General features: G+C 38.8%; 2 protein-coding genes across 3 annotated transcripts; one reads left to right on the top strand and one right to left on the bottom strand.

The window, feature by feature from the left end:
- Nucleotides 1-61,359: 61,359 nt before the first annotated feature.
- On the bottom strand, nucleotides 61,360-79,006 carry TRMT44 (tRNA methyltransferase 44 homolog). The gene is given in 12 exon segments (XM_071556878.1): nucleotides 61,360-61,811; nucleotides 63,994-64,110; nucleotides 64,332-64,722; nucleotides 65,331-65,514; nucleotides 66,152-66,258; nucleotides 69,020-69,091; nucleotides 70,393-70,500; nucleotides 73,665-73,733; nucleotides 74,994-75,213; nucleotides 76,035-76,152; nucleotides 78,349-78,518; nucleotides 78,520-79,006. Coding segments are annotated over 12 exon segments (2,019 nt in total). The 5' UTR covers nucleotides 78,750-79,006; the 3' UTR covers nucleotides 61,360-61,578.
- ACOX3 (acyl-CoA oxidase 3, pristanoyl) lies at nucleotides 78,553-112,328 on the top strand. Of its 2 annotated transcripts, XM_071556880.1 has the most exons (18): nucleotides 78,553-78,840; nucleotides 80,935-81,108; nucleotides 82,655-82,888; nucleotides 83,677-83,748; nucleotides 84,761-84,850; nucleotides 86,412-86,555; nucleotides 87,392-87,480; nucleotides 97,588-97,684; nucleotides 98,073-98,255; nucleotides 99,552-99,674; nucleotides 101,297-101,417; nucleotides 101,917-102,036; nucleotides 103,104-103,217; nucleotides 104,870-104,985; nucleotides 107,506-107,680; nucleotides 108,146-108,213; nucleotides 108,885-108,971; nucleotides 111,906-112,328. In XM_071556880.1, the coding sequence occupies exons 2-18, from the start codon at nucleotides 80,941-80,943 to the stop codon at nucleotides 112,023-112,025; spliced, it is 2,121 nt and encodes a 706-aa protein (XP_071412981.1). In that variant the 5' UTR covers nucleotides 78,553-78,840; nucleotides 80,935-80,940; the 3' UTR covers nucleotides 112,026-112,328. The 2 variants fall into 2 exon arrangements, with proteins under 2 accessions (XP_071412981.1, XP_071412980.1); XM_071556879.1 differs by lacking the exon at nucleotides 78,553-78,840 and having other exon boundaries at nucleotides 80,993-81,108; nucleotides 82,660-82,888.
- The last annotated feature ends 31,851 nt before the right edge of the window (nucleotides 112,329-144,179 follow it).

Raw genomic sequence — 144,179 nt, 5'->3', positions numbered from 1 at the left:
CAGAAATAAATTTTCATCTTGAAAAGACTTTCCATTGACTTCTGACGAGTCTGAGTAGCCTGTCAAATTAATATACACATCCTATGTGAACTTCATCAATCTGCACAGAATACAACATCCATCAATAATAAAAGTACCTTAACAAGGAGAGGGTGGACACTGAGAGAGGTTGTGTCTCATCAATTGCTGTGCAGCAGGTCAACATCAATAAATGATTATGGCAGGGAACAGATCATTTGTACAGTGAGGCTGTTCCTAAATCCATTAATTTAGGGGCTAACAGTGAAATGCAATTTTTATATTACATATCCTTATCTCTACTTGGTTTAATTTTACTTTTCTCTCCATCTATTCTCCTCTGCGTTCCTCAGCAGTTGTCATTTCTGTCTGGAAAATCATATCTGCCGGTGATTCAGCTTTTGTCATTTTTATCTCTTTCTTTCCTGCCTTTTCCTTCACAATACCTTTTCTCTTTCTTTTGTAATACCTTTCAGCCTTCCTTTTTCTTGGCTTTTTTCCCTCTCCTTTGTAGCTTCCTCCCTACTTTATGTAATTTTTCCCTCGCAGATTCAATTTTTGATGAAATAACCATTTTACTTTAATAAAATATGATGATTTACTTATTTTTTTAAAAGCTAACTGATGTATAATTTTGGTCTAGTTTGTAGGTTTTGTAAATCAATAAAATTTTTTGATCATTTCTGATCATGATCATTCTCTGAGTTTACATTTTTTTTGCTGAATATATCTAGATTTGTCCACAAAAAATGAACTAGATTTTAGTACAAATTTTACATTCTTTGGCCAGTGTCACTCTTGGCTGAACATTTGCAAAAGGAAGAAGATTTTTCTCATTGTATAGTGAGTAACTGTACAGATGACATTGTATCCTGGTATCCTGGAATGGAAATGGAACATGATAAACCTTGCATCTAAAGCAGTTTGTAAAAAAGAGTTTTTGTGAACTCACAAAGACTTCGAAGGGGAGAGGAAAGTGGCAGCATGTTACAGCTACCTGAATGCTAATTCATCAGGTTTAATTAAAAGCAAATTTTTTAGTCCTGAGATGTGTCATCAAAAGGGAAAGAAAAAAGGAACCCCACAGGTATTTTCACTTTTTCTGTTTAGTAATTGCCCTGAAACTTCCTCAGGGCAAAACTGAGCTTCCTGAAACCAGATAATAAAGACACCCACCCAGAGAGTGAATGTGGCAGGGTAAGAGCAGGGTTGCTGCCTTGCTTGATTAAAAATGCTTGAGATAACAAAAAACAAGGGGTGGTGGGAAGGAAAGTAAGGTTTCTAGGGACAGACTGCTACTAACAATTCAAACTTTTTACTCTTTTCGTAATGAGGTTGTCTTCCTGCTATCCAAATTGGGAAGGTAAGTGCTGGCTCTCCTAGAAAACCAGCAACCAAGTTGTCAAACAAGTGAAACATTTAAAAAACAAGCATTTTCCCCTGTGTTTATTTCACTTTATATCTGGTAAAATGGGGAATCAATTTGGGGGTGGGGGGTGTTTGAGTTCACAGAATGTACGTATATATTTACAGTGTATCTATACCTGAAAAATATGCTTCAAGGAGCTTCAATTCTAAGCAAACTGGTTTTACTGCATGTGCCTGTATGTAGGAGGCAAGGGTGTTGTTGTTGTGGTTTATTAGAAGACATGGAGTGTGTTCTTCAACTCAAACAGTATAAAAATCTTCCCAAGCTACATTACGTCATTACTTACATATAAAGAGCAATTTTGCATTTTCAGTTCACGTTACTAAAGTCAGACTAATTTTAAATAAAACTTTTTGTATATTGCATTTCTATGCAAAATGAATTGCAGTGTGCTTGGTCTCCCTGCTTTCTACACTTACTATTGCAACACAGGATGGATGATAGGATCTCTTTAGAGCAGATCATGGCCTCCCTTACAGTACAGCTGTTGTAGCCACTCTTGTCTGAGTGGGCAGCCAGTGCCTGGGAGCTTCCTGGGGTGTTTGTATCACAAAATGATACTGAGGACACATGATTCTTATCTTTGATGTAATCTGACTAGATTACAAAGCATACATGAATGCATATTTCAGTTCCCTGAACAAAAGAGGAAAACACAAAGTTGCCTCCCTCACAGTTTATGGTCATTCTGAGGATGAGATGCAGGAAGGAATCAGAGGAGGCAAAGAGGAGGGGAAGTCCTTCCATCTTGCTTTGACCAAGCATCATCAGTAAGATGGCCACTCAGTCTGCTGCAAAACTCTCAGCCCACCAGTGTAGTTTGGACTCTTGATCTGACAGTAGCAAATGGCCAGACTGTCAAGCAACTCTTTCCTCTATATGAGCTCTGATTTGTGACCCTTAGCTTTTTGGAAGTAACAGGTACAGCATGATCACTTAAAACCCAAGGCAAGTGTCATGCATCATTTCATATGTGTGATGGAATGTGGCCAGCTAAGTGTGTCCAGATGGACATCGCTCTTCTGATAAAGAAATCCTAAAAAAGTGGCAATTTGAGGCAAGTCTACACTAGAATCAGATCTCACATGCAAGTTAAAAAAATTGTTCTCCACACTTGCAACTACAGTGGATGAAAAAGCCCTTGGAAATATTATGTAATCTTTTAAGTTTCTACTTTCTGGATCTTTAATATAAGGCAGATAAAACTCTGAAAACAAGGAGGGTTGTGATCTTGCAGCCAGTACTCTAGTGGTAATATGTAAACTGCTTCCAACACACCCAAGTTCTCCTTTCAGCTGACTTTTTAGGAAATATTTTTGAACAAATATTCTATCTGATGTTACATTTTCAAACTATACTACAGAGGCATTATACACTTGTTGCTTTGGTTTCCCTTCAGATACTTATACAGCTGATTGGTACAGATTCTATGAAGATGTAATTTGGCATGGGGAATACCTGCTGGTCACTACCTCTGTTCCTAGAAGAGGGGGCAGACTTCCAAGTTGCTGCTAACAAAAACAATATATGACAGGCTGTTTAGTGTGTGTGGGTTCATCTGTCATCTTCTCAGATTCTTATAAATTGCTGCAGGTCAAAATCAGGGTAAAATCTTGAATCTACAGCTATTGCACTTATCATCAGTGTCACAAAAATGCCATGAAGACCTTACATGTATGGTGATTTCTCCAAGGAAGTGAAGGTAACAAACTTGACTGAATCTCAGACAAGTCTGTGATACCTATAGAAACTCACTGAAGTAATTTGCAGCAGCACAAACCCTGAGACTCAAGTAAATCAGGTCTTAGCAGCCAGTCCCCACTTCATACTGCAGGTGAGCTGCATCGGCTTCAAGGAGGTTATTGCATCTGCACTAGACAGTTCTGTTGGTGCAATGGCTGTGTTTCAGGCTTTCCCCAAACACTGTGGAAACACACCAGCTGATCCCAGAAGAAGTCAAGTATGTGTGAAGTTTTCAAAAAAGATTGTCAGAACTCTAAGAGGAAAAAAAATGTAAGGCTGAGGAATGTAGTAGCTGGGAGATATCTCTGTAAGTGGTTTTTATTAATGATAGTTTCCTGCTTGGTTATTTGCACACATTTACTGAGCACAGCAGAGCTATTTTCCTTGTTCTGGTTTAGTCTTAGAAAACCATGGAATGCTGGTGTGAAGCAATTTACCTACAGGCAAGGTGGCTTATTAATGTTAATGGTTTGTCTTTAATAGGCAGGTTCAGGATAAGCATTTTTCTTTTGTAGCAACTTTCAGTTTTCCTTTTACACCTTTCCTCTGCTACCACAGCAGTAATTGTTCATATCCTGTGTACCTGTCATACAAACACGCAGCTTCACAGAGGGATAGGGAAGGCTTTGCTCAAAAAAAGTCAGTGTGTTTGAGAGACTCAGCAAAATACCTGGAGCCTGTTTTTAAGGCTGATTTATGCCAACAGGAAGGTCCTCATACAGTGTGGAGCAGCGCTCTGCTGATCACAACACACCTACTTCGTTGGGTGAGGGCTAAAAATCCCAAGTGCATGTCATTCTCTCCCTGTGCTGTTGAAATTACCAACTCTGCGCCTAAGGAAGGTTTTACCTCTATCTCCTACTGTCCTCTCTGTACAGCCCAACAACCCTACAATGCATTGTTTATCTCTTTGCTTTTGTTGAAGGCTATTTTTGCTGATATACAAGCTGGATTTTTGGCTGGGTGTCCCTAATTGTGTGAGCTCTGATGCCACAGGCTTGGTGGCAGCAAGAGCACTGAAGTTGCTGCAGCCTTGTTGCCTGCACCAGAGCCCCTGGGCTCACCTGGCTTGTCCAGCTCAGCCCACACTGCTATCTCACTGCTGGCACCTAGGCTGGGTTTGTCTCTTCATATCGAGTTTGCTTTCCTTCCTGCAGCACGGCATGCTGAGGAGGTAGGAGTTACTCTAAGCTATGTTTCCCTGCCAGAAGTGGCTTATCATGGCCTATTGATCTGACTTGCTTCTTACATAGGGCAGTGGGAAACATCCCCGTGCTGCTGCTGCTGCTGCTCAGTTTATCATTTTAAATGCATGGTCCATTTGACTAGCACTCTGTCTGTGTTTGTAGGTTAGGCATAGCTCCCTCTGGGTCAGCTTTACATCTTCAGCTGTAAATGTAGGTCAGCTGGCTGCCATGCAGTATGTTCCTTATGCTTTAGAGTGTGGGTCCTCACACGCAACTTCACAGTGCATTCATTGCTTTTGCCTGTCTTTTAAAAAAGCTCATTTTACTAGAGTAGCAAGTGGTTCAGCTGCTTGTGACATTTACAGTCCTACCAGCACTGCAGAAAAAAATTCTTCAGTCTGAGTATTGCACACTCATAATGGGGGTGTTTTCAATTGTTTCACTTGAGGGTTTTTCCTGACAGTGTTTTGTTAAGGAGACAGTGATCTCAGCCCTATCAGTGAAATTCATTATCAGGTGTGACAATTCACATCCATAAAAATAAGCAAGTCCCTCAGCTTTTCTGCTGTGCTCAGAGACTGTCTCTTCTGTTGTTAAGCCTAAGATTTGTTCATTCCTACATCCTCGAGAGCCCATCATCATAGGTTTGATGTCTATATGTGAAAGGGATTCACACAAACTTGCATATGCCAGTGAGGTTCAGCTGAAGGACCTGCTATTTCCTTTATCATATAAATTTGCGACATTGCTCAAATAAGGCAGAGAGTGGTTAACATATACATGCCTGAAGACTATAATCTTAGACATGATGCTTAATATGCAGTGAATTTTTTTGGCACCAGTTCCTAAGCAATTGAAGCTTATGCAATCCTGATGTAAAAGTCCCAAAAGACTCTGAAAAATACAGCATGAAGCAGCTAATGGGATCACAAATCAGAAAAATTATTTTAAGAAAAATTTTTCACAGAGAAGTAAGTTATGAGTGCACTTTGTACAAGGCTGCAGGGACCCTCCAGCTGCCTGTAGAATCATGACACAGTACAGAGCAGACAGATGCTGCTGAGGTCATTTTGGCCAAGGCTATGTGTCTTTCTGCAGTCCTTAGGTAAAGGTCCATGAAGGAAATCATGACACTATCTCAGTGGCAGGGAACAGGACTGCACTGGGAACTCCTTTTATTCTGGTCAATAACAGAGGTGGAAATAAACAGAACAACCAAAGCAGCCTCTGTGTTTGCTTGTGCAGGGCTCTCTCAGAATCACACCAAGGCTGTCCATCCCTCACCTTCCTGATAGCCAGTCTCCTGGGCCAACCGTGTCAACAACCCAGCTGAGGTTTGGAACACCACCAGTGCTCTGCCCACTGTGACATAGATTCTTCATTGCCAGGGTTGTTGACAGGAACTTGTGTGGCATCCACGGAAAGAATGTGTGGAGCTCCCTTTTTCCAGTGTTCTCAAAGGACCATTCTTCTACCAGTGAGACCCATGACAGTATAGGCTGGATCTGTCTTATCTGCCCTACAGTGCATTGACAGCTATCCATTTGAGTGGTCGAGGAGAGAGGGGACAGGTATGTGCCATGGTTTGGCAACATCCCTCTCAGTATGTGGACCTAACAGGAGAATTAATAAAAAAAGTTAGCCCTCCATATCATCCATGAGCAGTCTCTGCCTCCCTGCATGGGAGGTGAGCCCCAGGCTCACCCTAAGGCTTCCACGCCTCATCTCCCTCGGAGCCAGGAGGCACCCACCCAAGATAACCGTGTCATCAACCCCACTGTGGCTTGGACCATCACCAGAAAAATCTGAAATATCACTCTGCAAAATCTCCCTCAGGATGTAGAAAATAAAAATCATTAGACTGGCTGAAGTACTAGTCTGGTCCAACATGTTAATATTTGCTCATCATAAGGAGTAAGTTGTACATTTTTTAATTACTCTTTATATTTCTCTGCTTTCTTCCTATACACTTTATTCTATTAGGAGCTATTTAAGCTGGAGAAGACAGCAATCTGATGACTAATGCTGAGAGATACCTTTGTCAAACCCATAGTTTATCTAGAAGGTGGAGAACATATTTTAAAAAGAGACAAGTATTAAGTTATAGGGAGAGACAGATCCTTAGGTGATTTTCTTCAAAGTTTAACTGTTACTCTGATTAAAGATGCATACATTATTTCTAGTCTGAATGTATTTAACTTCAGCTAGATGTGGCTGTCAGATACTGTTATAAATTCTCTTCTAAAACAGAAAGTCTTATTGTATCAGGACTATTTCTTTCTCTTTGGATAATTCAAGCCTGTCATCATATTAACCTTCCCTTTGCTAAACTGTTGCCTGAGCTCTTGTAGCATCTCACTGAAGGTAGATAACTCCTCAAACACTGGTACAGAGCTACCCTGGAATATTAACAACAGTTTTACAAATGAGAAAGTATTTATAAAGGGTATTTGAGATTGGTTTTTTCTCCCTTTTAGAGACTTTTTTTAATTCTCTCACTATCCACATGTCCAATCCCTGTATCTGTGTTGCCCAGGCAACCTCTGCTGGCTGTGCCCCAGGTGCAGTGCTGGGTTTTCAGTTCTATACCATTGAAGGAGGATGATATGAAAGATGGAGGAACAGCTTAGGCAGGTTAGGAAAGCCCAACAGGTGACTGATAGAAGTAATGGGAGTTTTATTTAAAGGTTAAAAGTGCTATTAAATGCATTTATAGAGATAATTTAAAAAATCCTATGACTTGCATGAATTAGTAGGGGGAGATTTTACATTAATGCATTTCTAATATCAGCTGAAGTGTAATAGCTAAAAGTAATACAAAGAAATGAGTGACATTTGATAAGCATGTTACTGAATCTGAAACTGATACAGCTCATCCTTTCCTTGTATTTGAAAGCATGAGCAGAAATTGCCACCCAGGTAAAATAAGTGCATTTAAGCATTCTGAAAATGCCTTATATAGAGACTTGAGTTCTAAATGTAAAAATCATTAACAATATCTACCAAATCACATCAGGTAAATAATAAAGGTTCATTTGCTATACTGAACTAACGGTTTTCACTAGTGATTAGTAGATGTGTTGCTTTACAGCTACAGACACGTCTGCTTGCTTTAAAAAAGGTAGCTGGCCAGGATGGACTACTTACTCCAAAGAGAGGGAAAGTTTAAACATTTCAAAAGTTCTAGAAGGATGTTTTCACACTAAAACTTTCTTCTTATGTGGATTTCAGTGTTTCTTAAGAAAGTAGCTTTCTTTGGGCCCATCAGAATTGAAGTACACGTAAACAGCTCATTTCCAAGTAGTTAGACTTGACTCTGGATCCAAGTGAGGATTAGATCAGTTTGTACTGCTGTGCCAGTCTGGAGGTTGGTGGCAATGCCTGTGAGCTTCTAGGTGTTCTAGGTCTTGTCATATAGGTAGATCATAGTCCTTGAAGTATAAGCTTCAAAAACTTTTACACTTTTGAAAGCTTTAGACATTTCACACCTCCCACTGACAAATGTGGGCATGGTACTTCAAAGATCAATTGGCTCATCGTTTGCTAGTAGAACAGGTGACTTACTCTAACATGGCAGGAAAAACATTTCAAAGTTAAAATAATTTTTAAATCACAAAAAATATAATAGAAGAGAAAAAAAATCACATTCCTGAAAGAAAGCTATACTAAAAATCATTATATAATGTTAAAAGTTACTACCATCACTCAAGGTAGAGAAAAAAGGAATCTGCACATGAGACCTTACTACAACTTGAGTTAAAATATTCCTCCTACAAAATAGTTTCATTTTCTCAATACTAAATAACTAAGGCTACTTCCAGTTGTTTTGAAGGCTCTCACAGACTCAGGAGGTTTGAGGGACAGAGCATTAGCAAGATTCCAGCCAATGTTCAGGAAAACCAACAGCTGGGGTTTTATTTAGAGCTGAATCTCTAAAGTGTCTGACCATGGAAATGATGCTCTGGAAATGTTATTGTACTGCTATAGCTACCACTGCCAAATCATACAGCAGTAAGGATTTCTGCCATAATGAATGATACAGAGTACACCTAAAGTTATAAGAAGGAATTATCAGAGGAAATGTTCAAGAAGAATAAAAAGAGATGGAGAATGACACAGAGGAAGTGAAAAAGGCAGATGTTCTTAAAACAAGACCAGCATTGTCAGCCTTAAGGATATGTGCACTGGGAGAAATTCAGATCAAAAATAGTCTCCCTTCTCACCCAAATAATGAGTAGATGCAAGGCCCACAAAAAAGTTAAAGCAGCTGTGGCAACAAAACCAGCAAAAGAGAATTTTCAATGAATATTTTTATTTCAGCCATCCCAGGCTTAAAGCACAGACAGCTTCAGCCTTTTGTCAAAGAGAGAGAGAATAAGGTGATGTCATGAGCAAGGCTGGTTTAGGGACCATTCCTGGGAGACCCCATCCTTCTTCCAGCTCCCCCAGGTCCTCTCCTGGTTATACCACCCCAGCCTCAGTGCTCAGCAAACCTTCAAGAGTGACATTGTCTCCCAAGGATGGATCTGAGAGTCACTGAAGGTACTCTTAAAATTAACCTCTGCCAGGAAAGGCTATTCAGACTCGTGAGACTCCCACTGTATAGGAATTTTTTTTTTTGCTGCACCCAGGACAACAGAGACACCCACTTCTGCCCAAAGGTATTGAGTTCTGGCTCTGTTCCTACTTGTCAACCCCTTTGCCTTGCACACTGCACTCATGGTGATGCAGCCAATCCAGGCCAGACTTTCATGCATTTGCATTTGATTCCACATCTGGAAGAAATATGATGGTGCATCTTTTGAGAAACTTTTCCTAAAGACTATTATCCCATAGGTATGCTGCTTAGGAAACAAGGAGGACTTGTTCAAGATGATAAGGGAAGTAGCAGAAGAGCTCACCAAGTCGCTCTTAATTTATCGTCAGTCCTGGCTAATCAGGGAACTTCCAGATGATTGGAGGTTGGCCAATGTGATGCTCTCCATAATAAAGGCTGCAAGAAGGACTTGGCAAACTACAGGTCTCCCAACCTGACCCTTGTTCCCAGCAAGGTTATGGAAAAGATCATCTTGAGCGTCATCAGGATGGACAGGGGATCAGACCTAACCAGCAGGGATTTAGGAGGGGCAGGTCCTCTATGACCAACATGATCTCCTTTTATGACTAGGTGACCTGCCAGTGGGTGAGGGAAATGCTGTGGATGTGTCTACCTGTGTGTTCAGTTGAGCTGGTAAAATGCCAAGTACCCAAACACAGAGTCAGAGCTTCCCTCTCCACCAAGGAAAAAGGGAAAGAAATAAAAAACCCTAAAACTTAAAACAGGTTTTTATACTTACACAGAACAGAAAAAAATAAAACTACAGTATAACACATATATACAAAGGTTAAAAGAAACAATAATTCCACACCAAGTTGCCCACCCAATAACACAGATTCCACCACCTCAGCCTACAAAAACACCCCAAAAGACACTTCCCTAGAGACACCCAACAAGAAAGAAGAAAAACTAACAATAAAATATTCACTTCCCTAGATAACACAGCAGTGGGATGGCAAAGGAGCCTAATCTTAGCAAAACAGCTGCAGCATGTCCTCTTAGTACCGCAACCATGAAGAGATGGAGGCACCTCCCTCACTTGCTTTTATACTTGTTTTGACGAAAGATGATATGAACACTTGTCCCTTCTAATCTATGTCACGCTATCTGGAGGTCTACTAAAAATAAGGCCTAATCTAGGCCTAGGTAAAACTAAGGCCAAAACTACCACAACCTGCACTTTGCAAAGCCTTTGACCCCATCTTCTATGGCATTCCCCTGGAAAAGCTGCAGCCCACAGCTTGGACAGGTGCACTCTTTGCTGGGTTAACAACTGGCTGATGGGTGGGCCCAGAGAGTGGTGGTGAATGGGGCTGCACCCTGTCAGTGGCCGGCCACCAGTGGCGTCCCCCAGGGATCAGTGTGGGCCCGGTCCTGCTCAGTGTCTTTACTGATGATCTGGATGAGGGGATTGAGCAAATTTGCAGGTAACACCAACTTGGGGGTAATGTAGATCTCCCAAAGGGTAGGAGAGCTCTGCAGAGGGTCCTGAACAGGCTGGATAGATGGGTCAAAACCACTGCTATGAGGTTCAACAAGGCCAAGTGCCGGATCCTACCCTTTAGCCACAACAACCCCATGCAGCGCTACAGGCTGGGCAAAGAGTGGCTGGAGAGCAGCCAGGTGGAAAGAGACCTGAGGGTTCTCATTGACAGGAGGGTGAACATGTGCCAGTGTGTGCCCAGGTGGCTAAGAAAGCCAATGAGATCCTGGCCTGTATTGGGAATAGTGTGGCCAGCAGGACGACGGAAGTGAATCTTCCCCTGTGCTCAGCACTGATGAGGCTGCTGCTGCGGGATAGTGCGTGCTTAAGGAATGGCCTAGGTCATGGAATTCATGTGTTTGCTGTATGTTGCATGCCCAGATAGAAGTCAGAAATGTGCACCTGAAAGCTCTGAAATTGCTCAGGTGGGAGGAGAGAGAACAGGTGGTGTGGTGGGGAGGCGATAGGGTAAGAACAGAATACAAAGAAAACTTCTATTTATGTTTGTATTTTGAGGCTGATGGAAAGTTTTTTTGGTGATCTAAAATGCTAGAAAACAGCTGTAGTTCATGCATAGTGTGGGTGATGGGGTCAAGTTTCAAGACAGAACTATTGCACAACTGTCTGGAGCACATGGTAAATATTTATGGACATGCCAGTATAAAATAGTGGCATTTCCAGGTAAAAAATTGAAATGAGTATATTCTTATCAAACAGCTCCAGTAATAACCTTTTCTAGCCACCATTGTGCTCATGATTTTTTTTCTTTCATGAATTTTCATATGACTGTCAATGTTTTTTCCTATGGTTTGTAAAGGAAAATTGACAGCTATACAATTATAAAATGGGGAAAGCAGCTCTAAATTTCCAACTTCCATAAAGGATAATCTAGAAATATTTCAAGGCATGTTCCCATGTGGATGTTATTTAAAGACCCATTTTTTAATCCTCTTGCCTCGAGATAGAGCATCTCCCATATAGAATTAAAACATACTAGATACTTCTACAATAACTCTTGAGCAGCATTAATAAAAATAGTGAAACACTATTAATCTAGATTCTTTCCCTTCCCCCTTATAATAGTATATTTTGTTTTCTATTTTCATTAAATATTCTTTTTTCCCTTCCAGCAGACAAAATAGTAGCACATTCCACAAAGTGTGTAGGTGTGTTGCCAAGGACAACAGCTTCAGACATAAATTACTTTTGAACCACAGACCCTTTTATTGCTCTTTATCGAAGGCCATCTGTATGTTGTTATGTTAATTGAAGGCTTTCAACTAACCCTTCCGAACACAGAGATTCAGTGTGTTTGCAAAGGCCCACATTACAGCTGTTTTCACCAGATAGTGACATTAAGTTCCAGACTGCAAACAGGTGTGTCCCAGCACAAGTTAAGGTTCAAAACAAATCTTATAAAGTAGAGGAAAACCATTCTTGAAAGAATAGTTCCTTAAATGCAAATAAAACAGAATTAAAGTAAGCTGGCAAAAAATTCATAACTAATGATTTCACCTTATTGATTAAATGCATACAAGAGCAAAAAAGCACAGTACATAACCTAAGATTGCCCACTTTCCAAATTACGATTTCACACTGGTTGCCTAGACTCAATCCTTCATCGCTATCCGTTTGAGCTTTGCTTTTACCTCATGAAGGTGGTGGAGCTTAAATGAGTTTCATATTTGCTTAAATATGGACTAATATTTTACAAAAAAAATTCCCTGACAGTATGAAAATTCCAGTCAATTAGAAAGAAAAGTTTTCAAGACAGAAAGTTCTTTTTGGTTTGCTATCAGCTTTGTCCCTTGACATTGACTGAAGGTAACAGTGAGTCAGGTTCTCAGGGAAAGAGTGTAATTGATGATTTTATGAAATTGCACTGACTTATGCCAGCCAAAGACCTGGCTGTTGCAATTTGGTTTGTTTTTTAATAGTCCACAGGTGTTCTCTGTGTCGGATTGGATCCAATTATAAACTTTCAGGTACACAAACCATTTTGCTTTTCCTCCCCTATGTTGCCAAAGACACTGTTGATGCTCAATCAATTATAAACATTATAACATTAGTGGTTTACTTGCAGAATGCTGCAGAGTTTCAAACATCAACTTCTGAAAGAGATTTAATTAAATCATTTCAATCCATCCATCCATTCAGTCTTCAGACGTGAGATGCTTTCTTTTGAGCAAAAAAGAAAAGTCTGAAAGGATGATAGCAACACTATACATATAGAAATATTCAATACTCATACAAGACCAGCCCTTCAAAAGAAACCCTTAAATTACAACAGCAGAGAAGGGATGGCAAAATGCACAATTTTTGCATCTGTCAGTTTTATGAGAACTCCATGAAGTCAATTTGAAGCTTTGATGTCTCTGTTCTCTTAAACACCTGTGGCAATTGAAAGCAGAGATAGGAGTTGGTCTCTCATCAGCTGATGGGCCATGCCAAAGAGCTAGTGCAGCTCTCACGGGCTGTGTGGATCACAGCACCAGCCTGAGCACATATGACATGTATTGCTGATGGCAGACCATTGCACAAAGAATCCAATTCCCTGAAAGTGAGAACTAGCCCATAGAAGCTGTCCCTTTCTGGAAGTCATCCCATCTATTCTTTATCTTGTGTTTTCCAGGATCCTGAGAAAGCTATAAGTTTGTCCTTCCAGCTTCTCTTTGAGGTGAGACTTGTGTACAAGCTCTACTAAAGCACATCCCTGGGTTTCTGTTGTGACACTTGGAGACAGCTTATTCTCAACAAGTATTTTACAACATTCTTCTTTTGTTTATATCAAAACTGAGCAATAGAACCAGATAAAATACATCCTAAAGATATTTAAATATTTCTAGAGAATTGTTCCATCTCTGAGAGCAATAAATAACTGGACAAAGACTCTTTGCTTACCTTGCAGGACTTTTCTAGACCAGAGACAGGAGAGTGTATATATACTTCTCCTGATCTCTCACCTTCCTGCAGCATTTGGGCCTTCAGCCTCAGAGCTCGTACATCCCGTAAGTATAATGAGCAGTGTTCCAAGAGCCTCATGCTTTCCACCATTCTTCACCAAGTTACCAATTATTACACAGCCAAGTGCTCTGCAATGTGAGTTACTGACTCCCAAAACCTTCATTTTTCAGCTTGAGTGGTAACTAAGTACCTGGTGAGTTGAATTAGGTCTGCTTTAACAAGAATTTGAACCCATCTATCTAAAGATCTCATTTAGAGCTTTGGTTGCTGGTTCTGTGTTGGTGTCTCTGTCTCTCCACTTTCTTAGAACAAAAGTCAGGGAATCTCAGTGATCAAATATCCAATCCCTGCCCTCCCACCAGGATGCAGAATACAACAGGTAATAGAAGTTAAAAAAAAAGATAAGACAAATATATATACCTCATACTTAATAGATAAAGGAAAATTACTGTAACAGGATGGAAAATAAGGAAAAGAGAAAATCACAACATAGCAATAAGATTTCTAGTGTCAGCAACAAGAAAAGGTGCTGGGCTGGTAGGCTGTGAGGAGTGTGTTCACGCAAATGTCTGTAAAAGTCAGTTTATATACCAAAGAGTGAATAAGAGCATAAGGGAGAAAAAAAGGCAGTGTCTGAAAGGGTTAGAAAAATAAAACACATGTATTGATTTAGAGTTGAAAATTGCAGAACATACCTCTCTTGAATAACACACCTATTGGGGAAAGACTTGTAGAAGTATCATTCGGGAAGTTTTTATAAGGAATAAAAAATTCAATAAAAGATATGTAAAGTTATTTTGTGTTTCTGGAGTATCTTTAATAAGCTCTTAGAAAAAATGCAATTACAGGAAAAGTGCCTTGTGTAACTTTTCATGTGGATATTGTCTGGACAGATTATACCTTTCATATGCACATAGAGAAATCCTACATTTCAAATTATTTTTCAAATGAGCTGTTTGAAAAGGAATTTTGAAATATTAAGAAAGAAAAATGTTAGCATTTAACTTGGCAAAGATGAAATCTCAGAGATTTGAGGGATTTCCCTAATTCACATTATTGAAAAGGATCACCTGATGACACATACTTAACTCTATTTGATAAAGCAGAACTCCTTAAATAAATGGGTCTACAAAGCTGGCTAGACTTAAACTGTTTAAACAAAGGAGATGAAACATGGATGATACAACAATAAGTAACAGAAGAAAGGAGACACAGAGATTACTTTTGAGAAAAATGTCATGGCGACATGGGGATTAGTCAGTCTGTCTCCCAAAGGAAGCAAAAGAATATTCAGTAAAAATTAGACTGTAAAATACAATAAATGGTCTGAAAGTTAAACAGAGCATTTCAGCATTGGCAAGGAGCAAAGCAAAGAAGCAATCTCTTCTCCAGCTCTTATGCTGTCATGCTTCACTTGCCAAGTACACTGATCACATTCAGCAGCTAACACACATCTTGCATGTATGTCCTCTTCAGTTGTACTAGAAACATGACTTTTCTTTAACCTATGAAAAGCCATATTTTCTTTTGTCCTTCCAAGTCTTGTGTTTCCATAGTGCTAATCTCAATAAAGTTTAAGCTCTCCTAAAGTGAATTAGATATTTATCACATAAAAATTTTAATATTTCAAAATAAATATTTGGTTATTTTCATAAATATATTATTCTCTTCTTCAGCCATCCCCAGATTTTGAATAAAAGTAAGAATCTTAGAAATAATTGATTTCTGGGATTGTTATCTAAACAAAAACAAACATAAAGACCTTTAAAATAAACATTTTTTTTCAGCAAAACAACCATAGATACTTTGCCTGTCAACTAAAACATCTAACAGAGACTAAACAACAATGATTGCATCTCATTTACATGGGGCTTATTGTCCTTTTAATCTATTTACGAAAATGTAAAACAAATTTCGTTTGGAAAGGTATGGACTTACTCTAAGTACTCAATTGAATTTTTTACTTCACTCTACCTCTCCTAGTCAGAGCAATGTGAATTTTAACTAGGCCCTTTTTCTTGTTTTATGATTCCACTTTTACAACATAGTGCAAATAACCCAAACTTTCCTCCAGGAAAGGAAGCACGGACTCCCATGTAAGACTTTCCCCAGTTTCTCATCCTGGCCCAATGTCAGACTTTACCTTGTGAGTCAGAGGTTCTCCATGCATTGAATTGTTTGGCAGTTCCTTGAAAAGAGACAGTAAACCCCAGTCAGAACTGTAGAAGCAGCCCCAATGGCAACAGGAACAAAATTCCTTTCTTGAGCCCTCTGCCAGGAAAGTTGTGATTGATATTCCCTGGAGCTGCTATGTCACATTTTGGGAAGTTCTACCTAGTGCTCAATCTAAACCTTTTACATGACAAAAACTCTATCTAAAAGAAAATCTAGCTTCTGGTCCTCACTTTGGACCATTCAGGGACCTCCCTGGCAGAATCCCATGGTCTATAGACCTGGAGGGAAGGTGGGTCCAAGTGATTTGGTTTGTGCTGCCATCCAAAGGGACCTCAATGGGCTGAAGAAACGTGCCAAAAAGAATCTCAAGAAATTTAGTAAAGAGAAATCAAAAATCCTCTACGTGGGGAGGAATAAGCCCGTGTACCAATGCAGACTTGAGGTGAGCCAGCTGGAAAAGCTCTGCAGAAAAGGACCTTAGAAGGAAGGCTGGGTGGGCACTAAGTGGACCATGAGCCAGCAATGCTTCCAGCCTCTGCCATTCTGTAATTTTTTATCTTGACATGTTTTCACGTCCTCATGAAACTTTTCATGTCACGTTTCCCTCAGATTTAGCAAAAATTTATCAAGTGCCACTCCTGTCAGCTGGTTGAGGTAAGAGCCTAAGCACCAGGGGGGACTTTTACCCATCTTCTTTCACCTATTTGTAACTTGAATGCAAATCTGTGATGCCTCCACACTGGTTATTCTGTAACACAGATCATAAGCACCACGAGCATACGAATTAGAACATTTGCAAGTACAATAAGCTTGGCAGAGAAGTTATAATGATATGGACTGATCAAAAGATGCCTTTCATTTTGCAGCTGAGAATACTGCAATTCAAGAGAAATTAAAGTCTTCAAAGTTGTGGCTGTGTAGCTTAACAGATGGGCTTTGTCAAAGATTCATTATTAATCTAACAGAAACTATAAATACCAGAATGTGAACTGAGCAACCAAAACACACACCTGCCAGTCTAAATCCATCAGGAATGTGGTCAGATAGCTGCAACAAGGGCAATAGAAAAACCCCAAACAATCAATCAATCAAACAAACAAACAAACAAACAACTCCTTGTTGGCTAATGAAAGTGATATTAAGCACATTGTCTTGATAGATGAGATGGAAAGGTTGTTCTCAACATGTAAATAATTAGAACAAATGAGATGTAATTCAATTTGATTACATTTTTAGAAAAAGAAAGACATGAATGAAAACACATTTTAATCCAGAGGTTGTCATTCTGGAGAACAAGGGATCATTTAAACCCATAATTATTCTATAAGAGGAAATTTCAGACACTTTTCAGTACTCCTCTTTATCCTCCCTTCCCTGCTCAACTCGTGTTCAGCTCCTGGTGCTCAGATTACTTCCGGGCTGAAACCCACTAAAAATGTTTGGTTTTTAGGGTTGAAAAATGCAAAGCAGCAAAGGGAAATATACAGAAAGACTGTGCAACAACATGGCATCTCTGGATATACAAAGGGTAGACAGATGCCAGCTGAAAAGAAACCTGAACATAATAGGTTTCTTCAAAATCACCTCCTACATTGGGTTTAGAAGAGCCCATGTTGACAGCCATGCTGCTGTGGTTGCACAGCTGTCAATACCCTCACCACCTAAATTAGCACTAGCTGCAGCTTTTGAATGTGTTGAAATCTGACCATCAATTGTCATTAACCCCAGAAATAAACCCCTATACTTAGGGGACAAAAGTAAAAGCAGGGGAACAGCCATGCAGGATATTTATATTGGACCTTTCCATGAATGGGTATGGAGGTTTTTGAGTAAGAGCAAGCTTGGAGCTGATAGATGGGCCTGCTCCATAAACGGGAGATGGTGACATTAACTCCCTGCTGGGCTCTTTGCCACTACCCTGCACAAGTGAAGTCTGTTCTTCATTCTGAAGAAGGGTGCCTCTTTGGCAGGTACCACTGCTGAACAAGAGAGATGGCTTTCAAAATTACTCCACTTCATGTCCCTTGCAGTCTGTAGTTACTTCCACAGAAATGGTGGCCCTTTTTGCTTGGTTGCCCACATGTGGTTCCATGCAGCAATAATCTCCATCACGGGCAGCAAATACAGAGGAAAATCACTTTTGCTTCTACTCAGCTCTCACCGCACGTGTCTGCTTTCTACTGCTGCACTATATCCTTTCATTTTGTGGAGCTCTGTGCAGTGATCTTCTGCATTTCATCTATTGATAACATGTTGGAGTTTGTATTTAAGTATTTTAGCTGAGGCCTGGTTGGCTTGTTTTCTCCTCACCACCTTTTATCTTCAATTCTTTCTTTCCTCCTTAAGGCATTGCTGTATCACTGAGTGTTAAGCCTCACTCTCTTTTGAAATCAGAAGGGAGTTTGCTTAGAAAAAAATGGTGGCTTTCCTTGCTCAGGATGGGTCATTCCTTACTCCTAAAAAAATAAATAGATTTTTGTCTCCATCTCAGAATTGCATGTTGTGCCAAGAGGTCCAGCATCAGTGCCTTGTCTATACAGCACAACAGCTCTGAGACTCTCTTGGTGGGACCATGTTCTTTTGTGTTTCCAGTGCACAGAACAAGACTGTCTCAGCCCAGCACTACCCACATTTTAGACCACAGGAGACACAGACAGTGGGTTATGAAGATGCAGGCACAGCTTCTCAATGGTTCTTAAGGTTAACTCTACAACTGGGATCAGGAGGAGCCTGGGCTTACACAGATTTTCAGTCTAGGCACAGAGGAGTTTAACTATGACAACAGAGGGATCTTGCACACAAACACAGCTCATGCTCTAACTCAGCTAAAGATACCAGCCTGGTGTTGTGGTGAAAAAGTTCCTCCTTGCTGAAAGGCTAAATCCTCCTGGACAACTAATCTGAGCTGCCTTGCATCCAGATGGTTCAGCAAGCTGACTCCTCAATGGCTGTGAAAGATCACACAGGCATCCTCTGTCACCTGGGACAAGCAGCCCCTTGGCTTCCACTGTCCATCTATATAATAAAAATAATTGCCCTCATGTTTTGTGAGTCTTGCATAGATTGCCACATTGAAGGTTTTTTATACACTCAATTACTATGGTAATAAAAATTTGGTTAATCAAAGACTATATTTATTAATATGGGTAAAAATGCATTTAAATGTTGTCAAGCCTGAATGAGCTTCAGACATTGAAAATTCAGAGCTTTATATTTAATATTTTAGTTTGCCAAACATGAGTTGTCCCTAAATCCTGAGGTGTGGAGCTGCAGCCATGGTAGGAGTGCTGTGCTTTTGTCCTCCCATCTCTGGCATGACAGTTCACACTCATATTCATGCATGGTACAACTCTGGCTTTTGCTTGAATCCTAGAGGAAAACAGAGGCTGCTGTTGGACAGGAAAGAAAAGGATGGTAAATTTTTGGGTAAAATATATTTCCAGCAAGACATCTCACATGCCAGTCCCCATCCCCATGATGTGCTTTCTCTGGCTGACATCATCATTCTGCTGCCTTACAGGAAGGAAGTTTGCAATAAATAAATATTATTCAGACTTTTTAGGTGGAGTTTTAATTACTTTTTCTTTGAAGCAGCTTTGTTACAGTTCCTTGTGCTCATGCAGGGTTAACATTATCACAAGTGTGGAGGGAAAAAAAAGTTTTGTGCAAACAGTGCAGGCAGGGACAGCAAATAAAACTGGTTGTTTGAACTCAAAGCTGCTTGTTCACTTTGGAGGAAAAAAAAATAAAGGCACATGAAGAAAAGCACAGAAATTCCTGAAGAATGCTGTATATGTTTATCCTCCCAAGTCTTCTCCAGCACGCGGTCATATTTGGAAGGTAAACACACATTGCTTTCACTGGAAAGACAACATGCCATATGAATAAATTAGCAATCAACTAAAGAATTGATTTTACAGAAAAAGAAAGATAGAAAGATCGATTTGTTTTACGTAAAATAGACCTATGAACCTGATGAGATGCAGTCTTCTACACAAATTGCTTGAGTTCTGGTATGTCAAAAGACACCACAGTGACCCATTTCAGGAAGTGTAATCCTGGCAGTGTACTATTGTAAAATGCATTCCATATATTTTGCCTGTTGGATTTTCCACAAAATTTATACAGCTCTTGGCAAACAGTGCAGATATAATTTTTAAGAGGAGTTGAAATAAATGTTGCTTTCTTCCTACTCTATTTTAGCTTTTCTGCTTAGTAAAACAGCTGTGATTTTTTAAAGGTGCTGACAATAGCATTTTCAGAACAAGAAGGGGAAAAAATCTCCTTTCTTCAGGAGGATGTACAAATCAATATGGTTCCCTGTTAATTTTTGATTGAGAAGTGAAGTTCTGTTGACAAGAAAAAGAGCCCTCAGTGGCTTGTGGACATGTGAAAGCACCTCCCAAGCATAACCAATAGTCTTCAGAAGTCACACTCAGTGAGCAATACTTGTCTGAATCCAGTGCACGCTGTTTGCTGAACAGGTAGGGGAACCACTTTATTTTCAGTATCTCTGGAGAAGCTATAAAATCTCATCCTTCCTCAGGCTCCATGTGCTTCAGAACATTCATTAATAGTATATCCTATAAATCAATAAGTTTTTATGTGATTTGAAAAGCTCTGGGTAGACATTTCAAGAGAGCTGTCTGTGTTTTTTTTTTGCTCTCATCCTTGCTTCCAGATGGTAACACACGTTTAATGACATTACATATATTTCCACCCAAACCATAAACAAATAAACAAAATGTGCAGTAATTTTTTTTACAAAATCAAGGGCCACAAGTTAAAAAATGTGAAAAAGCAGGGTCACAGTACAGTTTCATCACCAGCCTCATGGCAGTGAACTCTCCTCAAAGGAGTTCCAGCCTCTTCCCACCCAGCCTAGTTGATAGTTCCCCCTCTCCCTCTCCCCCCCTCCCGCCATTCTTTGACAGATATCCAAGTCCACCTCTGTGCTAGTTTTGCCCATAGTTTTGCTTCACCTGCACAAAGCCAGCCCAGGTCAGCTTCAAGAATCAGATGCTCATGATGCTTCTTTCCTCTTGCCAATACCACCTATTGACACTTTTCCATCGGGCAGATCTTTGCCAGTCTGATATTACTTTTAATAAGACTTATCTTTATTCTGTTCTCCTGCAGCCATACACAGAGCAGCCTCAGGCCAGGTCTGGACAGAGTACAGATATTTTTGTACACATATTTGCAGAACCAGTATCTTTCATAATACCTCACTTTTGGAAATCTGGGCTAATCTGCAGCATACACAAACTTTTGGTTCCTGGAACACTTATGCAGAAACACCCTCCCATTTCATATGGTTTAGCTTTTGTTTATGATGCTGAACACAAATTTCCATAATGGCATTGATATATCACTGTCTACAAGTCATTACCATGACTGAGTTATTTATGTCCCTAAATGTTTACGTATTCCATTTCAACCACAAACTATTTATCAAACAAAGGCAATCACTGTGGAACAAAGTCAGCCTTTTGCTGGTGAAGAATGATCCAAATATAAGCACTCTCTTCCTTCTGAGTACACATTAATCTTCTATGAAATAAAAAGTCTGTCCCTTCTTCCAAGCTAGGAACAGCAAAATGATTTCAGGCTGAATTTTTGAAGTACTCTGCAGAAAATTGCTCTTTTGAGAAATCCTGGTCAGTATATTTAGTTATGCATATTTTATTGCATAATAGATCAGTATTAAAGGTATATAACAGCAGAATGAGAAATATAGTATTAAAAGATCAGTAGTCATTTATTTGGTAACAACTTTCCTTCAAAGAATTATTTACAATTAGTTATCACTTTATATGCAAAACTCATCCTATATTATTGGTCAAGTTGGTTTCTATTTTTTTAAGAATGGATGAAATGTTCATAAAGAGCTTTGCAAAGGACTTGAAAATAGGACTGAATTCACAGGAGTGGGGCCCAGCTTTTCTTCTGGCTGAACAGTCTGCAGTCATCCTGCACATCCTAAGCCAAACTGGACACTCCAGGATGATTTTACTACTAAGAATTTTCACATGGTTTGCTTGGACCATCATTTTCCAGGCTGTCCATCAGCCGACCTGTTGTATACAAATCTACTCTCTGCAGAGGGACTCCCAGAAAACAGAGACCTAATCCATCCCCCTGTGCTAAGGCAGGATCATCCATCCCTAAATCATTCCCCACAAGCTTTAATTTCACCAGTTCTTAAAAAAAACCTCAGTTAATAAAAGTGCCATCTGTCATAACATCAACAACAACACATCACTCTCATTATTAAAAGCAGCATTAAACACTGCATGTGTACTAGGTGCTGAAGCAATTTTGATAGAAGCTAAGCATTTAATACTGCAAATAATTTACTACTTAATACTTCCCTTAGCAATTGCTGGTATTTCAGCATATTTTCCTAGCAACTAAGTTAGATTGGTCCTGTTCATAAAATCAAAGCTTATTCCTTCATGAAAAGAATGTGGAGCACCTGTTTCTGTAGCAGAAATCATAATAATTAAGGATATAAACAGTCCTGCACTATAAAGTTCTGGTCAGATTAATCTCCAAGTTGTCGTTTATCCACATAAAATACTTTTTTACTGATTTGCATATGAACTACATAGATATTTCTGTATTTTATTGTCATCATCTGTTTACTGGCAACTAGGAAACATGAAAACACTAAATTCAATGAATAAATTATTTGCTGTCAACAGTTCACCAAGCACTCATTTTTTGTTAAAACTAGAATGCCATTGGTTAGCTTCAAAGGAATTCTTTTTGTCTATTTTTTTCTTTTGAATGGATCAAATTTCTGGGATAAATCAGCTAAAGGAAATGAAAAAACGTCCATAGAAATAATCATCATGTGGTTTCTTGGGTGAAACAAGATGTGTCAGCCTAAAAGTAACCATGTCTGGCAATGTTCCATTGCCAGGTCCTGCCTTGGGCCAGTGCTCCACCTCACAGCAGGCTACTTGCTGCAGACCCCTGTTAAATTGCCCAACGGACCCAGTGAAGCACAGGTTCTCCATACTGACATTTCATGCAACAGAAAATCAAAAATAGGGTGGCTTTTGCTGTGACAACTCATATCAGTCCTTGGGGAGTTTCAGAAGTACAAAACAGCAGATAAAATGAAAGCAAGTCAATGGTTTTTGAAATCCTGGGATCTGCTTGCCTCGTAAACAAAGGATGGTATGTGTTTGTGGTAAGAAGTCACAGGCTATGATACGGAGCTGGAAGAAACGCCATCTCCAATGACACATGAGCAGCAGTGAATTGTTAGAGGCAGTGAGTCTTCCAACTCTGTATAAGCCTGTCAAAAGTTTTAAGAAATAGAGATTGTAACTCCCATTGTCATAGGAAGAGAGTACCATAAGCTAGAATTTTTGTCCAAGATGTCCTTGGAAAGGGGAGAACCAAGACACCAACAGTGGATGGATGGGACATGACAAGAAATGACACCTTTTTCAATGTCTAGCAGCAACACTAATGACTCTACCAGTCCAGAAAGCCACTTCACCACCAAAGCATCTTTGGGCTCAGCTATTGAAGCTAAGCTGTGCTAGTTAGTTTTTGAGACACAGCCACATAGTCATAGTCATAGTCAAGTGTGCTTCTCATTGCAATCAAAATCTATTAGTGGATCCTTTATTTGCTGTTCATCTCCTGTAGTGCACAGGGAGCTGAACTAATCCAAACCATTTCAGGGCTATTTTAGCTGGGTTGTCTTTGCTCAGAAGTACGTGAGAAAAAATTACATGACTTCTCCATGTGGCTTAGCCTTGAGAGAGTTACCTCCAGAATGTAGCAGTCAGGGACAGTTTTCCTTAAAACCGTTCATGCTACTTCTGTAAAATAACTTGTATTAGCAGATGGATTGGAAACATCTGAAATGTTTGAAATTTGAAAATGTAGATGATGTGAATGCTTCTTGTTAAGTCTTTTTTTCTAAATTTGGCTGGAAAAGGAAGATTTGGGAAGCTATCCAAGCAACAGACCAGGACAGAAAATCTGGAACCAAACCATGGAATACAGACATGTGTTTTACCATCCTTATTAGCAACATGCCAAATCCAAAGGTCTTCTTCAGACTCCTTGGCTCTGAGGGATTAATTAACAGTTGCTGCTAATGAAGAGCTGTATATTAGCATAGTACAGGTCCCATTTCTCTTTTAGTAATGTGTGCTTATTGCAGTGATTCCTACTCTGTTTTATATCTACTTTTCAGGAATAAAAAACCCCATACTTTCTTGCTTAGACTCACAAAGCAATTTTGTTTGTTCTGGTAAAACAGCAACGATGAAGCAGGCTTATCCGTAAACAATTTCTTTTTCTTTTATCAGTTCCACATTCTCCACAGAGTACTTGTCAAAATATCAGAAAAGCACTACTTAAAGAAAAAAAAGAACAAAAAATACAAAAAAAAAAGAGGAGCCTGACTCAGGACTGCTGAGATAACACTGTAGAACTGTGTTTGGGGAAAATAAAAGCAAGGTAATGTATCACAAGTTCAGCTGGTATTATTTTGTGGTTTGAAAGTATCTCACACTTTACATACCTTACAATTAAAAATAACTACCACAAAGCCAACCAGAGAGTTATACTAGTAAAAAAAAAGCATGCTAGCAGTGTGTCCTGGAGGCTGTGAACAGGGACTCTGATTATTTCATCCCTTAATTCATCAACTACTAAATCCCAAACTGTCAGTGCTGTTCTCTAAAGCATGCATGTGACTATACGTGTGTAAATTAAATCCTTTGAACAATTTGTCAGAGCAGGAACACCAGTTTAACCCCGACTCGGCTCGGCTGTGACACATTCAGTGTGTACAAACAGCCCTGCACTGTGCAAGCGGCAGGGGCTGCTCCTGCCCATGACAGCACCAGACAGGCACTGACTCGCGTGGCAGAACTAGGGCAGGTGTGTCCTAAATGCAGATAATTAGCCAGGCTGGTAAAGCTAACACGTGCTGCTTGCACTGCCAGACAGAGCTGGCTTTCCTGACTTCTCAGGTACTCATCAAACATGCACTTTATCAGGATTTGAAAAGTATGGTTTAGTTGTACATTATCCTGGCAGTCACAGCCTATTACCTCTGTTGTAAACACAACATGAGAACCTCGCTACAGCAAAGGTTGGTTAAGAAGCTGAGAAAGTTTCCTGGCTTTATTAATTAGAAGTGGTAAATTACAGATGACTCAAATGATGGCTCTACCCATGTTTAATGGAAATGTATTTAAATGTGTATTTGACATTGTCAATGAAACTATCAAAGTTGTTTGTGAGTACCATGGCATATGTTACAAACATTAATGAGGCAGCATCTTCTTTTTAGTGCAATTTTTGACATGTAGCTTTTCCAGGTAATGTCAAGAATGTTTGTAGTTAAAACAGGAAATCAACCCAGAAGGGGGGATGGGGGGGTGGAGAGGTGAGGGGGTGGTGGTAATCTAATAAATACAACTGAAATTTATTTTTCACTTCCTGTTCCATGTTAAGGTAATATATGTCACCACTTATTGGGATAGCTTTCTCTAAAAATGAGGGAAAATATTACTTAAATAATGATCTAAAAGTTTTAATTCAAAGTAGTTCGTGTTGACACTTAAATGTAATTATGATGAAAGCATAAATAAAAGTTCCCCTCTTGAAGGCTAAAATTAATAATTTGAAGCAATTATCTCAGTTAACACATGTATGGAACTAATTTTCTCATATAAAATTAAAAAATAATTTTAAAGCCTTAAATTAAAAAGTAGAATACGTTTAGACTATGTTATATAGTTACATTATACATAGATACAATACTATACTATATAGTGCATTTATATTTTAAAATACTGAGGTATTGACATTTAAAAACTTGAGAACTGAAGAAAGTATATTCCCATCCTCATAAATTCATGCTGAATTTAGGTTTCAGCATGGTTCAATGGGTTCAAAAGCAATAAATCAGCCCTAGAATAATAGGTGAACACCTTAAAAAAAGAAACTATACGAACACACCTCTTGCTCTTCAGATTCCTTTCTGACTGAATTTTGTTATGCATTGCTCTCAGTCCACCTGAATGGATGACAGAGACTGCAGTTTAACCCTTGCTGTGCTATGGCCCCTTCCCAGTGAAAGAGTTGAACAACCACTGACAAAGAGCAATGATGCTCTGCTGAGGAGCCTCCAGCTCCGGTGGCTGACAAGCGGCGCCGAGAGGGGCAGGAGCACCCAGGAGCTAAATGAAGTAAAATGCAGAGAGAAAAGGATTCTAGCTGGAAGCCTGCCCAGCTCTTGTTTAGAGCTGCGAGGGGGAAAAAAAATAAAATGTTTTCAATCATTACCAGAGACATTTTGGTACAAAAATCTTTGTCCTGCAAAATTCCCACTATGCTGAAATTTTAGCATTTCAGACTAAATCTGTGTTTTCTCACCCTCTTTTCTTCTCAGCTATCTGTCTATGAGAGATATGTATGAATTTTTATTTCAGCTGAAGGATCTGGTTACACCCTGCCCTCATTGGAGCTCATCTGAGTGAAAAGGTTACATCCCCCAGTTCAGTAGTAGCTTCTTGTCACCACCTCCCTGGGAAAAACTGGCACCCTTTTAAATCTCTTTCTTCAAACTGCTCAGCTGACAGCTCCCTAACCTGATTCAGTCAAACCCATCAGGCTCAGTTAAACCAAAAGCAAAAGTGCCCACCCAGGCCAGGCAGTTGTCAGTCCCAGCCCCTGTCATTGCTCTCACCTCACCTTCCTACTGGAGGTCGACACCTCCTCAAAGCTCCCATTTCAGCTGCTGGGATTTGTTCTTTTTTTAACACCAATAATTGCAGAGGGGTTTTAATGCACTACAGTGAAAGAAGAAAGAAACTGGCCCAAAATAGAAATGAAAGGAGAAGGCTGACTGAACAAAGTTTGGAACAAGCATCCTTGTGGGCAAAGATGGGTGACAGCTGGAGCCCTTCACCCAAACCTGCCACTGCTTCAGCAGAGTTGTAGTTCCTCTTCTAACCCAGATTGCTCTCAGGGAGCCTTTCTGTGGGCTGGTGTTTAGGGTAATTTCACATCCTGAATTGTCTGAACACAGCATCCTCAAGGAGAAATTTGAAAGCTTTTAAAGTTGTCTTCACAGAAGCAACATTACCCTCCTCTTGTGGAATAGCCCTTCTCTAACACAATGGAAATTGGATTTTAATAATCACAGAACTCAGCTGTCAGAGCAAGCAGCTGCCTTTAAAATGAATTTGCATATGTATATTGTTAACAGAGCAGTCACCTTTATACTTTAATTATTTAAGGGCTCTTGGATGAACCTTGCAATAAGATGTTTTGCTGGGGAAAAAAGAAAACCATAAGAACTAATAATGCTGACTGACAGACCTAAACTAAGCTTTTAGCTCAATAAATACTCTATTGCCATTGCTATTAAGAGGCCACAGACATCACATGAACTTTGCAAGGTCAGAGGATTGTGGCTTTTCAAGGCTTCGCCCAAGCTTGGCTTGGCCTGCCTAGAACTTTAACATGTTTAACTGTAAGAGCATTTCTTTCCAGTGATCATGTGGCTAAATGTTAACTTATTTGAATAATCCCTGTATAATCACTGCATATAACAGTAATTTTTATACGGCTAGGAGCAAGAACTAGCTATCTGGTGCAGAGTGAAATATTCCTGACCCCCAACACAATGATAAAAAATCTTAGAATGGGCAGGGACACCTTCCACTAGAACATGTTGTTCAGAGCCCCATCCAACCTGGCCCTGAGCACATACAGGGATAGGGCATCCACAACTTCTCTGGGCGACTTGTTCCAGTGCCTCACCACTCCCATAGTAATGAAATTCTTCCTAATAAATAATTTAAACCTCCCCTCCTTCAGTTTAAAGCCATTCCCTCCTGTCGTATCGCTTTGTGCCCTTGTCAAAAGTCCCTCTCCAGCTCTCTCGTAGCCCCCTTTAGGTATTGGAGACCTGTAATAAGGTCACCCAGGATGACACTGTGTAGAGGAATGCAGCACAGTGTGATCCAAGTGGGATCCAGATTGGGTGCAGAGCAGTACAGGTGGGACAACGGAGTGAGCACAGGCCAGCCCTGGACATTGCAGGATATGAGATGCCTGTGGTAGTCTGTTGAAGGCAGGAAGGATTGGGAACTGTGCAAAAATGTGTTTCAGCTATAACTAAGCAAACAAAGAGCAAGTATTCAGCACTACACAGTACTAAAAATAAGGGATACTGACTACAACATGAAATTACAGCCAGTGAATGCACCAAAAATCGATTAAGCACGGTAGGAAATTCATAAACCTGTTTTTATAGATATACCATGCAGGCTCTGGAGGGAGGCAGAACAAACTGGTAACATCATGCTCTGGTTGGCAAAGCTGAGGAAGAAATCCCCACCACCAACAGCTCACTGCCCCCAGAAATGACCTGATTCATGATAACTGAGCACAGCACCACCATCTCCTGGCACTGAAGCCACCAGCCTCGTGCCCAGAGGGAGCACAGGTGCAAGTGCAACAGCAGAGAAGGGGTGGAGACTAGCAACTATAACAATTTCACCTGTATTATTAATTAGACTTTTCCTGTAGTAATATTAATTTCTTTATTTTCTTGCTCAACTTATAACAATTTATGACGAGGAGGTTGGAACTAGAGGATCTTTAAGGCTCCTCCCAACCTAATCCACCATATGGTTCTATGATAATTAGATCTAGGCTAGGATATAACTCTTTGATTAGTCTAGCAATAGACACTAGCAGGGCAGTCCTGAGCTGTAATGGAGAACACTCTGGATTCTGAATCCCAAGGTCGTGAGTTTGAGTCTCAGTGGGGACCGTGCCCTGGCAGTTCAAGCCTCCCAGTCATCTGATCCCATCAGATCTCGGATGCTCAGCAGGGTGACAGTCCCGAGGACTTCACTGTCACCGTCCAAGCTCGCTCGGCCATGGTAGATGGACCTCAGGACTTAAACGGTGGGGCCAGTTCTGTGCACGCTGTGCCTCACCTAAAACATCCACTGGACAGGCTGGAAGGGCACACCCACGTGGGGAGAGCCCTTCCCAAATCTTCCTTCACGAAGTTCAGCCACACATACAGACACAAGCAATACATCCTTTCCATATAAGGGTGTTTTCTTCACTTCACCCATAAAAAAGGATTTTAAGCCTACTGCTGAAGATGCAGTGAGTATTTGTAAGACAACCAGGTCAAAACTTTAACATCTATTTCTGTCTATAAAGGTAACTGGCATGTTAAAATGGCAAAGAAAGGAACTATAGTTATTGTGCAATCCCAGAAGAAAGCGATTAGAGGAAGGAAATGAATTATCTCCCTGAAATTCAAGGACAAATAAGATATCCCTAAATCTTTGAAAGTGAAAGCTATTTAGGAAGAGTTATGACTTTGTACTTTTCCCTGTTTTTGCAGACCTTGTCATTAGTTATATTTTATTTAGTAAATTGTATTTTTTAATTTGCATTTTGTGTATTTGCAAACTGATCTGGCGTTGCATTCCCATTAAAAAACCCCAGCAAAACCAAGGCAGTATCCAACAGCTATCCTTCTGCTGTTACCCAACCAATCTTGTTCAGCCTGGGTTACTTTCTCTGTATCTTAGAGATTAACTTTTACTCCTCAATATTGTCAGGCTGTATTTATTTAGCTGCTTGGCCCAGAAAAGAGGAATCAGCCTTAAATCTTTATTGTAGGTTTCCTTGCAATTTAAACCAAAATACCAAAGGGGCATGCTTTTCCAATTAAAGCATTAATTTAACCAGGCAAACATGTGATTCTCTGCTCTACACTGTAAAATAGTTATAAAAGAAAACAAATGCTTAGCTGTGTGATCCATGTTCTGTGGTTGACAGCCAAAAGGGAATAGTTCTCATACTTGCCGTTCCAGTACTGAGCTATTTTGTTATTCCTAACTCTTGTAGTGTTTTTTTCTTCTGCTGAAACCACGACATGGCAGACCTAAAACCCACATGATGCTGCCAGCACCAAGTAAGCAGAATACATTCCCCTAAAAAAAAAACCTGAAAAATATAGTTAAAGCAAGAAATATTTCCAAAGTTTAATCTGCACAGAATAAATATATGGAGGCATTTCACTAGAGGATCTGATTCTCTGAATAGTTATCCTGGAACAACCTCTAGTGCAGACACCATGGCTTCATCTACACCGTGTAGGAAAAGCAGGCGTGCAGTCAGATTCACAAGCTGTCACAAGCACACAAACCTCAGTCTGCTCTCAGTTTCTAAAATATGTCTTGATATACTGAGGCAGTTTCCAGCTATATCAAAACTACATCCTTCTTCAGTCTTAATTCCAGTGTTAAATGTTTAGCATTAAACTAATTCACCCACTCTCATTCATACCTCTCCCAGCTTTATTAAGGCCCCCACTCCACTTCATAAAGTTTTCCAGATTTTGATTATTTCTTTTCAGTTTCTTTGTTATACCTCAGGTGACAAAGGTGTTTTCCTGCCTAAATATTAATCTAGACAGAACCTAAAAAACAACCTGGTTCAGGCTTACAAAGTGAAAGCAGCTACATGGGACTGCACTGAAGACTCCCCAGCTTCAAGTCATTCCTAGAGCAACAATCTTAGTACAGCAGAGATGGTATGAGACATCCTTTTTTTTTTTTACTTTATCCAAATGAGAAGGGATCTTACATACACATAACATACACATAACAAAACATATGCAAACATACACCAAACAGAGCCTGCAGAAACTATGATCTTGTAATGTAAAGGATAACCAGGGAGTCCAAAATCAAAGCAACTCTTTTATAAAGACTGCAGACTGGTTCTTCCATAATTTAATGACTCTGCACAAAACAGAGTTAAAGTGTGGGGTGAAGTGAGATGGTCATCAAGGGTTCCAGCAAAGGAGGAGCAACTGAGAGCATTGTTTCTTTTTGTTTAACTAGGTCACTCAAAACAGTTCTTGAGAATAAGTTGAAGGATGTCTCCTTTCTTCTGAGCCAGTCCATTAGGAGTTTGGGCAGTACTGTGTAGTTTTGCTGAAGACAGTTTCTGAGGCCTGAAGACGTGAGCTTGAAAGAGGCAGGCAGGTTTTCAAAGGTTGTGTGGGTAGGTACCACCAAGAAGTCCTCTCAGTGCTGGGTTTCTAGAAAATGTGGCTGCATGAAATTAAAGCAAACAATGCTGCAAAAGGTTATACTGGTTCTTTTGACATGGCTATTGTTTTGCATCACCTTTCCAGCAGTGCCTGTGCTTCTCCCTAGTGCGCTGGATATACTTTGATTTACCAGTAGATCAAAACCAAGCTGGTTAAAGTATATGGTTTCTTTTCCATTATGGGGGGAAGAAAAATCACTTTTTCTTCTGAAAGTAGAAAATTTTAGAAAAATATAAAAGGAAAACATTTACAACAAACTTTGCATGTGGCTCTGTTATGAAGACTGGGTCTCCCTGCAGCATCAAAACCTGCACTTGCTTTTAGAGATCCCACAGATCGAGCCCTTTTTATTAACAGTTTAGTTTTACTTCCAGGAAGTTAAAGGCTTTCCAGAGATTTCCTTCCCTTGAATCAGTAAAGACCATTTCAGGATCACCAAAAAGAGCAGCTAGAAAACTGCTATGAGAGCTGAAATTGTGATAAATCATACAGCTAAGCCAATGGAAAAATGTTTGCTTCCTCTTGCAAGTTGTGACAAATGGGAAAACATGATATTCTCAGAAAAGTAGGCTTTGTCCATCTCCACTTGGGCATTTGTGTCCCTTCTCTGCTGCTGAAAAGATGTGTCTCTGCTGCATAAACTGGGATTTTTAAGCTTCTGAAACCAAATGGTCCTGCAGCCCCTGCTGCTTGTTGCAATAATATAAGAGTTCCTGAGAAAAGTACAAGCTAAATCTTGAAAAGGAGTAGGAAAATGTCAGCTTGATGTGCGACTGAAACAGTCAAGGCTAACAATGCTTATTGCCAAGCCACAAAAAATGACTGGAATTGTGTTTTCTAATTGCTATCTCCACAGCTGTTTAATGAAAAATTAAGGAAAAAGCTAGTTCTCCAATGATAAATAAAACATTTCATTGGTATGTCTAACACATTAAGGTTCTGTTTAATGTAAATAAATGTATCAAAATTTGGCTGTTGCAAATAGAAGCAACAACATATGAAGGGAAAGCTCATACTCCCTGTCACTTCACCAAGTCACTTTGCGGCTGCACTACAATTACTGCTAATTAACAGAGGCATGACTGAGAAGAAAATTATGCCTCGTCTCTAATGTGGATCTAAACATATTGCTGGTGCTTAACATATAAGATAAGTGTAGTTAAGAGAAATGAATTTTCTTCCTCTATACAACCACTCTTACTAAATACATCCTTCTAAATGTCAGGCTCCCTGATGAAGTAAACAGAGTGTGAGTCATCAGCTTCTTTAAATGCAATGCTACCATACTGAAAAAACTGGAAATGACTTTTAATTTTCTCTTTAATGACACTGAAGAGTATATATCTGTGAGATGACTGAGTCTGACACCTGAGGCAGAAGCACAGAAGCAGTTTCTTATTGTCTGAAAATCATGCCCAGTTCAGTACTTCTTATTCTAGTATCTTGCCTTTTTTTTTCTTTTCAGAATTCAATAAATCATATCATGAGATTTAATCATAGCCTTCTGTATGAGTTATGAAATAATCATTGTCTGCTACATTATTTCTTCTTTATAACTTTGTTGCATAGTGAAACTCCAGACAATGTCCTTTGCTTCAAATAGCTAATTCTTTATTAACAGAGAAACAACAGCAGCAGCCCATAATAAACCTTGTCATTACGCTCTAACACCCCAGAAAGTCCTTGGCGTTTCTTGCATTGTGAGACTGAGATACAGAAGACAGAGATCTCTCATGAGACTGTCAAGAAAAGAAAAAAGAGGGGGGATGGAAGGCAGAAAAGAAAACATTTATTACTGGAGTTAAACCCTGAAATTTAGCATCATGCAGTAGAAAAATTATTTCCTTCCTTTGATCGATTTCTAGAGTTAATCCAAAGCACAGGTGACTTCATATCTGGGGTATCTAGTTTTAGCAGAAGACGTTACCACTGATCTTGTTTTGTGGTGACATCAGAAACCAGCTGTGGCTACCCCTTGTATGCCATCATGGAGTTAAAATACTTTGGTAATAAAAGACAACTTACACAGATGCTCTTTCAAAAATCTGTTTACTAAAGAGGGATGAAAGGTTTTCCTGCTCTAACTGAACAGCCTTGAAAGAATCAAATGCCCGCTCATTTCACAGCTACCATGACACATATGGGGACTCTAATAAAAAGTGACCATGACATACAGCAACATGAAGTTCCAGAATTAAAATAATGACTTTTGGAGTGCTTACATTTCAAAAGAGAATTTTTGTCAGTCTTGCTAAAGAAATGCGTATTTGCAAACTGAATTTTCATGGTTATAGCACCCTTACATCAAATTTGCTAGAGCAGCATCTAATCTGAGTATACTTCAATTTTGGAAACAGATGGGGCTTCTGCTATGCTAAAAATGGAGCTGGTAGTTCAAGTGTTATCAGTAGAGCTGAGTGCGAGCTCCACTGCTCTGTTTTGGGACTGCTTCTCTTCAAATTCAGCTCCCAAGCAATTCCAGGCTCCCTCAGTGACAGCACAGACAGAAGCCTGAATGCAGAAATTCAAGGCGAGCTGTGTTCTTCTGGGACAGTCTGTCCATTTCAAGTAGTATCTGACTGACAATTGCTTGTTAGGGGAAATAACCAAAAGGAGGTATTTGAAATAACATTTTCTTACAAAGAAAACAAACAAATTAACAGACAATGAGAGTGATAAGATTGAAAGCTCATCTATTTGTGAGCAGTAAAGAATGTCAGTCTAAATTAGTGAAGGCTCTCATGGGGTGACATGCTGTGAAGGTAGAGCTGAACTTTAACAATTCATTTATCTGTGTTTGCGCATCTTTCTGCCACCCAGAAAATACGAGATAATTTACCCCTCTTACCCACTGTTGATCTCTCAGTGTGTGCACACAGTCAGTTGCTTCTGGTTAGTACTGCTTTATAAATTCTGTTAAACTCTCAGCATTAACTCATGCACCCATCCATGGGCTGGATACAGCACACAGCTACAGCAGCAAAGCCATCACACATTAAACTCCTGTGGCAGGAACTCCGTATTTTAATTGGGATTAAAATGTTATTTCAATCTGGCATAATTAACATTCATGATAAACTGACCAAAGGCCACTTTAATTCTGAACTGAAGTGTTCTCAGAAGGACTAAATGCTTTTTAATTAAATCAGTGTTAAGTGCCAGTGGAGGCTGGGGGTCTGCTGCAGACAAGCCCTCAGAAATCACCACATGCAAGTACTCAGAACAAGAAAGCTGCATGTGCTAGCTTGGTTCCCTCATGTTATCTGCTAAATTATGGCATCCTATTAAAATATATCACCTTGTTTGACAGTTAACAAAATTATGTAAGAACCAGATTTGTGAGACACCCTCATACTGATTTCTGCTTAAGTATTTAATTAAGTGTAAACTAGAAGTGAAGCTCTGGACTTCAGGATAAATAAAGGTTAAAGAAAGAAAATTAAATATCAAATGAAAATTAAATGCAATAAAGGTTTTTTTTTATTGTGGTATTTTCTCAGGTTAAGCTTTTATGGATTTTGTAAATGGTGTCATCTGTTAACTACTTAAGCCAGATAGCAACCTCTAGAAAACATTCTAATTTTACTAGAAGAACTATGAAAAATTAAGTGATACTGAAATGAAATGGAATTGTTCTCCCACATAGGAATAAATACATCCCCTACTTCTGTGCACACAGCCAGATAAATGGACATAGGTGGAGGTTACCAGCACAGTTGGCATTTTTAGAAGCATATAGCTACTCTACAAGCAATAGTATAATTAAAAACAGTTTTCCTGGTGTTTTCTCAAACTATATAAATACTACCAAAGAGTCCATCCTCCAGAAAGACAGACTCAGACCTTCAAATCAAAGATGTCTGGAAAGCCATCTGCTCAGCACAGGCTTGCACTATGTATAATCAGGCACCAAGATGTAGAAGCCTTTATGAAATCTGTTTCCCCACAGGGTGACTTGAGAAGCCCATGCCAGGGCACATCCACCTTGGTGAAACCACCAGCTGCACATGAGAAGATTGCTATGGCATGGCACAGCAGATATCCAAAGTAATTCAGTGTGTGCTGTCACTACTATCAGTGCCTGGGGATTTTCTAGCAAAACAGTTTTGGCTTGGAAGAGATCTGCTAGTCAAAAGCCAAGCTACACACTGAAACATAAATGTCAGTTAAACAGGAATGGCATTTTACCAAGATGGATTACCATTGCTCCAGAATGGCTCATCAACAGTCCTGTGACATGGAGACCCATTTCAACTCTGAACAGACAAATATTTTCCCTGCTTTTCTGAGTTTCTGTCTTGATTCGCATCACAGTCTTTGCCAACAGGTGGTAGAAATCAGTTTTCTCCTGGGTCTGCCCTGCCATTCCAGGGAGTTGCCTGTTCGTGTCTGCCAACTGAGCCACTTCTGTGATGGGGTCACTCAAAACTAACTGCTATTCAAATCATTTTCTTCTCTTTCATTAAAATTTAAAAGGCAGCAGCTCCACAAATAACTTGGGCAAGAGATTTGAGGCACCAGCAGCACACAGCTGGAGGTTACTGGCAACAGGCAACACCTCAAACCCAGACTGAAGCAGAGCTGCCACCTCCTGTGGTCAAGGATGCAAGCCCAGCCACCCAGCTCCTCCGCATGAGCTTTTTCCTAAGCCTTCTTACAGGAACTGTTTTAATTAATAGGCAAAATCATCCACCCTCAATCCTTCTCCACACTAAATGAAAAACTTCTGTATGACAATATACTTTTTTTCTGGCTAAATGACTATTTAATTACATAACATTAAGAGACTCAGCTCAAGAGGTGGAAAAAAGGACCAGCAAACCTAGAATTTAGTAATTATTTTCACAATTTCAAGTTTTTCTAGGTCTTAAAGATGCATTTTTTGTCCTTCTCAGCTTATGGCATGATCTGCAGTCTCAGTCAATTACCCTGAGTTTCTGCAATCCAAGCGGGTACTAATTAGTTAGGCAAATGCACCATTTTATTGTTACTATCTGTTAATTCATTTGATTGCTCCATCACTATTCCTTTTTAATGCTCATCTCCCTCTTTCCTTCCCCAAACAACAGAGCTGATCTATCAAAGCCTTTCAGTTCCTATCTGTAGCATACAAATCCTTTAAAAAGCTAATCTCAGGTTTTGTTTCATTTGACACTAACACATTAAGCCTCCAAGAACTCTCTGTATTGTGCTGTCAGCTTACATTTCTCAGTGCTATAGGACTGAAAAGATGAAAATTAAGTGGCAAGTCAAGGCTCCCTCCATCAGTGTCAGTAGATAACTGATTCAATCTCACCTCTTCCGCACATTTTTGAAGGTAGATTAACAGATTTTCTCCCTATATGTGCACAACTTTCATTTTCTCTGTAGCTGTAACACATCCCTGCTCTGAGGTCCCACCAGCACTGCATGTAACTCACACGAACTCCCCAAGCTCTTCAGTTCAGGCTGCAAGTACCAGTTCACATCAATACCAGCCACATCCTTCCCATGCTGAGGGAAACAGCAATTCTTAATGTTTTTGTCAGGCCAAAGTGTTGTTCGCTCCCAGCCAGACACAGGAGTTAGGCACATTTGCTTTTGTCACTCATGACAACAGCCTACAGCTGATAAAAGATCGCATTTACAACTGTTTTTCTCCTGTTCAGACTGCTTCCACAGCATGGACACAGTGTTCCCAGTTTCTGCCTGTGCACACGGCTCTCTCTCTATTATGTGAGGCAGGAGGTAGTTCACGCTGCTCTCCTACATTTCAGAGTCTGATCATTCCTGGCCTGACATCAGAGGCCAGTGAAACAGCTAACACATGCCAAGCCCTTCCGCTGCAGAAGACAGAATTCTACAGAAACTTTGTGCTTGTGTGAACTGTGTAAGAGCTGCAGAGCACAATATGCTCAAACTCTTTTGTGTTTCATGTTTTCATGCCAGGGTGGAAGAAAGGAAGAGAGGACTACTATTTCATTTCAATATCCATACTAGTTTATTCTTGTCTTAGTAAAACCCCTAGAGGACGAGGGGCTCCCTGTTCTGTGTGAGCAGCCCACATACAACCTTCTTGCTTCCTGTGGCAGAGTGGCCCCACTGTAGAAATTCTGTACCTTCCCAAACAGCTTTACTTCTGGTGCAGCAAACAATGGGTGGCAGCTAATAACTTGAGTTTCCTCCTGGACAGCTATACTAATTTAATACTGGTTCATCTTTAGTCTGCTAAAAAGACATTGGATGAGCAATACATAAAATACCTCGTTACTCTGCTTAGCACAAATGAAAAGGTGCAATCCGTTTCATCTGGGTGCTCAAAACTTCCCCTTGAACAGCTGCTTACAGAAACCTGCACTAGTATGCAAAAAAATCACAAGGAGAGAAAACAGATAAATGTATTTCATAATATACATACATCTGTATACATAATGCATACAGCAAATGTATTCAAATGGCATAGATCGTCCTATAATCAGAATATAAATCAAGAATTGTTATGATGGATTGTCCTGTGATTGTTTGAAAGTCAGCCAGTAGCTACAGGGAAGCTAAGAATAAATAAATTACAATGCATTTCTATACCTACATATATACATATTTACCCACATATATATATAAAATGCCAGGAAAACTACACATTAGAAAAAACCTGTGTAACAAAGTAACCTCATTTCAGATATTAACTGGAAAAAAATCACACTGAGATAATAATCAGTAAGTGCATAATGCCTGTGTTATATTCCTTTGAGACATTTATATTTATAGGATTTTCAGACTTATAAACACTGATTTATTGATCAGTATTTATAATAAGTAGGGAGCAAAACTTTCTGCAAATATTTATGCTATCCAAAAGAATAAAACAAAGTACTTCTCATGAGCTTGATAGTTCCTCAATGTGTTTTGAGTTGCTTACAGGATATTCAAAAAGCCATGTCTCCTGCTGCATGGAAAAATACAGGTACTTTCTGAAAATGGATCCCAGTATTATCTCCTAATTCAAAATGAATTCTGGTCTAGTCACAGATCACATTAGTGGGTGGCTTGCTTTAACTTGCAAAAACTAGCAATCCATTCTCTATAGTGTCCCATGATGAAATGTTTACTCTATGCAGGAATAAATCACGTACCAGAGGGTTTCAAACTGTATTTTAATAAAAACTGTGGATTCTTAAACTACCGCAACTTTTACAGCATTCATATCCAGAAGCAAAACAGCATTATGACTAATTTTTTTGTTAGATTCAGGTTTTTTGTTTACACAACCTGAATGGATTAGTGAGCTTGCAAAGAATTTTGCAAGCATTTTCACTGCATGAGAACAGAACTCCTTCATCCTAAGGGATTTTTAGCTTCTTCCCGTTCCTTTAGTGTACCTCCAGGTAAATGGAGAAAATCAGGCACTTCTGGCATACATTTCCTTTCATCTCATAGTAGACAACCGGATTGCAGAACCCCCACTTTAAAGTGTTTACTGCTCTCCATTCATTACAAAAGGAATTTAGGGGAGTTAGCTTGTATATTAATAATCACAAACAACAATTAACCAGGCTGAATCCCAGCACTGCTCTCCAGCTTAATGAACTTGGTTATCCATTTTCATTAGGTTCTTGTGAAGCAATAGGAAACTACTCCTAGCAACCTTCCCTAAGCTGCTTTTCAGAATCTTGGTAGTGTACAGAACTGAGAAGGAGCCAGCGCCATCAGGGCAGCCAGTTTGCCACTGAGCTCCATCATGAGCTCCACAGGATGTGCTTAGGGAGCCACTGTTATACAACGTGGCACCTACAATATTTTCATTGCATTAGTATCTGGGGATGAATCCAACAGAAAAGATGCACAAAAGGCCTTTTACAAGCATACAGGCAAGGGCTGCTTTGTCACAGTTTGTGAAAAAAAAGTTTGAATAAGAGTCTGAGTGAGGAGGAAAAGGCAAAGAGGCACTGAAAGCAACTGATTTCCAGCAGTGACTAGATCTAAGGCTAGCCCCAGTTTATACCTGGCCAAAAAATTATTAGCATAAGGCATGTTTATTTCTAGTACACATTCAGTCATTAAAATCTCTTGATGTGATAAATATTTTGTTTGTGTTAAAGCCAGATCTCAAACTGCACAAAAGCCATTTATTGCTGTTCTTTAACCTTCTATAATAAATGCTGCAGGCTTAATAGTGCCAGTGATTTCAAATATTATGATTACCTGTGACACTTTCACAGTGCTCCCCTGCTAGGAAACACTGCCTAGAAGTAGTTAGAGAACAGCCACCAGGTCCTGTCCAGTCAAGCTGGCATAAATCCAGGGGAGGGGGAACAACTTGAACGTTTGTGCTAGGTTTGTAACAATATTTTGAAAGGAGGTTTATCCTGACATGAACTTCCTTTAAAATGTAGAGCTTCTGATCCCATGTGAATTGGCTTTGACATTTAATCAAATCCAATTTTTAGGAGAGTTTATACAAGACTTGAGTTGACAAATAAAAATATTTTTCTCTCCATACATCCTTATTCAGGCTTACCAAAAATATATTTCATTTGGCTATGGAGCTGTATTTAACTTCAGTGAAATATATCAGGCAAAGACCTAGGACAGGAAGAGCACCTTCCCTTATTTTAGATATATGGCTTCAGCTTTGACTGCAGGACTGCAGTTTTGTTTTTGAGGGCAGAGATTTACGTGGCTGCATCTGCATGCATTCAAGCATATTCACTTTGTTGACTCTCTGAAGTACATGAGAAGTTTCAGAATGGATAGGCACAAGCTGTAGCCAAGTCTCAAAGTGCTGTCCCATAGATAATTTTAATTTTTCTGGCCTTGGAATTGCCAATTTACACAATCTGCAATACAAATTCCCCTCTCAAGTTTTCATTCCATCACACTTCAGAACTTAGGATACATGGATGCTCTACACCTGGATAATTCAGTCCCAGAAGATTTACTGTCATAGTCCTATCACCTCATCACCACTACAGTCGGGAGTACGTGTTGCAATAAGGCTTTGCACATCTGTCTGCTATGGGTGATATTCAAATTCTACCTTATCTGGGACATGATTCAGTGAATTTTGTCCTGGCAGAAGAAAGAAGGAAGATCTAAGCCAAAGCCTTTCCCTTCACTTCACCTGCCTATCTAATGAGGAAGGTGGCAGGTGCTGAGAAATTGAAGCAAGAAAACAAAATAGAGTATCTTTCCTTGAAGGAAGAGAAATGGAAAGAAAGACCACGTTGTTTTTGCTTCCAATCCACACAAAGGGTTTGTAATCTCAGTAAACTCTGAATCCACTATAGTTAGTAGATAAATCTACTAGATGGTAGAAATCCATGGCTTTGGGACAGATTAGCACATGTGCAAGACACAAGATAGAACAGTGAAACACTTTTTTAATGCTCTCCTTCCTCAAGCATATATTAGAAACACAATCTGAGCTAGACAATTCTTTAGTCTGATACTGGTTTTCACTTAAATTCTAATCAAAAGATCTACTAATTAATTAACACTATTATGTTCTCAGACTTACATCTTGAGAAGATATTTAGATGATGGAAATCACCAATAAGCAAGGCTGAGCACTTTTCCCCCAAATGAATCCCATCCTAACTGCAGCTCTGACTGAGATATTTCAACTATTTAAGCATTTAGACACTAGACTTTATGGTCCAATCCCCCAGGTATAGGTCCCTTCAAGTCCCATTTTAATTAATACATGGGTCTTGAATACACTGGTAAAAAAGTACTGCTCCTTCTTGATTCCACTAAAGCAAATGGATTTTCTGTAGGCTCAGAACCAAGTCCCATGACTTTTATAGCTGAACAGAAGAATCTAGAAGAGACTGAGGTCATGCTGACTACAACCCTGAGAACAACACTATTTGTTATTGATTTCTTTTTGTCCTCTTAAAAAAAAAAAAAATTAAAAAAAAAGAAAAAAGTTCTAGTCCACTAGCCAAATGTTTGATCTGGCCAGAACAACACTGCAGTAGTTGAATAAATGACCCATAAATTTTCAGTAATTTACACTCATTTTACGTTTAAAAGCCCTCATATAAAATTTCATTACCCCATAACTTTTCTGCAGTATGTTGGTTAACACTAGGAGAGATCTAGCCAAGTAAAATACAGTTATGTGATTTTTATTATTCCCCTTCAAATAACCAGGCACAAGTTTCAGCCCTGATATAGGAGGGCATATCTTAATCACAGTCATTACGGTCTGTCTTTAGCTCTTGATGTTGAAAGCTAGAAAGATGAAACCTGTTAGATGAAAGAGAATGTCAGTGCTTGATGTATAACCTCCCTTCTCTTTCCCATCCCTTGACCATAAAATTTATATCTATAGAAAATCAGAACATTTTTCTAGCGCTATTATCAGGCTTTTATTCCCCAAGCTTTCACGTAAGAAATGATGAGGCTAATTTATATTTACTCTAAATCAATATGTTAATTACTCTGCAGTCTTTATGTGTCTAACAGAATTAATGAGAAAAAGAAAATACATCTCTCAACCTCTTTATTTTCTCTACACTAAATGTCTATAGAAGTTGTTGAAATAAAAGGCAGAATCTTTTTAGAAATATTGGTTAATGTGCAGAGGCCCGAAGTGACGCCAGAAAATCAATTCCATGACTATTTATATATAACACAAATATGTACTTCTCTGGATGAGAATTCAGACAAATGTGTACAGTGACCCAGAAAAACAAACTCCTGCTCACAAATAATGGCTTCAGTAATGGTCCCACTTCCCGCATCCATTTCTATTGAAGAAAAGACAAACATTTATTTGGACAATCAGTTACACAATCACCCAGTTATAAGCTGTCAAATTCACACCTTTTAGGATTGTACTGCAGAAGGAGGAGCATAAAAAGGAGTTTTATTATTGATTTTCTATGTATCGGAAATGACTACAGACAATCAGTCATCATGTTTCAGCTGCAGATCCAACTAGAGCAGGCTCACCACTCGGTTTCCACATACTATCTGTCTGTTATTTTCTCACCTTCTCCGAGTCAGTAGATAAATGTTTAATACAAAGTAGAATAGCTCCAAACCATGACCTTCAGACAACTAACTCTTCATCTCCTGCCTCCAAATTGGGAGTGGATGTGGTCCAAATGTTTCTTTCAAATTAGTCAGTCCAGGAAGAAGCTGGACCCCACCTTACCATACTTCTGGGAATTTCTCTAAGGGGAGGGTTAATAGCTATTCTAAGAGGCCTTTCCTTTTGTCTTTATGGAAGAAGAAACAAGACTTAAACAGAAGAATTTAAGCAGGACTCTACCCAAGTTAAAATCTCAATTAATCTATTGGTTTCTGTCCAGACATCTTAAGTGCTTTTAAACCACACTCCATCTGGTCTAAGTTAAATCAGTTGGGTTTGAGGCTCCACCTATAATAATAAAAAATCAAAAGATAGACCAAGGTTGTCATGATTGCTCATATTGCTCAACCTTTGACTTCTAGAGTACAGCTTTTTCCTATGCTAACTACTAATCTGTCAGAAAATGTCCAGGTTGTGAAATACATGAGGTTAGTCTGGGAAGGAGAAAAAGTTGGATGCAAACAGTGCCATGTAATTTGCCAGCAAAGCCACAACCCAGGCCCTTGCACATTTGCTTACTAGAACAAACATACCCAGCCTGTCTTCCCTTGGGCATTTTACACTGTACCAGTGCCTCTTTACCAGGCAAGTGGTCAAACAGAAGTTCAGTCCTGCAAAAGATGAGTAAATGTGACAAACCAGTCTTTACTTTCTCTGTCTCTTTCCTTTTTCAATGTTCAACAGGATAAACTTCCATTCTTTTTCCCTTTGTATAAATAAGCACACTACACACCACCTGGCAATAGCTCAGTTATGCAGGAAAACAGGTGAAAAATTAAGCTCAGGATTCTAGTTTTGGAAAGACAAGAGATGTGACCTACACCTACCATTTGCCCTAGATACAAATAAAAATCCTCAAGTATCTATTTACACACAAGAACAAACCAGTCAAATAAGATGATGCTTTTATGTTGGCCTTTTGAGGGGCTGCGTATAAAAACATGTTTGACAGAAAAAAACAAGTACTGTTGATCATGAGAGAAAATGAAATGAGCCCTTTACATCCCAGGACATTTGCCAACAGTGTTACCTTGGTTTAGAAAAGAGAATATTCACATATGGGGAAAACAGGTTCACTGGGAACAAGCCAACAAGATGAAATTAAAACAGCAAGAGTAGGAAGCTTTCAACAAATCACAAAGTGAGAAAAGGCAGCACCTTCTCATCTGTGAGGCTGCCATCTGCTGAAAATTTTTATCCCATTCCTTTGCCTTTCTTTAAAGCTACAAAAGATTTTGAAACGCTGACTGATACAGCAAACAGATAATAATCACCATCCCTGCACAATGCAAGCAGTGCTTGCAGCAGCACTGCCCAGATTCCCCTTGCTGAGATAGGTAAGGAGGTGAGGGAGCAGCTTCTGGGAAGGAAAGACACTCTGTGGGGCTGCTCTGGGCTGTCTCTAGGATAGTTCAATTTGTGTTCCTGAGCAGTGCCTGGGGGCACCACGCTGCCCAAGTTTCACAAGTTTTTCTGCATATCCGTATGAGACATAATGATAGTCTAGTCCTAAACCATGTGCTGAAGTTCAGTTCAACACTCTTGGAAGGGGAGGAGCAGGGAAGAGCACAATATGTGAGTTACAGTAGTAGATCCTGTTCTCTACAGTGATAAGATAGTCCCAGCAAGAAGAAGAAAGTGGGAATGAATATTAATCAGCAGTAAGGCCACTTTTTTTGGTGGTGTTGTAAGTTTTAAAGAGTTTTTTGTGTGCTTTCTTACCAGTAGATCTAAAATAGAGAAAATCAAATTCAGTTTTTGTGGAGGAAAAAGAACAGACGATTTCTTTTCTAATTTCTCAGAGGTAAAACAATATTGAAAAATAACTGTACATTTTTAATGCAATGTAGAAAAATGCCAAGAAGACAGACTGAAAAAATACCTGTAGAAAGAAGACTCAGACACCCCATTTCCTGAACAAAGCAGATTTCAATTCCAGTTTCTGCTCCAAACTGGGCATACCAGGTCAGGTCACATCCATGAACCCAAAAAGTGCTCTAACCAGAAAGCCACTGCCTCCTCCATGGTTAAATGCCTTTTCCAAACATTGCAGCAGAAATCTTGGCTACCTCAAAGTCTGTGGCAATCCTTCTACTGAAACTGAGTGACAATAGCGAGAGCGCTGTTTAACACATATAAACTAATATTACATTAGGCTTATGAATAGGAGATGCTAGGTGTTTAACAATTTGAAAAGTGTGTTTAGCTTAGGTACTATGTATCACAAAGCCTCCTTAGCATAAATATTTTTCATTTGTTCTGCTAATTCCAGACTTTTTTTTTCTTGAGTTACTGAAAAACAGCCTGCCTATTTTTGATATTGTGATGTCCAAAAGTGAAAATTGAAGTTTTCTGATCTCAAAAAGTGACAAAAAAAAGCATGCATATCTTTTCAGTCTAAGGTTAAATATCCTCATGTTGTACTACTGGAGAGATATAAAAAAAATCTGTCTCTTCCCATAATTCATGGATTGTGTGTGTTTTGACATTTCTAGGTATTTGTAACATCCCATCATCTCCCTCTACACACTTAACATTGGGGCAGTTTTAGATACAATATCATATGATGGCAATTAAATAAGATCAAACATTCAGAAAGTAATAGTACACATGGATACCGTGATAACCCTCATAACATATTCAGTGCTATCTAAGAAGCAGTGTAGAGAAAATAGAGCAAGGTTCTAAGAAAAAAATACCTTGTTCCAACTGATGCTGCTGCTTTTGCCCTCTACTTGATGTCCTTTCTTTTTTAAGTACTGGATTATCAATGCTTCAGGCTAAAAAGAAAAATAATTATTTGACAGCTATTTCAATTATAATCAAACAAGATGGAAGTTAGTTTAATCGCTTTAATGCTTCAAGTTTTAGAAGATTTGCCCTGGAAGCATCTAAATGCACATCCTTCCCTGTTTTCCCCCTGCTACCTGTGAAGAAGGAATTATCTGCCAGTTTAGCCCAGCATAAATTAAGGGATCCCCTTACCATCACAACAGTTTCAAAGATTGCTTCCTCACTACGCTGTTCCACAAAGGGAACAAGCAGGTGCATATATAACCTTCAGTTAAGTGCATTATAGAGCACCACCTGTGTACCTTGGGGAGGATGTTCAGCACTCAAACAGCATGATTCCTGAGCTCAGACAGGACTGTCTACAGTCTTGGAGGGGCAAGGTTGTCCCAGAACTGAGTTTACCCACCCTTAGGATTTTTTTCCTCCTTTCCACATTGGGCAGAAAGTTAAGAATCTACATATTTTCTTCAACTAATCACCTGAAATATCTTTTGAGACATTCAGAATATTTCACATTTGTTATATTGAAACCATTGTCATAAAGATGACCAAGGTGAAACGAATCATTATTTTGCAAAAGAATAAAATAAACCTAGGAACTGATTTCAGAAATCAAGCGAGCTTAACAGGGTGGTTCAATAAATCATGAAAAGGTGTATATATTTCAAAAGCTGAAAAAGATTTTTCTTGAACAGTCACAGTTGTGATGAACTGGCACTTTATGATGGGAAAAAAAGTTCAAAGAATATTTACAGGTATTCCTGGTAGTAGGACCTTTTTCTACATTTCTCTGCACAAGCATATGATCTAAGTAACCATTTTTGATTCTTGTGCTCTGTTTAAAACCAAACTTCAGTTGCCAAAACTTCTTCTATCACTTCAAAAGCAAAAGACACATTAATTCCTAAACTGGGCATTTATCAAAAAATCTCTTTATCTAAAGTAGTGTGCCAAGGGTCTCCATTTCACTTTGATTATGTACCCCGAACTTCATACTGTCTCTAAATACAACAGCAATTCCACAGAAATGTTGTAGTTCAATTCTCACTTTTCTCCTGAACTGTGACAGAATAATGCAATTAATGCAGCTGCAAGAAAAGTGCTGCTGCTCAAGGAGAAGAATTCACAAGTTCCCTCATGTTGTCCTAGCAACTTTGTAGAGTTGACGTAGATTTTTTTTTTCAAAGGAGAAGTAGGTACATGTCAGTTTGAAACAGTGGTGTTATGTCATCAATTCCCTTGAGCACTGAAAAGAATGAAATACTGGTTTTGTGATTTGCCTTTTTAATAAAAGCCATGCACGCTAAAATTGAATAAATAGATTATCAAGATTACCTTAGGCCCAATTCACAGTTTGCTGCAGTAAACAAAAATAGGCTTGAAAAATTTTTAGCTGAAAGATTTTTAAAGGTATCTAGACAGCTTAATTTCTTCATAAGCCCCTCAATTTACTAAGGAATTTAGTGTAACTATAATTCAAAAACCCGGTCCTCCATTACTGAGAAAATAAACATCATAACTACTGGCATACAGAAATATGTCTGCTTGCTTCTGAAACAGAGCAAAACAGAAGATAAAGTAAAATGTACAGTCATATTACATAGCACTGAACTTGATCATTCCTCCTTTTCCCTGCTGTGGGTTCTTCTTGGGATCGGGCTGCTATGGGCTGTCTCTCTTGCATAACACTATTTCCTGATGCCAGCACAACAGTTACACACACATGCCCATATCCTGGCATTTAAAGTACACACCCTACGACCATCAGAGCTTTCTTCTTGTCCTGGTGGACACAGGTGACCTGATTGTAGTTGGTTCTCTTCCTGATGGGAAGCCTCCATCAAGAGTTTTAGCCAGATTAATTTTGTGTTACCATAAAATGAAGCCTATGGTTTCATACTCTACCCATAGTGTCATTTTGCCTTTCCAGGTCTGCCAGAGCTCTGGGTTCATCTTGCCAACACATGCTTCTGCCACGCTCTTCCTTTGCCTTTCATAATGTTTGTTTAAGGATTTCCCTTTGGTGCTCTTTTTTGTTGATTAGGCACTAAGTCTTTTGGCTTAGGTAACTCCCTCTCCTGTGTAACAGCTGCAGCTCCAGTCTGGCTGCGCTTCTGGGGTCTGCCCATTTCTCCTCAATTCCAGGCTGCCTCTCACCTACCTCAGACAATGCCTCAGAAAGGCTCCTATTTTCACTTCTCCCTGCTGCTGCTGTATTTCTCAGTTATAAGCTGTTGAATTTCACTGCCCCTTTCTGGTTAAAGTAGATTCAGCTTTATTTTCTGCCAATACAAAGACTGAGGTTGACGCTTTTACCGGATGCTCAGTCTATCCTTGAACCAAGGACACATGTTGTGAATTTCAATTATAAGCAAGTTGATTTAACTTCCAAGGGGCATGAAAATGTGGACAAAACCAATAATTGTATCATCCTTCTGCTCTGTGTTTTGTCATCTTGCTTTAACCAGCAATTTGGTGTAAAATATATTTAATTTTCATTTTTACACAAGACAGAGAGGATTTCGTTTAGTAGAAGAGATGCTTTGGTTAAGCTCATATTAAGCAATACATGAACTATTAATTAATAGTACTTTGTTTGGCTTTTTCTTCCACTGAAAACAGTGTTAAACTAAAAACGGTCTCGTGTGACAAACATAATTTCTCCAGATTAGACTTTCTCAATGACAAAACCGTTTTACAACATGCTTAAAAATTTTCTTACACTCCAATGATGGGCCACAGCTACCTGATCAGGTAACTGTCTCTGCTGTATGTTTGTAACAATTTCAAAAGACTGGTAATTAGTGTCCATACCTTCAAGAAAGGCAGATAAGACAATCAGCATGATTACAAGCCAATTAATCTAACCTGGGCAAAGTCTCAGTTAAATCCTGTATCAGTTTATCAATTAAAATATAAGTGCTGGAATCTAATTACAACCCCTGATGATGATTTTACAGAAAGTAGATCTTATTGACCAAATTGTACCTAATTATTTGATCAGATCAAAATTTTATTTAAAAAAGGTATCTGTGAGGATATATTTAGAATTTTATAAGGCATTTGTCTTATGCATAAGCACATGATCATCCAAACTAAAAATTAACACCCTACATTATTAATACAGAACATATTAAGTGAAATAAAATGTGGCCCGCAAACCTCTAGAAATAGTCACAAAAGAGAAAACACCATGGAAATGAAGTAATTTTAATAAGGTCCCTCAGGGTTGGCGCTGGATTTTGGAATATATAAAATTTTCATAAATGATTTTGAAATAAGGTTAAGGCAATCTTAGAACAATTACAGCTGACAAAAACAGGCAGGATGATGAAGCACAAAGATGGAAAAGTTATATAGAATAATCTGAAGTAATTCAGCATATGAAACAATTAAACCCACAAAGTATTTTAATAAAATCATATTCACATCATGCACCTAGAAATAAATGTGTAAATCATGCCTGCAGAGTAGAGGGTATATTGGCAAAGCGGTGACTTAAAATGAATCTAGAGTTAAAATGGACAAACAGATGATAAACAGAATTATCTATCATTAGTCTCAGTGAAAGGTTGATATGTTCCTTCAAAATATGAACCTAGGAAAAGTAAGATTTGTCTTCAGCACATTTTTGACAGCACTGAAACAGAAATGCGGATTCCAATTCCAGTGTCCACATTTGGAAAGTCATGGCACAAAACTGAAGAGACAAGCATTAAAGAATTAAAGCTATATCACTTATCTTTTCAAGAAGAGACCTATAAGGATGCTGAGTCAGTGCAGGAAAACCAAGAAGCAGTGGTAGACAGGTCAAGTTGAACAAATTCTAATTGGAAACACAACTAATTTTCAGCTGCAAAAGTGATTAAGCACTAAGACCTTCAAATCAAGACAGAGTACATCTTTGGAAGAAAGTCACTGACCTTTTACAGCGCTTAGTTCTGTCAATTTATTATAGCTTAATGAACAAGCCAACAAAACTAATAGGAAACCACCTAGAAGCTCATTGCAGTGTGAAGACTTTTCCCATTGAGCTAAGGATCAAAAAACCAAAATTGTGAAACTTACAAAGTTTTTAGACCTTTAAAGTAACACTTGAAATTGAAACAGAAAGTTCCCTTTCTTCAGCTCAGCCCATTCTTTCCCCTAGTTTGAGGCATTTATTTGCAAAGAGCTTCAAGAAAAAATACCAGTCAGACCACCACATAAAAGACACACAGCCTCTACACTGTGTATAACAAAAATAGACAGATTAGGCCAGATCCTCTACCAACGTGAATCATTGGAGTCATGTTGGTTTGGCTAAGTCTCACAAGAAAGAGGAAATTCCCAAAAGCAGTATTTTGACAGACATGATTTTCACACAACCTATAAGAAGCATGAACATATTGCTCAAATATTTGAAATGATGCAAAAGATTTTGTGATGCTGTTCAAGTGACTTGGAAAGGTTTTCCAGGTAAAAAAGTGTGAAACAAGCTACAAAAATCTTGAAAGTGTGCATAGGCTCTATTAATTCAACCAAATAATCCAATTCAGTCTACTGCTTTTTGCTTTCATAAGGCTCAGATTACACCAGAAACACCCCATATCGCAAGTCTAACTTGCAGCTTAAAAAGTGCAGGAGTAAAATCTCTTCTCAGCATCCAATTTTGGGCCATTCAATTCTTACAGTAATTTGTTTATTCCAAGGAAGGATCTAAGGAGGATCATTGTAAAGAACCACTAAGGGTGAAAAACCAGTCTCTCCCTTCATAAGATAATATTTCCTAGACCTATCAAATGTTAGGAGAAATCAACTAAAGCTCGCGTATCTTATCACTAGAACACAGCTCCAAGAGCATTAGGCTATTAGACATGAGTCACTAACAATTCCAAAGAGCAGTGTGCAGGCTTGGGGGAAGAAAAGAATTTCAAAAATTTAATTATGATATTAAATGAGCTCAGCAGACTAGTGGAAAACCTTGCTGAGAAAGACATCCATTAGGAATGCAGGGCAGCAGTACCCAATCTTGCTTCCCAGACTGTCCTGAGTTTTGGTAAATGACAGAGAGCAGCCTCTTAGTCACCACAACAGCACTCTCAGGTGAACTCCACCTTCACAGATTACAAGAAAATCAGTCTTTCTGAGTAGTCTCTATCCTGTTGCTCCCACCTGCTGGTTGCCAGCTCCTTCCCAAACTCTGGCAGTACATGGAAAAGCCTGGGAGCAAGCTTGCCTGTCAGGAAACAAAAGTCTTGAGAATTTCAGTTTTCTCCCCACTATCTATCACTGGGCTCTTGTTTACCAACACTACTTTTCCTAAAATTTCCTCTGGTATCTGGCATATTTTTGGAATACGTTCTTGCCATCCTTATTGTTCCCTGCCAGTTTTAGCTGGAGCTGAACTTTGCCATTTATAATTTTGTCCATAAGTACCCAAACAATGCTTTTACATTTTTCCTTTGTTGCTTTTCTTTATTGCTGTCCGCCTTTTCCATATCAAACCTTGGAGATATCTCTCTTCAACTCACTGATCCAGCTTCCAAGGAAAATTAAACACAGGTACATAAAGGATGTTGAAACAGCAAACCATGCTCAGCACACAGACATGAATAGACAGACAAAATAAGAAGCTTGCCTTTGCAGGTTTTTTTTTTTAATAGCCCTTTCAAGTCACCTTTATAGGGGTTAGCTGCAGGAGCACAGAATTCAAATCAAGAAAAAGCATGATTGCCAGACAGACTGAGAGCTAAGTCCATCTGCTTCCATATCCTCCATCTGACAAGGGGTAACAGGAGATGTTTCAAAGACAGACAAGCCCACTAAGGGCAACTACAGGACAACATGGTCTTTGAGAAAGAGGCTTCCTCCATCTAGATATATGAAGGCTGTCTCATGTCCTGATGTATGTACCTTTTTTCCTTTTTTTTTCTCCTAAAGTCTTTTTTATTTTAATCTTCTCTGATAAATCACGAGTTTTTCTCATTATCTATTACCCTTTTTTGATCCTATTAAGCCTCTGGCAGCAATATCAAGAGACAGTAGGGTTCAGATGTTAATTGTGCCTTGTATTTAAAAAGTACTTCCTTTTTCCCATTTTATCTGTGTTCATTTTTAAATAATGCTAAAATAGAAACTGAAAAAATCTACAGCACATTTTAAAATAAAAATGAAAGAAGAGGGAGAGAGTTAAATTATGACACTCAAATAATTCTTTCCAGTAAACCCTGGGGAAAACTTGATGTCACTGAGAAGTTAATGTAAATTGCCACTGTTAAGGTTAGATTAGAAAGAAAATTTGAAAAATAAGTCATATAATCAGCCCCTCAGATGGTTTGAATCAGCTTAGTTCTTTGGGAATTATTGAGCCCGAAGTGATATATATCACCTGAAGATCACGTCCTTTGATCTTTAAATATCTAATAATTTTTATGGATCTCCTGCAGCATTCTTTTTTAAATCATGGTGTACAGAACCAAACCTTCTACTTCACCTGTGGTCTCACCTCCTGCTTCCTATGCATCATTTTTATGATCATAAATCCCAGAATTAAATTTATACCTCTTTTGCAGATCCTTATTCAGTTTGTGATCATCACCCAGTCAGTATCTCCCCATGTTGCATTACTAATGCTCCCTCCCGCCTACAAATACACATCTCCTTCATGCATTTAGCACCTCAATTTACTAAATTTCATCTCACTGATTTCAAATCACTTATGCAATTAATCAAGACAATTTTTAATTATAATTGTGTCTCTCCCTTTCATTCTTCCTCCTTCCTCTGGTCTCCTGCCAGCCAGGGATTGTCCTTTTTAGCTCCAAACTCAGTTCTGCATCAAAATAATTTCACTCAAGGAATGTAACAAGTAGCACAACACTGGCATACAGCTGTCTATAGAGGTACCTTAGGATTCACTATACCAAAGCCCAAATCCAAGGATTCTAAGATTTAATTTCCTCTTTCAGAACATACATACCACCGCATTGTGCATTATAAGCCTACTACATAATATATTTTATTATTGAACACAGATGAAATCAATGATCTTAAACGTCTTTTCCAACCTAAATAATTCCATGTTTTTATGTATTACTCCTGCTTCTGACCTGAGTATTCACACAGAGAGTGATTCCAGCCATCTCATGGAAAAGCACATTTAATTAGACATTCACCCATTTTTACTTGTCCCTATTGATCATTATTCATTCTTTTTATTAATACAGTTGTCAAAATTGAAATTAAAACCTCTTACTTTCTCCATTTTAAGCCCTTATTTACCACCATCCACACCAAAATGCTCACAGTATCTTCCATGTGGCATAGTCTGAAAATGTGATAAGCATGACCTTTATTCCATCATCCACATTTTACAAAAAATTACAGATTAGGACTGAAAAACTAGCACCTTGTGCATAAGGAATTTCAATGTATCCTTCAGGCTAAATCTATCTCTAGAAGTTGCATTTTAACCTGCTAGGAACAAGCTTCATGCTATTTTCATCTACATGGTCTTAATTCATTAGTCTAAGCATAAGTATCTTGTCATTTGAGATATCCAAGAACAGGTGATACAGTCACACAAGGCATGAAAAAGGACCTAATGTAGGCCCTATAGTCCCTAGGCCAGAAGTTGGAGATCTGGTAATATACCAGGAGATGAGACAATGATATCTCTAATGGCATTTCAATTTAACTGAATTGTTCTCTATGTATTTCTCTGTCTTGTTATAAATATGCCATGTAATGTGTCTGTGCTTGCTTACATACAAGCACTTAATGTGAAGGATGCTTCCACATGGAGAAAGATTATTTTGCAGCTATACTGCTCTTTTCTAAAAAATAGCCCAACAAACCAGTTTAGTGCCTCCCATCTACATTTTCATTTGATAGTTAATGAGTCAAAGGAGAATTGTTCAAAGCTCCTTGACTTATGCTAAAAAAATCTTAAAAATAACTGAGCACATACAGATCTCATCTGTGCCTAAACACCTTCCACTTGTTCTGAGAAAATGCAGAAAAGGTTGGCATATTCAGTAACAAAAGTCTATTTTCAGTGTCAGCCAAGCAGCAACCAGAACCACTTCTGAGGACATGTTCTGTGCAATGTAGGCAGCAATTAATTCTTTCAGAAAGATCCGAGGAATACAAGTGTAATCCTGCTTTTCATTCTCTCTAAAAACCTTTGGTTGTGCTCATCCACTGGGATTTATCTTACCTCCCTTTTTCTTCAACACCCATTCGGAGAAGGAAACACAGCCTATAGGTTTCTCTGTCAAGAATGTACAGCTGATTCCCAGTTTGTCTCTCCACAGATGTAGACAGTGCTATCTGTAAAATGTCACAGTGTTGGCAGAAATTAGTTCCTCTGCAAAGAGCAGTAAACTTCTCCTGACTCTACAAAAAGTCTAACAATGATCTAGAGAGGAAAGTACTTCAAAGAAGTAGTGGGGGCATAACCTGTTACTTTCACCAGAAACATCAGTCTCCTATTCGTCAGAATGGTGGGAAGCTTCCAGACTCTTCCAGCACTGACTAAACTTAAACAATCATCATCTGTGAAGGAAACACATATAAAAAGCCATTTCCCACACATTTAAGAGCAGTATTTGTAGCCAAAGCCTGATTGCCTGCTGACAAATTACAAAACACATCTGGATTTTCCAAAATTAAGCCCATAACCTACTGAGTACAGAGGTGGAGTGCTGTGATAGGTCAGTAATGGCAGTAAATGTGTTCAAAAGAACCTGAACCTGCAGCAAGGGTTGATCTTGTATGTCAAATAAGTTGACAGAAAATAACTCATGGCCTTTGCAGAGCCTTATTAAAGGATTTTTTTTTTTTCAGAACCAGAAGAGAAAATTATCTTTTTGTAAATAAATGAGGTATAAGAGTGGTAGGGATTCCTGTCCAGCTGCAGAGGTACCTCTGCCCTGTGGTCAGAGTCATGACTGAGGGGCAGATTTCAACTAAAATGCAGTGAAGTATGGCTCCATGGGCTTGCCTACAGGTTGACAGTGATGTGACAAATCAGCACTGGAACTTTCTTTCATGACCATTAAGTGCCATTTATACTGGTTTAAAGTATTCTTCCTATTACTAAAGTTAGAATCTCTCTACCCAGAAGTCTCTTTTTTTGCTAAACTGCTGTCCATGTAAGTTCCCTCTCCAGCTGCCCAGGAGAGGGGTTGCAATTGCTTGGTTGGCTGTTCTTATGGTAGCCACTATCATCACTACCTATATTTCACTTTCACCACCACTCTAATTCTTCAAAGTCTCTCTGTGGACCTTTCCAAAGCCTTAGCAGCATTACAATATGACACAATATCATTAAAGAAATAAACAAACCATGGTAGTACAAACTGAAGGGCATCCCTATATAAATCCAAATAACTATTTTCTGAGGAATGCATCAATGTTTAAACAGAAGGAATATTTCAGTGACTGAGACACCATGCAAACCAGCTTTGGAAGCTCTGTGTCAGATGCAAATTGATGTTAAATATCTGGTGGCAAAGAGCAAGAAAGATGACAAGATGTTTTAACCAGTAAGTTGAACTATGAGTAATTACATACCTGAGACATATTTAAGAAGGTAACTGTCTGTGTTCAGCCAGCATCTTGATGATCATCCTTTCTCATTGAACATCCCTAAGGAAACTGGCACATCTATTATTTTTACTCAGACATTGGGAGTTAGTCACTCATTTAGTTTTATACTACTCTTTTGATGGCATAAAGTTCATAAATACCTCTAAAACAACTTTGCTTACCACAATGGTAATTTTAGCTCCAAAAGTTGACAGAGCAAGAAAAAGAGTTCAGAAAGGCACTTAATTGCACCATGAAGGCACTTCTCCTCATAAGGACCCCTGGGGATACTAATAGGAACCACCACAGCATTTTCATGATTTGTTGTTTTGGCCAATACAGGTACAAAGATTCCAAGAAGCCTTTAAAGATTGTGACAGACCTGTATTTATCAGGAGGCATCAGGACAATTCAGGACCTATGAACTTACTGGAAGAATTCACAAAAAGCACCATTCTTTCCCACCTACTGCAAGACCTAGAACACAGGCACTTTTAAAAAATAAAGTCATGTTTCAGAGGAAAAAAATATGCAGCATTAAATACGCAGTTTCTTATTAATAACTTGCATTGCTTGCTAAGAAATTACTTGAAATAATCTAGTTTCTTTCATCTAATCAGGGCAATTATCAAAATAACATCACTTACTTGTAGCGTGCTTCAGTTACTTTACTTAGAAAGATACTTCAGTTACCCATGTTTATACAAAGTAAGATCCTAGAGAGAAGTAAATGCAGGTTATCTTCGAAAGGGAAAAAATAAAGGAATGCCCTGGAAGAAAGATGTGAGAACCAATTGTTTACAACACTAGATGAAACAGAACACAGCCAACCAGCCCAGCTTTCCCCAGCTGGAGAAGCAGCCCCGAGACTCGCTGAACTCGGGCATTCGCAGCTGCTGCAGTTCTCTCTGCTGCCTTATCCCTTTCCCCACCTGCTGGCCGTGCTGAAAAGCAGCACAGCATCAACATGTTTTGTAATGGGAAAATATCCAACTCAAGTGATTCTGCCCTCACACCGAAGTACTTTCACAGGCCATTAGCAAATTTGTTCTGCAGTAGTTTTACTGCTAGAAGTGAGATCTGATAAGACATTCCAGTAAAACAACAATAAAAAAAGTGCAAAATACCTGATCATTAAAGCTTTTCAGAATAGAAAAGGCTTCTCACACTTGAAAGCATTCCCTATCTGCTTGGATTTGAAATACAACAAAGAATATGACTGTCAGGTAAACTCATGTTTATGTTCACAGCACTATCAAATCATTGCGAACAGGTGATACATTCACTATAGGGTTTAAAGTCTCTGAAATAATCTGCCAAAACAAACAGTAAATAAAATAGAAGACAAAAAAAATTATTACATCTATACTGGTCCACAGCATAACAGAGATAAGAATAGCAATGTACTGGATGGATTTCCTCACGATGCACCAAAGGCCAGTGAAGATACACCGTGGTGCTGCAGAGTAAAAGCAATGCCCCTAGGAAGGCTACACATTCAAAGGAAATTAAAAGAGCATGATGTACTGGAAAAAGATAGGCAACTTGAAAAATCTCCACTCTCTTCATATTTTGTACCAGAGAAAAGGGCAAGCAGTTTCCCCGTCCTCTCCCAGTTCCATGTTTTTTCACTGGATTAAAAATTACTAATGTGAAACAAAGAGCAAAGCAAACCAGAAAGGTTCTAATTTCACAGCAGTTGTATCTCTGCATACATCCCACTCATAGTATCAATTAGCAGTGTGGGCAGTTTCCTTGTTGCTACCCCAGAGAACCAAATACCAAAGTATTCAAAATTCAGGGCAGGCTTTCCAGAAGGCTGTTTGCATTTTGTGTGCAGTGTCTGGCTTGCTGTCAGACAACAAGACTGACTGGCAGCTTAAACGAGGGTGTTCTCACAGCGTGGCAGGTGCACTCAGCTTCAGCAGTCAGTGCCTGCCCCCTGAGCACCCATCCACCCCACCACATACCTGGGAAAAGCTGGATACACAGCTGTGAGCGAAGAACAGGGTGGTTCACTGAGAAATTAATGCAGATGGATCCACTGATCTCTGAACAAAAATTTGCCATGATGCTCCTGCCGTAAAGTAATCCAAAGCTACACTCACCTATTTAGACTGTTACAATAAAATTGCAGAGGGAAGGAGCTGGTTTGCAATTGTTAAATGGCTTTCATCGAGACATATTTGTAGTAGCACCCGGCTAGAAGTGGCTTAAAGAAGTGTTTTTGAGGTGGTAAATGAGCACCAACACATACACTCAGAAGGTCCAAATAACAGTGATCACTAAAATCTGCTCACAGCACATAAAACCCAGTCATGAAACCACTGCCACATATATACAGTGCTGCTGTACTGGGATTCCACAAGAGGAATGTTGCCAACACCTGGGAGAAAAATCATAAGATGCTACTCACAGGCCCAGCTTGATAAAACAGCAGAAAATGTTGACTATGAAAAGTATTCCTTGTGGTACCATGTTGGTATTACATTCTATGTGAATTCCCAATTAATTGCAATTTTTGTATGAAAATAACACTTTCAATAATACAAACAGAAGTTACTAACAATAACAAAACATAATGTCTCACTTCAGTTGCTGCCAAATGTTTAGACACTTCAGTGTACACCTGTCTCAGTATTTGTTTTTTCTGTGACTTGGTAGGACTAATACAGATTTTATATTTCATCGCTGTTGATTTGTGAAATATTTGCCATTATGATGTCCTAAGCAAAGCTATTCATTGCTCACTCTTGCCTACTTTCTATAAATAAAGCTAGATTCCAGCTCATAAAAACATGGCAAGCTCTCCAAAGATAAAGAGTTAAGAGGGATGAACCTTATCAGGCTTGCAAGGAAGTTCAACAAGCACAAACTATTCTTTAATTATCATTTAAAACTTTAAATCTGAGCAAACAAGCCCAAAACCCAAAAGAAAAAGCCTAATTTTATTACAAAGCATACCTAGAAACTTGTATTTACCATCAGCAAGCTGTAAGACTTCCTCTAGAAATTGTTCTAAATCTGGGCTAGTAATTGAAATAGTGACATCAGTGCGGTAAACAGACAATCCAAATGATACACATTGAGAAAATTTTCTGGTAAGGAATGCATTAAAAAATCAACTGTTCTAAGGCTATATATAGATATTCCATAAGTAACAATATAGTCTTGTGATTTGTTTTCAGCTTTAGGGATCTTATGAGCAAATAAATTCAGTTCTTTGCTGAGGTTTAAGGGAGAAGGTAAACACAGATTTCTTTATTATTTAATTAAGTGTATTTCTATAGCCTTAGTTAAACTGTAGCTCATCTACAAATGGATATACAAAATCTTTAGTCCCAGAATTTCTAATTGCAATCTGACTTCTCTTTACACTCTCACTCTTGTGAGACATCTACACAGTAAGTATTTACCCTCTATAAAATAGGCTTCAAATACAACTGAATTAACGCATGCGTAGTGATGGTAAAAAACTAAGAAGCAAAACAATAGCATCACCTGAACAACTGAGACCTTACACCAGAATTTCTTGTGGATCAAGAGCTTTTTCATCGAGAGCTAAACTTATTCTTACTCCATATAGTATTTCATTCATTGCCAAAACTGAATATTTTATTAATGCTGTTTTAGGGCATTCAGTTTCTGTGGATCACAAAGAAAGCAACAAGATATGGAATTTAGATAAAATAGAGCTATTTTACACCTTCAGCAGCTACCTTCACATTTAAATGCAGAATTATATATAAGGTTGGCATTTGGATGCAAAAATGTTCTCTTAGCACATCTCCAGACAACAGGGAGGTTTCTGTAATTACAGGAGATTTTCTGGCTGGCTTGCCACCTGCAGTGATGCCAGCCATGAAGGCGAACAGTCAGCACGCATCTGTGACAGAGCTGCATGCTGGTGAGTTCAGAAACAAAGGCTATATAGAGGACACTGTGCTACAGTAACAATAGCTATGATAGCTATAGCATTGCACAAATAATAAAAAAGGTGGTTTTAAAACTAATTCACTAGTCTTACCAAGTGTATATTTGCAACTTCAAGGAATCAAGTGCATATTTCATTCCCCTTTATTGGAAAGGAGGAGGGTAAACAAGCCTAAAGCCAACCTTCCAGCTTCCTAATCCTGACTTCCTCCAAGCCCATCTGAGAGGTCCCACAGGTGAACTTAGGAAATCACTCAGTTCAAATTAGACACATCCTACCCCAAGGTGAATTGTCAGGGAAGACACCAATGACTGTAAGAGAATTGAAAGTCTGTTTTTCCACTTTGCGCCATCTGGAAACAATTTCCATCTGGAGATAGCATGAACTGAATTTTAGAGGCCTTCTCCACAATAAATGAGCATCTTGAGGAATTATTCTTACCCTCCATGTAGCCAAACAAAGACTAACTCAGGCAACATCATCACTTGATTGCATGAAAGTTTAAACAATTTCATGGCTTTCCCCAACTTTTGTCCTCTCAATAAGCAAAACGTTTTTCTGATTCTTACAACAGTAACTACACTATCAGCTGTGTTCCTTTACTGTGCTGCCCTTCTTTGCAGGAGCTGCAGTTTACCTGGCTTATACTATTCTTTCCTTTAGTCCAATATTCACTGAACTACATTGAACTTGCCCCTTAAGAATGTAATTCACCTCAGGGCACAAGTAATTTTATTTCTTTTGAAATGTTCAAATTCTGTACTGCCTGTAACACAGCACTGATTAGGGTTCAACTCAGGATGTGATACACAACCCTGCAGACCAGAGCCATGGGGGAAGGCTCAGAGCTCACCACAGCTCTTGTTAAGAGGGAGGCCAGATAGCTGCACTGCATGGCATACTGGATAATATGGTACATGATCCATGAACAAGATGCTGCTGCAATTATCGGGGTCAATGTGATCCATCAAGAGCTGCTTCTTCCAGGATCAGAAGACAAATGCAAAGGGAGAAGGGGGAACATACATTTCAGCAGTTCTTTGCTCCCACCCTGTCAATAAGTTTAGACAATGACAAGGGATTGCAACCTGTTGGTCTGAAGTTAGGGTGTGAGGAAAGTGGTTCTGGAACTATTTTGAAAAATGGTTCCAGTGCCATGTTTCATTTTTCTTCTGCTTTGTCTTCAATTATTTCCTTCCTTCTTCAAGTTCCCTGAGCTCTCATAGAGTTCTCACGTAGCTTACTCACTCTTACCCCTACACCACTCTGTTCTGAAATCACTTTCTGTGTCATTACTCTCACCTCTACATTTCTTCTTTAATAACATCTTCAATTGTTTTTATTTTTATCTTGCCCTTTCTTCAGTAGGCTTTGAAATCAAAGTCGTGTCTCAGTAGATCAGAGCAGAGTTTCCACACTATCAGTGTACAAACTGGGCCAAAGCCAACACGATTTCTTGTTTCAGAGCTTGTACAGCAGATATGGAACTTCACAAGTACTTAGCACTTGACAGATATGAACTATACTACCAGTTCAATGACTTTCACTGAGTAGTAATTAGGATCAATGATAAGTTCATAGAATCACAGAATTATGTTGGAAAAGACCTTTAAGATAATTAAGTCCGTTAACCCAGAAATGTCCAGGTTCATCACCAAACCATGTCCCTAGGTGCCACACCTACACATCTTGTCAATACCTCCAGGGATAGTTGAATGACTCCATCTTTTCCCTGTGCAGCCTGTTCCAGTGTTTGACATTGAAGAAATTTTTCATAATATCCAGTCTAAACCTGCCCTGGTGCAACTTGAGGCCGTTTATCCCATCACTTTTTACTTGGGAGAGGAGACGGATCCCCACCTACCTACATTCTCCTTTCGGGTAGTTGTAGAGTGTAAGAACGTCCCTCTGAGTCTCCTTTTCTTCAGTCTGAAAAAACCCAGTTCCCTCATCTGCTTCTCACAGGACTTGTTCTCTAGACCCTTCATAAGGTTCATTATCCTTCTCTGGATATGCATTTATCTTTAAAAATTTAAAATTTTAAAGAAAATTATAGTCTAGCAAAGAAAATTATAATCTGCTCAAGGTGCTAAAGCATTCCTATTATCTGGTAAACAGAAACCTCATCATTAGAATATTATTTAACACATTTTCTACTGTTACTCTTTGCTTTAAAAAAGAGCAAAAGGCCAGGTTGGAGGAGGCTTTGAGCAGTCTCATCTAGTGGAAGGTGTTCCTGCCCATAGCAGAGGAGCTGGAACTGGATGGTCTTTAAGGTTCCTTCCAACACAAACCATTCCAAGAATCTATGACAGTGTGGCCTACAAAGCCCTAAAATCCTACACCTATATCTGAAGTCTTCCAGAATAATTTCCTAGAAAGTTGTTCTTCAAACCAACAAGCTCTTTGAGTCAATATAAAAAGCATGAAAGGACTAGGGTCTGACCAAGCAAGGAAGTAAATACATTAAACTGTATTACTGCATACTAACATGGAAAGGAACCTGGCAAGTTCAGAAAGAGTGAAATGTCTCTGATAACTCCCAAGAGCCATTATGAGTCCTAAGAAGCCCTAAATCCTCCTGTTGAGGAATACATTCAGCACAGGTAGCATGATGTGCAGCTGTGGTTCAAGCTGCAAGTTGAGCTCAGGGTGGCAGGAGCTTGAGGCAAAAGGCCATGAACTGCCAATCCGTGGCATAACAAAGGGCACAGGGAGCTGTGGTCCCAGCAAAGGGACTGCATACTCTGAGACATGGCAGGAGATGAGGACCCCCAGACTTCCTTAGCTTAGATTGTCATGGTATAAAAGTCCTGGGTTTCCCTTGTTCAGAATCCCTCCTTGGAGGCATCAACTCAAGCAGTTATTTTGTTATTGCACCAAGATTAAACTGTTTTAAGGATTGTGACATCTGAGATTGCTCTGGCAAACCTGAAGGCAAGACAGTGGTCTGACTGTGTGAGTGTGGGGTGTGCAGGGAGTGAAGGAGGCAGCCATGGGCTCACTGGAGCCACCACTCCAGGTTTTGGGCCTTGGGCCCAGCTCAGGTGATGTGGGTGTGACTGCCAGAATGGCTCCTGGACAGTTGGAGCCTTGAAAATATAGAACAAACTAGCCAATTTTCAGGGTCTGAAAATGCTGTATCATGTACTCTTGATTTGACTGAGGATCATGAAGAGTTTCCTAGGAAATTAAGTTTTTAAATTTTCTACTTATATAAACGCATGCTTGACAAGCCATGACAAATCCAAATGTAGAGACATACTTTACTATACCTTTTCCATAAAAAAATAAAGAATTAGAAATACAGGAGAACTTGTAAATCAACTGCAAAATAAGATGCACAGGAATGCAGAAAATCTCTCCATATTGTACAGATCTTCATGCATTAGAAGTCCTAAAGTCAATCCTAGATTCAGTGATGTACTACACAAGCTGGAATACAAGTGGCAACATTTTATTACTGTATGTGTTTCTTCTTTTTAATTATCTGAGACTGCCTTAGCTCCTCAGTTCCATGAGCATATGGGCAAGATTCAGAAGGCAAAGAACAACCATCAGGATGATGAATGAAGAACCAACACAGACGTGTTTTAAACGCTTCAGCTGAAAGGCGGCGTTTCACTTCAGGTTTAGTTTTACTTGATGGTTTCTCCTTTCTCCAGTCACGAATGTGAACTCTCCCATTTAGAACTATGATGTAAAAACAAACAAAAATGCAGCGGTTAATAGACAACCACAGGAATTATACTGGAGAAAACTGCACAGTGACATTCTGTGAATGAAATAAGTATTCTACGAAATTTGCCTACACATAGGCAAAACCAGAGGAGCCACTTGTACAGAAAGTGCTCAACAAACCAAGACAATACAGACACAGTATAAAGAAGAATTGATTGATTTCCCTGAGAGATGTTTTACTGTGATGTTGAATAGTTTGAGGCACCTTTGTATTGTCTTTGTAGAAGTTTATTTGCTCATTTTAAATACAGCAGAATCATTTGCACTAAAATTCTCTGAATTTAGATTATAAACCCTGACAAAAGAAGTTTCAACCTCAAGAACTGTAATTCTTCCTGTGTTTAAAACTTTAAAACTCTACATTTAAAAGTCTTCTACTAATTTCACTACGCTGTTCACTGACCCAAAAACACTGCACCAAAGAAGAGATAAGTCTAATCCCTGACACGAATCAATAGCAAGTTATCATTGGATAATAAAGATTCAGCACTTTGGTTTTTTTTTAATTAATTTGCTGTGTTAGGACCACAAACTGTGCACACACATGCACAAACACAATTTTGAACCTCTGCTAACTCCTTATATGTGTAAACAAAACAGAATAAAAGAAAGTTAGGAAGGAAGTAAGGAAAAAACAGATGAAAGACAACAATCAAAATGAGGAGTGGAGAATCTGCCACTTCTAAGTTGCCATGTTCTGTTTTCATATTCTGCTTCAATCACACCTTCTCCCTCACACACTTGTAGCTTGGAATAGTTAACCAGTATCATTCTGCATTCTGACAATTGCTATTCAAAAGGTAAAAAGTGAAAGCTGAATATCACACATTCAGGCCTGGATGAATTCATCTCTCCAGGTCTCCTTGTGATACACAGACAGATGTGAACTCATACAAAGCCAGGAGAGAAGTAGACAAGCTTTAAAACCTCTCTCAACAGAGTAAGAAAAATGAGCAGATATAGTGCTATTTATTTATGATCAAGCATAATTTTTCCCTAGAAAATCAATCCTATATTGGACAAGATGCCTTATCAAAAGAAACTGTCATAGATCAGTTACTCTAAGTTCCCTCTGTATGTGTGCACCTGTGTGTGGGCGTGTGTATGGGCCTGTGTGTGTGTGCATCTGTCTTCCATGTTTTAAAAGAAAAACAGTTCAGTAAAGATGACAAAAGAGCTGTTGCCCTGTTCTTTGTCCTCTTGGGCATGTGCAATATCCTTCCAGACCACCTGCTGATAAAAGTCTCTTGCTAGGGTGACATGCTACTGAGGGAAAGCATCACATGGTCTCCACTAAAGCCCTAGGGAGTATCCATGTGATGTATATTACTGAGAAAGATCTGGCCTTAATCCTAGTCTTTCTTCAGAGATAATGTGCAAAGAGCATTCATGCAAATTTAACTGCTTATTCCATGTAGAACCGTTGGGACATAAAGCACTTTGAAATCTGAAGCAGCTTTAATACTGATAAAACTTTGAAAGCAAAGCTACACCTTTATTTCTGCAAAACCTCACACTGTCAAAAAAAAAAAAGAAACAGCAAAACAACTGCACCAACACACCACCACCACACTACACCAGGAAAAAAAAGAAAAACCAAAAACCAACCTGCTAACAACAAATCCAGCCAACCGGAGACTTGCAGCTGGGTTCTTTCTGCCACCCTACCACAGGCTATACAAACACATCAAGCCTCACAGTTACAGGTTCACATGGAGACTGATTTTATTTCATATCAGCATTTACACTGTGGGCCTGGGTAAGGCCAGGCTGTCTCAGTTAAATGCTTCAGTGAACATGCTCTTCATTGGACAGCCCCAAAATCATCAATATTTCATAGGAAAAATAAAATGCTCCAAGTCAAGGAATAGCATCAAATTAGCCACCTTAACAAAAAGGCTGTCTTTTCAGATACTACAGTCGTTCTAGAACATTTTGCTGACAGTTGTCTTACCAATCTCACTCAAAAAGTTTTACTAACAGTATCTCAGAGCAATGGGCACATAAAGAATATTCAGTTTTCCAAAGAGGTACAGTAAGCAGCCACCACCAGAGTAATTTTTCAGTTAAGTTTAGCTGCAAAAAGAGGATATAATTAAATGATTTCACAAAACAAAAACCAAAACACCTGTACCTTCAAATACTTGATGATTGTTCTTGAGTAGTGTCTGCAGGCCTCCATATTCACTCTTTAGCCTTTTCAATGTCTCTTTATTTAAGTGTTCTGCCACTTCTTTCAAGGAAAGGCTTTCTGCAATAAAAAATGGTGTAGACATAAAAAATTACATTTATAAAACCTTAAGACAATTTAACTTACATATAAGGTAATGATTATGAGCAGAATGCAAGAATTATCTACCAGTATTGCAGCAACTTTGTTCTGGCAACATCGTGCACGATATATATATTATAATTTATGGGAAAAAACATGTTCTACCAGCAAAAGATAGTGTATAGAAAAGACAACCTCACCTCCCTGATTCCAAGTATTTGTATTCCCATCCTGCATATTAGAACACGATTTTTGGGGGGATGAATTTAACAGCAAGTTTGCCACATTGAGAACCACATCATCTACAAACTCCCGAGGGAGGGAAGCACAATTTCTGATTTGTTCTACTTTTTCTCTGGGTTGAAATCCAGGCATCCAAGTTGTACCAGCTGTCTCAGTCTCATTTTCAGGAAGTTCTGAGCCTGCTTCTTCACGTACATCATCACAGTGATCCTCATGATTAAATCCAACTTTTCTGTCACACGTGATCACAGCACAGGTCCGACGGTTATTAATAAACTGTGTTATCTGCTTGTCAATCAGAGCAGATTCTGTAGGGGTGTAGGTCCTACTTTTTCCAATAAGGCTTACCTATTTTAGTAGAAAAAAAAGTAAATCACTATTTACACAGAGTCCCATACTCACACACAGCCCTCCAACTGCCTCATGTTTTATGCAGGCTTCTCAGTGCCTGCAGGAGATACCAATAAAAACTCAATGCTCATTAACATCCAAGGGGTTTTTGAATTCCAGCTTTAGAATACTGGTGCCATGGAAGAAATACAGTAAACAAATCAAAATTCATCATGCTATACAATCACAGACCAAAAGTAATGTTCCTCCTACTCTGAGAACATTTCACTTTCAATTTCACTGGACATGAAAAACAGCAAAATTAAGTACAAATATGCAAGACAGGCAGCTAGAAAAATTAAGGCAAAAATATAAGGTTTTCTAAATTTTTCATCCTATATAGTGACATAAGAAAAAATCATGAAATCTTTCATTATTTCTTCTTTTTAGCATTGTACATGACATTACGAACAGAATACTCAAGAAAACAGTATTTTTCATCTCTCTTCAGAGCTTATTATATCAAGTAATGCAGCTGACTATAGTCTGATTTACAATAACAATGAACAACCATATGCTCCAACCATCCAGCATATTAAAAAAAAATATCTAGAGTCCAAAATTACCCTTTTTGTTGATGGAATTCTAAGGCAATCTTCTTCTACATGAAAGCCACATACAAATCCCACTTGGGCAACAAAATCTAGGTATTCTCTGTACTGAGTTTTCTTGCTTTGTCTTCGGCTGTATTTTCCATGGAAATCAAAGAAGCAACATGGCAGCACAAAGTAGCGACATGAATAGGAAGACCTTCAAAGAGGATAAAAAAATGCTGGTAAGTTATTTCAGAAAACACAGAACTTTAACAAATAACGTATCAGATAAAAGCAATAATGGAAATTTTTTTTTACATTCATGCAATATGCAGTTTTTCCCTTCAGCTTCATGTAATACTTATAACTTTCTCTTTCAGTAGATCTATTAGTTTAATCAAAAATACTATTTCACCAAGTATTTGCTGTAGCAAATTATTGTGCTAACTTGGTTTGCAGAACTAAATCTCTAGATAGTGAACTACTGTTGCTGGATGTAAATAGTACAACAGTTCAAGGGAAGATAAAACCATAAGCTTTTATTTACAAAACAAAAAAAACCACAACAAACCCAAAAGATTCGCATATATGACGTTTTTGAACTTCAAAAGCAAAATTAATTCTATGACAAAGTAAATATTACATCTGTGCTTCTCCACAGGAAGAGAAACGATTTGTTAAAATAATCAATTGACACTAAAATAATGAAGTCTTGCATGGACAACAGGTGTAGCAGCAACAGTGACAGTTTTTACTAAGCCTACAGAGGTAGTTATGGGGGATTTGTATGTTTTCTTTTGCTTGTTTGGGGTTTTTTAATTCCTTCCCTCTCATGCCACTCCCTCCACACACACCTAGCTGCAATTACAGGTATCCATGGTGTTAATTCATCTGAATGGTTTCCTATGAGCCAGTCAGTATCTGGAAAGAGATGACTGTCACCTGGCATAATTGTAGATTCCTAAAAAATAAAACAATACCTTAAGTGAATTCTATTACAGTTTTCTTCAAGGCACTTTAGTTTTTAGTACAGCACTATGCAACAGAATAAAACACGAGGTGAGTGAAAACAAGACACCAACAATGTTTTCCTCAATATCAGTTTTTGTCAGAGAAGTAATTTAGCAACCAATACCCACAAAACATTGGTCAGACAAGAAGGGAAATAACAACCCTGATTAAGATATCTGGCACCCTAAATATCTATAAACAAATGGTCTCACACAGCCATTAATCAGAACACATCTTCACTATTATCTTCTCCTCTTTCACAGATGCTTCCCAAATCAAATCCTAACATACAGGACACCACTTTGCACATGTTTTCACACACAATAAACCTAATTCAGCCTACCAATTCCCCCTCTTGACTACATTGCCATTTCATCCCCTTCCAAGTTGTGTCAAGGCCACCTTATGATACATGCTAAACCAGGAGCAAAACCAGGAAACACCAGGTTACAGAAAGGCTTCTTTGACAACCTTTGGAATAGTATTTTGCCTCATGGAAATTTGATATATGTGAATTGAGAAGACAACAGCAAAGTCTTCCCACCACAATACTGACCCACAGAATAGACTCAAGAATATCCTACCCTGACATTCTTAAATGCCAAACACACAACAAAAACCCCCACAAACAAACCGCCTCCAAATAAAACAATTGGGAGGATATTTTATACAGGTTAAATTTCAAAAGTGCCTTTAATGTTTGTGCATATCATAAACATGTTTTCTCACCTTGAACTAAGTTCAACAAAGAAACTACTTAAAGTTATTAATACCATGAATGCTCTTCCCTGAAAACGTGTATCAATCTTAAAAGAATTATTGGGCAGATTTGCATTTCCACAGACTTCAGAAAAAGTGCTGAAAATGATGCCCATACTCTTTTTACACTGAAAATGTATGTTTTATAAGCTCAAAATTCCTATGTATATGCAAAGCAGTACCTGTATAGGAACTAAAAACAAAACAAAAAAAATTCAAACTGCTTAGTAGAGAATTTCAGAAATTTCAGACTATCACAGTTACATTTCAATTCCCCCTTAAGGATAAATATGATGATTATTTTTCCCTTTAAATACTCCATCTCTGGCCATTTTTAGTTATGTATATACATTTCTATATAATGAATGTAACAAATTTCTCTTTGGCAAGTTAATAGATGTTAAACCAAGTCTTTGGCAAATGTTTTCTTAAGATTGATTGAGCTAGTTACTCCTAGTTTACATTTGAGTTCTGATCACTCAATTTAGGCATAGCAGGAATTATCAGTACCATACTGCGCATTTTGACAGTCTCCCAATGATCAAATTTGTATTCCCCATGTCTGACAGCAGCTTGGCAATACAGAGTGACACCTGTTACGTTCATTTATAATGCTCGTTTTGTACTAAATGTCACAGATGGCAATATCCATCCTGCAACTCATGCTTTAAGTAAAGATCAAAACAAGATTAGCTTCAAGGGTAACAACAGCCTGTGAGCAGCTGCTTTCTTCTTCTGTGGCTCCTATGGCTACAGGGGCCTTGCAAAATCATTTCACCTTTCCTCTTCATTGTATAAATCCTTCCAGCATAAATCAGCACTTTCTCCATATGCATATTTTTGATATTTTTATTGTTTCTGCCTGGGCAGAAAAAGGAACATGTAACACAAAAGAAAAGAGAAGATGCTGTTTGGCATGATCAGTTGTGACAATATAGTACAACAGGAAGGAAGGAACACCACAGCTTGCTGTTTTGGATTGTTTCCTTAAGTTTCTCAGTAAGATCTGTTTGCAGACTGCAGCAAAAGAATATGGCAGTTTTGGCAATCTGTACCCAAAATGGCAGGGTAGCAAAGAGGAGGCCACACAACACTGTCAAAGCTTCACCTCCCATCTGTGACAACTGCTGCTCTTTTGCTGATTTAGTGTAAGTTGTCAGCATCCAAAGTTATGACAAATTAAACAAAACTATGAAAAATAACTACAGGTGGGAAATTATTTTACTATATTGGAAGCTGACAATTTTTGAGAGAACATAGTGACAAATTTTAGAGTCTAGAGAACAAGAAATCAGGAACACCTCACCTCCAAAGTGAAACTGTTCATTGGCACCATACTTTAATGAGCATCAGATGAAGAATGCCTGGAATCAATATGAATGTTCCTGTACCCAAATTGTTCCTGTTCTCATAAAAATGCTAATATAGGACTTGAAATATAATCCCACTTTCACACTCGTTTTCCTGTTCATTTTTGAAGGCTATTATTTAGATTGGCTCCTTTGAGATTCAACAACAATTTTGTCGCCAAAACAGCACATAGCACTGGAAGGTCAGAATCACTTTCAAGAAAAAGTCACTCATAATTTTGGATATTATTATCTTTTATGAGCTACAGTGGTGCAAACAAAGCTGCTCAATATTGACCTTCCAGTAAAATCAAAGCTTGTTTCACAGTGTGCATGCAGAAAGAAATCATGTTAGTCTTCTTGGATGAAAAATAAGCAAGTTGCAAATATGCAAGTGTACAACACAGCATTGCTTTCGTAATTCCCTTTACAACCTACTTTACAGACCCGCTGTATGTGGATGGCATCATACCAATCCATTGGGTCACTTTAGACAACTGTCTGCAACCCAATGTGCTTAATTACATTTGAAATACAACCTGAAGCAATGAACAAAAGAGTAAACTTACAGAACCGTAAGACAGACATACATTTGCACAATACCTCTAAATGAGTTTCTGGTCCATACATGTCCCATATTTTTCTTCTCCTCACATCAATTCCTCTGCCTGAATGCTGAAATATTTGAACAACAAAAAGCGTCATTTTAAGTACTACTTTTAGCAGAAACTCAAACAGGCTCGCTAAAGATATCTTTTAACATTTATTATTTAATTCATGAAGAAATTTAAGACACAATGCAACACATCTTCATTATTTCAGGCAGAAGCTTTTAATCCCTTGGAACACTTTTAATCCCTTGGAAACCTTAAGAATATATCTGGTTAAAAATTTTACCTGAGCACGTCTACTGAGACTGCTCTTGAAAAGCTGTATCTCTACAAAGGTAAAAGCAGAGGTATTGTTTTTGTTTGTTTTTAAAATATCATAACCTTTCATAAGGTGAGTAGCTCCCACAGGGCTCAGAGACAAGTGCTACTCTAAGCAGTCCTTAGTGGAGAACCACATTTCAAGAAATGAAGAATGTGTAAGTATTTGAACTTCAAGAATCTTGTGCAAAACTAAACAACATCAAATTCTAAAAAAAGTCTCAAAAACTCACATGCATTTTTTTTTTGACAGTCAATGTTTGTCAGCACTCCAGCAGTGATAACCTAAAGATGAATGAAAAAAATGCCTACAGGCAAAATAGCATCCTGTATTTGACAAAATTTTTCTGGCCACACAAGAACAGAAAGCTTGTATTAAGAGAACCTGGAACACTTCTTTTCCCTCCAAATGACATCTATCGATCTAATAGAAGATACTACTTTCCTCTACAAATTTTACCTCATCTTCCAAAAGTGGAAAATGCAATTTCCTGAAACAGACAGACACAACTTAACTGGGTTTGATTTAGTCTCACTTTGTTGTTGTTTCAAGAAACTGAATTATGCTGTTGCCCCATTTTCGCTCCCAAAAGCACAGTATGTTCTTAGGCATATTCAATTAACAAATCTCGGGATTGTTTTTAAAGACATAAAAAACATTTTCAGAACACCACAAGTAGAATTCAATTTGGATAAAAATAAGTTCATGAACACCATCTTGTGAGAGAGAATCTCTGTGTCAAGATTCCACATTCCTTTTTGCTTTTTCTACAGCAGAACTAAATTACACCATTATTTTTAATTTCCCCCCTTAGTTTCTTACCTCAGAAAAAATAGCCTTGAATTGAAATGAAATGATAAATAAATGAAGACAGATAAATAAAATGAAGGTTTCTAAAGCTCTGCTAGGATTTTCTCTTGGTAACTAGTGACAAAATCCTGTTTTAGTGTATTTTGGCTGTCTGCATGCCAAATAAAAGGAAAACATAACAAGAACATTTAGTATCTCGAGCCTTTAATCATTATTTTAAAAAGCATTCTACTTACCCCTTCATTGTTTAGAATATGAACGAGTAGACCATTTCCACATCCAAGATCTACAAATGACTGTTTCTTGGTCAATCCTTTTTCCTTTCTCTCCTCTTCCCAAAGAATCTAAGACAAGAAAACATTTTAGACTTCTGCTCTCAAGTTTCCCTGTAAGAAAGCAGCAAAGGTTATTGGAAATGAAAGGAGAATGCTGGTAATGCAGAGGTGACAGAAAATATTCACTGATAAAATAACTTTAGGGGAAAAAAGAATCAAAACCAAAACACACTAAAACTGTTTATGGAGAGAGGAAAGGATTATGTTGCAAAATATCAATCAGTTTCTAACCGCTGGGTGCAGCATTCACTCCATTCTGAGTCACTGGCAGTTGAAATTTAATCAGGGCTATACAACTCTGGGCTAGAATGAGCATAAATGTAAAATAAGTTGCTAAAACAATGAGTGCAAGTGAAGAACAGTGGAAAACAAAGCAAGTATTAAGTAAACTTCAACAGTGTCTCTGCAAGTAACACCAGAAAGGCATTTATAGCCACTCTATTAAAGAAAGAATTGATGGCAGAGCTGAAAATAAACCCAAAAGTGTTCTTTGTAATCAGTTGTTGATATACTGGCCCATGTAACATCCTTTTCTACTGAAAAAAGCGTTACCCAAGAAGTCAGCTGCCCCAAACTCTATATCAGTAAAAGAACACCAAAGCTCTCAGCCAAATTCTAGTCCCTGCTCCATATATAGGTAGCTACCTTTACATAGGTATGTAATTCATAATTAATAATTGGATGTTTCTCTGCAGAACATGGGTTAATCTCTACCCCTGTCAAACTTTTTCCTTCAATGAGGAGTTACAGAGCACACATTCATCAATTCTGTACTCTCGTTATTCACTATGACTAACAAAAATCTTCAAAAACATTTAACCATGAAAATTAATATTTGTAACATTGTCACTTGTGAATATATCAGTTTTGCTAGAGCGAAAAAGCTGAAGACAATCCATGAGATTATCCGGCTATGTTTATGTTTTTAAATTTACCAATCATTGACTTTGGCACTTCAGGCAGTATCCCAGAAACCCCTAATCATCTCCTACACAAATCATACCTATCCTCCAATTCTTGCAGTTTTTCACAATACAAACCAAGCAGCTACTGCTTTGGTCATGCCCTACACAGCAGGTGACCTTAATAGGATTGCAGAGTAAAATCAGGTCACATGTAGATGCCATAAATCCATAACAACTTAATACTGGACCTCCTCTCTCTTAACCAGCTGTTTAATATACTTCTAGAATCACAGAATTGGAAAAGACCTCCGAGATCGAGTCCAACCCTTGGTCCAACTCTAGTCCATTTACCAGATCATGGCACTCAGCGCCACGGCCAATCTCAGTTTAAAAACCTCCAGGGATGGTGAATCCACCACCTCTCTGGGCAGCCCATTCCAATGCCTGATTACTCTCTCTGGAAAGAATTTTTTTCTGATATCCAACTTAAATTTCCCCTCGCAGAGCTTAAGCCTGTGCCCCCTTGTCCTATTGCTGAGTGTCTGGGAGAAAAGACCAACCCCCACCTAGCTAGAAATTCCCTTCAGGTAGTTCTAGACAGTGATGAGGTCACCTCTGAGCCTCCTCTTCTCCAGGCTAAACAACCCCAGCTCCCTCAGCCTCTCCCTATAGGACCTATGCTCCAGTCCCTTCACCAGCCTTGTAGCTCTTCTCTGGACCCGCTCCAGCACCTCAATATCCTTTCTGAACTGAGGGGCCCAGAACTGAACACAGTACTCAAGGTGTGGCCTCACCAATGCAGAGTACAGGGGAAGGGTCACTTCCCTGGTCCTGCTGGCCACGCTATTTTTGATACAGGACAGGATCCCATTGGCCTTCTTGGCCACCTGGGCACACTGTTGACTCATGTTGAGCTTCCTGTCAATTAGTACTCCAAGGTCCCTTTCTGCCTGGCTGCTCTCCAGCCACTCTGTGTCCAGCCTGTAGCGCTGCAGGGGGTTGTTGTGGCCAAAGTGCAGGACCCGGCACTTGGCCTTGTTGAACTTCATCCCATTGGAATCAGCCCATCTCTCAAGTCTATCCAGATCCCTCTGCAGAGCCCTCCTGCCTTCCAGCAGGTCAACACTCCCTCCCAACTTGGTGTCATCAGCAAATTTGCTGATGATGGACTCAATCCCCTCATCTAAATCATCAATAAAGATGTTAAACAGGACTGGACCCAACACAGACCCCTGGGGAACACGACTAGTGACGGGCCGCCAGCTGGATGCAGCTCCATTCACCAGTTATTCTAACTTATTCTGTAACATCATACAGATACTTGAACCTTTTGCAAGGAGTTTAGGTTATTAATACCTTCACAGTTTAAGTTTTCACTTACAGAAGCTGTATATTGGATGACTTTAATAACTTTTTGAAAGCTACTGCTACATCAGCTAAGACATATTATTACTGTAAATCAACATTCATGTGCATAAAAATGCCATTGCTACAGAATTTTCTTGTGGCTACAACTAAATTCCTAATTGCCAACATCTAATATGAACACAGTGGTAAAAATGGTAAAGATGAGTCTATTACATAGCTCTTTCCACAAGCCAGTATCTAAGGTTCTAAGGGATTAAACAGTCAATTATCAAAATAAATTAGTCTTTAGCAAGTTCAGTAAATGAGGTAACTTACTTGAAAATACTGATTCAGATAAGACACCAGAGGTATAATTCAAAATAGACAAACTCTTACCACACTCTGGATGGCAGTCAAAAATATTTATGTGCCTACATAGTGGCACATATTAATACTTTTTAAAAAACCTGAAATTTCTAGTGACTGGAGGCATAAGAATTTTCATAGAATCTAAGTATGTAGGTGTCTTAGAAAACTGCACTAAGCATTGCTAGCATCTACAGCTGGCCTTATTATATTTAAAGATGGGATTTGAGCTGAAATTTTATCAGGGAAAGGCACAGCAGTGATGAACATTTAGCATTAAATTAACAAGTGATAGAAAAACATACAGAACAATCACTCCTGATCTCCACTTGCTCCTTCTAACCACTTCTACATCAGTGCTTTCCCCTTTATCACTTAGAATTAAATACATCTTGTCTGTGTAGATCATCAGTTTCCTGTGACAGAAGACTGCAAATCTCCATCATATCTTTACAAAGAAGTTCTTGTTTCCTTCTGAAATGATTTTCTTTAGAGAAGTTCTATTATCAGGAAATAGAAGCTTATAGAATATTATTAGGCAAAGCAGTTCCCTACCAGCAAGTAAGTGGCAATGGCAACATCTTCATAAACAAACTTCTCAGGATCTGTCACTTCAGGCCACACCTTGAGGAAAAATAAATAGAGAAAAAAAAGAAAAATTTATTTTCTTCATCATTGGAAATAACTTCAGAAAGTACTCAGTTACAGCAATCTGGATACCCATCCACTTCAACAGGTTTTTGCACCTCACAAATTTTGCATTTTAACCCCATTAAAAATGTACAAAAAATATAAATAAAGACTGTTTCATTTTGTGAGTCACGCAAAAGAATGATGGTGTAAAGTATGTCTGCTTTTATCCAAACAATAAAGTTTCCAAGAACATTAGGGCTCCATATGTGCAGGTCACAAATAAACTGCTGCATCTGTTCTGTAAGAGACAGTGTATCTTTTGCTTAACTCGCTCAGAAGAAAAAGGCTTATATTATTCCTGTGCAACATTGGAAACATGAATATTTGTAGATTTCTTTTCACAAGGTAACAGAATTATCCTGGCACAACAGAACATGAAGAACCAAAATCTTTAATAAGAAGTCATCAAGTGCAAATATTATCCCTAAGGATTATTTTCTAAATGAGGAATTGAAAGAAAGACTAAAATGCTCAACTCTGCACTAGTTCTGCTGCAGACTTAAAGACTGAAGCACTGCCTAATCCAGAAGACCAATTCTCCTCTCATGTATATCCTTCTGTTAGTACAGAAATATCAACAGCAAAACCTTTCAACATTTTCACAATATGTTTTACAAAAGTATTTACTAATATTTTTGCTTGCAGCTAGAACCTGGTTTGTAACACCACAGATATGACTTCATACAGCACTTAAGGTTATCTCTGTCACCCTCCAAGATCCCCTGGATAAAAAAAAAAATTACAACACTGCTCCTTTAACTCAAACATATATTATGATAGCACCCAAATTCCATAAGAGCAATACTTGCTAACCAATGCTGATTCCAGAGTCTTTCAGGTCTTGCAGAAGTGCTTTATTTGTGTCTTCTGATGTGGATGACTTAATATTTATTCCACTGAACTACTGCTTACCTTTTGTAACAGGAGATACATTCTCAAAGATGCCTAACTCCTCCAAAAATATATTGTGAATTTATCTCTAAATCTTGCTTTTCCAACTAAGTTCTTCCAAATACTGATTTCTTTCTCCACATACAACAAAAAAATCCCAGCACATGAAACCAAAAAACATACATTTCAATTTAATTGTTTCTTTTATTAAAAATGAAAATTCAGTGAAAGAAGCAGCTTCACTAAACAATGAAAAATGTTATGAAAAGACACTATTACTGTATTTATTGCTAAATTTACCTTTACCATTTCTTTGTATTTTTCTTTGAGGTCTTGATACACCTTGCTGTATTTTGCTACAGAAATGAGTGAGAGTGTACTTTTAAACTCACTGGGCTTTTGCTCCACAGACCATTTAGCCAGTTTGGACAAAAGTTCATTTCCAAGCCATGCTAGTTTGGGGTATGCAATTCCATCTGAAAACCAATCTTCTGGAAAGGGAGCTACAACAGACACAGACCTTTAAAACAAACAAATAAACATTTTTTAATAAATACAGTGTATTTCATTATTTCAGCTACCTCAGAGAGAAAAAATGATTAAGTGGAGAAAATCAGCAGATCAAACAGAGATATAAAACCAGACTAGAGAATAAGGAAATGTGAATATACAAAACCAAAAGGAAAATAAAACAATGAAGTTTTTGAATAATGGAACAGTCTCCCCTGAATTTTGTTAGGTTATTATGTGTCAATTCAAACACTGTACATGACAGTCTATGCCACATTTAACACACTGAATGAAGACTCGCATATGATGAATAAGCAGATTTAACAAGATACCCAAACATTAAGTAGCAAGTCAATTTATGAAATTCATGAAAAAAACACCCGAGAAAATTCAGAAGAAAAATTTATCTGTCTTCTCTAACTTTATCCAGATATCATTAGAGCTACATCCTCAGATGCTCCAGACCAAACTGCAATGGTTGCATTTCAGTGAATGAAACTTAGCGGGTTCACAGCAACACCACTTTGACCCTTAAACCGAGTAAAACCCCCAAAACCCGACCTTTTTCACAGACATAGTTCCTCGTGATCAGAATTGACATATTTTTTCAGACCACACAGATGTACAGTCAATGTGTACATTTAAAGTTGAAATAGCTTTGTGTTATCCTGGGTTTTGTAGATGTTTCTTTTTACAGAGCACTATGCACTCAGATCACAACACTACTGTAATTTACTAACCAAGCAGGAAATTATACAAACCAGTATTAAACTACCTTGTGACTCTTGCAATAACTCACTGTTTGCTTCCTCTTTCACTCCAAGCACTTACCACTCCTCATCTTTTATGTGTGTAAGTTGAATTTGATAAATATTGCACTTTTTAAGCAGGTATCTTCCTTCTGTGTTTTCCTCCAAAGGCAGAAAGGTCACAGTTCCATTGTAAACATCTGAAAAGATAAACAAACAGAAGTATATTATTCCATCCTGCTAAGCACCAGAACAAACTTTTGTCTCCTTGCTATGCTAACTGCAGACCAGTGAGATTTAGGACAACACAGGAAGAACAACAATGCTAAGAACAAATCTGTTTATCAATGTGCCTGACATCCAAAAGTACTGGGATGGTTTGAATTCTCAATGTTTAGCATTCTCTTGCATGATATCTAAGGCTATCTGGTAAGAGTATTCATTTTATTTAAACCTAACTATTTTAATAATGTAAAAGGTAGACAGTGAGATTTTTCTGGCACAAAACTGCTGCTTTCTCATATCCCACAGTAAATCCAGAGCCCTGAGAAACACATTCCAGATAAACAGAGACTTACATACCACTCCAGTATTAGATAAACAATAGGTGCAATATTAGAAAGTAATCAATAATATTATAAATATCTGTCAGTTTTGCCAAGTTCAGACACAAGATCTATTGCATGACTATAATTAAGTATAACTGCATTTCCCTTTTGGCATCATGCAGTTTTCCCAGTTTGACTTCCTAGACTAAGCATTGTGAAAAAACACATTATTTATTCCTAAATTTGTAACTCATAACGCTGAAGGGAGACTCCCTGGGAAGAACTGCTTTTAGGTTAGGTTCATGTATGATGTTGCTACTGTGTTTTGCTCAGCAACCACATGACTGATGTTAACAGTGCCCATCACCTGTGGAACAAAATGGTTATGGCCAGTGATGGATTCCAAACACTGGAGATTTTGGCAGAGTGAATCCTAAAAGCATTCATTATATTCCATGTGTCTTACCACGTGTATGCACTATTATCTTATCAACTATTTGCAAAAATCCTTTTAGCTATTGTTTACCCATGGTGATTTGTTCAGTGTAACTTATAAAGTTCTCAGTTTTGAAAATAGTTTTTCAAGTACTATTAAAATAAACATTCTGGGAACTACAAATGATATATTGGTTACATAATCAACTTTCAGTGGACTCCAGAATTTTCTGAGACAACAAAGAATAATTAGCAACAGAGGAAACATTAATTCTTGCTATCATGTCCCATCTTTAGTAATCCCATCCTCGACACTTGTTTTATTTTAAGCATATTAATTAAAAAAAATTATTCTCCTCGGCTTTTTCTTACACACAGATTCCCCAGGAATATCTTAACATCAAAAGAAAAAAATAAATTAAAACTTCAACACAGACTTTTTTTTAATTTACCAATTTAAGGCAGTAGATTAAGAATCACAGGCCACAAGAGCATCCAAAGTCAGCTGCCCTCAAAAACGACCATAGCTCTTCCTGAATTGTGAATTTAATTGTTTCTGGAATTCTGATTATTTCAAAACATTACTACTAGAATTTAAAGCATATCAACACTTTTTTTCAAAATTTATCTTAAAAGAGGTGGCAAACTCTATCCTGTAAAACTTTATTTACATTAGTAGGATTTACTACAGCATAGTACCATCATATAATGCAAAACGAAACGAAAAACAAAGAAAAAAACACCAACAAGTCCAGCTTCATTTTTAAGCAATACTAAACAATAACGAAGTCCATACAAACAGTTCTACCTGGCCAGACAGGTGCCACAGCTGCCTTCTCTTATCAGTAATCGCATTTTCATTTCCTTTGTTACTTTCTCATTGTAACCCCCCGTTTTGCTTTCCTGATTAGTTTTGAAACCGTTTGCTTGGAGCCGTGAATAGGTCTGCGCTACAAGCAGCGGGTGCGGGGGCCGCTTGGTCAGCACAGGAGCTTCCGACCCTGATAATCACGCATTTAACCCCTGATAATGTGCATTTCTGCCTCTTCCCAGTGTTACAACTAAAGACACAAATAAAAGATAGATCAAAACAAAGCGGTATTTATCCCATCCGCCGGACAACTTGTGACGGGACAGGTGAGGCACAGCCGCTGGCACCCCGCGCTTCGGGCTCTGCCACGGGATGTTTAGGTTGGATATCAGGAAGAAGTTCCTTACAAGAGAGAGTGGTCAGGTATCGGAATGGCCTGCCCAGAGAGGTGGTGGACTCACCATCCCTGGAGGTTTTTAAGATGAGACTGGATGTGGCGCTTAGTGCCATGATCTAGTTATCAAAGCGGGGTTGGATCAAGGGTTGGACTTGATGATCTCGGAGGTCTCTTCCAACCCAGCTGATTCTATGATCGCGCTCACCTTGTAGCACCAGCTCCGTGGCGGCGGGGCCGGGCTGGCGCCCCCGGGGCAGCAGCGTCCTCAGCACGGCTCGGAGCTCGCTCGGCCCGCCCCAGGGCCTGAGGGGCGGTAAAGGCAGCGGCAGCGACAGCTGCCCCCGCACCTCCCTCCACAGCCGGCCCAGCTCCGCGGCCCCCCCCTCGCCCATCCCGCTCCGTGCCTCCCCCAGAGGCGGCGGGGGCTGGAGGTGCCTCCCCGCCCTCCCCGAGCGGTACCATCCCCTCCGCCTGCACGGCGGCACCGCACAGCCGCCTGTTGGCCACCTGCGGCTTCTCCAGCCACACGCGCACGGCCGCCCAGAAGCCGTGGGGCAGCGCAGCGCCGCCCGCATCCCGCACCGCCGCCGTCCCAGCCGGGCCCATCGGCGCCCGTCGCCACCGCCGCGGAGTAGAAGGCGGAGCGCGTCGCAGGCTGTTACCGTCAGCTCCCGAGGCGGAGACGCGGCGACCGCAGGTACGTACGGCCCGAGCTGCGGGAGGAGCGCTGCGGTGCCGCGGCTGGAAACACGCGGAGCCCTCAGATGCCGGCAGCGATTGAGCCTGACGGGTCGTGACCGTGTTTGTAGCTCTGTTTGGGGAGGGGCTGTGTGGTTGTGACAGCTGCCGGGGACCGGACTCCAGACCCACAGTGCTGGCTGACACCGGGCAGTGCGGCCCGACAGGGAAACCTCTCGGTGCACTTTCTGTCGCAAGTAGCAGCAGTTTATGTAGTCTGCTTTTGCTTCCTGTGAGCAGGAGCGAGGCCCTGCGGTGAGTTCAGGCAGTGCAAGTAGCGGGTGTGCAATGCACCCCTAAAGGGCTCCCGCAGAAGGGGTTCATGCTCTGCCTTTGCCCTCCCCGGGCTTGTCTTTTTGAGCTTACTCGGAAATGTAGAGCCGCTAGAAAATGAAACAAAACACTGCCGATGTCATCTCACAGAATAAGGGTACAGTGCCCTTATTCGTGGCGACTACCAGGTGTCGGGGCTGTGTCATTGTTACACAAGGTCACTGACAATAGTACCCTGCGTACTGACATTTCCCCCATGAGTTGTGACCCGCTGTTGTGCGGTCATGGGTTTGAATCACTAGCAGGAGCACTTCTCACAGGAAAAGGTTTCCAACTCTGCATGTCACAATGAAACTGCAGCAGTTCTTGTCAAATTGAAGCTTCATACACGTTTGAAAATACAAGACTGAAATTAACACCGAGGTTATTGTTCAGGGCACTCCTTTGTTACTTTCTTATTGTAACCCCCTGTTTAGCTTTCCCAATTAGTTTTGAAACTATTTGCTTGAAGTCGGATTTAAGTACAGAATCCTTTCTTTATTAATGCTTAGGTTTTCTCATTTGGGCAATCTCACTGATATGCAATGTAAATAAAGTTAGATGCAATAGCTGCAGTATTTCAATGTAATTTTTTTCTCTGTTATGAATCAGAACCCTTGAACTTCTGCCTGATTTACCCATTTTCTAGTTAGAAGTGTAATATCTATTTATTTGGCTGCAGATTGAAACACACTTTCTCAATGTCTTTTTTTCCCCTCTCATTTTTTTCCAAACCTGTTCTGTACTAGAACTGCGCCTTCCTAGAACTTATTTGGAAGTCACTTGCAGACATACTGTTGCATACAGTTCTCTTGTGCTGTGTTTGTACTGTCCACAACTAGAGGATGTCCTCCATAAAAGGATTAGGTTGAAAGAAAGGAAATGTAACAAAGAGATATATCAAGATGATGAGGCGGAAAAATGTGATGGAAAAGGCAGATAGCTGAAGTAGTAGTTTCTGTACTTTATTTAATGTTCAAAGTCCATATGGAGCCCTTGGCCAGCCCAGAGCCCAGATGTCCTAACTACGCCTTTGAATTGCTTTCCAGCCAGGCCCTTTGTTAAAACGTGGCCAGTTCTGCTCCCCTGCCCGATGATTTTTGCACCTTACAAGTATAGCAGAGATCTCTGCCATCTGCGTGGTGGCAGGAATTCCTGGGTGTGCTGTGAGCAGCAGAGGGCTCTCTGATACCAGCTTCGGGAAGCAGCAGAGGCATCAGTCTTTACTCCTTTGGGCCTGGTTCTAACAAAACCCAAGATTATTCTTCTCTCCTAAACCAGAACGATTGTACTTACTGGTAATGAAATCCTGCAGGGTTAGTGCAGTTTTGCAGTGCTCTGGCATGACCCATAGATGCACACAACAAGTTGCCAGCAGAGGTCATGGAGCCTTATTGCTTTTGTTATTTAAGATATGGTTTTTTCTTGCCTGAGTCTTTTAACTCCCCCTTTCTTACTGCATGATACTAACCAATGGTGTCCCTGTTTCATATTTAGCTCGTATTTTAGTAACAAAGACCATGTCATTTATTTACATCTGATCAAAGGCATTTTTTCTTACTTTGTCTCAAGAAATTGAGTTAGAAAAAGGAAAGGGCAAGCTTTTAGTTGGCTCTGCACTGCTGTTCTCATGGTTTAAACAAGTCTACAGATTTAATTCACAACCCTTTTGATTTTTTTTTTTAAATCAGACATCTGTGGGTGCTTCAGTTTGTTATTTATCTTGTTTTGTGCACTTTAGCTAACGATGGCATCCACATTGAATCAGAAAGAAACCACCGACAAACAAAATTCGTGGGATAGTTTGCTACCAGATTTCCCTAAAGGCCCACTTTGCAGATATCGTAAGAAAGCTTCCTTCAGCTGGAAGGAGATGGCAATATTCCTAAATGGTGAAGATACCATCCAGTTTAAGGTAAACTTAGAAAGAATTTTAAGCATGTTTTAATTTTGGGGGTATCAGTAGAAGTAAGTATGTGATTTTCAAAGGGAGAGTAGTTGATAATACTCTGTAAATATGAGGCATGGAGAAATTGGGTTTGTATATCCAGTGTTCAGAGCAGAGCTGAACTTTTAAGCAACCTACTTTGCTGTCTCATATGGTTCATTTAATTGCTGAACATCAGTACGGAGGAGACCAGCAGGTGCTACATTGCAGAACTTCAGTGTTCATTTCAAACTGGAGAAAGAACTGTATTGTACCATATTTCTTCACTACTGTCCTTAGGTCATTTATCCCATGGTTTTGCAAGTCACTTAAGTGGAGCTAAGTTCAAGCCAATTTCAAACACAGTATTTCTGTCTGTCTTTGACCTGACATAATTTCTTATCATCATCTGTGCTTGCATTAGTGCGTATGTGATGTTGCAGTTGAGCAGATTAACATGTCTACCTCACTGAAAGCTAATCCTACCAAAAAAAGAGATTAACTGCAGCACAAGAGAGGGTGTGGAAATGCATGACCTGGAGACGTAGGAGAAGAAAGAACCAGCTTTTTTGAGGGTGGTATAGATTTACATGGATTTAAGCTGATCTTGAATGTTCACCATAATGATTAAAATCCTAGCAGGTAGATTGGAGAAATCAAAAAGGCCTTGTTCTGTATCTCACTGCTATGTGTAAGAGCATAGGAAGAACTCAAGTGCTGTGTGTCTGAGGGAGTTTTAAAACTGTGTGGGCATATAGTGATGTTCATTCAGAGAGAGACTTCCTGCTTTTCAAAGGCAAAACACAGGAAGTCTGGTTTTCTTCCTTTTTATTGTGTCATTCTTTTCAGAGGGGAGGAAAGGACCTTAAAAATATTTTTGAAAGATTTTGCCTAAGGCACCTCATTTTTTCCTGAACTACATGAAAGACAGTTAAGATGTGGACATCTTCAAGACACAGATCTGAGTTAGAAAGTGCCATAGTATATTATCTAATGTAAAAAAGGTACAAATTAAAACTAAAAGATGCACATCCCTATATTGAATGGGTGTATATGATGGTTCCATTAAATGGAGTACATTTCTACTTTCATCTGGGAACAGAGCAATTGTGGTAGCTTAATGGCTTTACCATTATGGCATATTTCTGACTGAATGTAATCCCTGAAGTTTTACCTTTGTCCTCAGCTTGAGTGACATTGCCCTTTAGATACCCTCAGCAACTTGGCATGTATTGAAATAATGAAGCTGCTATAAAAAACAAGTAAGTTTTACCATACTGTTCTTGTACATTCAGAGTGAATCATTATTACTTCATGATGAAGGAGCTTTCATAAAATTCAGCTGCATGAGCTCTATGTATAATGACAGACCATTTAAATATATTTTTAATTCTCTGGAGTTTTTGCTTTATAAATTTACACCTTTTGTCAAGTGATTGTAGCTTGAGGCCCAGTATTATCCTAAAAGAATTAACTGGTTTTATTAATGTTTTTAAATTAATATTCTCATGTCAGATTTTTTTTCCCCCTCAAGAACAGAATCTTCTCTGCTCTGGAAAATGATCCTCTCTTTGCACGTCATCCTGGAGAAGATTTGCTCCGTGAGAAATATCAGGAGCTGACATTTCTGCGCTGTAAAAGACTCTTTGAGTATGATTTTCTTAATCAGCGAGAGATCGTAGAGAACCCATTTAAGTTCTTCAATGTGATGCTCTGTATAGGAATGTATGATTGGTCTCTGTGTATCCAGTATTTATTACATGGCGCTGTAAGTACAGTTCAAGGGGTATACAGGTGTATATTTGAACTTTAGTGACTTCTAATATCATAATTCTGTTGCTTTATGCCTATGTTATTAAAGTTTTATCTTTTCCTAGTCCTTCATTTTCAAAAATGAAATTAAATTTTAGCTGTTTAGAAGAATCAGAAACTCCCTTCCCTAAATCCCAGTGTCTTGATTAAGGACAGAATCCAGAACGAATGGAAACCAGTGTAATGTTTCTCACTGACATCAGTGGCTGGATTATGTTAATTGGTTGCTTCCCAAATAAGTTTCTCAGAAAGAATAGTCAACACAACTGGTCAAATAATATCCATTGAATTAATTAATTATTACTATTCACGTGGTGGAAGGGGTCTAGAAATTACAGTTTTGTTACGTGAATATCCATCTAGGAAAACTGAGGGTAGCTTTAAAAATGGCATTCTTGTTTGATCTTGAAGCAGCTACCTTCAGTTCCTAGTCCATTTGCAATAAGATGAACCGGAATAGTATTTTTAAGTTTTGCTTTACTCAAAGGGACATCATTAAGGACATTTGGAAAGCATTTTTAAGCATTTGCAATGAAGGCTTGAACAGGTTAGAGCTATGACAAGGGACCTTGAAAAGATCAAATCCTGACTTGCCATCCAGATATGGTTTAAGCATAGTTTACTGTGCAGCCCACTTTCCCCAATCTCTTTGCTGAACATCACTATTACAAGTTATTGTGCATGTGCAATTTGTGCTTTCCATCACAAGGCACTGATTTCCTTCATAATTCTCTATTTTCACAGGTATTTGCAAGTTCAATTATCAGTGCTTCTATGAGGTTTGCACACATTGTGAAACAAGTTTATAACATGGAGGTAATTTTTTTAATAACTTGTGAGAAATGGGCGCCTTTAGAACCGTATCGCCACTTGCACTCTTGTGCTAAATCGCTTTACTTACCTAGGTACTTCTAAATAGCAAAAGAAAAGACCACGGAGCAGATTCAAGCACTGAACTCTGACTATTCTCACTATTGGCTGCTAAATCTCTCTCTGGATCTCTTATAGACTGTCAAGTTAATATGCAGACAAAGTTTGGCAACTTCCTCTGAAAGGCAATATAGGTGACACTATACCAGTTTAGTCTATATCCAGTCACTCGGTCCCGTGGTGTAATGGAGAGCACTCCGGACTCTGGATCACAAGGTCGTGAGTTTGAGTCTCAGTGGAGACCATACAGGGCAGTTAAGGCCTCCCTGCCATCCGATCCCATCAGATCTCGGATGCTCAGCATAGTCAGCCCCCGTTAGTACCGGGTGCTGTGACAGTCCTGAGGACACTTCACTGTCACTGTCCAAGCTTGCTCAGCCGTGGCAGATGGACCTCAGGACTGAAACGCTGGGGCCAGTTCTGCGCACGCTGTGCCTCACCTAAAAAATCCACTGCGCAGGCTGGAAGGGCACACCCACGTGGGGAGAGCCCTTCCCAAATCTTCATTCGCAAAGTTTGGCCATACATACCAGGATGTACATACCCTTACTATGATGCCATAAAAGTTCCATTCTGATGCTATAAAATGGAAAATAATAATGTAAGGCCAAAAAACCATCACGTGGAGCCCAGTGAAGTCTCAGGACTAAGTATCCTGCAGAATAAGTGCAGTCTGTCTGATGCAGAAGATGCCAATTCTAAATAGTTTTTCCAGTCTAGGCCATGTGGGCAACATTAACTGTCTGGCCAGACCCTCTTTGATTTGCAAGATAAATACACTGAGCCAAACTGGGCTTCTTGCTTCTTTTGCTACTTTCTTGCAATCTTTTGAATGTCTTGCAGTTTTAATTATTGTAACAAAATGGTCCTGACCTGTGCCTTGTATCTCCTTGTTTAGATTTTTGGGTGTTTTGCTCTAACTGAACTCAGCCATGGAACAAATACCAAAGGCATACGAACTACTGCCACATTTGATCGTAGCACTCAGGTTAGTTCTTAATGCACAGGAATAATGTTTGACAGTGTTAAGCTCTGTTACTAACAGAACAGAGTGATTCAGAGATTTCTTTTATTAACAAGAAAGAGTCAAATTCAAATGTAAAATATTGTAAAAAATACTTAAATTATTAAAAATTCTTAAATCCATTGTTTATTGTTAAACAATCAGCAACAGTTTTTGTTTTCTTTCTCTTCTGGTTGTGATACGAAATAAGGATAGCAGCCTTCTCCTTTGTTGTGTCTCCTAAAGAGTAGTTGAATATGCAGCTTAAATTGTCTTTTGTCTTTAAATATTAAGGGGTTTTGTACAAAGATGAAGATTCTTTCCTATGATGAGGAAAGCAAAAAAAGATATAAGAAGACTATCAAACAGACCCAAAGAAAGAAAAGGATAAACTGCTCTTTCCATTAGAATAGGGCTTACTATCATACTGCAGAAATAAATTCATCATCCTAGCATTTTGTTGGTCAATTATTAGAATTCATAGTAGTTTTACATTAAGGGAGAAGAAAAAAGAAGTTTAGAGGAGGCTTTTGGAATTTCTCATTCTTTGTCATCTACATACTTGGTTTATGCTAAATTGAATTTAAAATATGTTATTTAGTGTCCCTGGAAGGTAGGCTCATCTCCAAAGACTGTGGCATCATTGCACTAAAATATACAGAACTGAGTGCTATTGCAGCCAGGAAGCAGTGGCACATCATGAAGTGGCTTCAAAGTAATAAGAAATGAAAATCATAGGTTTGAAATGTAAGATCTTATATTCTTCCAGAGGACAACATTTCAGACTGTATTTTTTCATATACAAGCAATTCAGTGAGCATTTACGCAACATAGACAAGTAGACCTCTTTCTAAAAAAAATCCCGAGCAAGACTTGTGAAACTGGCAGCATGAAAAGTTCCATTTAAATGAATAGAGCTTTAGGTTGGCGGTGAGTGTACTGCAGTAAAAGTGACTGAAATGACTAAATCTTTGACAAGATCATGAAGCTCTGAGTTCAGGTTTCTTTTCCATCTAGAAAGCATGCTATGTCTAGATTTCAGGATAAAAGTCTTCTTCAGAATTCTACTACTTGTGGCTCCCAAGATGTCCAAACTGGGAAGTGTGCTGCCTTTCCATACAAAACTGCATGTGAAGGAGGTGGTCCCTGCATAGGCTTCAGCCTTCACACCTGAACAGTCCTCACAGTCCCTCACTTAAACTCGTAGCTCATTTAACCTGAGATCTAGGAAATTCTTCTGAGTCCATCAGTCTGCTTTGCTTTCTTTTTTCAGTGCTTAAATGACCAATTAAAAAGGCTGAATTTCAGGCCTTACAGTGAGGGAATGAACTTTCTAAACTATATTTTGTTTCCTAACTACATGTGTTGTCTGCAAAGTTGTGCAGAATAAGAGAGATCTCAGTTGCTAGAGTGCAGTACAGAACAAAATCATGGCAGTTCATGAATGTTTTCAAAGCATTACCAGGGTAATAGGGTGGGGGGAAAGGAAATAGCTGTGTGCTGATTTTTATGATTTATGTAATTCTTTTTTCTTTCCTGGTTACAGGAATTTATCATCAATACACCTGACTTTGAAGCTGCAAAGTTCTTGGCTGGTAATATGGGGAAACATGCCACTCATGCAGTTTTGTATGCCCAGCTCTACACTCCTGATGGTCAATGCCAAGGATTGCATTCTTTTCTTGTACAGGTAGGGTAGAAATATTGCTAATCATTTTCTCTTTCGTGGGTTAAAATCAAAGGCTTTTTGTTATGCTTTATTTATCTCTAGCCAGCAGATTCTTTAATGCCTTCACAGTTTATTACAATTGTAAAAAGTGTTCTGGTTTTGAGTATTCACTGATTTTGTGATGGTTGTACAGCCAGTTTTGTACTGTCATTTTTCTGCAAAAAAATCTGAAGATACAAAAGAGCTCAAAACTGTCCAGACAGTCAAGATGCTCAAATAGTTAAACTCTTTTTATATAAAGTCCTGAAAGTCTTGCATGGGGCCTAAGGTCTGCCCGTTCTACAGGCTGATCTGTGTGAAATCTGCAAGCTTCTGCCACAAAAAATCAGTTTATAAGATTAAAGGTATCAGTAAGTATGGCAATGCAGTAGATAACTTGTACATAGTAAAATGAACTAGTTGCAGACTGAACAGAATTCACTACAGAATTGGAGAATATCTCAATGCTGATTGTTGCATAAAAGCTCCATTGATTCCTACTGTGTCTGTGTACACCTGAAGAAGGTTTCAGTGCTAGTCTGATGACAGCAGTCGTTGGTGTTAAGGCATATTTAACACAGTGGTGTAATTAGTGTCATATTGCTAAAGCAATTTTCATTAAAGGATCTATGTCCTTAATGAGAGGATGGTTTAAGTACACTATGTTATCCAGTATTACGTGCTTGGAAGAAACAGAGAACTTTCTTTAGCATTAATAAGAGAGTACAAGGTGGGAATATTTTCAATGTTTGTAAAGTTCTGCCAATAACTTCCATTGTTCCACAACTGAAATAATGTTTTGTTTCACTTCTATACAGATTCGAGATACAAAAACTCTCCTACCAATGCCAGGTGTGATGGTAGGTGATGTAGGAAAGAAAGTTGGGCAGAATGGGTTGGATAATGGGTAAGTCAATCCATTTGAAGGAGGAAACATCTCAGTTATATCACAATGTAGTGGTGGAAGTATTTCTCTGTGTCAGTTCTGTCTTTACTTCTGAGGTGTTGGCTTGTGGTTTTAAGCTGTTGGTATTTCAAAAAAAAAAGGCAAAAACCCAAACTGAAAAATCTTAAATTTCAGTATTTTCTATCTGAATATATATACTCTTTCAGCTTCTCTCACCTTTTGGATTGGGAAGTGTCTCTAGTATTCTGTGAATATCTCCAAGCAGTCTTTTAGTCATACACTCTGCAACAGTAATAATGAAAAAAATCCCAACAAAGTCAGTCCATTAATTTCTGAGTAAAGAACTTTACCAATCTCTGTATCCATCCGGGTGTAGACCCATAATTATTTTCTTTGTTGACTGCCAGCCCACAGAAAGTGGGTTGTTGTCCACAGACAAGGTTTATTGTTAGTAAAGATGTAAGATTATTGAGGCCCAGTAGAGAAACTCTGTATCTTGTTTAAACCAAGGGATTTCTGGACTAATCCTGGTCACTGCAGAAGAGAAGAAGGCTAGTGGGGTTTTTTTCTGTGTTGTCTGTGTACAGCTGAAATAAAAAAGTACGTGAGCTCCATTTCTTAGTCATGGACTTCAATGGCCTTACTGTGGCTCTGCTTTACTAACCAAAGGAATCTGATGGGGAGGAGAGACAGTGAGGAAATCAAAGTAGATTTCTGCATAAAAATGGTCAAAATTAATGTTTAAAGTCTTTCTTTATGTGTGTGGCTCTGTGTAAAGACAGAAACCCTAAATAGCAAAGAGAGGTGTCACTGATTTATGCCTGAAATTTACCTCTTTCTGTAGATTTATCTAGTTACAGATACATGTATTGTCCTTCATAACATACCATTGCATTAAAATAGAAGCAGCCTAAAGTATCCTGGTTTCAAATGTAATGGGTTTAGCTTCAAATAGGTCACAGGTATCCTGTAATTTTTTGCCTGTAACAGCCTCCTTTTGTCCCTCATATCCTGTAGTGGCAAAAATAGTGCTACATTGTATCCTTGATTCTTTGTTTCCTGAAGACAGAGAAGAAATAAATAAAAATATAATAAAAATAATTAAGTTTTATAGAGGAAAAATGTGAGAAAAGGCCTGGAAAAGAGGGAGGATCGGGTTTGGGGTACATATTTTCGACAGCTTCTGCATTATAAACTAGTAGCCACCAGATGGCACAGCAACATGGGCCTAAGTAATCTAGATGTACTTCATATTTCTGTAGAAATGTTCAAATACTATTGTTCATTCTTAATATGCAGATAGTTTTATGTGCAATGTGTGCTTGTTACCTTAATCCAAAATTTATATAGTTTTAAATCCATTTGTCCTTTGATCTACTGGGAAAAATAGAGAATTTTTTAAAATATTCATGGCTGAGTCATCTAAAATTGTAATCCACATAATACACTGTAAATAAGAGATACCAATGATTTTCTGTCTTAACTTCGCATGGAGTCCCTTATCTAGTTATGATATCATATGTCATTTAATGGAGTCATAGGGCATTCTAATCTTCCTGTTTCCTTCATATATGTTGCTCTACAAAAATTAATATTTTCTTCTAACAGCAGTGCCTGAAGAGCCCCAATCACATGTCTGTTTCTCTTAAGTATGCATTAAGACAGTCCCTGCATTAGAACGCTTAAGACAGTACCTGCAGAATTAAGATGGAGGGACAAGTGAGCCCAAGGTTACCAATAGATACCCTTCATTCAGCTAAAAACTCCAGCAGCCTCTGTTTCTGAACTACCTCAGCTATTTGGAGAGATCTAAGGCAAGAGGCCAACATTCTTCACAAGATCTAGAGAACTAATTTTTGTTTTGCAGCCTTCCGGATCACACTCAGCTGTCAAAAAGGTCAGGACTGGCAGACATTTGCTTCTCAGAGGCACATGAAGGTCTGGATGGGGACTAGAGAGGGAGTAGCTTCAGAATGCTGCCATTGTTTGTAGAAACAATAGGCTGTGGCACCCTAGAAAACGGACTGTTGGTTGCATGATCTGCAAATGCCAGGATGTGCAGAGACATTTCACCGCACACTGTCATGTCAAGGTGTTTAGTAATCTTACATCCTAGCTTATCCCACAGAAAGCACAGCCTGCAGTATAGAATCTTGTTATATGTGAGGTTGAGAAAAAATCCCTGTGCTGTGACTACAGGTGTTAGTCTCTGCTGCATGCATTGCCAGGTTTTTTGAATGTATATTTGAAATCTGGCTCAGCTACCATAAACACTTCGTAAATCAGGGCTATTTCCATCTAGTTACACTCAGAATATGTGGTCAGAGTGAAGATCAGAGGATGACATCTCTGACAGAGATGTTTGATTTTGTTCCTGTACTTCAAGCAATTTATACTAATAATTTTCTATATGAATGCAGAGAGTTAACACTAATGAAGGTCATAGGGAAAAAATTCCAGAACCTTCTTGGGAAATGCCGTTGATTTATGCTATATAAGAGAACAGAGTAAGAGATTGTAGTTGTCCTTTCTGGCTTTGGAAAACAATTAGTCTTTTGGGTTGTTTGACTGAAAGCTGGTTTCCTGCTAATGCAGAGTATAATGTTTTTAGTAACAGAAAGAATTGCATGAGTAATGTGGGAATTTTCACAGTGTAAATCCATTTTTCAGTCTGTCTCCAAATAATTCTCGTAGTTTCATAATTTGAATGTCCAAAAATCACATGGGTTTTGCAGGTCTTTGTATCTACGCTACCCTGACAAAAAAGACAAAATCACTGTAAAATATTTTAAAATATTTTTCTTTCTCTTGGAAATGTGCATCAATTTGTGTATTCAATGCATAAATGGGTAAAAATAGAACTCCACTCTTTCTTATGGAGATTTCAGTCTGGTTTTGTGTTTTGTTACCAAAATTAAATCAGACTGCCACCAGGGGATGCAAGTGCTTCAGTCTTTATTTTATAATATTAAAATGTCCACCTGTTGCTAGTGCTCTGGCGGTCTTTGAAATATGCCGTTCACTGTGGACTCAAAATGGATGTAGCTGAGGAAAGAAAAACTAAAAAAAATCCCTGGGTATTTGAGATTTCAGGAGCTTTTAAGAAAAAGGCATAAGGGTTATGGGTATGACACACACATAAAACCAGAGCTTGGGTAAGTACTGAAGTCCATTTTGGTTTCTTTCCTTTGGTACGGGTGTCGGGGGGAGTTGGTTTGGGTTTTTTTCTGTCTACCTTGGCCTATGTCACATTACCAAAATTACCCTTACTGCAATGAACATCAGTAAATGACACTGGGCTGTGGCGAACCAATTTCATGTCCAGTTGTAGCTAGCAGTAAATTGATGCTTTCCCCTCTCCAGAGATGGAAATGATGCCCATCTGAATCTACCTGGGGGAAGAGTGAAAATGAACTGTATTTGCATTTCTGAGATGATGCTTACCATGCCTGTCTTTGTAATGTGTGTTCTGAGCTCGTGCAGCTCTATCTGCTGATAACCTCTATAGAGTTTGCTGAGCAGACAAAACCTATGATAAAGCAAGAGTGAAATGAAGCTGTCGTTTTAGCTGAATTTTTTGTAGGGGAGAAAACAGTCTTTCTGGAGGAAGAAGAACTGTTAGCTGGATCTAATTATAATGATGTACTTTGGAAAACTGATGGTTTTTATTATCCGTTTAACAACCTTTCATGTACAATTAAAATGTAATCAATCTCTGCACACATACAACATGCTAAGATGTTCAGCCTATTCTCTAACAATCAGTGAGGCCACATTTAGTTTTCTGCATACTGAAAGCAAAACAAAACATCAAAGAGGAAATGAATAGAGGGGATTTATTGGGCAGAAAAGCAATAAGTGGTGAAAAAGAACTCCTAGAAAGTGGTTGCAGTCTCAGAAAGCCCTCATTACAATTCCCTGTATATTGGCAAAGATGACGTACATCACACAACCTCCGAGCCTATACAGATTACTTTTAAATGGTCAATTCATTTTTTTTCCTTTGTTGCTATTTCAGTAACAGTGCCAATAATACATTATGATTCTGCTACTGCTGATTTAAGGGTAGAACAAATGAAAGTCTAGTCCTTCAAAAGGTTTTTGTCTCCTTGTATTTATTCACTTAACTCTCATTTGGGTTTTGTAACGGTTGCAGTTGTTTCACTAGGAAGATACGAGCTGTAATACATGGTTGAAGCCTAAGTAGTCTTTGGAGCTTCATTTTGCAATCTGAAGCAGTAGTTTGGTGAAGATAATAACCATAATCAGCTACTTTGGTTGTTTACTTCTAGTCCTACTCTGCTTTTTAATTTGTGCTGAGATGAACATTTATGTAGCTGTATAAGGGATTCAACTAGGCAACTGGAACTGCCTGAAAACTAATCCAAACAAACCCACCAAACAGTTTTGCCTGTTTTCAACCTGCTCATTTGTCAGGTCTGGTTCACTGCAAGGCCTCTCATGAATGGCTATTTCAGTACAGGGAAAGGGACAGTACAGAGATGTTAATAAGAAACAAATTGTAGAAATCAGTCCTGCTTCACAAATAAATAAGCTTGAGTTTGTTTAACATTTTTATTGTCTTACAGCCTCTGACCAGGGCAGTCCCGTGGTGTAATGTAGCACTCTGGACTTGGAATCCCAAGGTCCTGAGTTCAAGTCTCAGTGGGACCGTCCCCTGGCAGTTCAATGCCCCCCTGCCATCCCATCCCGTCAGATCTTGGGTGCTCAGCAGGGTCAGCCCCAGTTAGTACCGGGTGCTGTAGACAGTCCTGAGGACACTTGACTGTCACTGTCCAAGCTTGCTCAGCCGTGGAAGATGGACCTTAGGACTTAAACGGTGGGCCCAGTTCTGCACACACTGTGCCTCGCCTAAAAAATCCACTGTGCAGGCTCGAAGGGCACACCCATATGGGGAGAGCCCTTCCCAAATTTTCATTTGCAAGGTCGGGCTGTTCATACATTCATACAGCCTCTGACCTAAGTCACAAACTGTTGCAGTGACATTGAAATGGCTGTAAAAGAAAAACAAATGTTTAAAATGCGTGTGCCTATATTTACATTATCTGAATATACTATTAATACTTCAATCCTCATGAAATGTGCCACTTTCACAGTTAAAAGCAGGTATTTTGCAAACACATCTTGCATGTTTGCAGTTGAAGTCAGAACAGTGATTTTGCAGTGGAGTAATTGGTATTTCCCTGTTTTGCCCTCCTGTTTCTGCAGTCAAGGTTAGACACTATATGGGTACATAAAGTGCTGTGCATGTTACTAAGATGTGGTCACATAATTGCAGAGTTCTGCTTTATCCCCTCATTTTTGTCATGTTCTCATACCTCAAAACTCTACAGCCATAGCTGGTTCACACTGAAAGGCACTTGGTGCTAATGGGGAAAGGTTGGTTCAGATCTGGTCACACATTTATCACACAGAAATACAGCCTCATAACTGCAGTGAACTTCAAACAACCTTTTTGCTTCTTCCTTAGCAGAGCTCTGCCAGCTCTCCATAGTTGGAGGAGTCTGCACATCCAGAGCTCCTCGCAAGGATGGCACTTAGACTGTAAGAACTTTAGGGTGAGGTGGGCCTTGGTGTGTCCATGAAGTCCATTAAGGTAGGATTAGGAGGCCTGTGTTGTTTTATCACTGCTATTGAGCATTACTGTACAGACCTGCATTCTTAGACTAGAGCTTTGATTGTCAAAACTAGAACTAAAATACTGCCATGCAGTTTTCTTTAGTTTCTCTGTAATTCCTTTCAACTCTAACCTTTCTGTGAGTTCCAGTCTGGAATATGTGGCTGTTTTCTTCTGCAAAGTTTTTAACCAAACCTCTGAGGTTTCACCAAACCTCAGAAACTCAGAAGTTTCACCAAATCTCTGAAATGTTTCCCAAGGTTTATTGTATCCCATAAACAGCTGTGAGATGACTTGACTCACCACCTTTCAATACCATTCACTTGCGTTCTCTTTCTGGCTGAAAGCCTGTCCGATGTCCTTGCACCGTATCTAACACAGTCAGTAACAAATGCTGGCAGAAAAGGCATTTTAGTGAGTCTGAAATTCACCAAAGCATGTTTGAGCTATTTGTACTATAGGTAACAGTTTATTAATTTAGTACTGGCAAAAGGAACTCGTAGCTTTTCCAGCTGCTCCTCTTTTATCAGCATTACTGCACACCAGCTGTATTACTATTACATGATTTAAAGTCAGTAAGATTAACTTAGCTTGAAATTTTCCCTAAACTACTGGCCAAAGAGCCCAAACAAGAATGCTACTATTGGAATAGCACTTCATTCTGCTCAGCCGCTCCAGGTAGAAATCTGTGTGATAAAGTTTTTTTACCTGTGGTAAAAAGTGTGGTTATATGGTGCAAAATTATACATTGCTGTAGAACCTTGTAATACATATTTAAAGTGACAGCTGTCTGTCTGTCCTGCTGAGAGATCTTAATCTCAGTCATGCTATTTGCTATGCTGAAGAGGCCCTAAGTAGGGCAGCTTCAAACCTCTGGTCTTGTCATCACTGTGTGAAATTTAGCCATTTTCCAAACTTGCTGGTACATGATATCCCCATGTCTGTGTAAATAGTTCCATTATTGTAAGATATTTCTTCAATTCTTTAAGGAGATTTTCCCCCTGAATGCGTTGACAGATGTGGGCCAAGTCCATGCTTTCTAGGCTAATAACCATTAGAAACGTGATCATTGACTTCATTAAACCTTGCTATTTATTTTTAATATGTTCCAATATCGAGTTCAAATTGGCCAGTATGTCTAACAACTCCCAATAGCAAAGTTCTTGGACAAGGAGCATAACAGCAGTTGGCAGTGATTTCACAAGGTAGCCTAACCCCCCAGTCCTGTAAGGCTCTGCTTTTATTTTTAACAGTGGTGCTTATAGGCAAAATATTTCTATACATATGGATATTTTTTCTGTGATTTTTAGTTGCTAGTTCTGTCACTCTCTTTTGCTTCTTAAAGCCTTTGCCATCTTACATGTGTATCCACATATCTTATAGCAACTTACAGGAAAATAAGTAAGTAATGTGTCTGAAATGGATAATAGCAAGGGAAAAAACCCTAATTTTTCAAAACCTGTTATTTAAATTAATTTTGATTTTAAGAAAATAGTTTATTACATAATGATAGGAAATTCAGTATTCTGGTTCAGTAGCTGTGAAAAAAATTAAAGTAGACTGTACATGTACTTTTTCATCATAATATTTCTAGGTCATTTTTTATGTAGTACGGCATTAGCTTCATTATATTTATGTCATACAGATTAGAATACAAATTTCTTGAACCTTTTTCACTCTTTCCAACAAGACTTCCTCCAGATTTGGGATTGTATCACAGCAGGTGAAAGTGGGTAAAACTATTTAGGTCATTTTGGGGGCTGTTTTGTTTGGCACACATCTGTCACATGTTCAGTATGAGAAGCCTTGAATTTCCTAGAAGTACATTGTTGGTATATGGTTTACATAATAGTAGATTTGAATTTTTTTTAATGAACTCTTGAGTTTCAATCACACAACAATAAAAACAATTTTCTACAACTGCAGTTTTGCTGACTGAATTGAACAAATCACTGCAGTGTAAAATGCAGCTGGATAATTTGCCATCTTATTCATTGTTGTCACCGCACAGATAACATGTGACAGGACAAAAGGAAATGGGATCAGGTTGCACCAGGGGAGCTTTAGGTTAGACACTGGGAAAAATTACTTCACTGAAGGGGTGTTCAGGCAATGGAACAGGCTGCCCATGGAAGTTGTGGAGTCACCATCCCTGAAAGTGTTCAAAAGGCATGTGGATTTCACACCTGGGAACTTGGTTTAATGGTAAACACGGTGAATGTGGGTTAACAGTTGGACTCAGTCTTGGAGATCTTTTCCATCCCTAATGATTCTGTGATTACTACCATGGATCTTAGCATTCATCACATTCAAGGCTAAGCATGTTCTACATATGTATTTGTAAAGAGAGGGCTCAAGAACTGGAGCCCTTTGAAATTGCTTCCAAATGTGTGCTGCAAAGGTTGTATCATGTCTCTGTTAGGTCAACTATTCCTTTAGTCTGGTTTATAATTCCATTTTTTTATCACCTATTCATTAGCTTTTTAAATAATATGCTTTCTTCCAAGCATATTTTCCTACTTGCGAGGGATCCTTTATAAATATCCAAGAGACACCCTTACTATGATCACGGATTCCTTCTTAAAATTCTCATTTGTTCTAATGGCTTTTAAAAATGGCTATTGAACAGCTGCCAGTGTTCTGTGACTAGAAGGTATCCTGTCAATAAAGTATTCTCCAGTAGTTAGTGTCTGCTGCAGTATTTGAACATATTTGTAGCTTCCTGCCTTATGCTTGCATTGTAAGATCCTAGGAGGAAACACCTTCTTGGAATTCTCTGGAGGTACAGCAGCTAGGAAAAGAGAGGACTAAACCTTTAAGAACCTAAACCTTGCCACACACTCCTGTAGTTAAAGCAATGAGCAGTAATAATTAAAGAGCTCAAGTTCTGTCTAAGATGCATGCTGTTGCTTAAAAATATTGGTTGTTATACAGTTTTAGTTGTGTTTCTGTTTGAGATGTAGGGAGCAGAGAATGTGATTGGAACCAAAAGATCTTTCTTGAATTAGAATTTTTTTTATTTTCAGTTATATCAGAAAATATTAACAAAGATGGAAAATAACAAATACGGAAATCGGCTTTTTGGAAATTCTGAACTTGCTTCTAACAACTAGTGTTGTCTTACTGAAACTGGCACTTAGCAAAGCACTTATTAGCCTTGTTAAGACCAGTAAGCAGCTGGTTCTTGGTTAGGATAGCACGCCTTTCTCTGTATCCAAGTCCAAAAAGACTGTGTATCTCGAAGGCTGAATAAACTCTGTATGCAGATACGTTTCCTTGGAAACAACTCATAATTTAAAAGCACATGCAGCAATGCAGCCCTTATGTAATTTATTAATGTGAAAGACCTGGCTCTCGTGGGCCTTTTTAAATAGATCAGCCTGTATTGGCAGGAAAAAGGAATTTTCTTTGATTACAAATACAGCTTTTCAAGTGCTATTAGATAGTGGCATATTTGTGAGTGGGGTTGATACTACTGCTATTTTGCCAAATTGTGTTGCCCATTTGGGCGAAGCAGTTCAAGTGCTTCTTCCAGAACAATGTGAACACTCAGGACATTGTCCCTATTCTAATAACTTCCCTCTTTATTGCTGCAAGGGTGCCATAAATTAGAAAAGTTATCCTGCTCTTCCTTTTTAAGATGTCACATTCCAGGGAACAGAATTCCTAATGTGAGTTTAGGCAAAGGAGAATTTTCCATTCGGGTCCTTCTCAGTGCACGACTTCAGCTATGTCTTCATTTCTATTGAAATAGCACAAATGATCCTCCTAGATCTATGTTTTAGACTCATAAAAATATATAGTGTCTTTATTCCAAAGCAATCCCCAGACTGGACTAAACAACACTTCGGTAAAGCATATGGTTCAGCAGAATTGTCAGTGGCAGGCAATTATTAGGAGTCAGAATGGTCCAGGCAGGTCCTAGGCAGGAGAAGGAAGTTTGTCTTCCTGAGGTTTTTGACAACCGAGATAGTGAGCTAAGTAACTTACCTGAACTCATGTAGACTGAGAATTAACTTCAAGTTTCTGAGATGGTGGGGAAAATACCTGTCACACTGCCTGTGTACATGGTCTTCAGTAAGTAACTTTACTTTTTCCTTCTCTCAAATAAAATATATTGCTCATCTTTCCATTACTTTTATAATTCTTTGCTAACATGGTCTCCTAAAGTCAATGAAGTGTGCGTTTTGGTTTCTTAAGCATCATCTTTTTAAAACAAAAAAAAACCAGAAGAGTTATAATAAATAATTTCCCTTCTTGAATTTCTTGTGCTGCTCTGAGTCAGAAAGCCTTTGTTGTCCCAGGCATACTCTCCTAAAATTACCTACCTGGCTTGATGGGCACAGTTTTCAGTTCACTGACATGCCTAAAATCATTGTGCAATCCTTTGTTGTGACCTTTTTTTCTATAATGTAAACACCTCAGACTATGTAGACATAGATTTTTACACTGTGTATTTGTTTAAACAGATTTGCCATGTTCCACAATGTCAGGATACCTAAAGAAAACATACTGAATATAGCTGGAGATGTCACAGCTGAGGGAAAGTACTCAAGTTCAGTCAAGGTATGAAACAAGGTTTTGTTGAGTTCATGCAGTTCATTAAATATATTAAGGTAAAATAGATGAAAAGACAGCATGGGCCTCTTATTTTGGGAAGTACTAGAGACCTGAACTTAAATAAGGCTGTTGACAATTTCACATGAGATATGAATGCCATTTTTCAGTTGCATTTCAGAGATGCCTCACCTCACGTTACTGACTTTAATGAACTTAATGCTCTTTGTGCTTCCCTGCTGATCCTAAAGAGTTTAGAGTTTGAGCCTTATATGAATGAGTCAAGTAATAAAATTGTCCAATCCTCTGTGCTTCTGATTGTTCTACCAAAGTTGCATCTTTGTGAGGGGTGGAAGTGAAATGTTGTCCTCACCATTCAGTCTGTGCCTTCATTCAGGATGGTAAGGAGCGTTTCAGTGCAGCTCTGGGAACCTTATCCAATGGCAGGATTATGATCACAGCGCTTTCCACGACCAATTTAAAGCTTGCCGTGGCAATAGCCATTCGCTTCTCAGCAGCTCGCTGTCAGTTTGGACCAACTGAGGATGAAGAAATCCCTATTCTTGAATACCAAACACAGGTAAGTACTTTGGAATTCACATCTACAGGCTTCTATATCATGAAACTCAGATCCAGAGCTACCCAGATCACAATAGTGGCACCACAGTTCGTGAAATAAAAGTCATCTCTGTCATCTGAAGCATCATTCTAGTGCAGTTGTGGGGATTCATTCCAACTCAAGACCTTCTGGTGTTATTGAATTCTTGGAATAGCAACACCAAAAATATTCATGTTTCTGAAGTAGCTAAAAACGTTTGTCTTCTAAATAGTAACCTTTTCAGAAAAAAACTTGCACACATGAGAATACTGCAGATATAGAAACTAGTATTTCTTTATGCTATAAAAATATAAAAATCAATGACATTCATTGTGGAGTAGCCTCCAGCTAGCACTGATTTGGAGCGGAATATAACCAATGTTTGTGTGCAGCTTATGTAGGAGAAAACTAATTATTGCTCAGAAAAAAGAAGAGCAAGAGTATGTAAAGTACCTGGGAAATAGAGAAAACTCAGATCTGCTGAATGACAAAAGTAATTATATAAGAAGTGCTGAAAGCAAACCTGCCCAGTTTGTCCTTGCAATGTGGATGCTTTTTTCCAGGTTTGCACTTAGTCTTGCAATGTGGAAAGATTTCATGGGTTTCTGCAAACTGGTGAGAGCTGCCTTCTTTGCACCACTTCTGAATAATGCAGGACCGGTTTCCCACTGCTCTTTGAGTCCTTCAATTTTTCTCAGTTTTGGCTTGCTCTCTGGGTTCTGTGTGCTGAAACACTTCTTCTGTTCTTTTATTTCCTTTGCCACAAAAGCTTTCTAAGCAGTTTCTCTTTCGGTTCATGAACCTCAAGTTGCATGGAGCAGCAAAGATGGTTTTTTGTCTGCTTCCCAGCCCTGGTTTTCTGGCTTTTTTTCACAGAATGCAACCAGCACTAATATACATTCAGCAATGAAGAAGCAAGTGAAATGGTTACAACCTCTGTCATGTTGGTACTGAAGAAACACATGAATCATGACTGGCCCTGGCATGCCAGACATTTTATAAACACAGAGCAAATATATGTCACTGATCCCCAAACCCTCAGTGAACTTTTGCACTGGTTTAACAGAATGTTTATCACAAAGTCATGAAATACAAGAACAACATATCTGTAACTTGTATATAATTACACTTAATTATGTTACTAGATGGTTATTGTTAAATTCTCCATTAAACAGTTTTCCAATTTGAACACAGTAAAAATGAATGTATTGTTTCAATCCAGTAACTATTAAAAACATGTATCAATTTGTGATCAAATCAGTTTAATTTTTTTTCTAGCAATGGCGTCTTCTTCCTTACCTGGCTGCTGCATATGCCTTAGATTATTTCTCCAAGTCCATGTTTGAGTACTTCCTAGAGTTTTATGCAGGTTTACTGACAAAGCAAAGGAGTCAGAGACAGGTGAGATCTTTACATATTTCTTCTTCACTAAGTTCTTACTATAATAAACTGGAAACTGTTAAATGGAGGATCTACTTAGAAGTCTTAGGCTGTCTTACAATCAAGAATGATGGAGCAATGTCTCAGAGAAAGGGGACATACAAAGTACTGATTAAAGTTGCATTTAGAAAAGCATTAAAATTAGTTTTGATGAAGTGATTAAAGTTTTATTGATTTCCGTGGGATCAAAAGTTATATTCTCTTGAAGATTTTTTATCATAAATATATTATGAGGGTGGAAATTCAGCATATAACTGTTGTAAATGATTCTGCAGGGAGCATGTATCAAAGACTTTTCTGAAATCACACTATTCTTAATTCCTGCACAGACTGTGAGTCTGGCTTGACTTTGCAATTCAAATTCATGTATTAGGATAAATATTTTTAGAGAAAAAAGTTAAGACTTTTGAGTCAGTGCTGAATTTCTCATCCACAATCAGTCCACTGGAAGTCACTGCTTTGCAGAGGAAATAGTTTAATCTGTCTGTCTTTGTGCAAGGACTGATTCTTAATTGAAATAACTGCAGTATGTTTTGTTATAGCATATAAATTCTATTTATTTTTGCAAATTTTGATAATATAAATTGTTAGGGCCTACACGCTGGCTATGTATTTTTCAGATCTTATTTAAACACCCAGTTTTTTTTCAGCTAAAATAAAGGTCATGAAAGATTTTTTTACTAATCTCTGGATATTCTAATTTCTCCTCTTTGTACAGATCGCAGAAGAATCTGTTTCATTTTTTTATCTGATACTTCATCTCTGGAGGTCTGCAGTGCACTCACTAATCTGAGGCAAAACTCTCAGGAAAAAATTGTGATAGGAAAAAACCTCATTGTTTGTTGAAAATGTTAAGAGTGTAATCCTTATTAATTCCTTTTGTTCTATAGGAGATCTTGAAACAAACAAACAGACAAAACGAACCAGGGAGTTACTCTTAAACAAGCCTTAGTTGTATCAAGCCTCTGTCTCCAGAAAACAGAATTCCAATTGCATTTTCAAAGGAGTGTCAGCAGAGTTATCAGCAGAGTTAGTGTAAATGCAGACCACTCTGATTCTTTGGAAACTGAGGGTGTACATTTAAGTTTTCCTACTCCTTGCAAAACAGATGCTTAAAAGATCAGTGTAAAAAAAAACTGTGTAAGGCAATGAATTTTATACATATCCCTGTGCTGACTGGGGAGAGAGATAGTGCCTGTGTCACAGAGGGAATAGAAGCTTTCTTTGGATGGGCCGCCTTCAACCACCTGCCTTTCCTTTTTTTGGGAGGGAAAGTTTGGCAAACAGTGAACTATCTCATTCAATGCCATGCCAGCTGGCACAGCTGAGCCAACATGTACCCATGTGTCCATTACCTGACACAAATTACTGCTGTCCCATATAAGGAAGTTGGTGGTGAAAGTTCTTCAGTTGTGTCAGGGTTTTTCTGTGGCACCAAAAAATATGCAGTTGTCAGAAAATTTTACACATGTATTGCCTGTTACTGTTCATTATAAAGCACTGCATGTATCTATGACTTTAGCTGGTCACAAACTTACCTTGTGTAGAAGTTATTACTCTTCTATAACTTGTTTTTCACAAAGGCTGATTTGGCACACGAGATTCATGCTTTATCTGCTGCCAGCAAACCACTGGCGTCTTGGACTGCTCAGCAGGCAGCCCAGGAGTGCCGAGAAGCTTGTGGAGGACATGGTTACCTTGCCAGTAAGTTACAAACTACTGCATACACTGATCAGGAAGAGAACAGTTATGTTGTTGTGATCTTCAACGGCTGTTATGTCATGCTGTCTGAATTTTAGCAATATGTTTAGAAAGTATTTTGTCCTCATATCCAGATTTTTAAAGTTTGTTTCATACCTGACACCACAAAAAGAAACCCCTAAACCTGTACAGCACAGAATGTACAAGTAATTTGGTCTGGATTTCAAAAATAAAGATGCAGATTTTATAGATGAAAATTCCCCTTGTAAGATGAGTGCCACACTTTTCTAAAATCTTTACAGCATGTTTGTTTTCACCAGATAAACAGTGAAATTTCAATCTCATCTGTTCACCATAATAGTTTTACATACAGGAACCATAATAGTTTTACGTACAGGAACAGACAACTCTCTTGCATTTTGTCACAGAATAATTATTTAATCTCTCTTAGCTTCTACTAGTGCATTGCAATATATTTAATTGTGCACTTGTTCTTATTAAGTGAATCGTCTGGGTGATATCCGAAATGACAATGATCCAAATTGCACATATGAGGGAGATAACAACGTCCTGCTTCAGCAAACCAGCAACTACTTAATCAGCTGGATGAATTGCATAAGAGGTAAGTTTTCATTGTGGTACCTTATGCTGGGATCACCAGTGTTTAGCTAATGGAATTAGGAGGTAATTTCATACTGAAAGCAATTGACAGTCATTTAATCATTTTGTAGAGCATAAATAATGTGCTACAGACTGTCATATGGTGCATTCACAGTACACAGATACTGGCTGCAATAAATACTGCTTCTCCTAAGTCTTGCAGAAGCTAGCTAGATGTTTCACCATCCTTAACCAGGTTAAGTCATATCTTACTCCCTGAGAAATGCAGTTTGGTTCAATGGAATTGCTCAAGAGGTCTGGAGCACCTCTGCTATGAAGACAGCCAGAGAGTTGGATTTTTTCAGCTGGAGAAGAGATGCCTCCAGGGAGAGCTCATTATGGCCTTCCAATACTTACAAGAAGGAGGGAGAACTACTTTTTACATGGGCAGATAGTGACAGGACAAAGGGGAGTTGTTTTAAACTAAAAGATGAGAGATTTAGATTACATGTTAGGAAGAAGTTCTTCCCTGCGAGGGTGGTAAGACACTGGAGCAGGTTGTGCAGAGAAGGTGTAGATGCCCCAGTCCTGGAAGTGTTCAAGGACAGGTCGGATGGGTCTTTGTAGTCTAGTGGAAGGTGTCCCTGTCCAGGATGGGAGAACTGGAACTAGCTGATCTTGAAGGTCTCTTCAAACCCAACCCATTCTAGGAGTATGTGATTCTGTATTGGGAAAGTCATTGTAAGCTCATATCACCTAACTTTTTATCAATACCCATCACTACATTTTGTAGTTCTTTAGATTTTTATTCAATTTTCCAGCAGTGAGTTTCACTAACATCTTACAGAGCTGGAAAACTCAGCAATTGGAGTTGAATCTTATGGGGCATAATTATAGGCAGTGATGTCAGGTTTTTCCACACTTGTCCACCAGTCCTCTTTTGGCTGGACTCGACCATAGTAAAATAAATATTATGGCCTAATTTCATCTGGCCTGTCCAGTGTATGCATGGCTTTGTAATAGGCTTTTAGTTCCAAAAAATGTGATTTCTTTTCTCCTAAATAATTTTTATTTCTTTTGGTATTTCAGATAAAGTTCCTTTCGAATCCCCTTTGGGAACAATAAACATTTTGCAAGATTACCATCGTATCCTTGGCTGGAAATTCTCAGCCATTAGTGTTGAAGATTGCATGGACTCCTCAGGTAGCCTTCTGCTGTGTTTAAACTGATTCTAGAATCTTTAATTTGCTTCCAGAGGAAAGGATCCAGAGGTCTGAGATTCAGCTTCTGCTGCTTACTAGATATTTGTCATATTTGCTGGTTTTCTTTGTATTATATACATTTCAGTTTACTAAGAATATAGTTTGCATTTCAAAATAGGTTCTATTGTCCCAGCCTTAGTTCTGGAATAGAGGATAGCATCAGATATTTTTCTTCCACTTTTGTCCCTCTAAAATTACATCTGTGATTTAGGGCTTTTGCCACTGTATTACTGTTTTCCAGTTCCAACGTGTTTAATTGCCACTACCTTCTATCACGAGAATATCTTCTTTTAGAAAACCACATAAGTGGTTTAGAAATATGTGGAAAAAGCATTAATTTTCTCTGCTTTTGTCAGTTGCTTTTGATTGTACAGAAAAAAATTAGTAACGGTGAAAAAAAAAGTAAATTCCCTGCAGTTTTCCTGGTTTGCTCTGTTATAATCAAATCAAGTATGACATTAGAGGCTGTTCCCATTTGTGTATCACTGTGAGTCCAGATTGGCCTTTGGAGGCAAAAACTGAAAAGAAGTGAGTAGCTAATGGGAGAATGACAGGACATAGAGCAAAAGTGTATCTGTATAACTGACAACATACTGGGGGAAGGAACTCCAGTCTTAATATATTAAGGGCAATCAAGTTGGTTCCTGTAATTCAATAGCCACTTCATTGCTCAAATAATTACAAAAAAGCTGAACTTCAGATAGTGATGCACAGTACCAAGCAAAATAGTAGCATAATAGCTATGGGGCAAAATCTGAATAAATTCAAAACACAAAGGCTTAGAAGAAAAAGACCAGTTCAAAACAACTGCTTGCTTTCTTGTTTGTTTTATGTTTCCAAGATTCATCAGAGCACAAACTAATACCTAAGCACATGTTCTCTCCTCTCTGTAATACAAACTGAACCAGACTATAGTTAAAAAGAAATCCAAATCTGTTAGAAACTGGACTGTTACTTTAGTTGCCTAAATGTAGGCAGCACATAAACACTTACAGTTGCCTAAATCATGTTCTACATTAAACTAAGAAACAAGCAAGCAGGATTCAGGCAAGGACTTTATGCTGAATTGCTTTTTACCTTAATAGTTCCAGGCTGTTCTAAAAATATGACACAATTATGTACAAAGCTAGTAATTTAAATGTGATTACAGTCAGCCACCTTTGCAATGTAGGAAGTCTTGAGCTTTCATTAATGTGGACTGTCTTCTCTTCTGGTATTCTTAGAAGAAACAGTGCATCGTGCAGACCTAAGTCGTAATGGAGTAAAAATTAGCAAGCTAAAAAATTTACTCAAAATTTATCCAGAAGTCTAAGCTGAGCTGTGGGTATACTTTGTGTTCTAGCTTGGGGTCAATTTGAACTAGTGTATGGTCAGGGGTGGTGTGTCTTCCCTGTGCTGTTACAAGTTGACTGTGGTCTCCCGGTATTTATTGTATGTACAGTAATGGACAAAGTGTCATGTCAATGCATTGATTAATCAATATTTTCACTTTTCATCTCAAGTAATGAAAACTGGGACTGCAGTAGAATTTATGTGTGACTTCTTGCATTATAAATGTGACTGTTAAGAATTCTGCTTCTCTCTTTTTCACAGTTCCTTTAGCAGCCTATAAATGGCTGGTTTGCTACCTGCTCCGAGAAAGTTACCTAAAACTGAGTAAGGAAAAGCAGGCTGGGCTAAGTGATTTTGAGGCAAAAAACAACTGTCAGGTAATATCTTTGTTATTATTTATTTTCATTCAAGTTTTTCAGTTCCTGTTAGCTTTTATCTGCTTGTGTTATGAAGTAAAATTTCCTCAACCATCAAGCAGCAAGCCAGATAACTAATGAAACTTAATACCTGTCCATGTGCACAGCATAAAACATGATAGCAGATCAGCTACTATCAGCAGAAGTCTTTCAGGATATATTTCCCTTCAGAGAAGTTGCAGGCTGGGTGATGTCTGTAATTGTGATAGCACAACTTCTGAAGACTAAATCTACTAGTGTTAAATCTACTGCAGCATCTGATTATTACTTCTCCATCTGCTCTTGTGGCCAACTACATACTGTAGGAAAGAATCTTTCTCTGGCAGGTAGGTAAACTAGATGACCTAATAGGTCTTTTTCATCTCCAATTCTTATATGGCAAAGTACTCTTGAAAGATACCAGACTGACAGCATTGGAACTTGAAAAAGAAACACTGACAATTTACATATAACAGATCCACTCTCTCACCAGAGTTTTAACAGCTAGGAATGGCTTAACTCCAAATTTCAGTGTATATCCCCAAGTTCACCAGATTCCTCTGCTACCTCCATGAGAAAAGCTGGCTCGCATCCAAAGAAAGAGCACTTGTCATTTGTCACTTAGAAAGATGAGTTCCCTGAAGATGGGCAGTGTCATTCACCTTATCTGCAAAGCTCATTAAAAAACATCAGGAAAGAATATTCAACTCTGCACCTAAAAAGAGCCAGCCTAGCTTCAACAGGGGATGATCTATGTGAAACCACTGGTAGAGTGGCAAAAATCTTTTCTGTTTTTACCCTAGAGGCAGCTTCTTAGAGAAACTTTTCAGGGTCAAAGTCAGAATGGGAATTGCCAGAAACTCAAGTCTAATTTCCTGTCAGTTGGCCAAGGCCTGGGGAGGTTGGTGCTGGGCCCAGTGCTTTAGAGAGAGTGGTTTACTCAAAAGTGTGAAAGTTCTCTTCTCTTTTACATTCAAATGTGCTAAAATCCAAAGATACTCAGGCATATAACTGCTTTTGAGATAGGCATTGATATACTTTAGGTCATTATGTTTTATTTTCTCCCTACAACTCCTCAAAACAGCAGGATTTTTTGTTTTAAATGGCATGCCTCGAAAACATCTGAAAATTATTTACAAGCTGTGCTTTGAAGACTTGTACATATTTGATTTAAAACTTTCTGGGCATGAAGAAACACTTTTCTGTCAGCTCAGTGGCTGACTAATACATAATATTTATTCATGCTGTGGGGGATCTGGAAGAGATTCCTATCCCTAGGTTATTTTATTTTGGGAGTAGTTTGATAGAAACAATACAGAAGTGCAAGCGGGAAATAGAATTATAGGGGAGAATAACAGAGGAATAATTTTTAATACTTCATTTGTGATATTAAGACTTACTTCCTTCTGACTTAGGGAATTAACATTGTTATCTAAAAAAGTCCATGTAGTAAGGGGGAAGTCCTCCCTAATCCTGCAGAGAATAGATGTGTGGTTTGCCATTCATACTAGTATCTGAGCTTGGACATAAATATGCCACTGGACAGCTGTTGAGAGAGACGGTGTTCTTTGGAATATGCCTTTTTTAAATGACATGGTGGATTTAAAAGAAAGGATAATGCAAGTATGTAAAAGAAAAACTAATCAGCTAATTCTAAATGAAAGAAAAACTCAAAAACCCTTAACAAATGAGCTAAAACCAAACACGTATTACAGCATTGCAACAAATCAGCCAGAACAGCAGTGGTTTTATATTCTCCTCCTGTTCACCAGATAGGATGTTTTCAGTCAGCAGTCTATTTCATGGTAGAACATATGTCACAATACAGCAGAGGCGAAGTATATAAATGTAGACAAGTGTTCCTATGTGAGTACAGTCACATGCAGGTTTTATACCCTGCATTAGCAGTAACTGGTGACTTGTCTTTCTCATGAGATAGTCGACAAGGATTAGTTGCATAGTTCCTTGAAAATGTGTTGCAATCTATTGCAATCCATAAACAGAATCTACTTGTGCTGACATGATTAGATTTTTATTTCTTATTTGAAGCAACTGCAATAAGTTTTCAGTAGGAAGATTTTTATCCTCTTTATAAAACTGCATAATATTAAATCAACATAGGTCTATCTTCTTAAGTGTTATATGTGTTTATTAATGATCCTATAATCAGCAAACCTGATCTTACATGGTCTTCTCTCTGATGTAGCTACTTGATCCTACAAAGTCTGGGTGCAACTGCCAAACGACTTTGGTAATGCTCGCATACAATCTTATTTCTATGAGACGTTTCATGAGTTATTTTATAACTAACCTTTGCACAGATGTTGAAGAATATGTTTTCTCCTACCGCTTCTTCTTAGAATTTCTTTAATCTCAAGCTGAGTCATGAGATATAAATCAACAGAAGTCCACTAATTTCACCACAGCAATGCTATTTTACACCAGCTGAGGCTTAGTTCTTTGTATTTTGATACTCAGTGTCCTTCTTTTCTGTTTCCTCAGGTGTACTACTGTCGATCACTGGCCATTGCCTTTATTGAACAAACAGTCCTACAGCAGTACCATGACTACACTCATGACCCCAACATTCCACCTACTCTGCAGCCCGTGCTCAAGAATCTCAGCGCTCTGTATGGACTCTGGTCTTTAAGTAAACACCTGGCCATGCTCTACCAAGGTGAGATCAGCTCCCTGAATATACTGTGCATGCCACTTGATTAAAGTCCTAACTTGGCAGGGGTAGGGAATCCTAAGATTTATGTTAGAGCATTTTTTTTACTGCTTGTCTAATATAAAACAATTATTCTTGACCAAATTTTCAGGAATCTGGAACAACAAATTAACCCAAAAGGCTCTCTCTTGGCTCAGAGATGATGTAGGGATCACAGGTTTTGGTATGATCCAGAGCTTGGGGGAGAGGATAGGGGATAGACAGCAAGATGCTGTAGTGTAGCTGTAGTGAGCAAAAGGCTCACCATATCTTAGATTAATAATTTTGCAGCCAACTCCTTAATGAGACTTTCAGTTCAGTTAGAGAGATGTATCTGTTTAGTCTTTTGACTACTGAGCTGAAGAACTGTATAAAAGGTTTGTATCAGTGTAATTTTAACTGCTATAAATTTCTCTGTGAACGTGTTTCCAGGTGGCTATGCTTCAGGTGAACGACCTGGTAGATTTATTCAGAATGCTATTCTGGAGCTCTGCTACAGGGTAAGCCTGGTTTTTGTGATTATATAATAATATAATGTACAAATACTAAAAAAAAAGAGATATCAGTTATTCTGTAATTCAAGGGGTAATTTAGCAGGATATTAGATTAATAGATTCTGAATAATTTTCTCTAAAGTTTAGCAATGCATTGACCCTGAATCTAGTCCTAATTGATTTATCAATAAACAGAAAACAATATGTCCTACAAAATAACACCATAGCATTTGTGGCTTTGCAATCTTCATTGTAAAGCTAGTGAAGTATTTCAATCCAATTCTATATATTTCATTATTGTGTTAGTTTGTGAATTTTTTTCTTAGCACTAAAGCTTTCCAAACTGAAATATATTTGCAGGTAAGCAACATTTCAAAGAAGAAGCTGGGCATGACATCTTTAGAGTTCAAACATATATGTGTTTAGGTGTGTAAACATTACCAGATGAGTTAAAATGTGTTTTAAACTCCGTAAGTAAAGAAGGAAAACGTTTAAAATACAGTCAGTTACCCTGGGAGTGAAAAAAGCTAAATAAAACTAGGCTGCTTACTGTGGTTACTCTTAAATTATCAATAGCTGATATTTTATGAAAATATTTTTTATGCTACCCTGTAGTTCACAAGTAGCCATAGACAGCTAGAGAAGTTGCCAAATGTACCTCTTTTGTTTTTAAACAGTTGAAAGATGATGCAGTTGCTCTGGCTGATATCCTTGCTCCTCCTGACTTCATTCTCAATTCTACCATTGGTAAAGCTAGTGGAGAGGTAAGAAAACTAATTGTTAAATTTTTAAGTTTAATCATTAAGGAGATTATTGCCTGTAAATAGCTTTAACATATTCAAGACCCTTCTCAGGTACAAAAGAAAAGAAAATCACTTTTTCAGTGGAAGGTCCTATCAGAGTTAAATTGATGTCAGCAGAAAATGTCATTTTGCATTTGCTGGAGATAAGCTTCAATGGGAAACTTGTGAAGTCTTGCTCTAGTTTGCTCTTGTGGTTACCTGTGCACTGAACATAAAAGATAAAGAGGCTGAGAGAAATTTTTGGATATAGTTACATAAGGCAAGAGTTAAGAGCATAAGAATGACTGGATTCAGTTCAGTTCAGAAAAGACTCTGTAACTGGCAGAGAAGGATGGCCAAGGAGAACAACGTATGGAACAGATGAAACATCAAGGTGTTCTTCCCCTGATGTCTCAACTGTTGGCAGTTGATGGTTTAAGAGATATTTCATGCTGTAGGTTGTATTTGTATCATTCTGTTTCATAGCCACAGATGTGTGTCTATCCTACATTTTTTTCATCCATTTTCAAATTCAACTGTCATTTGGCTTCCCTCACAAAATAATTATTACAACTTATGAGTATTTTAGAAAAATACTTCCTAGGCTCAGTCTGTATACATTTACTATTGGTGGGAGACTTTTCATTCCTCTGACAGACCTTGTTTCCTTTGTAATTTTTGCTTTTCCATATCCTTTCTGAGATGTCATAACCAGACCTACAAGAAGGGACTTGGGATGGGGGTGCACCGTGGGGTTGGTTTTCCAAGGTCATGGTCCCTTTCTGCCTTTTTTTCTTGACGCATTTCAGGGTCTGTGTTTCATTCCAAAGTCTCAGCAAGCCAAAATTCTTGCTTGCTGGCCAAACCTACTCAGCAGGGCCAAGCTGTGGGATAACTGTTATGTAGAGACTGGTGTCACAGTTACAGTAGTTTGGTTCAGGGTGGATAGATACTGTAGACAAGCCGTAGAGCCTGGGGACACTGCCAGGATGTTTGTCAGGATTGCTGAGTCAAGTACTTGATGCTTTCCAATATTCTCTGTGTCTTCTTGTCTAAAGTTGTCCATTGTTCCCATAGTGATCAGGGAATACAGAAAGCAGCCGAGATGTTTCTAACAAGAGGCTGACCTAACACAATGATTACTTTATTAACACAGCCTTTACAAATACAGGAGGAAAGGCTAGCTCTACCTACCCAGCTCTCTCAGTTGAGGGCTGTCATCATCACTGGAAAGCTTCTTGCCATTTCTGTAGGTTTTTGGGAGGGAAGCTCCTAAAATAACTCTTCAGAGGAGGAACATAATTGTAAGAATGTTAAAAATATCAGTGTTGGCCAAAGACCCATTTTCACATGTTATTCTGTCTCTAACAGAAGCTGTGAACAGATGCTATAGGCAGAGATACAAAATATGGTACAAGTACACAGTGATCCATTCCTAGAATATTATCCCATTTTTAACAGTCAGATGGAGATTTCTTAGCTGATAAAGATGTCATGTGATGGTTTTGACTAGCTCTCAGCTCATGCAAGTGTAGAAGGCACAGAGACTTATTAATATTAGAGATTCATATTAAGAGTCTAATATATGAAATACGCACATAGGACTCTAAACACTACTGACTTCCTTCTGTACTAATTTTTTATAAATTCATTGAATCATATTGAGAAAATAATTTCAATCAGTGATATCCAACCCATGCTCTGTGGAATTCAGGGAGGCTTTTGAACTGCCTGTAAGTTTGTGGTTTTCAACTTGTGTAAATATTCTCAACTGAAATTTGAAAAAGGCTGCCAATCCCTCACTCACAGAAAACACTCAATAAAGCTCCTTGTCTCCTGACTGTCTATATTTCGTTCCCTATTCGTTTCTATCTTTGCAGCTTCCAGAAACCAATACAAACATTTTAGTAAAAATCACAGTATAGTAAAGAATAGATTAACCAAGTATAACAGGAGAATGAATTTAATTCAGAGTAAGCTGCAATAGAGGGCATTCTACTATGAGCCACCGATCATAGAGCAGAAGAAAAGTTTCAGAATTTGTTATGGACAGCTTTAAGCACCAGAGAAGAATTCAGATTCCCTTTAAAAGAAAATTTCATGGTGCAGACATGGTTTTGGCATAGAAGTTTTGACAATCTCTGCTTAAATATGTGAAGTGATTGCCACATTTATTTCAACATTAATTAAAAATTGTTAGACAATATTACATGGAACATTGAATGCAATAAATAGTTAATGCTGGCTCATGTAATCAAGGTAAAAATGTATTTAGTATTAAATAGAAGAAAGGCTTTTCACTTTACCTCACTGATTGCTTTTTTACTACATTAATATTTCATTGTACTGTACTCTATCTTACTGCTGGAAATACGGCTTTCCTTTCCTCATCTTTCCAGAATGATATTGAAAGTTTTAAACTTCAGTTAATTATGAAATAAGAAATGTTGCTAAAATTAGGCTTTTGCAAAATTTACTTCCGATGTACTTTTTTTTTACTCTTCCATGTAAAATTGCAAATTGATGATAAATTAGCAATCCACTTCTGAGAGAAGAATTTCTTAGGCTCAAATTGAGCATTAGTTCACATCTAGAAGAGAAGTTATATTACTGTCCAGAAATGTGTTGAAACAAAGGTAACAACAGACCTGTCTTCACATTTGGATGGAACAAAGATTAGCTTAATATAACCTTGTTTCTGGATTTCTACCTTTGCTAATACAACTCATGTCACGTTAAAAACAAACAGTAATAAAGATTACTGGTTTCTTGTTCTTATGACAAGGATGGTCTAAATGATTTACACAGAAATCTGATGTTTACAGTACTTTGAAATGTTGTGCTTTATCTTTGTGTTTATTCTTGCCTCTACATAATTATTTGCATTAATCGTTTTTTATTACTATTGTTTTGCAGTTATATAAAAATATGTGGGGAGAGATTCTTCAAGGCAACAAAGTGCTGAAGAGACCTTCATGGTGGGCAGAATTTTGTTTTGATAAACCTGTTGTAGGCAGGCTGAGGTCAAGATTATAAACCAAACAACTTGTAAGAGTCTGGATGGGCCTGAGATGGGACACCTCATTTCAAACAGCAGGAGCAAATGAGACCATATGTCAAACACTGAAAATGGAAGAGATTTTCATTGAGAGGTGCCAAGTTTTAAAGTAACTTTGAAATCAAGTCCAACTTGGTCTCCGAGACTGTTAACATAATAATGGCAAGAGCAAGAGCAACACATCTGCACACTATACATATTTACTCAATTAAATACAAAAAAATGAAGATTCATTATAATCGCTGCTTTACAAAGTTTATATAAAAGAAATTTTCCAATCAGTCTTTTGTTGTTACTTTCATATTACAGAAGGTAAATAATGAACAACCCCATTTCCCACCAGGGATTATGAATAAGCTGACAAAAGAAAAAAAAATTAGGACAGACCTGACAAAAGCTGTATTAACTATGAATACATTGAGGGAACATGCAGGGAGCATCTTCCCCTCTGCTCCCCCATTCTCAGATTGCAGAGAACCAACCTATGTACTGTTTCAGAAAAAAAATAGTGGTAAGGAAAAGCAATCATTTCAATGTTAAAGCCAAGTATCCATCTGTGGAGGCATAGGACTCCTTAGGGAGCTTGTTAACTGCCACAATTCTAAAGAATCAAACCATAAATAACAGCAATATGAAAAGATGGCTCTGATTAGTGACACCCTGTTTTTATCTTAGCTCAGAAGTGGGAATTTGAAAACATTCACAGACTGTTAGCTTTTGGCTGAAAAGACTGGTCTTTTAATAAAGATAACTTATTGCCACACCTCTCAATCTTAATAATTTTACCACCACAAGTTCAAGGTCAATTAAAAATTACCACCTTCAACATACTTCAGCTAAAAGTAAATCGAGCAAAACCCTAAAATTCTGTGGCTGTTGTTTATAGACCCATTGGAAAAATGGATAAAAGCTATCTTGTTAAACATAAACTGTATGTTTTTTTCTGAACTACTTTTTCTTTGCAAGAGATAGTCAGTGTTACCTGTGTTTTTTCTGCCTCTATTTTTAGTTCTTTTCTAATGAGGTACCATAATTCAGGATGTCCCAAAAGAAGCTCTTTTTCTTGCTATTGAACTGTAGGAAAGTTTAACGTTCTTTCCGGAAAAAAACAGGCCTAGTATAAAGTTTTTATTTTCTTTGAGCTGTTTTGCCCTTTTTAATAAAGTCCAATAGGTGGCATCATCCAATGGGAAAAAAAATGTAGACCAATACAACTAAACACCTCTCATTAGATATTATGGAATCATGGGGTCTCATGGTTGTCTTTAGCAATTTTCTGTATCAACAGCAAATCCAACAAGGGTCTCCTGCTTGCATTTGTGCAGACCTGAAGGAAACACAGGCAGAGCATGTTATGCCCAATGTCCAGGGTGAACACCAGGATATCTCTAACAGTGAAAAAGTCAAATGGGGAAGAGATTTTCTGCTACCTTAAATGTAGTACCTCCACATGCTACACTATCAATGGTGGTCAACAGCATTATTTCACCATCTTACATGGGTGTGATTTCACCATCACCTTTGAGCTCTTCATAAGGGACACATCTTTTCCTTCTTCCTTCCTCACAGATGGGAAAAGAGTTGTTTGTAAAGCTTGTGTATAAACTATTAAGTCTATTTATGAGGCCTTAGTAGCCCAGAAGAAAATACAAAGGTGTTTAGCATATTGCTTAAGCCACCTTCATCCTCAAAAAACCCAAAACAAAGCTGTGTAACAGTAGCACAGAACTGAAGACCTGATGAAGCCAAAACACATGACAGGATAAACAGGCACCCTGTAAAAATATATCTCAAAGTTGTTCCCACAAATCTTATTTATTATGACTATTTTGTCAACAGCCAAACTCCATGTTAAAAGCTGAGTCCCTCTATGCTGATAAGGACTGTACAAGCTGGCAGGAAAATTCCTGTTTGTTCTGAAAAGCTTCTAACTTCAACTAGAGCAAATGCTGCTAACACTGCCTCAGCAAGAACATAACTATGGGCAGAGAAAATGGGATATTCAGACAGTATGATTATGGAACCCAAAATAAGAATTGTGAGACAGCTTGCAGGAAGAATAGATCTTCATGGGTGCCCACACAGCTCAGAAGTTAAGAGCCTTGCCCTCCAAAGCTGAAGTCGGTAGAAGTGAAGAAGCAGGGTTGCTTGGGGTGAGGCCTTGGGGATTCACTCTTTAAAAAAAATCACACATCTCTGCACCCCCAGCCATGGGCGGATGGTGGCTGCTCCCCAAGACTGTTTGCAAGCTCAGTGCAAGTGTTCAGCAGCTGTCAGGCTTTACTGGCTGCCAGCAGAGGCTGTCACTGTTCACTCACAGCCAGCACAAAATCACAGTTCAGCAAAGGCAGGTTCATTCTATGGGCAGAGCCAATCTGCCCTTAATATTATCAAAACTAGTCTTTTCTGTATGAATAGCTGGATAACCGTTCTTTCATCAGTTATGACTATGAATTTCTGAACTGTACATTTAGCCAGACCTGTGTATTGAAATGATCAAAATACCCTTTTCCTCTGAAGTCAACAATAAGCCAGAGGTTCCAGGGCTCTTCTACATCCGGCTTCTCAGAGTGACAGAAATTGTGAGTCTGAATTTGCAGAGCTTCAGCATGGAGAGATGTCATGAAATTTGGCATCCAATTATGTACTAAATCACAGGGCAATAATTCAACAACTACCACAAGATGTCATTATTATATGCAGTTTCTTCCTCTTCATAGAACATTTAAATAAGAGAGGCCTCTGTCAGAACAGAAAAGTCATTTCCCTTCCACTTCAAATGCCAAATAAAGTTGGATGTGTCACTTTAACTTGGTTGGGAAGCTGGGTCAAAGGCTGTCAAATAGCTTCAGTCCAAAACAATTTGGCCATGAAAATCTGTCCTTTTAAGCTGCCACATGAAGGCACTAGAAAGTTGAATTCAAATAGGCCTGAAAGAGCCCTAACGTTCTGCTTCCCCAGTGCCCTGTCCATGCTTCTCTCCTGGATAGTGGATTACTGACGAGGGTATTTTAAACTGGTTTCTTCTACAATGAACTATTTCTGGTGATATGATTCAAAGCAGAAAGGTTCTAACAGAAAACATTAAATTGTTTATGTGCATTAGGACACTGAATGCAGACTTCTGCCTTGCTGATGTGGCAAGATAAATATATGAATATTTCACATCACCTTTTTAGGAGTGATGATGTCAGGAGAAATGCCTGGGGAGTCAGGTGGAAGCCCTGCCATCTTTGCAGCTGCAGTTCTATGGATGTAGTTTTCCCAGAGGTGCGTTTTCTGCAGAGATAGCTAGACTGATACACTACTATTTCTGTCTGAAAGCCTCTTTCCCACTGTAATAAATGATTTATCACACATTCTACAGGGTTGCAAGTTCCTCCTCTGTTTGCCTTTGTTCATGTATTTTCTTTACTGACTTAATGTGTTTTCAGACCAGAGTGGTGATTTCATAGAAGCACATGCTACCAGCATGACTGCTCTCTCTCTCAGGTTCAGCCATATGGACATCACGGAGGCCTGTATGTCCTCTTGGAGCACTGTACCTCACGGGCCTCAACTGTGTTTTGTTGTTCCCAATTCTCATTAGCCTGAGATCAGAGTAAGGCTTCAGATCATTTTAGCTCGGTTCACTGGCCTGAGGAGCACCATAAGCAGAGGGGAGCTCGATGCATGAGACATCCATGTGATAGTATAATCTGATCCAGCCGAGTGAAGGTCAGCTGTGGTCACAGCAGGCTGCCCACAACACTGTCAGTGGGAACAGAAGCAGAAAGCTTCATTCTTCTCCAAGCAAGTCAAATCACAGGTTTATCAAATGCAAGCAGAGCATTTCACACAGGTTCCTTTCAGAGGCAGAGCGAGAGGTGAACACAGTTTAGCTGAGACCAGCAGTTCTGCTGACTACCTTGCCTTGTTTTTCTTTCTTAAATATTTGCAGCCTGGTTGTGTTTGTTCAGCATTCCCACAGCATGAATCTTTCTTGAATAAATGCAAGTTCCATCAGGAATTCCTTCACTGTGTTTGTCAAAGACTAGACCAGCAAGTGTGTGGCTAGAATAATTCCCAGTGGATTTCCTGAAGACAAATTACACATTTTTTTTAATATTTTTTGTTTGGGAACTACAGTCCACTTTAGTAGCCATCATCTGCTGAGATTTGCAGCAGTCTTCAAAGACCATCAAAGATTGTTATTGGTCAATAGCTGCCTTCACCAGCCCATGTTCTTCCATCCTCCTTCAGAGCGCCCTCCCCACCTCATTTCACTTGTGATCTTGCTGATACCCAGAGCTTTGCTAATTACTCATTTTTCCAAATCATAAAATATGCATTATTCCTTCTCACAAAGAATATTTTTGAATTTTATGTTCTTTGATGGAAAAAAGCCCTCATTTCCTAATATAAATTCTCTTTAGAAGGGCAGTTGCCTGCAGCATATTTGCCATGGAGAGTTAACTACAAATTGGAAAACAACCCATGGAAGGATGAACATGGAGCTTGAGCTGTCCAGACCCGTGACTATGATAGAGATGTGACTCGTGCTTTCAGCAGGTGATCCACAGGCCAGATCACTTCCTAAGGCATCCAGAGGAAAGCAATGTCACTGCCAATGTGCTGTACAGCATATACTGCGCTGGCATTACCACCTCCATGGGGTTTTGGGGGGCAGCCTGTCCATAAGCAATGTGCAAACAAACATTGCCTGAGAGGGAAACATCTTTTAACAGTGTGATATGTTATTTTTGTAAAATGTAAGAATCAAAACAAGAATCTATAGACAGACTTCATTTCCTATGGCAAAAATATGGGCCGTGATGACAAAATTATATATAATGAGGCAAAAGAAGTACTCAAGAATTGGTATTGCACTATATTTATGTGCTTTTGTCACTGGAATATGAAGAAATACTTTTCAGTCCCTTAGTAACTCAGGCAGATGTTAAGCAACAAACTATGGTAAACACATTAAAATCAGCAGACCCATAAAACAAAAGATGGTGAAGGCTTTCCTAGGAGACTTGACTGGTCTAATCATATTCATTTCTCTTATATTTAAGAGTATCAAAGAAATTCCACTAGAATAGAATTTTCTTGATATTATGCCAATATTTTAAAAGGACAAAAAAGCGGTGAACTTGATTCTATCACAAGCAAAGTAATGGAAAATTCAAAGGGGGATTCAACTAGTAAAACAATTAGCATTTAGTAATTTAAAAAAATCAAAAATTTTACAGAAAATATGTTTTGTCAGACAAATCTGATTTCATCCTAGGTATTCTCAAACTATGTTTTTTGAATATATATGACATGCAACATAGGCATTTACATCTAAGACACCATATTTAAAGTCACATGACACTTGAGAGGGAAAAAATCAATTGGCAAACACACATGACTTGGTTTAGGAGCTTCCTGACAGACACGATCTCAGGAAGTCATCAGTGGTGAAATTGTTATGTGTTCTTTAGGAATGTTACGAAGGATAATCCTAGACCTGCCACTGCTTATTATTTTCCTCAGTGAGATGGAAATAATTTTAAGATCTCTTTTATTAAAATGTCCAGAATTAGTGGACTGGCAAATAAAGCTGAGAACAGATGTAATCTGAAATGCTTAATAAGTTTAAACCTGCCTGGTATTGCTGTCCCAAGTATGCAACAGCACCTTCAAAAACATAGGGATAAAGAGAGATTTTTGTCATCCTAGGTCAGACAGAGGTGAGAGAAGATGAATACATTCCACTCCACACTGGCTGGTTGCTCTTATCAACAACTGAATGCCACTGATTTATTTGGAAGAGAATTACAGTTTTCCTAAATGCTACAGGAGTGTCACAGGAAGAGGAAGAAAACGTGAGATCCTTATAACCTTCATATGATCAGAGAGTTGTTTTCTGTTAAGTCCTATTGTTAAAAGGCCACATCCAAATGCCAACCTGCCTGGAAAATGGAAACTGTTGTGGAAAAATAGAATTTCTAGGAATATTTATCTGTGTTCACAGAAACGAGATGCCAGACTCCTGCTTCCTTATGGGCACAAACCAGCAAAACAGAGCAGCAAAATTGACTTCAAACCTGAAGAAAAGTGTGGTACAACTGGAAGCTGAACAAATTCAATGTTTAGCATGTCAAAGAGGGGCTTAAAATATGATGCAATTACAGTATTATTGGCTTGTCCAAAGTGGAGCAAAATGCTGTACGCCAAAACAAGTATAATTTTTGCCCAGTCACTGGGAAGAGATTTAAGGAAATGGTTTACTTAGAAGGAATGTTTGTGCCTGTACACTATTTGGGATGACCGAATAACGGTCTATGGTTTTGTTACTGCACCAAGATCCTTTAAATCAGAACAGCTGGTGCCACATGAACTGCCCTCCAAAAACGTACTTCTCTGAGCGTCATTAAATAATGATTTTTTTAAGCCCACACAAACACTTGGCTTTTTCCATCTAGTTTATCAATGATGAATGTTTTCAAAGTTCAGGACTGAGCTCTGGCTGTATTTCACTAGTGTGAGGAAGAAGCCAGGACAAACATATCTCCTGGGGAGTATTCCCAGTTGTAAATTTATTTTTGACACATATAGGGTAGAATCGGGATTCTGTGCTTGTTTTGATCTCTTTAAAAATTCTTATTAAAGGGATATCTTCCAGCTCCACAAAACTGCATATTCTGCTCCAGTCCTAAAACCGTTGGGTGAGTTCCACAGCCAGAAGTGTGGGGCAGTGGGAGAAACACACAAGTGCCTCAGACGCTCAGCAAGCAGCAGCCCAGTTCTTTGCTCAATACATAAATATTTGCATGGTTGAGCTGTGCTCTATGGCAGATGAAAACCACGTATTTTTTGCACAGCACTCAGTTGCACTCAGTGTTCATCCAAGGCACAACCCATCGGCACAGATCCAGTCAAAGCCACTCTTTGCTCTCCCTGGTGGGCTCTGTTCCAGGGTGGCCCTGTGACAGTTATCAGGTGATACTTTGGAGGTGGTGCAATGCTGTACTTTACTTGAGCAGCAGAAACACATTCTTAGCTTGCACAGTCTGTTGTGGCTACAGTGACAGCATGTGTTCAGGAAAATTCCCTGTTTCTGGCTCACTTTTTGGTTTGAGTTTCATTCAGGTTCTTTTGATGGGGAGAAAGAATTACTGAAAATTTTACCTTTCTAATTACCAGGTTGTCTGTTTTAAACAGCAAGGCAATAGGCAAAGCAGTACTTAACTATGTTATGGTATCTTTTCCTCAGGGTCCAAATTTCTGGTGTCTTTGCACTATACTTCAGCTGTAAGGCCAGTTCAACAACAAAAGTTTGAGCATTTGTAGTATTATTTCTGTTGCCAGGCTCCCTGTTCATTGTGGGAGGATTCCACATGCAACCAGATATGATTTTCCTCTGTGTTAAGAAATAGTTCTGGCAATAAACTGCTTTGAGTCATCTTTGTGTTTGCTTGACTTCTATAATAATATTATCCAGCTAATCTCACAAGACAGAATTTTAGATGTTTAAAGAAAAAAACAAACTTGGTTTTTTTTAATTTTGACTTAAGAAAGCTCACAATTGAAAGTCATGCTGTATTTTGCTTCAGTTGAGGGTAGATAGCAAAAAACTTCCACAAAAAGTTACATTCCTTAGAAGTTTAATCTGCAACATGATTGATTACAGTTTGTTCTAGTTGGGAGGAACATGGTAGCATCATCATTAGTAGCATGTCTCACCATTACTCAGAAGCATCATGCTACCTCTGAATGATCAGAATGATTCCCTTATGTGTATTCGAATTCCCATTCAGGGATGTAACCAAGGAAAACAATTAAGAGGTCCTGTACAGACTCATTCATAGATGTCCCATATCATAGGAGTTGAAGTGACTCAAGATGTCATCTGGTCAAATGCTGTTCTTCAAGACAAAATTAACTATAACAGTATTAGTCCTTAAATATCACACTTTCTTCAATACAGGTTAAATTATGATTAACATACTGGGAAAGACAGGCATAGCTGTTATTTCAGAAATCTAGTATGTTTTAATCATGTTTTTGTAGATTCTTGGTGGAGAGAAGGTGAGGGCTTAAGGGCTTATAATGCTTGAGAGACGAATTCACAGCCCAGGGTCCCACCATCCCAGATGCTGTACACAAATGTACTCTCACAAATATATCTCCAAACCATTACAATTTAAATAAAGACAAGAAATAATGCACTATGAACAAATCAATGTCAGTACTGGATAGCATTATGTGGAGCAATCTCAGTGTTCCATTTGCCATTTTTAGCCAAAACTTTCCGAGTCCTCCCTAATTTGGAAAGGAAACATGAGAAAAATGGTAGCCAGTACTTGGCATCCAGAAGGGAATCATGGAGCCTGAAGGAAATATCCTATCAGTGAATGAAAGCTTTCAAAATTCGGATTAGGCTGTGATAAGTCTTGAGAGTAAAGACCAAGAATTTACAGTTAATCTAATAATGAAGACAGTGGAGAGACACAGAAGGCAAGGGACAGTGCCAAGGTCCTGTGCTAAGAAAGAGTGCAAATAATCTCTTGTATTTGGCATGGAAATTAAAAGGACAGAAGTGCATTTTCCAAGGACAAAGAAAAGGAAATAATGGGTACATACTTCTATCAATATGTTTTACTGTATGAGAGGGAAGTCAATAGTTTTTACAGAAAACTTGAAGCTGTTTTAAAGTTTGGATATAGTTTGGACATAAGGACCAGACTGACTGACTTTCGTCCACAGTGGAAGTCTCTCCTTGAATTGCTACTTTAAGTAATTACATCTGTGGCGATTTTTCTCAGTTATTTTTTGCTTCCACGTGTATCTAGGCAACACTTAGAATAATATTATTCTCTAAAAAACTTCTAAAATCCAACAGTTCATTGCAACATGTTGCAACATTTCCATATACAGATTTCATACACACAGACACACAGTTACTTATGAAACTCAATCCACACATGTGTTTTCAGATGCAAATTAAACAATTTTTAAGCAGACTTGCTCAAATCATTCTCCTTCTGGTTGCCATGTCTTTCTGTCATAATTCAGCCAGAATTAAGTATATAAGCTAGGTGTCTGTGTATATTTTTTTTAACACAGAGTCATAACATCACAGTAGTCATCTTCTTAGGAAAGCATTATGAATGACAAAGAAATAATAAGGGTTATATGGTATACTGATTAGAATTATAATAAAAGTTAATAAGATCATTATATTAAGAGTTACACTGTAAAATGTAGTAGAGGGAATTCTCTTACTTTCAAGAATTATAGCAGAACTGTGAGCATAATTTACATTTTAAGTTTCTTTAAAAATAATTTAGTTAATCTCATTTGTCTAATGAAATTGCAGTTATATTTTTGAGTAATAAAGTCACATAGGGGAATTGCTGTTATTTTACCAAATGCAGCCTATAGAAAATATTACCATTTTAATTACCTCAAGATGTTTAGAGATAGTTCCTTTAATTAAAAAACAGAGGACCTAATGGCAGTGGTATGCCTAAAGAACCCAGGAAATCATTTGTTGATCTGTGGTTGCTATGAGAATATTCAGAACTATAGACTGTCTGTGGGTAAACACATTGCTATGTAAACTATAAATGCTTTGAAAAGCTTTAAGTTTCATGCAAACTCCGTTTTGATGCATACACCCTTTCTGATTACTGAAGTAATGCATTTTCAATGATTGCATTGTACTGTGTCCACAAACTCTGTCTAAACCCTTTCCTTATGAATTTCCCCACATGTGCACCTATGGAAACTGTTGTGTCTCACGCAGGTTGAAGTGCTTGTGTTTGGCACAGGAAGCAAGTCAGCCTTTAAACCACACAAAAAACCCCAAGACTGAATAGTCTATAGTAAGCAGTGATCTCTGATCCAAAGGTTTTCAGCTTTAAGAAGAAGCTGAAAGAAGAAGCAGTGGGCAACCCCTCATTCATAGGAAGCTGCCTCCACAGCACTAGGGGTCTGCATTGGTTGACCTTGTGCACGCAAGAACCTGGGAGCAGAAGACCCAGGACAACAGCCTCTTCTAGCTGAACCATAGCCTGGGACAGGCCACCTTCTGCTGGACTAACGGTATGGGAAATGTCTTGTTTCTCTGTCTTCAGACTTCATGAGGTATACGAGTGATGGGGTGTAAACTGGTTAAACATGGCAAAGATCACAGATATGGGTTAAATCTGATCAACAACAGTGTGCATTTTGTAAGAGTCAGAAGGGGAGTATTAAGAAAACAAGCTGTGGTCTTCCTCCTGACAGGAAGCATAACGTATAAGCTATGGCCTGAACCCAGCCACCCTGGCCATGGGGTTTGACAGCACCTGCCCATCCCCTGTGGCCCAGACAAGAAGAGCATCTGCAAAGGCTCAGGCTGAAACATCTGCATGTCACTCCACAAACACAGCTTACCATGTGTTACTAAATTACCAAACAGCCTGAGATTCAGAAGGACTTCCGATGAAAGCGGAGGAACAGTTTATGCGAAAAACCTTTTTATTTATAGCACAGCATGACCAGAAGCAGATTTATAATTGCATTAAATTGTTTACACAGAAGAGTAATGACTGACACAGCTGTTTCCTCCTCCCACTTGTCAAATTTCTTTTTTTCTCCCTTTTTTTACTATTTCAACCTTTTGGTTATTTTAGTGAAATACATTTTACCATACTGCTTTACTGACTTCCTTGATTTACCTAAGATACTGTAAAATTAATGAAGTCCTGTATGGATAAATTGACTTGTGTATCATTACATCTTCCTCAATAGAGGACAAACCAGGGATTTATAGACAGACTTCAACCCTTTCAAGGGGTTCAGCAGAACACAGGAAGAAAGCTCTGTATAGAACTGCCACTTTGCAAAACTCAGTAATGCCCTCCAACAACATTACACCAGTGGCTCAGTATGATGAAGCAAAGTCCTGCCTTGCCTATCACTTCTCTTAAAAATATTCCTATCTCCAGGAAACAACATATCAAAAAGCACCATCCATCTGTTGCCAGCTGGCATATTTGTCTCAGTAGAAGAGCCAGAAGACAGATACAAATGCTGAAAAATCAAGATTTTTTTTTGTGTGTGCAATTTTAGTCCAATTTGAATAGTTACTGTGGGTTTGTTTCTTTTTTAACTTCCCACAAACAATTCCTCATAAAATCAGCTGCAGAAACAGTGCTACACAATATTCCAGAAACTGTGTTCCAGAATCCTCCTTCTCCTTTGGAACTGGCTGACTGTTTTGTCACAGGATCTCAAAAGCTTTACATCTGGGTGAAATGTGAACGTGGAACATGAGGGAATGTCGTTCAGCCCCTTTCTTGTCTCTTCCCTTCATCATTTGTGTACTTCCACCTGTCTCTAAGCTTACCCTCCTACCTACCTTACCTTACCTACCTACAGCAATGTACAAGGCAGTCATATGCATCATCAGTGGACCATACTTGTGGGCCAACAGCTTATGCAGCTGGGCTCTAGTTTTGCTTTCAGTCAGGTTTCTTCTGCTGTAACCTTAATCTACGCTGTCACACCTCCCTCCAACCCTCTAAATTCGCAACATGAGGCATCTGTATACAAAGTCATGTAACAAGGTGGTCCTGTGGGAACACTATGCCTCAGATCAGGTGACAAGCACACATCTATGGGCCTGCCTGGTTACAGGGCAGCAAGACATACTGGCCCATGTGATGGTGAAAGGAGTGCTGCACTGAGGTTGTCTGAGATGCACTCACCGAGACACACAGCTCCCTCACTGTGTGTGTCAGCCTGGATTCCTGTACTGAACCTGTATTCCTTCTCAGGAATTACCGTGTCTGACCTATATGAAATAGGAAAACAAGAAATTCAATCACTATATGGTTAATCAAACTTCACAGATGCCACAAAACCATTGAGTCAGAGAGCCATGGGCCTTCATCTGCTAGCCCAGAGACCTGAGTATGTGACAGCAAGTACAAGACACTTGGCATTTTGTCTTGCTTTATTTTCCATAAAAACGTGTCCCCTCTTCAAGCTGATGTGATGCTTTTGCAGTCTTCTGTGCCTTCAAGCCAAGCACAGGATGCCCACAGCTCCCCTCTCATCCCACAGCACTCTGCCTCTTTCTCCTATTTTCCTCTGCTCCACTATGTCCCTTAATTCTCCTCCACATAAGTGTATGAAATTCAGTCTGTTCTTGTGCCACTCCAAATGCCACTGTAGTTTTTGGCAGAATCAAATTAACGTGCTGAAAATCCTCCTTTGAATCAAGTGCATCTATAGCTAGAGGCTCATTTTCTTTCTTTCCCAGCTCTGGATTTTGCCAATGGGATAAATTACATTGACACAGGGGTGCCATTGTCCCCCTAGTCAGTGGGTATGAGGTGGCCTGTGCCCTTCTCAACTAGCTGGCATGTGAGCATTAGTTTGTAGCTGAACTCTTCACTAGGCAGTGTGTTTGACAGTTTCCCCAAAGAGCCAGAGACAACAGTAGCATCATCCTGTATGCATAAATAAACACTAAGGCAATCCATGGAGAAGCCATTGCCATTTTTCTTTCTAATTCCACCCACTGTGAGTAACTAGCCAAGGAAGGACCTCCTAAATGTCCCTCTGCAAGTACTGAGCAACCCTTATTATATTACACATATTCTTCATAGTAGGAATCCTACAGACACATTGAGCTTTGAAGAAATCAAAGCATTCACAGGTTAGATGTCTGTACTGAATGGCAATGGAAGCATACCCACAAGAAGAGAGGTTTTTCAGCATCTTAAAGGAGCTGATGACTTGGGATAAAAGTATATAAATTGATAGTTTCTATGGCAAGATGCTTTTTTATCCAAGATAAAGGTCAAGCACATCTGGAAGACATAATAGCTGCATCCTATAGAGACTACATCAACTATCTTGCTGCCAAAATCTACTATAAACAGGCACAAAGGGCCAATCTGCTGATTTTCCCAGCTGTCACTGGTTTATTTAAGAGGCTAAGTCAGTTTTCAATTATTCTTCTGTTAAGAAAAAATGAAATCTATTGTGTAAGCTCTGTGCCAAATTACCATTGTTGCATGCTACAATTCCTTGAGTTTCGAAAAGCTTGGTTTCTGTTCTGCTTATCTGCTTGGACTATATATAATAATTAAAGGATCCCTAAAATCTTTTAGCCATTTTGCACAAGACAAACACATTTCCTTGAAATAGTTATAGAAAAAAAATCTGCTTTAAGTGACACAGATATTTTCTATACCCATCCAAACTGTCCAATGCATCTTTTAAACACATTAATATTAATTTTTACTTTTGAAGTGCTGAACTAACTCATTGTAATTACATTACTCAAAACTGCATGGCACAACTCTGGGTGGAAAAGGTTTCATATGCAAGAGCACAAACGTTAAGCACAAACATTAAGGTGTTATATTATGAACAAGAGAGGTGCAGGACTTGCTGATAAGAGCCATCCTGCAGACAGGTGCCTGCTACTCTCTGCAGTACAGCGTCTAATTCAGGGTGGAGATAGACATCAAGGAAACTACAGAGTCTACAGCAGTCTGGATGAGGTTGAGCCTTTATCACCATGCTGCCAGCAAGGAAGTGATGTTCTCCCTTGCAGTACTGACACTCAGGGAAGGTGAGGACATCATCCAGCTCCCTCTTAGCCTGAGAAGTCTGAGAAGACACGGGAAAATGTCTTCAATACTTGCTTCTGAATGGCTTTGGAGTCCCTCCTGTAAAAACCAGGACCACATGCATCCCATGGTGTCAGGAGCAAAGCTACAGATTAAACAATAGAAGTTTAGACTTCGTACATGGATCTCAGGTCCTTCTGTGATCTGCAACCCCCTAGCACAAAACCTTCTGTGATTTTCTTAGATGAAGCTGAGTGGGAGAAATGTGGTCAACTGCACAATTGCATCACATCTTCAGTGGCCAGGGTCTACCCCAGTTACTACAACTGAAACTGCTATCAGTTTACATTCACCAAACTGGATATTGTTTGTGTTTAAAAGAAAAGTTAGAAGGGTTCCAGTCTGATATTGGTTTGTTCATTTCATTAATCACCTTTCAAGTAATAGACCTCTTGAGTGCCAAAAAATTAGTAAAGTAGTACTAAATGCAGAGAAAAGTTAAAGTGGCTGGACTTGCAGTAGCTGGTTTGAATGGACAGGCAGGAGGCAAAAGACAGAGTCAAAGGTTAGTTTGTCTTTATTCCTGGAACCAGAGCAAGTGAGAAACTGCCATTGCAGTTGCTTCTTTTGGACAAGCAATTTTACTCTTTGAAGAGGTAAAATTAAGAGAAATGAAGAATATAAGCAACAGAGTCAAATTAACTTTTACTTGTAATTTATTCCACTAATTAAATGAAGAGATAACATTAGGTGATAAAGCTACACTACAGAGTTTGCTAGGGATTTTTGCTGGGGATTGTTGCTAGGGATTTACAGCACTCAGCTGTGTAGTGGGCTCCTTCAAACTCACTCACTCATGGCCTAAATTTTAGACTGCTGTCTCCTTAATTTAGGCTTTATTGGACTTTTCTTTACCCTCAAATTTAACTGCTTGACCAGCATGTAGATATGCGGAATGCATGAACACATTGATATGTAAGTTTATATATATAAAAACTTTCCACCACATACTAATCCACACCTCTTTAGTCTTTGGCTACACTGAAAAAACTGGACATGTACAGTATGTTTACAAAAGTCTTTTTCTGCTTTTACTCTTTTTTTATAGACTAGGTCAAGTTAAATATTTGTGAAAATGCTGATTCAGCTCCTCTGTAGATCACCAGGGGTGGAGAACAATAAAATGCCTGTCTTATGAGGTGATTAACGAAGGATGATTTGTTTTCCTGGGAACTCCATGCTATTAGACATGATAAGGTCTGGATTCAGTTCCAGGAGAAAGGGGAGGATGGCTCCAGCATGCAACAGGAGAGGCTCTGATGAATCAGCACATCTGAGACATCACCAAACTCAGACCACAACCAGTATGTTGACTGAGACCTGTTTGAGCAGCAGGTGCACATTAGTCAGCATCTACCAGGAATATTCACAAATGCAGTCCCCAGTGTGCTTCTCTGGGCACAACCCCAGCTCTTGAAAACTTGAAAATGCTAATTCTGTGACCTGAACAGGCAAATACAAGTCAGGCAGGGCAGGAAGAAAACTTGGGCTTGGTCTGCAAGCAGGATATCAGCCAAAAGGCTTTGAATGCATTGGAGTGGGGAGGGATATATAGGAAAAACAGAAGATTTGAGCTCTGTAGTACATGTGTGAGGAAATCACAATCTGCAATACTTCATCAAGCTATGAGCTGAGCAGCCCTCTATCTAGACCTACACTCAGCACAGAGAACTGATGTCTGAACCATCCTCTCCTGGCCTCAGACATCAACTGAATGGTGCAGCTGAGGTGATCATCTTGAATGCATTCTTGTGAAAAGAGATAAGGTTCATAATAGCTATTTCAGAGGTCTGTGGTGGGGTAAAATGAATGCCATTTTCAAAAGTGTTCATTTCCAGATCAGAATATTGTTTAGGGCAGATACTTGCAAGTCTACGTTCACATGTTCCCAGCTCTGCTGCACATGCACCCAGCCAGCTCTGCTGAGATCCAGAAACAACTCTGTAATTATTAACCTACAGCTTCTGCCATTTCCAGCTGTCATGGGTAGAAGGAAGACTATTCCACTGATGGAGTGATGGTCCCTCCACTCCTGAAACACTGTTACTGAGAAAAAATATGATCATGAGTCAGAGAAAAAGACATGAGAGTGATAACATTTCAGATTAGGTAATTTTTTGTTTCTCAGGAAATGAAAGTTTAGCCAACAACTAAGACTGTTTGGATGGTGGGATATTTACATTGTATATTAGACACATCAGTCAAATGACAAGTTTTGTAGGAAACATTCTGTTTATCCAAGGATGAAGCAATACCATTCCTCCTTAAGCAATGTCATAGACAAAAGTGAAAAAGGAACCCAGGACATACCTGCCAGTGAAAGGTGCCTCAGCAGACTCTTAGTTTAAACCTCTGCTGGTAAATCAAGCTAGTTCAGAAAGGCTGTCAGTCCCTCCAGCCAGCTGGCACAGTGCAAGTCCTGTCTGCTAGAGAGCTCACTTCTCCTCTGGGACAGGGCAGCAGCATGTGGACACCTCCAGCAAAGAGCTGGCTGTCCCTGCCACCTCATCCCAGCTACTACTCCAGCAGTTGAGCCCCCCCTCAGACAGGAGCCATGGCTGGCATTGCCTCATTATTTGTAGGAATTCAACCAGTAGGTGAAAATAGGCATTCAGAAAAAAAGAATAAAAATCTAAATCATACTTTGACCTTTGCCTTAGACACTACCAACAACGAAATAAAGATTTAAGCAGGAATTTTCCAAAATTAAGCAACCCAAGGCATATTGGCTCATTCTTTGAAAGTAATGAAAAGGGAACCTCTGCTCTATAGAAATGCCTTTAAATTCACTGGGATCATCAGAGATGCCAGAAGGTAAGGAGGATTGTCTTTAATAGTGTGCAAACGTGCCTCGGTTTCAGAGCTGGAAAAATATGCAGCATTCCAGATGGACATTTGAAAAACATTCTTTGTTTATATTTATTTATTCAATTTTGTGGTGTCCTTGGTTGCCCAGAGGAGCTACTGAGAGCAGTCTCTACTGTTTGGTGGTTAGAGTTAGGTTACATACACGTTTAGAAATTCAGCTGTCTGCCACTAATGAATTGTTCAGGGTAGGGTAATGATGCAATTAGCAAAAGTAGGCCAAATCTGTCCCAGGTGAAACTACTGATGTCAGTGGCTTTATTCAGGATGATGTGCTTGGTCCACTGTGTGTAGGGACAGAATGTAGAAAGGAGAGTCTTCCAAAAGGACTTACATGGATTTCATTTGTCTTTCCTGTTACTAATCCTGCATTCCACTGAATAAAATGTCAAAATGCAACATCTGCATTGACACAACAGTGCATTTCTGTGGGCCAACTCACAGGTTCAGTGCATTAATTCAGCAACCTGATCTAATGGGTGACATCCCTAACCACGGCAGGCAGGTTGCAACTCAATTATCTTTAAGGGCCCTTCCAAACCAAGCCATTCAATGATTCTGTGATTCTATGCTTAGTAATTATTTTGTATTTTTAACAGTCTCCTTTACCATTCTACCTATGAGCATATAAAATAACAGTTGTTCCATTCCTTGATGACATTCTACTTTTTTGAACTTGCAAAAATAAAATAAGTTCTTAAAGTCTTTGTTATCCCTGGTTGTTTCAGGAGTAGATTTTCTTCAAAGGAGCCCACAGTTAGTACATTGCAGGCAAAAAGAAGGGTGTATTTTGCCTTCATTTCCCTTCTGAGTAGGGCACTGTGTAAAGCAAAGAAATAGGCTTTCTTTGGCCAAAATAATTTAAAAGTCTGTTCCAGCAATTATTTAAAGATATATTGTATTGAAACAAAGTTACCAGGTCTTCATAACTGCTGCCCTAATAGCTAAGAAAGGAAATGCAGATCAAAACTGAAAACACAAACCAGCCATTTCACCCAGGTCATGCAGGAAGTCTGTGTCAGAGCTCCCAAACCATTCTGATTCAGGGTTACTCAATTATTTTTTCCGGTCTCACTGGAAAATTGTATTACTGTCCCCTAGGTAGAAAGAGAAGCCTGGATGCAGGTCTCCCTGGCCAAAAACTCTCTCCAAGCTGCATGGAGCATTGGCCTGCATTAGCAAGGGAGACATCAACATTTGAGACTGACAAAATCCAAGTAAACAATGTTCCTGGTCAAGATTTTGTCCAGAAACCATCAGTCCTTGTTGGTCCCTTAATAAGGAGACATCCTTTCTCTTATTGCTTTCTAAACAATGACAGTAATGAGGGCAAATTTATGACTAGCAGGATATTCCACTTGAAACTGATGTAAAGAGTACAACCTACAGTTGTCAGTTTTATTATCCCTAAAAAAACCCCATTATTTTTTTAATGGATCTTCTTAAGTGCGACCTCTTAAAGGATCTCTGCTAGTGGGTTGTAGCAACAGTTCTCCAGCTGTGCTGTTATTCATAAGTAACCATAGAAATTACAGTGCTGCCAAGTATGTGCTCTTTGTTTTTTCGAAGGGCTGAAAGATGATGCGGTGATGTCTTTGCCCCTCCTGACTTAATGCTGAACTCACCCCCTGGCAGACCTGAAGGAGAGGTGAAGATGAGACTTGCTGTACTTGGAAAGCTCTGTCACCAGAGAGCTCAGTCAACAATATCACTTCTGCCATTGGGTTGTTGGTGCATTTTCAGAAAGTCTGCAGCTAGAAATAGGATGTGGTAGAAAGTTATATCCTGTCATTCAGTAATTGCTGTTTTTAATAAAAAATACTTTCTTTGTTTGTTTATTTCTGTTGAGATTGAAACAAAGTGGTGTTGGTATTTTTAAACAAATTATTTATTTTGGAAAGAAAAATTAGTACAAAATCTCTCTTAAAGGGACACTTTCAAGTTAATTATTGGTTCACATTCATCTTTGATTTTTGGGGGTAATTCTGTTCTTAGAATAGGATTCTCTGACTCTGAGCTGGCATCCAGGATTTTTCAGTAGCCAGTAGAGTGGCACATTGCCAATGACCAGTATTAATCTTGTGTTATGATGGAATGAATCCTCTTTCTCCCTAATCCTAGATGAAGACCATTAGCTGAGTCCAGACTCTTAACTTATAGGCAGCTACAGTTAGGTGAGAGAACTCGTCATACTGGGCAATTTAAAGACTAAGAAACCTTGATGTTTTGCTTTTTATTACCCTGGTTGCTTTTCTGCCACTCTCTGTACCGTCCATAATAGCCAGACATCCATGGGCAATGCCAATCCAAAGTGCTTTTGCTTTTTGTTGGCTATGCTGCCCTACAGAAAAGGTGACAGTTTCCATTTGCTCAGGAGAATTTAGACAAGAACATTCACAATGTCTGGGCATGTGTGGTGCAGTGATTTGTACAGGAGCTTTTCAAGGGGAAACTCACACAGGAGGACTTTCTAGCTTGGCGTGGCACACCAGACTCGGGTATCTCTGAGCACTTCTGGCTTGCAATGAGTGTGGAGGAAGTAACTCATGTATCTCTATGGTCAGAGTAAAAGTAACACCGCCTTGGCCTTGTTCATCAAAATTAAATACAAATAATAGATTTGCCAGAAATGTATTGCTTCTCTCTGTCACCCTTTGAGGGTTTGCTAACGCCCAGTTTGACATCTTCACAGGAACCTTCTCTAAGGGGGAAAAAATCTGATGTAAAATTTTGACTTGTAATTACCAGAGATTCTATGCTGATGTATATCAAAAGTATTGGATCACTGAAGTGCTTGCAGTCTGAAAAAAAAAAGGCACTTCATGTTGGTTCAAATAAGGAAATCATACAAATACCATAAAGACAAAACTGCCAACAACAGATTCCAAATGAATTTAGAAGTCTATGTTTAGCTTCTACTATTTCTGTTTCAATTATAAAACATTTCTTGTGAAATACACACCATCATCTCAAATCCTCCACTCAACATAGTTACTTGTAGCCTCATAATTTATCTTTATTTTTAGTTTGCTCACAGATAAAGGAATGGCAAAGGACAGAAAGTAAATGATTCAGTCTGGTGATTTTACAGAACCCTCACAGCTGCTGCACTAAGAATTGCTCTGGAAAAATTCCAAACTTGCCCAACTCCTGTTAAACAACTTCTCTTGCAAAGACAAATGTCAGATCTTAAGCAACCCTTTCCCTGCTTTTGGAAAGGGTAGGAGAAAAGGTGTCATGAATCCTTGGTAGAGCAGAAGGAACTGATTTTCTCAGTGGGCACATTACATGTTGCTTTGTGGCCATGAAGGGGAGAGCAAAAAGGATCACACCTCAAAAGAGAAAGATGTTTAATTTAAATGCCAGGCCTGGATTTTGCTAGGGATATTAGGCTGTTGGAATTTTTTATCCTGACTATTTGGATTTTCATGAAAGATTTGCAATTCCCTAATTGCACATTAGAAACAAAAGTGTTTCCATCTTCTAATAAACTCTGAACTTTTTTCCAGAACTGCTTCAAAATGCTCAGCATATGTTGCATGTGCCATGCCACAGAGCATTTTAAATTTACCTGTAGCCTGGGTTCAGGAAGCGAAACAGGGTGGGGAAATGCACAAACATGATTCCGTCCCACTTGTTGTAAATAACAGTTGGCTGAAAAACAGAGGTTTTTATTTTATTTTAAATAGAAAAATCAACAATTTTAGCAGCTTGTGGAAAAAGAAATCAAATTGATGGGAAATCTGTATAGACAGTGAAGATATGGGCCCAGGCTGTGCATTTCCTCTCAGGACTGGGCCAAGGTGTGAAGGTGTTCAAGTGTCAGCAAACCCACGCAACACTATTAGGGGAATGTCTTTGCTTTACTACTCTGTCACATGCATGGTGCTCTTCCAAGCGGAAGAGAAATTAGACTCATGAAACCCGAACTTAGCCAGCACCAATTTGGCTGAATGAGACCTGGTTCATTGCCTGGTATAATTACATGGGCTCAGGCAGGATGAAGTTAGGAAAATGGAAAATTTAAACTGGAATACAGTTTCTACCACTAAACTGAAGTAGGATGTGAAGCAGTCCCATAAGGAAAGAGGCTGTTTCTTGTGTCCAAGGTCTTTCAAAACTGGACCACACAAAATCCTAAGTACTTCTCCCAGGAACAATCACCTACTGGTGGGAAGATGGAAGAGATGACGTAATATAAGAGAGATATTAAACCCCTCTTTGAAGTACAAGGAGGGAGGTATATATCCCCAGTAGAGAGAAAAAGGCAGGGAGAGGGGCTAGAGGTTAGCTCCAAAAACGTGAGCTATAATTGACTAGTAATGTAAGTTCTTAAGTGTGATGTGGAGATTTCTCATTCAACTGCTGTTAATCCTGGAAACTGGTAGCTTGCTTACTCTGTAAAGCCTCCCACATGCACATCCACACTTGCCTCAACACAACAGTATGAGCCCAGCCAGAAACCCCCTCAGGTTGCAAGTATAACTGAAACCCCTCAGACAAATAAAAAAAAAAAAAAAGAAAATCAGCCCACTTTTCTCATTTCCAAGCCCAATTTATAGTCATTAGGATATAACCTAAAAGGCCAGTGTTGGCTTAACCTTCTCTCCTTCGCTCTTTGAAAGTCACCTCTGAGCTGAGCCTTTGCAGAGTGAGTGTCTGTGCTCAGGACACAAGTCCAGATGATGCACCTGAATGGGATGACAGCCAGTTCCGGCCTTGGTGCAGCTCCCAAGAAAGGCTGCGTGTGAGGACCCCATTACTCAGCGGTTCCCAGTGCCTGGCTGTGGCACTGGGCACAAGTCACCCACCACAAGCCTCACGCTGGTGCCAGCCCAACACACATCGCCTGTCCTGGCCACAAGAGCCTTTAACTAACACAGTCTATAACTGCACAGCCACAGTCCCCAGAGGCTGTACCCCAGTCCCTAAGAGACAGGTAATGCCACACTTCTCTCCTTGCTATGGCTGAAGTTTTGCAAATTCATTAGGAAGTCTGCAATTTCACTACTCTATTAAATATGGGCTTGAATGTATTAGTGCTACAGACAGGAGCAGACACAGTGTTGTCAATATATCCAAACTCAGTCCTCAACATTAAACTACTTAACTGCACTGGAGCGTGTTTACACAAGCTGCCTAGGAGGTAGAAGATAAATATTAATGTCTTTGTGTTTATATGAGAATAACATCAGATTCTTCATGCATGTAAAATAATTTGAAATTTACAATACTGAATAAAAATTATCATGAGGGGTATGTGTGTGTGTGTTTAATTAAATATTTATACCAGAAGGTTATCCATTTGATTAGAAGGATTTTAGAAATTAGAATTGGCTGCACATCAAACAGCTACTCTCTCAAACTACATTAGTGAATAAAATATAAAGCCCTGTATATCACTATGCCACATACATATGGTTCAATATGTGCCCTACCAAGAATAAACATTTCTTCAGTGCTAAGGAATATTTAAATATATAACTATTTCTAAAACATTGATAAATTAAGAGAAGTTTGACACTGCAGGAGATTGCTTTGCACAATATTTGTGTAGCAGCATGCCTCTTAAAAGTGGCAAGAAAAAGAAAAGAGCCTTCTAGGAAACATCAAAGATCCTTTTAATAAAAGCAACTCAGAAGGGAAAAAAAAGAACAAGGGAAAACAAAACTCACAATTTTCTTGTGACCACAAGCTTTGATTGAATGCTGAATTTGCACTTGCAAAGACATTTGTTTTGCAAAGTATAGAATTTACTCTGGCCTGTTCTGAACTGCCTGTGCCTTGTTTTATCAGTGCTCAAATAGCATCTGATGTTGCTGATCCCTTGGAAGATATTTGTTTCACACACCCAGTGATGTCTAGTAGACTCCTTTTTGTCCAGGGAGAGACTGAGTATTCATTTGTTGCAGCAAATTCCCAAAAACAGACGGTGAACTGGAAATCATCCTAACTCAACTGTGTCTTCTCCGAATGACACGTACTGAGTGGCTACAGTAGGATTAACCGAAAACACATAACCTCATTTTATGATAGGTTGTCCCAAATACCCTTGGAACAATTCTCTAATGATCTTTGGTCTCCTAAACTGATATCACACATTCATTCCATCTCAGTGTGAAATCTGAGCAATGTAATGAATCATGGAAGCCGAGGCATTGAATATACAGACTTTATAAGGGGATGGAGAAAGAGCCCGTGACAAACAGAGAAGCATCTACAGAGTTCAAAAAACTCTGGGTCATGCCTTGAAAAGCACTACCCTTTTGTCTTCTCCAATGGCCAAAAAATTAAAAAGCAATTAATTGTATTTGCATCTAACATGTTCAGTTTTGGACACAGAATTTAGATCGTTTGCTATATTAAGAGTAAAATTTCCACTACTTTAGAAAATGTATTTCTTCTCCAGTAAATGCATTCACAGTCAACTTCACTTAACCATTAGCAGATCATCTGAGTTGCAAATAATGCCTTGGATGGATAGACAACCAGCTTAATCAACAGATTATTCTGAAATCTTTCTGTGTTGCATCTCTTCACTGCATATCTTTACTAATATGGACACAAAACTGTTGCTTCTGATCCTAAATTAATTCCATATATTGATATAGAAGTGCTGCTAGGTTTATAATGCTCTCTCATAGTACAATATTTACCAATAGCTCAGATGTGAGCTAGCCAGTCCACATCCAGGTGGTAATAAGAGGGCTGAAGCACCTCTTTTATGAAGACAGGCTGGGAAAGTTGAGGTTGTTCAGCCTGGAGAAAAGGAAGCTTCAGGCAGATCTCACAGCAGCCTTCCAGTACCTAAAGAGAGTACAAGAAAGCTGGAGAGGGACCTCTGACAAGGGCATGTAGTGATAGGACAAACAGAATGTCTTTAAACTCAAAGAAGGGATTGCATTAGATTAGATGAAAGGAAGAAATTCTTCACTGTGAGTGTGGTGAGGCACTGACACAGGTTGCCCCAAGAACTTGTGGATGCCTCATTGCTGGCAGTGTTCATGGCGAGGTAGGGTGTGGGGCTGAGCAATCTGGTGTGGTGAAAGGTGTCCCTGACCACTGCAGGTCTTTGAGGACCCTGCCGACCCATACCATTCTGGGATTCTACAATTACCCTACAGCTGGACTTCTGACTGCAACTGAAATACAACGGAAATTACTTGACTGAAGTTTGATGTTGTTGTCCTTCCCCTAAAGAAGGACAACATCAATGATTCATCAAAGCATGGAAATGTTTGTGTTATCCAAAATCAGCACAAACAATACATTTCTAAGCTCTCCTGTCAGAATAACAACATCAAACACTTGGCATGCTTGACACAACTGTCTTTTGAAAGACACTGAAAAAAATCAAATGTTTCCAGTGCCTCAGCTGAAAGCACAACATCTCTTTAAACATGTTTGCTTAAGGACTATTCCCCAAACACAGAGGAGTAAAGTGATTTATAATTTGTTCACAAAAAAGGGTCCAATCTCTAAACATTAAGGTTGGTGCCATTTTGATGTATTCTGAAGACTTGACCTAGACAAAAGACTTCAACTGCGGCTGGTAACGGTATAAACATAGTTGTGCTTACACACATATGCTTACAATTCTATAGCTGATTTTGGCCAGGGAAGGAACTATATTGGTAAAAGAGTTGTTATTAATCTACATTCATAGCTGTATCCAAAACAGCATTATGCCAGTATATATACACTGGAAAAGTAATAACACTCAAGCAATCCCAGCTACATGATTCTAATTGTTGCCTGTCTTCTCAAATAGCTTTTTATTCCTCTTCTGAACACTCACTTTAAGGATGAAACATGTAAAAGTGGATTGCACTCTATCTTTCCTGCAGAAAACAACGTAGTATATGGTCCATTTAACATCTTGAAATAACATTAAGTGAACCAAGAAGCCTGAAAGTTGGATTTGGCATGTGACACATTCATAAATCAACTTTCCATTGCACCAAATCCTCTATTATTTTTAATAATGAAATTGATGTTGCAGCCTTTACCTAAGTAAAATACTCACTTAACATCACTGAATATTTCAAATGAATATTCAAGGCAGGAGCTGGTCTGTTATGCTCTCTATGCTGTACTTAGAAGCTGAGGAAACTCTCAATCAAATGTAAGTCAGTAAGAGACTTCCCAGAGGACTTTGGAGTTTTTAGCAGCTACTCTGCAGACCAGGTGCCATAAGGTGTTTGTACCTAGGAGAATTCCCATGGGAAGAGCAGGCAGAAAGGTCCATCTCTCTCTTGCTTGCTCCACCTTCTAAAGTATTTTTGCGTATTAAGATAATTCCACAATTATTTTTTATTGTTTGTAAGGATTACTTAGAATTGTATAAAACTCAAGTGTGCACATATAGTTTAAACCTTAACTTACCATTTTTGAGTGTTATTTTCTAAGGGTTTTGACAAATTAGGAAATTCCTGCTGCAGCTGAGTACTTCTATTTAAACATCTGAAATTCCACAGCTATCAGCACATTAGCTTGAGCCTCGGTGACTCGTAAATCTTTCTCAGGATCTTATTTCATGAGGTCTAGTTTAAGCATTAGATGAAAATTACATTTTGCATAGACCATATCTGAGTGATGTTACTTAAAGAGAAGCAAATGGATTTTTATTTTACCAGTAGTCCAGGTAGATACTAGCAAGTGTTCAGAACACTAAAGATCTGGTTTGAGCTGGAAAGCAGGTCTTTAAATAGAAGAAAAAAAATGTACAGACACTTTTTACCATTAGTAATGACACAAACCATCAGGAATATGTGAAGATCTGAGACAAGAACAGATTGTCTCAAAATGCAGACTTGAAAGCCAGCGCAGCCCTGACACAGCACTCACCTCGCCAAGAGCTGGTGACAAGCAGATCCACCCACCCCAAGAATGCTGTTTCAATTCCCACTTCTTCAGCCTCACTTTCAACACACCCTGCAGACAGTGGCAGCACTACCTGCAGCATTTTGAAGCCATCAAGTGCTATCTAAGCCTGCATGAGAATTTGTTAAACACCCATCCTGGACTGACCTTTGATGCAGGAAGGTAATAGTATACCTAGTTCAGAAACACAAAAACTCTTTCTATGGTGTTCCTGATGATTTTCATGTGTTTGCCAACCAGGCATTCATTTTGCCTGATCAATAAAATCCATTACCTTCTTTTGCCTCTTCAGAGGCTCCATGTTTTTCTGCATCACAAGATATTGTGTGGGTACTTTAACTTGGCCTAGCATAGCCCCTGTTTTGATGCTTAGGGACTCTGGCCTGATCTGAAACTTTCCAAATTTTAGAGAACCTAGACCAAATCTTCTGCTTTCTAGTCCATCGTTGTCCTGTTGGTTGGTTGTCACATCCCTGAAAATGTAGGATGTTGATAATCCTTCTCAGAAGCCAGGACAACTTTTGCCTCAAATGAGGCCCCAGTTTAGCCCTGCACTTTTCTCACAAAGTACCTTTAACAATGATGCAGATCTCCCTCACTGCCAAATACCCACATGGTCATGACACTCATCTTACCAGGTTTGTGTTGCCCATAAACTGGGCACAGTTATAACAGAGAGACTTTTCACCACTTTCCTGCACATTCCAGTGGAGGATTATTCAACAGCTTCTGCACAGTGAAATTATCCATTGAGAAACTTCAAGAGAACAAAAGTCTGTCCATCAAAAGCCCAATGGTTTGGATCCTCTCCTGACAGGCTGGCAGGCATTTAGACATTCACTTTTTTTTTCCTGCAGAAGGTGTTCACCCAAGACTGAGGGGAGCTACAAACAGGAGAGGCTTCACTGACCTATATGAGAAAAATTCAGGTCTCCACAAAAACATCTGGGCAAAACCAGACACTAGAAAGATTTTCATCCATGGAATGTTTTAATCACTGTACTGTCAAGGTTTAGAGATTTCACCTCCTTCTCCCAGTATTGCTCCAGGCAGAACCAGAACAGATCCTGAGAGCATACCCCAAGGGACTGGGACATCACGAGGAAGACTGACAAAACGTGGAGCCTAAGAACTCTGAGAGTACTTAGATACTGATCTGCTATCAGGATTTTGTAAGAAATCCATATTACCAACAGCAGAAATGTAGGTATCTAGAAATCTGCACTGATGGGAATTCCATTTCTTTGAAAGGTATGAAGAAGGTCCAAGGATCTGTGTTCTGGAATTAAGTACCTTAAGCTCCTTTGCAGACCTTGGCCTTTCTTTTTAGTCTCTGACACTGATGTCATTCATGACTTGTGCATTTTTACAGGACAACTGACATAATAGTCTGCTACATTCAGTCAATAAAATTCCAAACAGAGCTGCAAAAAGCAACAGCCTGTTTTTTTAAAACCTTGAATAGGAATTCTGTGTTGTTTAATGGACTACCTGCAGCGTAGGGAATTACTTTCAGGCAGGTAGAAATGGGGTCCAGAACTCCTGAATATAGTTAAAGCAAATTGTTTCCAGACAGTGACTAGTTCAGGATTAATGACACAGGTGATGTAGTGCAAGTAGGCAGCCTGCAGAGATACCAGTCCTCCAATCCTGCTTCCTGAAAATGAGCTCTGGAACTTTTATTGTCTCTGTGACTATTCTTTCCAGTGAATTCCCAGGCAGATGCTGCTGTAAGCACCTTATGTTTTTCAGAATCAAAAATGTAAAGTCAGATATGTGACACAGGCTCTGTAACTGCAAAATGGTGGCCCCTCAGTGTCTCCATTTTCACGAGTAACGTACCCACTCAGCACTAGCCACATGTGCTCTAGCACTGATAATGCAGAAAAGTCCAACATACCAGAAGACTATGACTATTCTCTTTCTGTCCTACATACTAAAGATTTTTATAGCATGTCTACTAAGTAAGGTTCTTCATGGCAGTGCCAGCAAAGGTTTTGGCAGATGTAGCATTGGTTTGTCCTCTCTTAATGCAGTGGACAGAGCACTTAAGCAGCCCGTGAAACACCTATTTGAAATTGTTTTCTTAGCCTAAGGAATATCAAACACACATGTCCTAGGAATGGGATCTAAACATTGAACTGTTGGAGGATGACTTCATACACCCTTCTAGACAGCCAGCTTCCCTGGAGTTATAAAAGATTCACTAGGCCAAGAGATTATCCTTTCTTTTTTTTTTTCTTTAAAGTATTCCTTTATGAGAGTAGACTTGAGTTCCAATGTTTTCTGTAAGATCTGTTTACATATCTTGTCCAATTACTATGGATACTGTAGAAGTAAGATCACAGCTCCTAAATGCAGTAAAATTAGAAGAGCATATTTGCATCTATTCGGAAAAAGACCCAACCTCTTAATTAGTGTGTTGACTTCATTACTTCTGCCTCATTTATTTTTCCTTAGGTGTGATCAAAACCTACTGTGATACCTTCTATAGGCACTCTCTGTCTTTAGAGGGCCACATTCATTTTCACTTGGTAACATAAACACACTCCACAGTGTGCACTCATTGTTTTGTAAAACTAGTTAAAAATAACCAAATCAACAACATCTAAAGCACAACTCTGTTGTTATTGGGCTTCCATTATATTTGTGGCAAAAAAATTCTGAGTCTGAAGAAATTTAGTATTAAGTAATAATTTTAATATTCAGCTTAAAGTAACACTGAGTTCATTCTCCTTACTCATGCCCCTTGGGCTATCACTCCCCTGGCTGTTTTCATCCTTAAATAAATACTTTTAGCAGGTTTTCTTAGTCATAATTTGGCCAAACTTTACTTTTTTTTTTTTTTTTTACTTTCAATGATTTGTTAAACTAATTCATTGACTTCTCATTCACCATTTTTACTCTTCAAATTCAACATGTATTTCTTTATTTTAACTAAATTATTTAATACTTATTTGGCCTTTGCATATGAAGCATGAAAACCCTCGATTCTGGGACTATTTAATGCTGAAAGCTGATTTTTTTTCTTCTTGATCTCTGTTAAAACCTCTTTATTCACACTAAGATATAAAAATGTATTTCTACAGTTGTATCTCAGTCCAAAGAAAATCTAGTTGGGAACATAATTTAACCCTTTTCTAAATTAAATAGCAGTTATTCATCCTGAAAGTACTTCAGTGATGTGACTACTATACTCACCTAGACTTTCCCCAAGTGTATAGAAATGTGTTTCTAGACAGTAAATCCTTCCTTGTAGCCTGTCACTTTTTGAGGTACCTTTTTTTTTTTTTTAATGAGAGAATTTAGGAAACTGAAGTGTTCTAGCAAGCAGTACTCAGAGAGCTGAATCTAGGCAAGATGTCTTCTCCATTTCCAAAAATTTTGGCAACAACTCTGACTTCAGTGTTCTTTAGTTTCCATTAGCATAATAAATAATGGCTTTTAGTAAAGCTGGGCCTAGCACCAATTCTTGCAATACTCCTTATTTTCATCCTCCCTTCCAAACTGGAACTTTGCCATTATCATTAACCCTGATTTATGGTCCCCTCTCTGCTTGCCAGCCTACTTGAAAGTGTAGTTATCCTACTCCTTTTTAATTCCTTTCTGACATAAGAGTCCATGCCATGCTATTATAAAGTCCAGATTCAGCAAATATTCTGAATTCCTATTGTGTATTAATCCTGCCATTCCATTTTACCAGAAATGTCACTTCCAGGAGAACACAAAGGGTGTTAAATCCAGAATTCCAAGAACAGCAAGAATAGGGAAAATAGGCCTGACAGGTTGAAGATGTGACTGTAGATTTCAGCAGTATTCATATTCCTTTTCAGTCCAGCAGTACAGACCTATTTTATCATTATGCCAAGGAGCCAGCATGAAATTGTATTTATTCATTTTCCTCAAGAATTCATAAGCCTGGAATCCATTCAACTACATTATTAGAAACATAGTTCATTTCTATTGGTATTTGTCTTTTAAATACCTTTAGGAATTTTGGCATTCTGGGGGAAATTAATCTAATATGATCATCCGTGATGTATTCAATGCAGTCCCATTGTGCTCTAAGGAATAAATCCTCCTTTTTTGCAAAAGTCTTTTTTAAAATAGTGATTGCTCTCAGAAGGCTCAGTCTGTAATCATCAGTCAGACAGGTAGTTAAGCTACTCCACTGCTGAAAATTAATCTCTGCTTAATTTATTTCTGCCTCTCTCTTTACTGATAAGAGGAGTGGAGACAACTGAAAATGTGTAAGAACTCTGAATCTTGATAAGGAAAAGCCTCCTCTCCAGTGGGGGAAACAACCTCACATAAGAATGTCTGAAGTGCAATGCAGTGGCAGAAATTATTTCCATCAAATTCAATTAAAAAGCTCTCATAATTTTTAAAGATAATAGGAAATATAAGAAAAAGTAACAATAAATTATCTAGAAAATCTTCTATTGAATGTTATTGTTTATTCCTTCTTCCCTCAGTTTCTCTGAGGATTGTTGAGGGAGATAAGCACACTGCCAGTCTTTAAGTTGATGTAAAATACAATTATAATTTTTTCAAGAAGGAAAACAATTATCGGCAAAGGCTGGCCCTGGAGAATTCTTTCATTTTCTGGCTCTGATTCTTCAGAATAAACCCACAACAGTGGCAAGAGGCAAAGAAGAGCAACCGTCTCAGTTGCTAACCTCTAGCTGTCATCTCACTCCAGGGCATCTCAAGTACAAAATCTCATCAGACACACTTTAATCCAACAAACTGATGCTTCTGCTGTGACCTTATAGCTGGTGCTTACAGCTGTCTCTGTGTAATAAGATAACCGAAGTAACACAGGAGCCTTAGGCAGACAAAATAAAGTCTTATAAAGCTACCAAATTTGTTGCGCAAGGATATAAGGTAGAAAGGAAACTATACCTGAGAGAAGAAAAGACATTAGGAATTCCTGAGAGGGTTGGAAATTAGCTGAAGTTGGTAGAAGAAAAAGCTTTACTTGGTTTCCTTAGGCCTGAGGCAATGAGAGGTGGAAGGGTATCTTGGTTAATCACGAATTATAAAGAGGAAGTCATGGTAACTCTGAGAGTTGAGCTAAAGTATGGGTATTTCAAGAGATTTCAAACCAATTTTGATCCCTGACATTTCACTCAATTCTTAGTTGCCTTGCCCACCACAGATTAAACATAAAATTTGGAAGATATTAGTGGACCTACTTGTCTGAAATAACCGTGTTTTTTCTTCCTTGTTTTCATCCCTTTAACAGCTGCTTTCCAGCAACAGAGAAAGAATTTAGGTCTGCTAGATGTTAATTACTGCACTGCTTAATTCCCTCCTCCATATGTACACCCTAATCCTGCTCTCCCTTATCATAAAAGCATCACAAAAGTTACACTTCGTGGGCAGCATTACAGGAAAAATGTTTCTATACACAGAGGTCCTTGTCCAGTTATTGCTCAGTACTCTCTCAGGAAAACGACTTCAGTGGGAGTTGGTCTGTAGAATGATAGAGCAGAGATTTCAGGCCATGAACCACAGAGCACAGGAACTCCCACAGAAATTTTATGTAGCAGATCAAGGTAGTGAAGCTCCGCCAATAAACTGTGTTGGGAATACTGACACCACAACTGAAAAACATTGACTTCTGCCTCTGCTTAGGATATACTGCAAGATCAGAACCTACATTTATATATCAGCTTAAGGCTGTAAAGCCTTTTATGACATTTCAAGTTTGATAAAAACATGTTTGTTACTGTTTTAATATTCCTGTTAGCATGATCTAATTTATAGACCTAATAGTAAATTTAAGATCTCTTATAGGTGGAGTTGGTAGCACTGCTTACTATTAAACATTACTGACACTTCCACTTACAGGACTGTCTTTAACAGCTTATAGATTTGCCAGACCTGAATAGTTTGGGCTGCAATATTACATGTTGCTCATAGAACTTAGCCTTAGGCTGAATTTTACTGGCAAATATCAGCCAAAACCGTGCAACTGCTCAGCTTTCTTCAAGGACATAAACAGAAAAATTAAATATTTTTTGCAATGTTAAAAGCACAGAGATATTTTCTTGGAGGAGGTAGAAGCCTATGCTACAACCCATAATGGAAATACAGTGAAAATGATGTTTTCATACATGAAACATGCTTTCACTGCTATCCACTAAATCTAGACAAAATTTTACAAGATAAACTTCTATGAAATCATAGATTAAATGAGCTCAGCAGAAACAGCTTCTGTTTTAAAAGCTAAGCAGTAAAAATTTTGTCCTCATTAACAGTTTAAAGCTTCTCACTTCTTCTATAATGTTGGTCTTTCAGAAGGACAATTAGGGCATCTGTCTATTCCAAATTCCCACCTCTTCGGGACACAGATATTTTGGTACAGAAACTAGGCAATAAAAATGCAGCTGAAACACGAACTTGGATGTGAGGAAGCATAGAGGAGAAATGGCCTACCAAGAACTAGAGAGAGGACAAAGACAGACCAGTGAAGAAAATGACACTGAAAATGAGTGAACAAATATTTAAACCTTCGCTGGAGGATGGGAACTTGGCCCGGATTAATTACTTGGAATAAGAAGCCCAGGAGAATCAGTGCAGTCATAGGAACATGTTGGAGAAGGTGAGACATGAAGTGACAAGTTGAGAGTCATGACATACTCATACTTTTTTTAGCCTGTAATGTATACCCAGCTTCCTAATCCTCATCCTTTGCTGTTGCCAGATAGTAGC

Source organism: Pithys albifrons, chromosome 5, assembly GCF_047495875.1.
Source record: "Pithys albifrons albifrons isolate INPA30051 chromosome 5, PitAlb_v1, whole genome shotgun sequence".
Taxonomy (NCBI): Eukaryota; Metazoa; Chordata; class Aves; order Passeriformes; family Thamnophilidae; genus Pithys; species Pithys albifrons.
The sequence above is the reverse complement of the archived record's forward strand: the minus strand, read 5'-3'. Positions and strand labels throughout refer to the sequence as shown.

What these genes read in the sequence shown, in the direction of transcription:
- ACOX3 (XM_071556880.1), top strand. Translation starts at nt 80,941, where the DNA reads ATGGCATCCACATTGAATCAGAAAGAAACCACCGACAAACAAAATTCG. An exon ending in AGGACATGGTTACCTTGCCA is followed by an intron (nt 101,418 to 101,916) that starts GTAAGTTACAAA and finishes GTTCTTATTAAG; the next exon opens with TGAATCGTCTGGGTGATATC. An exon ending in CCTGGCCATGCTCTACCAAG is followed by an intron (nt 107,681 to 108,145) that starts GTGAGATCAGCT and finishes ACGTGTTTCCAG; the next exon opens with GTGGCTATGCTTCAGGTGAA.